We start from the raw sequence: 144,179 nt of genomic DNA, 5'->3' as shown, positions 1-144,179 counted from the left end.
CTAAGTAATTTTTCAGGTGTTTGTAATTGCCATGATTAAAATTAAATCAGGATAGTGAAATAGAGAAAGGGGGCCATATCTAGAAAGAGTTGTCAGGGAAGTTCTTTCTAAGATTGTGACATTTGAGCAAAAGCCTACAGGAGATGCCTATCTGGGAGAAAAGTACTCCAGACGGAGATAATGGCCAGTGGAAAAATTGGGGAGTGGAACTCAGTGTAGTGTGTGTGAAAACAGTGAGGAGACCGATGTGACTGTCACATAATGATGGAGCGAGATCCAGGAGATCCGATGAGAGAGGTAATGAGGGGCAGGTCTCATAGGGCCTACTGGCCATGGGGAGGACTTTGACTTGAGCTGCAGGAGGGTTCTTACAAGAGAAGGCCCCATGCTTCCTTCAGAGTCCCAGATCACACAATGATTGTGAGGAATTCCTGGTTCACCCCAAGAAAACCACAGAATCTCTGAAGCTGAACATGCCTTTCATTGAATGCGTCACTCTCAAGGGGAATCCCCCCTACTGCTCCCAGTGAACATCCATGTCAATTCATGATACCCTCAGGAGAGACAGAACAAGGACCCTCATTGTGTGAGTGAGGTCACATTCAGTCTTGCAAAAGCAAAGAGGGACGATGTAACAGGAACTGAGTTGTCGGGGGAAAGACAAAGCTAGAGCATTAGACAGGAGCAGAGAGACTATTTCTGGAAGCAAAGTGTCCTCACTTAGTTATGCACCCACATATGGGTCCCCTGCCCTGCTACTGGATGATGTATCTGTCTCCACAGGAGAAAAGAGGCCCCTCCCCGGGGACTGGCTCTAGGGAATGACTCAGTTGCCCATGGCCTGGGCCTCAGCCATGCCCCTTTGACACACATCAGGGGCCTCTGCCCATCAAGACAAGGACATGTTCCAGTCATGGGGAAGCTCATGCTGTACCCAAGGTCCCACGCAACCTGTCCTGTCCAGACTGCCCTCCTGCTGACCTCAAAGCCAATGAATGCTTCATTGGGGGAAAGAAAGGAAGGGATCTCTGCATTTGTGGTGGAGCCTCATGCAAGTTGGTGAATGTGAGGTTGCCCCCCACCTGCTTGGAGGCTCACCTCTGTGACTTTCAGCACCACCTCCCAGGGAATGAGGTTACATTCCATATATCCGGTAAAGAGCTGGGTGTGTGATGGGGAGACACAGAGACATATTCTGACAGTGTGTCAGTCACAGGGTCCTTGTGGCCCTGTGCAAACACCCCCTCCCCACTACATGGCCAGGGTTGTGCTGAGTCTTCCCTGCTTCCTCCAAGGAACCCAAGCTTACATCCAGTTCCTCCCCTCCTCATGTGCTGAGACCTTCCATTTGCACTGGGCTCTGGGTTGGGCTCCCACCTGCAAATGGTGCCCTCCTTGTTGTGGTTGGGCAGATTAAGTGAGTGAGTGTGTGAACACAGTTTTGGTCATAGTGCCCCTATCAAGGGTGGTAGTCACGTCAGCAAGTTTTGTTTTCATCAGGATTAATTCCATGAGCTCCTGGGAACCGCACATCACTTACTCTCCCTGAGGATGGGGCCCCAAGCTTTTGTCTCTGTAGGGAGGCATGGTAGAAATCATAGCAAATGTGAAATCACAGGTCTACTTCTATAACCCGTGAGAGTGGGGTCCATCCAGCCTTCCTCTCAAGAACACACTCATTTGTAGATACATGAAAGCTCAGAGGACCAACCCACTGGACAAGGACCCCTCCACCCCCAGATAGTTCATAGACTCCATACCTGGGACAGAGATCCACAAATAGTTCAGAGCCTGCTCATCCTGGACACCAACCCAAAACAGCTCAAATACGTCACATCTGAGGACACAGACCCTAACCAGTTCAGAAATTCCCACTGTGGCCTCAGATGAATTAGGATCCCTAAAACAAACAGCATTGCTCACAGCCAGTTCTATGGGGTTAAGGTGTAACCTCTGTTGCTGAATGGCACTGCATTCTGAAATAATTCAGAGTGAAAAACAGGATGAGGCATACTATGCTTTGGACAAGCTGACCTTTATTTAGTTACACAGATACCTCAGGAAAAGGTTCAGTGACCCCAGATTCTTGCATCTTCCCAAACACAGAAAAGCAAGAAAAGTATTAACTTGTGATATCAGATCTCTGTGTTTCACAGTAATTTTTACCAATATGCATGCTTGACTGCATATATTTCCTAGCCAAAATCATATTGACTTCTCTGCTATCTCCTCAGAGCCGTTTCCTCAGAGCTAACAGAATAGCTGTGTCCTGGGCTCTAGTCCCCAGAAGACCCTGAATCCAACTTAAACTCACAACACTTCCACTGTATGTTTTTCTTTGAATAGACACTACTCAAGCTAACAGCTCCACTTTAGCTCAGAGGCCTCACACCCCTCCCCGCAGGGCCTACAGTCTTCACCCTGGGACACAGAACCCCAAATCTTTCCTTCTGGGGTTCTGTGTGGGCACAGGCAGTGAGGCATGTTAAGTCAACCCCAAGGGAGAGAGGCCGTCAGTCTTGCAATCCTTGCAGTCTTCATTCACCAGCATGTCATTCTTAGGAAGGCAGGTTCATTCCAGGGATGTGTTGTGCCTTAAGCTGAGGGGTTCTGAAACTGATTTCCCATGTCTGGGTCTTGAATTAGGCCCTAACCCTCCCCCATCCCCGGTCACCTCTGGTCATGGTAACTTTGTATCCTGCCCCATGGGAGGTTCAGAGTGAATCCCACATCCACAGAAGAAGCCCTGGGGACCTGGTTGTCTCTATGTCAGCACCCACTGTGGGCTACTGAATTCTGGAGATAGGAGAGGTTTTCCCCTCACTGTGCCTATGACAACTCCCTTACATCCCTCTAATTATCTGTCATTTTCCAAAGTCCCTCTCTTGGTGACAGGTGCCACAACTCCTCTCTCTCCCCAAATTCTCACCCCTCCCCTCATTTTCCAAGCAGCCTCCCCTCCCACCTCTGGGGCCTCTTTAGCCCCTCCCCAAGCCTTACTCCCAGGGCCTCATTTACACCCTCACTCCAATTGTGGTCTCTCATCAAGCACCCCCACTGCCTCAGAGGATCCCCTGAGGACCCTGCCTACTCCCTGTATTCTTCAGGACACTTTTCTCCTGCCCACACTCAGAAGTCTGTCATAAAGTCCTGGTGAGGGAGGAACTGAAAATTTCTCCGGGATCCAGAGAAAATCCAGAACCAGACCAGGAGTCCAGGGCACTTCCCTCAGGGCTGGTGGGAAAGGGAGAGGGTCTCTGAGAGAAATAGCTAGACTCAAGATCCCACAGGTGTGACAGGGTTTTCTTCAAGGGGCCTAGTGAAGAAGAAATGAGATGGCACCTTAGAAGTGCTTGCTGCTGCTGCTGCTAAGTCTCTTCAGTCATGTCCAACTCTGTGCAACCCCATAGACGGCAGCCCACCAGGCTCCCCCATCCCTGGGATTCTCCAGGCAAGAATACTGGAATGGGTTGCCATTTCCTCCTCCAATGCATGAAAGTGTAAAGTGAAAGTGAAGTTGCTCAGTTGTGTCCAACTCAGCGACCCCATGGACTGCAGCCCACCAGGCTTCTCCATCCATGGGATTTTCCAGGCAAGAGTACTGGAGTGGGGTGCCATTGCCTTCTCCATTAGAAGTGCTTAGGACACTGCAATTCAGAAGGATGATTACCTGAAACTGAGATCCCCACTCATCGATGCCAGCTGACTCCTAGAGTGACCTCACTAAAGCAGCCACTGACTGGGGAAGGGTCTCCAGCCTGTTGACTGGGCAGCGAACACTCCTGGAGACTGGGTTCCACTGGTCCTTCAGTGCTCAGGCCCCCACTGCAAGCTCTTGCTCATCAACCTCAGTGCCTGACTGTGTGAGCCCTGCTCTGATCTGGGGTCTCTGTCCCTTTTACCCACGAGAGTCTGAACCTGAATTTTGCACGTGGGCTGCCCAGAGTGGTATAGGATTCCTTGACTCCTAAGCTCCACAATCATCACTGCTGCTGGTGTATTCAAATCTGCAGGGGATGAGCGTGGGCACAATGGGGCTGGGGCGGCCTCCTGGACATCTGAGAAATGGGATTCCCCTCTGTCTGCCCCAAGAATGATGTGAGGAGGTAGTAAGCAAGCTTGACTTCTCCTGCACCACAGATGGACAGCATTGTGGCAGCATCTACCAAAGAGAAAACTCCTGACAAAACCCTTGTCCTGTCCCTAAGGGAAGGACATTTTTTGTCCAGTTTTGTCATTCACCTCAGGGCCCAGCACATAGTAGGTGCTCATTGGGTTATTGGTGACTGACTGAGTCTTGATCCAGCAGCTCCACTTTAAAAATCTATAATCAACACACTCACATTCATAGACCTGTGTGTAGAAGGATGGTGTTAGCAAATAATTGTGCAAAACCTCTTTATGCCCATTAATTGTTAATGATCTTTGGATGGTAAACAAACGGTGAGGGGTTCATGGTATAGCACGCAGCACACACTGGCCATGGAACACAATGAGAGGACCAATGTGTACTGATCAGATGGAACTGCTTCAGGACATGTTAATAGTTGTGGGGAGGGGAATCAATTGGCAGATGCTAATAGTGGGGCCTGCTCTGTGTGTGTGCTGTGCCGTGCTTAGTCACTCAGTAGTGTCTGACTTTTTACCACCCCATGGACTGTAACCCTCCAGGCTCCCCTCTCCATGGGGATTCTTCAGGCAAGAATAGTGGAATGGGTTTATATGCCCTCTTCCAGGGGATCTCCCAACCCTGGGATCAAACTCAGGTCTCCTGCCTTTCAGGTGAATTATTTACCATCTGAGCCACCAGGGAAACCCAAGAATATTGTAGTGTAGCCTATCCCTTCTCCACGGTTTCTTCCAGATCCAGGAATTGAACCGGGGTCTCCTACATTGCAGGCAGATTCTTTACCAGCTGAGCTACCAGGGAAGCCCCGTGTGTGTGTGTGTGTGTGTGTGTGTGTGTGTGTGTGTAGTTAAAATACAGGAAAACATGTTTGAAAGGAAGAAGGAGGCACTGATAACTAACCCCAGTGGTAGGCCCTGGAAGCAGAGAACATGGAGTGAGATGACCTGTGTAGTCCATGTACTGATATACTAATGGAATCTTCCACCAACCCTGTACTCAGATAATATTTGAGTAACTATTAATATATAAAGCAAGGTCATATGATGAAAACAATACTGAACCAAAGAGCATTTGTATGTGAGGGCCTCTGGAAAATGTCCAGGAACACGGTGCTCAAACTTATATGGCCCAGGGCCAGGAAATTAGTGTTCATAAGGGAACCCAGCTCATGTGAGGGTAGGGAAGAGCAGCACATGGCCATGGTAAATGTTCCCTGCTGATCTGCTTCTGGTGTAGGTACAATAGAGAAGATGCAGTTGGTGCAGACTCCAGACCCTTGTGACAACCTCCTCCGCATCCTAAATAGTGGTAATGTTCAGGACTGCATCAAAGTTGTTACATCTTTGGACTGATGTAAACTCTTTGGGAGTTTCTCTCAACATTTCCATTGCATCACACACACACACACACACACACACACACATCATAGGGAAAGATAACTGATCCTCTGAACACAAAATTCAATAACTAAGATGGACTTGAGGGGTCTTCCTTGGTCATCTTATGGTTAAGAATTCACCTTGCTGTGCAGGGCATGCAGGTTCACTGCAACCACTGAGCCTGTGGCACAACTAGAGAGTCCGTGCACCCCAAGTTGAGTTGTGGATCCTTAGTTGTGGTGCACAGACTCTGTATCTATTTGTGTTACAAGTTTACTACTGTGCTAATAAATTATGTCTATTACAAAATACATAGAGAAATGTAAATTGTAAAGAGATCAATTAAAGATAAACTTTAAAAAAAAGATAATTATCCTCCAATTAAAATAAAAAAATAAATTAAAAAAAAAAAAACAAGACTGACTTAGGAATTGGTTCTGCCCATGAGGAATTAACAGGCTGGATTTATCCTCCCACTTTAAGTAACTAAAATTTTGTGACGGTTTTCATACATGGTACAACATACAGGATGCTGATGCCTGAGAGAAGGGGTAAAATGAGGTGAGAACTACAATTTTCCCTAGCTTACTTCCTGAAGAAGCTTTCCAAGCATTAGTGCAGGAAGAGGGAACCCAGCCAGAGGCCAGCACTCTCCCAGATCTGAGGAAACAGAGTACAGCATTCAAGGGGGCCAACACAGCTAGAATTCCTGGAACACAGGACAAGAGAAAGGGGAGCTGCATGGAGCAGGGAGGACCGCAGACAGAGAGAGAACGGGAGTGAGTGCTATCGATATTTGCACAGGGTTCCCTGGGAGTCCCCTCCTCCATTCTGATCAGCTCATATGTGTTCAGAATGTACCTAAGGCGAAGAAAAGAACCACCGAAAAGGAGTGGGTGGAGCAATCCCAGAGCTCACAGAGGGATGGAGATAGTTCTTCTTCTTACCTGCCAGACGGAAGAAAACACTCATAATATGCAGGTACCTTGTACATTATTCAGCAAGATATTACCTCAGTAACAGGGCAAATTAGCCCTAGATTAGTGACTGCTCTTGTCCAATCTAACAATGATTGAAAGCAAGCCTAAAAAGGATAAATCTCATTCTAAGTGAGACAGTCAATTCATAGGCAGATTGATAAGAATTCCAGGGGTCCCCAAGGAGAGAGGGGTCTGGAATTCTCAAGGAGGAAGAAAGGACAAACTTTTTTTTCCCCTCTACATTCCTTAGGATTGTATAATAATAATGTATCCTGCTTGAGAACAGTCTCTGGAAAAATCCTTCTGGCTAATCCGATTATCTTAAATGGTAAATTATGGGAGTAGGTCTAGTGAGGTCTTTACAACCTCCAGACATTCTTTTGATTCACTATAATGACTAACTAGAGAGTATATAACTCCATTGCTAACACTAGCAAGGGGGTATTCTTTCTGCCCCCTTCTGATGCCTATGTCAGAAGCTTTCTCTATCTCCTTTATACTTTAATAAAACTTTATTATACAAAAGCTCTGAGAGATCAAGCCTTGCCTCTGGCCCTGGATTGAACTCTTCTCCTCCAGAGGCCAAGAATCCTGGCGTCTCTTCATGGTTAAGCAACAACCTTTCATCTTGGGGGCTCATCCGGGATTCTTCAGGACAAGATAAGGATGCTTGGAGCTCTAGTTCTTTGTTCTCCTAACGAACACGTTTTCTGCTGTACTTTACTTACTCTATGGTGTGCTTGCGTGAACACCCTGCGTGAAGCAAGTGAGGGGCCCTGCTCTGCAGTCCTGTGCGACCTCATATGGCTTATGACAGAAACCTGTCAAGGGTTATACCGACCTGTGCCGGGAGCCACCACGGGAGATCCCACCCATGACAAAGGTCATGAGGAAGAGACCTGACAAGCAAAGGCGGATCAGGCCTCAAGGGATCCCCTGGATCTCCTTGAGCATCTACTCCAAAACCAGAATCTGTCTGTCTTACTATTTTGTGCCTTTCACCAACTCTTCTGACATTAACAGGGGGCTATCCCCGACTACCTTTCTCTGGAAAAAGTCAACTTAGGGCTTTAGTTAATAAGTCTCCTGGGCATGAAAGGAATATTTCTATTTTAACACCTCTTTTGGCATTCTAGCTTGCCTGACAGGTTTATCCATACTCTTGCAATTAACACACATGATTGTTCACAACTCCCCAACCTTGAAAGGCACAGGAAGCCAAAACATTCTAAAAGTCCTAATGAGCATAGAGTCCTTTACGGGATGAAAGATTATTAGAATAGATAGTACTGGTAAAGGGCTTCATTATTGGGCCAATGCTTGCTGCCAAGTGCCCATATCCCTTATTCATTGTGCACCTGGGAGTGCATTGGTTAACATAGTTGGAATGTAGGAAAAACAAGTAGCAGCCTTGAAATCAACCACATCAGACCTTTGATCTAATTAGTTCTTTCTTTGTTGTGACCCACTGCACCTTTGCTCTGTGAGAATGTAACTCTGTTTAGCACTTTCTGAGGCTGGGAAAAATAAAGAAGAAACACTTTAAGGGAAAATAAGTTTTCTGGCTGATCAGCCTTTTTCAAAAAATGGTCATAAAATGTCCACAGGCCACCAAGGCCAGAAGATAATGTACACAACATTGTTTATGGGAAAGGTATGCAGAAAAAATCCTGATTTTGATAAAGACAAAACAGATGTAATGTTTGGGCTGACCCTATATGACTTTGCATCTTTCATTTCCCTCTATGTACAAGTCAAGGTATAAAAGTGCCTTTTGAAAATAAAGTTATGGGCCTCACTCACTGAAACTTGGTCTCCCTGTGTCATTCTTTTTTTTTTTTTTTTCCTTTTCCCTCCTTTTCTCTCTCTGTTCTTCTTTCAGGATGACTCCTTGGAACACAGGAGCTTTATTGGCTTTCTGTGTTAATCAAGGAAGATCAAGTCCTGCTCTCCGCTTTGCTATCCTTATCACCTAAGCCATTATCCTGAGCGTACCCCTGGATCCTGCTGGGGCTGGACCCTGGCAGACCTGTCAATGCCAAGAGGCACCCAATATCTCCTTTGGGGACCGATCAGAAATGGGCAAAACATATGGACCAAACTCTCCTTTCTCGGTCAAACTTTTTGGTCTCTTTGACCATTTAATAACTCCTTGGGAATTAGAAGTACTAACCTAATCTGTTGGATCATAGACTTTCAAGGGACTTGTGATCTATGCTGTTACTGTGTACTATTACTTAGATCCCAAGCTTGGATTGGTAGTCAGGAAGTGCCTAGCCTCGCTATGCACGGAAGCTAAATGGAGCTCTAGCTCCAAGAGCATCTCTGAGGTTAAAGGTTACTTAGATTGGAACTACAATGGGTTTTTCCTTTGGTAATGCTGGCTCTTGGTGGACCAGAGGAGGCCCTTATATTGGTGTGGTGATGCTTGAAAGGAACATCTCAGTTTTATGTTCGTATCGGTCTTATTGTGGTCAGGAATATACTCAGGGTCATGCATAGGCACTCAGGTGACGAGAATGTTTCCCCCAGCAGTCTTAGCTTGGGAGGCATTCCGGAAGGTTACTCTGATAGCACCCTGGGTGGCATCAGAGGCAAGCAAGGTTTTAATGGTGAGGAACTGGACGTCCGTCAGAGATGCCATCAGGTCTACCCTTAGTGCATCCCCACCCCGTCTCGGTGGTAGAACCGGGAGGGACGAGTATGTTGCCTGCATCAGTAAGGGACAAACTAAGTCCAACCAGGAAAAAAAGCTTTGGTGTCAAGTCTGTCTACACCCCCATCTAGAGCAGGGAGAGACGCCTCCAGTAGAAAGATGGCACTGGTCGCTTTTTTCTCTCTTACAGATGGGAGCTAACAATTCCAGCCTCACTCCTTTGAACTGTATCCTGAAAAACTGGGATAGATTTGATCTTCAGGGCTTACAGAAGACACACCCGGTTTTCCTATGTGATACTGCATGGCCATGGTACCCACTGGAGGATGGCAAACAGGAGGGTCTCTTAAGTATAATACTGTTTTACAATTAGACCAGTTCTGTAGAAAACAAGGGAAAAGGGTAGAAGTAGCATAAATGTTTCCGTTTTTCTCTCTGTGAAATATGCCAAACTTATGTCCTAAGGGTATAGATTTGGGTGTGACTCCTTCAGCTCCCTCCTGTCCTCCTACTTTGCTAGATGAGATGGAGGACAGGAGACTAAGAGATAAAGAAAAGCAGGTTTCTCCAATCTATCCCTGGGATCATATGTGCAGAGCAGCCAAAGAGACTAAGGAACAGCCACACAAGCTGTTGCCTCTTCATGAAGCACCCACTGGGAGAAATAATCAGTCTACGGGAGTTAATAAGCCTTTTTCTTATCAAGAAATACAAAGAATCAAGGAGGATCTGGGAGACTATTTAGAGGACCCAGAAAAATATATTAGAGCTTTTAAAGGTGTTACTCTGCTTTATGACCTTACTTCGAAGGATGTGATGTATATCTTGGGACAAATGCTGACTCCCAACTCAAAGACTCGAGTTTGGGGAAAAGCAGTCGCCTATGGAGATGAATGGCTTGGTAATGAATCAGTAGGGAAGAGGGAGGACGAGATAACTGCCCTCCCCACTGGGAATCAGGCGGTCCCAACTATAGAACCAGCCTAAGACTATAAGGGCCAAAGGAAGATGGGATCAGAATCATTTTGTCAGATGTATTCTTGAAGGACTCAGGCAGGCACGTGCTAAGCCTTTAAACTATGGCAAATTGGCAAACATAGAACAGGAGGAGAAGGAAGCTCCTGGTAAATTCCTAAATAGACTGAGGGAAGCCCTTCGCAGATTCACTGAGATTGATCCCAAAAGTGAAGAGGGAAAAGTGATCTTAAAGGATAAATTTCTCACTCAGTTGTCTCCAGATATTTGCTGTAAGCTACAAAAACGGGCGTATGGACCAAATAAGTCTTTAGATAATCTGTTACAACTGGCTCAGTCTTTTATGGTAGGGAATATGAGGAAAAGAAAGAAAGGAAAAAAAAGACAAAGGAACAGTCAGAAGTCCTCACAATGGCTATGAAAACTGTCCTTAAACAGCCTGAGAAAAATGCCCAGAGGAACCCAGGTGAAAAGGGATGGGCTTGCTATTACTGTGGAAAGGAGGGGAGCCTCAAGCGGAATTGCCTTCATGCATCTAAGCAGCCCCCGGCTCCATGTCCGGTCTGCCAAGGACCACACTGGAAGACAGACTGCCCCCAGAGGCATAGGTTTCAAGGGTCGGACTCTCAAGACAAATAGGACTGAAGGTGCCCGGGGATCCCCACACAAGCTCCGGTCCTAATTACACCTGAGGAACCCTGGATATTAATAACTGTGGGGGACCAATTTGTCAATTTCCTTTTAGATACTGGGGCAACTTACTCTGTGCTTACTGAAGCCCCTAGCCCACTTTCTTCCCAATCCGCTTCTGTAATGGGACTGGACGAGCCAAAAGGTATTACTTCAGTTATTCTTTAAGCTATAACTGAGACTCTGTGTTATTTTAACATGAGTTTCTTATCATGCCAGAGTCTCCCTCACCCCTTTTGGGGAGGGATATACTGAACAAGGCCCATGTCTCTGTTTTCATGAATATGGAGTCTTCCCTTTCTCTCCCTTTAATTGAACAAAATGTAAAACCTAGAGTGTGGGCTGATGGAAAATCTGCGGGTCGAGCACAAAATGCTATTCTGTAGTTGTCAAGCTCAAAGACCTGCACTTATTTCCACATAAGAAGCAGTATCCACTGAAACCTGAAGTTAAGGAAGGGTTAAAACCCATCACTGAAAATTTAAAGGAGCAGAGACTATTAATTCCCTGTAACAGTCCATGCAACACTCCTATTTTGGGTATAAAGAAATCAAATGATAAATGGAGACTAGTTCAAGATTTATGAATAATAAATGAGGCTGTAGTTCCTTTACACCCCGTGGTGCCTAATCCTTATACTCTATTGTCTGAAATTCCTGAATGAGTCAAATATTTCTCAGTAATTGATTTAAAAGATGCCTTCTATTCAGCGCCTTTGGCGGAGGAAAGTCAATTTCTATTTGCCTTTGAGGACACTATGCAACCAGCTTCTCAGTTAGCTTGGACAATTTTGCCCCAGGGATTTCGTGACAGTCCTCACTTTTTTGGACAAAGTTTGTCAAGGGATCTACAAAACTTTAATAGCTCCAAAGTGGTGGTGTTACAATATGTAGATGATATTTTACTCTGTGCTGAGACAGAGGAAGCTTGTTCACAAGCCTCAGAAGACTTCTTAAACTTTCTGGCAGGCTGCAGTTACAAGACATCAAGAAAAAAGGCTCAGTTTTGTCAACAATCTGTTAGATATCTGGGCCTAATTATATCAGAAGGGGCTAAGGCCATAGGCCCTGAGAGAATTAAACCTATATTAAATCATCCCCTACCTATGACTTTCAGACAATTGAGAGGATTTTGGGGAATCACAGGTTACTGTCACATTTGGATTCCAGGTTACAGGGAACTTTCCTGGCCTTTATATGAAATTATAGCTGAAACTCAGCAGGCCCAAACCGACAAACTGGTTTGGTCTCCAGATACTCAAAAAGCTTTTAAAGTTCTTCAGACTGCTCTCCTGCAAGCTCCTGCTCTGAGCTTGCCCACAGGGTGAGAATTTAATTTGTTTGTCACTGAAAGAAAAGGTATGGCCTTTGGAGTTCTGAAACAACCCCGAGGGCCTCACCAGCAACCTATTGCTTACCTAAGCAGAGAATTAGATATAATTTTGTTAGGGGGAGCACACTGACTGAAACTGCCCACCCTGGTCAGGCCCTTTAGTAACCATTCACATGAGTTGTTTTATGACAGGAGATCCTGGTAATGAATACGGAACTAATAAGCCACAACCAACCAGAAGAGTTCGGGAAAGATCAAAAGGAGACACCGCATGTCCATCCACTTCCCAGAATCCCTCTCGCTAGCATCCATCTGGCTGAGCGATGCATGCACCAGCAGGAAAGACTCTGAATTAGAATGATTGGCCAAAGACAACCTGGAAACGAATCCCATCATCATAAAACCTGAGACTGTGAGCCACGTGGTAGAGCAGTTCTCCTGGGTTCCCTTACCCTACTGCTCTCCACCCCTGTGCCCTTTCTCAATAAAATCTCTTGCTTTGTCAGCACATATGTCTCCTCAGACAATTCATTTCTGAGTGTTAGACAAGAGCCCAGTTTCGGGAGCTGGAAGGGGTCCCACTTCCTGCAACAATTTCACATGGGTGGCCCCACTGCCTAAGAGTAATTGGGGCAGCAGTTTTATTAGCACCTGAAGTTTTAAAAATAATTAATGGATGAAACATTACTGTACTGACTTCTCATGATGTGAGTGGAATCTTAAATTCTAAGGTTAATATCTGGATGACAGACAGTAGGCTTCTTAAATATCAGTCATTGTTGTTAGAAGGACCAGTAACTAAGCTTAAACTTTGTGGGAATTTAAATCCTGCCACTTTCCTTCTTGAGAAGGAAAAGGAAACACCTGATCACGATTGTTCCCAGTTTCTAACTTTAAACTATGCAGCTCGGGAAGATGTAATGGATATCCCATTAGACAATCCTGACATGGAAATACTTACTGATAGTGGTTCTTTTGTTCGGGATGGAAAGCGTGAAGCAGGTAACGCGGTGGTGACTGCTGAACAGGTTTTAGAAGCAAAATCTCTCCCCCAGGGAACCAGTGCTCAGTTAGCGGAGCTTGTGGCTCTGACCTGAGCTCTAGAATTAAGCAAAGGGCAGCAGGTAAATATCTACACTGATTCTAAGTATGCTTATTAGACTTTACATGCTCATGCTGCAATATGGAAAGAAAGACAGTTTAAAACAGCAACAGGAGAATGTATTAAACATTTCAGAGAGATTGAGAGACTTTTAACTGCTATATATTGTCCTAAAGAAGTAGCTGTTATGCATTGCTAAGAGCACAGCAGGGATGGGAGTAAAGTAGCCAAAGGTAATCAGTTGGTTGACTGTCAAGCCAGAAAAGTGGCACTTTATGAAACCCCTTCACTGCAGACGTCTTTGGTCTGGACAGGTCCTGTGGAACAGGAAAACCCACAATATACTGAGGAATAATTAGAAAAACATGAGAAAAGACGAGCAAAGATTATTGATAAACGGTGGTTACAGTCTGAGGATGGATGATTAATAATTCCTGAAAATGCTCAGTGGAAAATTCTTAAGGGTTTACACCAGAGTTTTCATTTGGGTGCAGAGGGTACTTACCAGATGGCTTCTTGTTTGTTTGAAGGTAAAAATATAATGAAAACTTTAAAGAATATTATCAAAAGTTGTGAGGTTTGTCAGAAAAATAACCCAAAGACTGAAAAGCTAGCAAAATCTGGATTGCAACAAAGTGGAGAATATCCTGGAGAGGACTGGGAAATTGATTTTACTCATATGCCAAAAGCTAATGGATATTCTTGCTTACAAGTTTGGGTGTATACTTTTACTGGATGGATTGAAGTTTTTCCCTGTCATAGTGAACAGGCTACGGAAGTTATAAAGATTTTAATCCATAAAATTATCCCCAGGTTTGGGCTGCGATGGAGACTTCAGAGTGACAATGGCTCCGCCTTTAAAGCTGCTGTAACTCAGGGTGTGTCTAAAGCTCTAGGAATAGACTATCACTTACACTGTTCCTGGAGACCCCAATCCTCAGGAAAGGTTAAAAAATCTAATGACATTATCAAAAGACATCTGCATTAATTAACTCAAGAGACTCAGGACAATTGGATTAAAGTCCTACCCATAGCTTTAGTGATGGCTCGAACTGCCCCCCAAAAGGAGGGACTGTCCCCCTTTGAATGTATTTATGGAAGGCCTTTCTTATGCACAGACATTGTTATCGACTCTGAAGCCTTGAAATTAACTAGTTATGTAACTCAGCTCTCAGCTTTTCAACAGGCATTAACAGAACTCCGGGAGACAACTCCTGACCCAGCCTCTGAGTCAAGCAAGCCTCTATTTGAGTTAATAACTGAGGTCCTCATAAAAACATTGGGGTCTGGGGGCCCATCCCTTGAGCCCCTCTGGGAAGGCCCTTAGCAGGTTATTCTTTCTTCTCCCACAGCTGTCAAAGTGCCAGAAATTGATTCATGGGTACATCACACTCGAGTTAAGAGGTGGTACCCTGACCAGAACTAAGTGGCTTCATTTTATGTCTTTACTTTCTATGCTCTGACTTTGTACTTTGCAGATGGGCCTGATAATCTATGTGAGCCTACTTCTGCTGACTCCAAAAATCGTGAGTCTGCCATTTGATCCTCAAGACAATGCCTTCCTGTCCTGGGCTCACTTCTATGCAGCATTTCACAATCAGTCTAACTGCTGGGTCTATGGAGCACTCCCCTCTTCATCAGTGGACGGCTTCCCATGGTGGACATCTCCACTTCAAGGAAAAGACTTTCTCCAAGTCTGCAAGTACCTTCAACAACAATTGCATGTGATGCCTCTTCTTAAACTGATGACATCTAACGATCCTAAGATGGACTGATGTAACTATGAACGTAATATGACTTTTAATTTTGATTTTAACTTGTTTTAATGACCATTTTGCCTTGCATCTGTAACTGTGTAATTGGATTTGTTTCTAGTCGCATGAAGGTTTTTAAGTTACAAATGGTTGTCCGAGCTCCTACGAGTGCCACAGCTTCCTCCAACTATTACTTGGGGCCCCTGGATCAGAGACCCTCAATATGAGGGTTAGGATAATATGTTGCCTTAACAATTTAGGGACCATGCCCCTAAACAGCAGGAAGTAGTTGTGGAACGAAAATGACACCCCTTTCCCTTGGCAACATAATTCTCCTAAAAGAAAAGGGGGGAATGAGAGAGTCAATTCCTAGGCAGATTAATAAGAAGTCTGGAGTCCCCAAGAGGAGAGGGGTCTGGAATTCTCAAGGAGAAGGAAAGGACAAAATTTTGTTTCCCTCTACATTCCTTAGGATTATATAACAATAATGTATCCTGCTTGAGGCCAGTCTCTGGAAAAAAACCTTCTGGCTAATCCTATTATCTTAAACGGTAAATTATGGGAGTAGGTCTAGTGAGGTCTTTACAACCTCTAGACATTCTTTTGATTCACTATAATAACTAATTAGAGTATATAACTCCATTGCTAACACTAGCAAGGGGGTACTCTTTCTGCCTCCGTCTGATGCTTATGTCAGAAGCTTTCTCTATCTCCTTTATACTTTAATAAAACTTTATTACACAAAAGCACTGAGTGATCAAGCCTCGTCTCTGGTCCTGGATTGAATTCTCTGGAGGCCAAGAATCCCAGCATCTTTTCGTGGTTCAGCAACAACCTTTCATAAGCATGTGAAATGCATCACAGGATCAGTCTCAAAACTACTGAAAGGAATTATTATTATTGCTATCATTATTATCATAAAATCCAGAACCCAACAAGGTAAAATTCTCCATGTCTAGCATATAGTAAAAAATTGTATTGCATTGAAATGTCTATAGCTAGAAAACAACTGAAGGCCAGCTCAACTACTGAAAAGATTGACTCAAACATCAGCAGTGATTCTGATGTGACATCAGCAGTGGCAGAAAGAGAAACAAAAACACATTTCATGCACAGGAATAAAATTAAGAAGGGCAGGATTCTCATTAGAATTTAAACCACCCAGAATTATCTAATCAGTGCAAATGCTGTTTGAAAAGTGAAGATGCAGTGAAAATATTTAAACCAATGATTATCAAACTAAAAATCTAAGAATATTCATTGCTAACAGATCTGCCATACAAAGTCTTTTAATGAAGTTCTTAAGGGGGAAGGAAAATGATATCAGAAGAAAATCTGGGTCTGTACAAAGAATTGAGTAATACTGGAAATAGTAAAACTTTTTATAAATATACGTTTTAAAAATATTTAATCTCTTTAAATGATAGTTGTCTAAAGCAATATATTAAGTGTACTGTGGTGTTTTTTACATATGCAAAAATGAAATATAAGAAAACATTAGCACAAAGGATAGCAGGAAGGAAAGGGAAAAACACAGTTTTAAGGTTCTTACATATGAACTGGGTATAGTATTAATTGAAGGCATATTGTAAGAATTATAAAATGCATATTGTAAACTCTAGAGTCACCTCTAGAAAGACTTTTTTTGGCTGTGCACGCAGATCGTGGGAACTTAGTTCCCTGACCAAAGACTGGACCAGGAGTCTGGCTGTGGTCGGTTTCCCTGAGGGACAGCTAGGGGAAGAAAGGTTTTCTCAGACCTGTAGAGACACTCTTACTTCCATGGTATCATTTTGGGATAGAAGGTACCCTCCAGAGTTCAGGGGAATGCACCTGGGGTTCCCCTCACCCCATCCCCACTCCACCTCTGGAAGCCTGCTGGGGCCCAAGGCCTGGTCTTCTGCACTCTGACGCTGGAAGCACTGTGGGGTCCCCAGGCCTCAGCCCTGCCTGATCCTGCCCTGGCTAAGTTCCATCCACCTAAGCCCCACCCACACAGCACAAAGGTTTTTTGTTGTTGTTGTTTTGTTTTGGTTTATTTATTTATTTATTTTTGCTATTTTGCTATTGTGGTTTTGTTCTACCTCCAGTGATTATTTCATATATATGCTTATTTTTTTCTAGTATATCTGTTAGTTTTCTAAATTTATTTTAATTTTTTTTTGTTATTGTCCTGCTCCTCTTTCTTGTTTTTCTTTATTTTTTTGCTGTGCCATGATGCTTGCAGGATCTTGATTCATGGGCAAGAGATCGGGCCTGAGCTTCTAGGTGGGGGTGTGGATTCCAAACTACAGGACTAACAGAGAAATTCAGGCCCCAAATAATATTAATTGGAGTGAGGTCTCCTGGAGGGCCCTATCTCAACATCTAGATCTGACTCTACCAAACTGCCTGCAAACTCTAGTCCTGGATGCCTCAGGCAAAAAAAAAACTTGCATGATAGGAACACAGTCCCATGCATCAAAAGAAATGACATGAAAAAAAAATACGTTACAGACAAAGGATCAAATTAAAATAACTATGAGACCAAATATATGAGGAAATAGGCAACCTGCAGGAAAAACACTTTAGAGCAAGGATAGTAAAGATGATTCAAAATATTGGAAATAGAATAGAGGCATGGATCAAGAAAATACAAGAAATGTTTAACAGAGATCTAGAAGAACTAATGAACAAACAAACAGAGATGAAAACACAATAACTGAAATGAAGGAATACACCAGAAAAAATCAATAGCAAACTAACTGAGGCAGGAGAATGAATAAGTGAGTTGGAAAACAGAATGGTGGAAATAAGTGCTGAATAGAGTAAAAGAAAAGAGTGAAAAGAATTAAAGACAGTCTTAGGGAATTCTGGGACAAAAATAACCACACTAACAATCAAATTACAGGAGTCCTAGAAGAAGAAGAAGAGAAAAAGAAAGGGATTGACAAAATGTTCAGAGATTATAGTCAAAAACTTCCCCAACATGCGAAAGGACATAGCCACCTAAGTTCAAGAAGTGCAGAGTCCCATAGAGAGTAATCTCTAGGAGAAATATACTAAGACCTTTATTAATCAAACAAAGAAAAATTAAATACAAAGAAAGAATATTGAAAGCAGCAAGGGAAAAGCAAAAATAACATGCCAGGGAATTCCATAAAGCTATCATCTGATTTTTCAGCAGAAATTCTGCAGGCCAGAAGGGAGTGGCAGGATATATTTACAGGGATGAAAAGGAAAAACCATACAAGCAAGATTTCTCTCCCTGCCAAGGATCTCATTCAGCTTCGATGGAGAAGCAAAAGCTCGTCTGTGTAGTGAAAGTGATGGTTTCTCCAGTAGTCATGTATGGATGTGAGAGTTGGGCCATAAAGACGGCTTAGCACCAAAGAATTGATGCTTTCAAACTGTGGTGTTAGTGAAGACTCTTGAGAGTCCCTTGGACTGCAAGGAGATCAAACCTGTGAATCCTAAAGGAAATCAACCCTGAACGTTCATTGGAAGGACTGTTGTTGAAGCTGAAGCTCCAATAATTTGGCCACCTGATGCAAAGAGATGACTCATTGGAAAACAGCCTACTGCTGGGAAAGATTGAAGGCAGGAGGAGAAGGGGATGACAGAAGATGAGATGGTTGGAATGCATCATTGATTCAATGGACAGGAGCTTGAGCAAGCTCTGGGAGATAGTGAAGGACAGGGAAGCCTGGCATGTTGGAGTCCATGGGCCACAAAGTGTTGGGTGGGACTGAGCAACTGAGGAACAGCAACAAGAGAGAAAGAAGGACACTATATTATGATCAAGGAATCAATCCAAGAAGGATATATAACAATTACACATATTTATGCACCCAGCACAGAAGGACCTGAATACATAACGCAAATGCTAACAACCATGAAAGGGGAAGTTGCCACTAATAAAATAATACTGGAGGACTTTAACGCTCCATTTACACCAAAGGTGAGATCATCCACACAGAAAATTAATAAGGTAACTCAATATTTAAGTGACACAATAGACCAGATGGTCTCAATCAATTAAGAGACATTTCATCTGAAAGCAGCAGAGTACATTTTCTTCTCAAGAGCACATGGAACATCTTCCATGACAGACCATATCTTTGGACACAAATCATGCCTCAGACAATTTAAGAAAATTTAAATTTTATCAGGCATCCTTTTCAACCACAACATTAGGAGATTTAAAATTAATTACATGGGGAAAAAACTGTAAAAAGATGCAAGCACATTGAGGATAAACAGTGCACTGCTAAAAAACCAACAGGTCACTGAAGAAATTAAGGATAAAAATTAAAAATACATAGAAATAAATGTCAATGAAAATACACTGACCTCAAACCTATGGGAGGCAGTAAAAGCAGTTTTAAGAGGGAAGTTTATAGCAATTCAATCTCACTTCAAGAAACAAGAAAAATCTCAAATAAACAATCTAACCTTACACCTAAAGCAACTAGAGAAAGAACAAAGAAAACCAAATGTTGGTAGAAATAAAGAAATAATAAAAATCAGATCAGAAATAAGTGAAACAGAAATGAAGTAAACAATAGCAAAGATCAATAAAATTAAAAGTTGGTTATTTGAGAAGATAAAAAAAAAATATTGGATAAATCTTAGCAAGACTGCCCAAGGGAAAAAAAAAGAAAAATGACTCAAATTAATAAAATTAGAAATGAAAAAGGGGAAATTACAAATGACACTGCAGAAATACAAGGGATCATAAAATAATACTACAAGCAAGTATATGCCAATAAAGTGGACAACCTGGAAGAAATGGACATATTCCTAGAAAGGTACAATTTCTAAGACTGAACCAAGAAGAATTTGAAAATATAAACAGACCAATATCACAAGTAATGAAAGTGAAAGTGTTAGACACACAGACATGTCCTACTCTTTGTGATTCTATGGACCGTAACTGCCTTGGCCACCTGATGCAAAGAGATGACTCTTCTGCCTTGGAATTCTCCAGGCAAGAATACTGCAGTGGGTAACCATTTCCTTCTCCATGTGATCTTCCCGATTTACGGATCAAACCCAGGTCTCCTGCATTGCAGGCAGATTCTTTACCATCTGAGCCAGAACCATAATTTAAAAGCTTCTAACAAACAAAAGTTCAGGACCAAATGCCAGAGTCCAGCTCCAGCAGCCAGGGAATCAGCCTGAAGAGATGAGTGGTGTCAGTGGAGAATGATGTAGCCTCTGACTCAAGGTGCAGGACTACATGTTTATTTCAAGCTTCATGTTTCCTTTTATACTTTGACAGAAGCATTAGGTCAGAGGCTTGACATTTTTCAGTTCCCCCTCACACAGGTTTATTGTCTCCAGAAATCATCGTTGCCCTACAAACAGAGTTCCTGCTTCAGCGATTCTCTCAGAATCGGGTTACTCTCTATTATCTACTTACTCGTGCTTATGTCTGGGCTGCATACCACATCCCTCAGTTTATTTCTTATCTTTCTAAATCCTGCTTAACCCTAGCATCCTAAGCTCACTATCTCCTAAAAAGGCTTCTAGCTATTAATATCTCTAAAATTCCTAATCCTTATAAGCTATAATAAAATATGCTAACACTACAACATTACTTAAACTTTTAGCCTCTAACTCTTCTTAATTATTCCTAAACCCTAAACTCAGAAAACTTCCTTTGCCATAAACATTTCCCTCACAAACAGGTCTCAGATAACAATCTCTCTGATGGCCTCAAGCTGTGGCCTACATGCTCATCCTGAGATATTCTTTGTAAAGATCCTTGAACAAATGTCAGTGGTTAACTTTATGGATTATTTTCTGGGCACAACTGCAGAAGGCTTTGTGCTTTCTTATGCTTCTCTCAAGAACAATAAGCACCTTAACATTCTTTCCAGCCAACTCAAACAAAGAAAGGAAAGAACAAGTCAGAATCACAGACCTAACTCCATCATCCCAGTACTGTGCCTGCAGGATGAGGAGAAGGGATTAGGGCCATGTCTCCATTTTTTCAGTAATGGCTAATGTGGCTCCCAACAAACAAATGGCTTCAAAGTTGAATTTAACATTTAAAGAAGAGCTAATGGCTATCATTTGCAAACTCTTCCAGAAAATTGCAGATGGAGGAACTCTCCATGAGGCATCACACCGGTACCAAAATCAGATAAAGATACCATACACAAAAGAGAATTACAGACGAATCTCACTGATGAACATGGACCCCAAAATCATCAGCAATATGCAAGCAAACAAAATATGGCAACACATTAAATGGATCATACATCATGATTAGGTGGCGTTTATCCCAGGAATGCAAGGATTCTTCAACATACTAAAATCAATTAATAATATACACCATATTAACAAATTAAAGAATAAAAACCATATCATGTCAATAGACACAGAAAAGTTTTTGACACAATTCAACACCCATTGATGATAAAAACTCTCCAGAAAGTGGGCATAGAGGGAAACTATCTCAACATAAGAATAGAAGCTAAAGGCAAAGGAGAAAAGGAAAGATGTACCCATTTCAATGCAGAGTTCCAGAGAATAGCAAGGAGAGATAAGACAGCCTTCTTCAGGTATCAATGCAAAGAAACAGAGGAAACAAAACAGTGGGAAAGACTAGAGATCTCTTCAAGAAAACTAGATACCAAGGGAGCATTTCACTCAAAGATCAGCACAATAAAGTACAGAAATGGTATGGACCTAACTGAAGGACCAGATATCAAGAATGGCAAGAATGCACAGAAGAGTTATACAAAAGAGATCATCATGACCTAGATAACTACAATGGTGTGATCACTCACCTAGAGCCAGACATCCTGGAATATGAAGTCAAGTGGGCCTGAGGAAGCATCACTCTGAACAAAGCTAGTGGAGGTGATGGAATTCAAGCAGAGCTATTTGAAATCCTAAAAGATTATGCTGTAAAAATGCTGCACTCATTATGCCAGTGAATTTGGAAAACTCAGCAGTGGCCACAGGACTGGAAAAGGTCAGTTTTAATTCCAATCCCAAAGAAAGGCCATGCCAAAGAATGTTCAAACTACCGCACTGTGGCACTCATCTCACATGCTAGTGAAGGAATGCTGAAAATTGTCCAAGCCAGGCTTCAGCAGTATGTGAATCATGAATTTGCAGATGTTCACGTTGGATTTAGAAAAGAGAGAGGAACCAGGGATCAAAATGCCAATGTCCACTGGATCATCAAAATAGCAAGAGAGTTCCAGAAAAACATCTACTTCTACATCATTGATTACTCTAAAGACTTGGACTGTGTGGATCACAAGAAACTTTGGAAAATTATTGAAGTGATGGGAATACCAGACTACCTTGCCTGCCTCCTGAGAAATCTGTATGCAGGTCAAGATGCAAATTTAGAACTGGACATGGAACAACAGACTACTTCCAAATTGGGGAAGGTGTAAGTCAAGCCTGTATATTATCATCCTGCTTATTTAACTTTTATGCAGAGTACATCATGCAAAATGCCAGGCTGGGTGAAGTACAACCTGGAATCAAGGTTACCCTGAGAAATTTCAATAACCTCTGATACACAGATGATACTACCCTTATGGCAGAAAGTGAAGAAGAACTAAGGAGCCTCTTGATGAAAGTGAAAGAGGAGAGTAAAAATTTTGATTTTAATTTCAACATTAAGAAAACTAAGATCATGGCATTTGGTCCCATCACTTCATGGCAAATAGATGGGGAAACAGTGGAAAAGAAAAGCTATGACCAACCTAGACAACATATTAAAAAGTAGAGACATTACTTTACAGACAGAGGTCCATCTAGTCAAAGCTATGGTTTTTCCAGTAGTCATGTATGGATGTGAGTGATAGAGTATAAAGAAAGCTGAGTGCTGAAGAATTCATGCTTATGAACTGTGGTGTTGGAGAAGACTCTTGATGGTCCTTGGACTGCAAGGAGATGAATCCTGTCCATCCTAAAGGAAATCAGTCCTGAATATACATTGTATGGACTGATGCTGAAGCTGAAGCTCCAATATTTTGGCTACCTGAGGTGAAGAGCTGACTCATTGGAAAAGATCTTGATGATGGGATGGATTGAAGGCAGGAGGAGAAGGGGATGACAGAGGATGAGATGGTTGGATGGCATCACCAACTCAATGGACATGAGTTTGAGTAAGCTCCTGGTATTGGTTATGGACAGGGAAGCCTGGCGTGCTGCAATCCATAGGGTTGCAAAGAGTTGGACACAACTGACCAACTGAACTGAATACTGACTACTGATTTTTACACAGTAAAGGTCACATACGATAAAGCCACAGCAAGCATTATTCTCAGTATTGAAAAACTGAAAGCATTTCCTCTCAGATCAGCAAAAAGACAAGGATCACTCTTGCCACTGTTATTCAACACAGTCTTTGCAGATGTAATTAGTTATGTTAAGATGAGGTCATCCTAGATTAAGGTGGGCCCTAAAACCAAAGAATGGTGCTCTTATAAGAAGAGAAGAGGTCACACAGAAACAAGTGGAGGGGAAATCCCCATGTGAAGACAAAGGTGAAGACGGAAGTGATGCACCTGTAACCCAAGTAACATCAGGTCTTTCCAGCAGAAGCTAGGAGAGAGGCATGGAACAGATTCTTCCTTAGAGCATCCAAAAGGAACCAACTTTGCCGAGATCTTGATTTGGGACTTCTGTCTTCAGCAAGTGTACAGAATAAATTTCTATTGTTTTAACCCACCAAATTTGTGATAATTTGTCATGGCAGTCCCAAAAGTAATAGATTTAAGCAAAGATCTCTTACAAGCACAATGCATACAAGAAAAAATGATACATTAGACTTCAAGATCACTCTTAGAAAGACATGGTGAAAAGAAAGAAAGACAAGCCACATACAGGGAGAATATATTTTTAAAACAAATATTTGATAAATTACTTATAACCAGAATATAGAGAAACCCTCAAATCTCAAGAATATAAGAAAATAGGACTTCCCTGGTGGTCCAATGTTTAAGAATCCACCTGCAAATGCAGGGGACACAGGTTCAATCCCTGGACTGGGAAGATTTCACATGCAGGGGGACAACTAAGCCTGTTCACTAAAACTACTGAGCCCATACACCTTAGAGCCCTTGATCTGCAACAAGAAAAGCCACCACAATGAGAAGCTGATGTAACGCAATGAAGAGTAGCCCCTGTTCGCTGTAACTAGAGAAAGTCAGTGTGTAGAAAATAAGACCTAGAACAGCCAAAAATAATCAAATAAATAATTTTAAAAGAATGTTTATAAAAGAAAGAATAAAAATAAACAAACTAATTACCAAGGGGGCCAAAGATTGGAATAAATATTTTACCAAAGATTTATGGTTGCAAATATACACACTAAAAGATATCAGTAGTCATGTAAGGAAACAGCCACCTAAGTCCAAAAAGGCCAGAGAGGCCCATATGGGATACCCTATGGGTAAACACACCATGATACACACACACATATATATAAGTGTGTATATATATACATATATGTGTGTGTGTGTGTGTGTGTGACAAAAAATGAAGAGGAACCCCAGGGACAGGAGGATTCCACCCCATTCACATTTGGGACTCACAGGAGCAAACTACAATGACCCAACAACGTCTTTGGGCTGACGGGTAGCTGCAGTTTAGGAGTTTCGTTTTCTGGAGCTAATCTTGGTTCCTTCTCTGGTGCAGGTGAGATCCAAGGGAGGGATCTGCATCATCTGAGGAAGAAATGTGGAAAGGAACTGAATCCAGATGAAGTCTAAGCAGGCAATGGGCTAGGGGACCTTGAAGCTGAGGCTGAGGAGTGAACATCCCTGCCTAGGTATGGGCTGGACGATTAGACCCAGATATAGAGGGGTCTGCAAATGCCATCAGGGTGGCTGAGGCTCAGTCATCCAGGGAGGACCAGGTCCACAGCAAGAGGAGTGAAACAAAAAGCCAAGTTTAACCACCCCCCCACCTGTGGGCAGTGCAGGTCAGCATCACCAGCTGGAGCCAGGATAGGAGAGTCATCTTTCCCTCAGGGACCACCGAGGCCACTCTGAGGAACAAAGTTGTCCCATGTTATAGATTCCCCCTCCCACAATTACTGTGAGCCCTGTAAGCGACACATAGCCCTGCCCCATGGCTGAAAGAAGTAGAGAGCATTTTCACCAGAACAGACTGAGCATTTGTATCTGTGGACATTTAGTTGGTTGCATGCAACCACACTTTCCAGGTTAGAAGTAAATTCAGTGGGGGTTTTCCCCTTACTAACCAGTATGAAGGGTGAACACTCAGGATGAAGATCAGATCAGCCAGGGAGAACAAATACACCCAAGTGCTCATGGAGTCTGAGGCACATACATTGAGACTGTGATTTCAGCATCCCTTGCCCCCTCACCACCACCACCCAAGCTCTTCCCATGACCATGGGTCACAGAGGAAGAATGGGGCTCAGAGGAAGAGGAAGGAAGTCTTCGTGGAATGCCGGGAGCCAGCACAGGAGTCCCCACCCATAACAAGGTTATGTGGGAGAGTTCTGGTGGGCAAGGCAAGCCAGAACTCGAGGGGTGCCCCTCTGGGCCTGCCTGAGCATCTACCTCAAAACCAGAGTCTGTCTGTTTTACTGCTTCATGACTTTCACCAACTCCTCTGACATTAATGGGGGGCTATCCCCGACCACCTTTTCTCTAAAGGAAATCAACTTAGAGCTCTAGCTAATTAGCCTCCTGGGCATAATAGGAGTGTTTCAATCCAAACCCCTCAGATGGCTCTCTAACTTGCCTGACAGGCTTACCCAGACTCCTACAGCTATGCATACGATTGTTTACAGTCTCCCAACCGTGAGAGGCACGGGAAGCTTAAGATATTCAAATAGTATAAAGCCTCTCAGAGAGTTAGAAATTGTCAGAATAGAATTAGTAGAAGATTTCATTATTGAGCCAATGCTTGCTGCCAATTTTCCACATCCCCTGTATTGTATCTTTGGAAGTGTATTAATTAATATAGTTGGTATGTAGAAAAAATAAGTAGTGGCCTTGGTGTTAACAACTTTAGACCCTTAAGGTAATAAATTATTTCCTTTGTTGTAAACCTATTGCACCTTTGCCCTATAGGAATGCAACTTTTTCTAACATCTTCAGAGGATGGCACCAAACTTTAAAATAATTACTCTTAGAGAAGTCTTATGGTTGCAAACCTTTATCAGAGTCATAAAATGTTAACAGGCCTTCTGGCCAGAAGATGATGTAAATCACCTAAACCATTTGAATACGATAATTTTACAGAAAAGAAAGCTTGGTCTCAATAAGGATCAAAGACTGCTGACTTTGCATGATTTCACACCCCCTATTATCCCCTATGTGCAACTTAGGGTTTAAAAGCCCCTATTGAAAATAAAGCTACAGGTCTTGCTCACCGAAGCTTGGTCTCCCCATGTCGTTCTTTCTCTCACCTTCTGACTGAATTCCCATCTGGAGCGTGGAGGCTCGTCAAGCCTACTAATTTTGCCTGGGCTTCTCAGATCTGACCAGGGAGGCCTTAGTGTCTCCTCTCCTTCAGGAGAACGGGAGGATGCCTGCGGCCTACACAGGTGACACAAACTCCTTGTCTTGGAGTTTTCTTGGTTTTCCATGTAAACCAAGTTATTCAGCCTCTTTTCTCCACTGAATTTTCTCACTGAGCTATCCCTATTTAACCACTCTTTATATCTCTAATTAATACTTAATTAAGCTATCTCTATTCTAATCACTGATGCCGTCATCCTGAGGGAATCCCTGGATCCAACCGGGGCAGGACCCCGAGAGTGGAACTCCACTGCTGCTTTGAAACCACCAGACTCCTCATTCCTCAACTTGAAGACTCACCTGTGAGGATCATTCCAATTTTCCACTCTGTCTTCTAGACAACAGTCCTGATGATTCTTAGGAATTTTTGGAACTTGCATCCTGGTCTTTTTGGTTTGGAGAACAGAAAATAGCATACCCTGCAGGCCCACAGCCCTCTACTTCCAATACCCTGCATTTTGATACCTTTCAAGGCATGCTTCTTGAAAGTGTAGATTCCAGGATCATCCTTACCTGGTTACCTCTCAATTCCTCCTTCATGTGCCTCCACAGAACACCCCCTTGCTAACATCTCCCAAGAGCTCCATGGGCTTAACCATGATACCCAGTGCTGTATTGGCCACAGACACATTCCATTTTCAAAACCACTTTCCTTGGTCAGAGTCTATGACAAAAGCCCACCATGGCTTTCCCCTACCTCTCAGTCCATTACTTCTAAGTCTCCTTGTCTGTCCATTTGCTTTGATCCCCTCCTAAATGTTGGATTCATTTTCCTCTGGTTTCCAATCTCTGCCCCATGCTCTTACATTCTATACATGATCCTTGGGTGATTACATCACCCCCCAGAGCTTTTACCCATCTGACTTATTTTCACCAGTATCCCCTGTGTTCTGATGGCTTTTCCTATCACCAAATCTACCTAAGACATCTCAACTGGGCTCCAGATCCCCCACAGGCTGAGATGCATGGGGCATCTGCACTCAGATATCTCATAAGCCTTGCAGACCAGCTAGTAGCCCCAGGCCAACATTCCCTGGCTCATGGATGGGCACTAGCATCCACCCAATTCCTTAAAACACAATCCCGGCCATGCTGTTGGGTGTGATCTTCACCGTGCCATGACTCCCCTGGAGCTGCTCTGGAAAAGGCTCACCCGAGATCTTCCTGTTGCCACAGGTGGGGATCAGTTCCTCTGTGAGGCCCTGTTCCTACAGACACCCTCTGAAGGTGTCCTGAGCACAGGCCATCACCTTCTTTTGGATCTCAGAGAAAACCCAGGTACTATAACCCTGAGAGGTTGAAAGCCCTGTCTTTAACAAGACGATGAGTCCCCATCACTGGGGAATGTGCCAAAGAATATCCAGAAGAGATCACTCAAGGAGAATGTTTAGGAAGATGGATCTTCATGGGTGTGCACCAAACAAGGGATTGCTTAACTGCGTTTTTCCCAATAGACATCCTGTTCGTTTTTGGTCTTCATCTGAATATGGGAGTTAATTTGATAACACAGGATAAAGTTTAGAAGTGCAACTGAACACAGGCAGCAGATAAGCTGACAGCTGATCCCTCTACATCTGCATCAACAGCTACAATTCTCAGCCATCTTTAATCTTTGAAGCACTATTCTGATCTGTTACATGAAGTTATCTCCACAGTATTTTAGAAATGTATTCAACTAACTAGGCATAAGGATCCTGACAAGAACTAAAATGTACTGAGTTTTATTAACAACAACAGAGTTCTAACTGTAAAACTTTGGATTTGGAACATGCAGCAGAGCAAGCACAGGTCAGTTTTCAAACAAGTATTAATTTGAGCAAGTTGTCCCTTTCCTCAGCCTAAGATAGCCATAAAGCATAGCAGGTTATGATGAAAGTCTGCTTTCCTTATAGAGAGGAGTTGCAAATTTTTTATTTCCTCCTGTAAGAATGGGTTCTTTTTCCAGAGCTGCAATCTCGGCTTTCATAAGAGAATGTTTTCAGATAATTCTCATGCCAGGGCCACATTCCAGACTTCCACATTGCCACACTTCAGACTCTGGGAGTGTCCTGACAGCATCGGCTCTTCTAAAGCTTCTCCAGGGGAGATTTGATGCACAGTTTAGGTTGAGAAGCACAATCTCATGATGCTTCAACCCATCCTGGTTTTAAGTAGAATCCTGAACTGAAGATCCATGTTTGCTACTAATGAAATTAAAAAAAAAATTGTAATTACATATTTTCCCTTCTGAGAGGTATTTTTGATGTATTAACTCACAGCCATATTTAGAATAATTTCAATGACTCAGTGGTGTGGTTATGCCTGCAAGTGCCCTTCCTTACCAGACACTCAGGCAGATGGAGGGGAGGCAATGCACCTCAGTCCTGGCGGCAGAAGGAGGATGGATGGAGTTCCGTTGTCTTGGTTACTGCTCTGCTGAGGATCCATCATGGGTTGCTGAGCTAAGGCAGGGGGCCTCACACCTGGCTACAGGTATTCCTGTGAGCAGAGGTTAGAGCTAAGGGCGAAGGTCTGTTACCAGGAGTATGGAAGCTGTTCCCATGTGATTTGAGAAGAATGGAAAAACATTTAAGTAGAATTTGAGATGCAGGGTGGGTTCTGGGAGCCTGACCAGAGCCATTGACCTGTGGTCACACAAAGGGCAACTGCATGAACACAGAGACACACTAGGCGTGTGTGCTCACTGGGGATTCTGTCCTAACATTCACACTGACTGTTTCTGGAGGGAGCATCTACAGCATGTGGAGGAGGATGGACCCAGAACATGGAAGAAGCAGAGGCACTCCTCATTGTTACAAAAGCAATGGCATATCTTTCCCCACATGTCTCACTTGGACATCTACATTACCTTCCTAAACCGTTTTACTGAGGTATAATTACATACCACAAATCACACCCATTTGATGCATCCAGGGCAGTGAATTTTTGTAGCTTCACACAGTGGTTCAACCACCACCACAGTGCAGTTGTGGAACACTGTCAGCACCACAGAAAGGTTCTGTGTACCCATCAGCAATCAATCCCCAATAGGACCTGCAGGCCCAGGCATCCTCTCATCTAATTTCTGTCTCTGTAGTTTTGCCCTTTCTGGGCATTTCATATAAACAAACTCCTACAGGAAGTGGCCTTTTGTGTCTGGGTTCTTTCACTTAACATAATGCTTTGGAGACTCACACATGTGGCAGCAGAAAGCAGAAGTTCATCACTTTTCATCCATCTATGCTATTCCACTATATGGGTACAGAATACTTTGTTTACTGCTCTCCAGCTGACAGATTTTAGGCTGTTTTACTATCTGGAGATTACAAACAGTGCTGCTGTGAAAGACATTTAAAGACAAGTATTTGTGTGAACATAGGTTTCATTTATCATTTCTCCACGATTTCATTTCTTGTTTTGCATGGTGCACAGGCTAGACTCTTCAGTCAGTGTGGAAGAGAGGTGGTTGAAGCAGACCTCCTTTCCTTGGTCTGAAACTCAAGAGGAAAGCATTCACTCAAACACTACAAGATATGATGTGACGCGAGCTGGATGTTTCTTGGGGATGTTCTTCAGCACAATGATGACGATCCCTTCTATCCCAAGTTGGTTGACCATGTTTATTGATTTAGTTAATTACTTATTTATCACGAACAGGTCTTGAATTTTGTCAAATGCTTTTTCTTTGTCAAAATGGCAGGTGGTTTCTGTCCTTCATTATATTAATACACTGTTTCCCATAACTGAAGTTAAGTTTTCTCCAATACTGTAACCCCAGGATAAATCTTGCACAACTCTTCGCAAATGTTTCTTGATTTGGCTTGATAATACTGTGTTGAGGGTGTATGCATTGCTATTCATGACATATATAGGTCTGTAGCTTTCTGGTGATGTCAAGTCTGACTTTGGTAGTGGGGTAACATTGTTCTTATAGGATGAGTTAGGAAACGTTCCCTCCTCCCTGCTGTCTATTCAGGAAGAATCTGTGAAGGATAGGTGTTATGTCTTCTTAAAACTTTTGATAGATTTCACTAATGAAACCAGGAGGCCCAGAACTTCCCTTTGTGGAAAGGTCTTTAAATGTATGGTTCAATAACATTGCTTGCTACAGGTATATTCAGATTTGCTATTTGGCCACTGCATTTCAGCCAACTTCCATCCAGTATTCTCTGACCTGTTGGTTCCTATGGCTCGGATTTTGGCCTAGAATTTTATGTGTTGGACATCTGCACATCACAGGATTCTGGCTACTACTCTGCAACCAGGGAGAGTATGCTGTCTCAGAAGTGACCCCCAGATCACCAACACCCAATAGGTAGCTTGGGGATAGAGACTTTGAGGTGGGGAAGGGGTGGCACTGCTGATACCCTCATTTACACCTGCCCATCTATATTCTGTGTGCCCTCATGCAGGCTGTGGGCAATTCTGCAGTTGGGACCTGCACAGCAAGCACCCAGAATATCCTGTCCCCTCCTGTGCCATGTCCACTTCACCCTATCCTGATCCTTCTTACTCCTCTCGTCTCCTAGCAATGCAACCTCACAGGGGATCAGTGATGCACTCACCACCACATTGAAGAATGTTTGATCTCTTCTCTGCTTAATGACTCAATTCTCGAGGGCAATGACAGGCCATGCAATTCCTCCTCACCTCCCCGTCTCAATAGCCAGCCTGGCATGGCATGAGGGGGAATGTAACAGATACAGTGAAAACTTTCATGATTTGCCAAAGGAGGAACTGTGGTTGGTGGGATCGACCTGGGTTGGCTGCTGGAGTGAGCCTATCACATCCCCACCCTGAGAAACTTGTGCCAGGTGGGGATGCCTATCCCTGCCCCAGTGCATTGTGGGTAGCATCAGTGACATATCTTATCCAGACTTGGTGTGCCACCAGCTGTGGATGGACACTGAACTCACTGGGTCTTCTCACTTCACCCCAGCCTTTACAGAGGGTACACGGGGGATGCTCTGTTAGGTATAAACTAGTGCTCATACGGCCTATTACTCTATGATAAAGGAGGGGATAATATACATTAGGGAAAATGCTGTCTCTTCAATAAACGGTTATGGGAACACTGGACCCCTTTCTTACACAATGTTTAAAAACAAACAACAACAACAACAGAAGATTAAAGATGAAAAATTTAGACCTTAAACCATAAGAGTCCTAGAAGAAAACTTAGCCAGTATGCTCTTTGATACCGGTCTCAGGAATTTTTTTTTTTTTTTTTCTCCAGTCTTCTCAGGCAAAACCAACAAAATAAAAAATAAACAAATGGGAGGTCAACAAACTAAAAAGCTTTGACAGAGCATGGGAAACTGTCAACAAGACCAAAAGGAAACCTGCTGAGTGGGAGAAGATATGAGCAAGTACTATATATCCAAAAAGAGGTAGATATCCAAAATAGCTAAAGGAGTCATAGAATGTATTCGAAAAAGATCCAAAACCCGATTTAAAACTGGGGAAAAGCACCAAATAGACATTTCTCCAAAGAAGAAATACAGATGGTCAATAGACATGTGAAAATATGCTCAACATCTCATCATCAGGCATTAGGAAATCAAGACTACAGTGAGTACTCCCTCATACCTGTCAAGTAGGTATTATGAAAAAGACAGCAAGTGAGAAATGTTGGCAAGGATGTAGACAAAAGGAAACCAGCATGTGGTGTGGGTGTGAATGTACAATTGTGCAGCCACGATGAAGACAATGAGGTTTTCTTCAAAAATTGAAAACTGGAAATAACATCAGATCAGATCAGTCACTCAGGTGTGTCCGGCTCTTTGCAATCCCATGGACTGCAGCATGCCAGGCTTCCCTATGACCAACGCCCGGAGCCTACTCAAACTCATGGCCATCATGTTGGTGATACCATCCAACCATCTCACCCACTTGTCCCCTTCTCCTCCCACCTCAATCTTTCCTAGCATCAGGATCATTTCCAATGAGTCAGTTGCCCAAAGTATTGGAGTTTCAGCTCCAGCATCTGACCTTCCAATGAATATTCAGGACTTATTTCCTTTAGGATGGACTGGATTCACCTCCTTGAATACCAAGGGACTCTCAAGAGTCTTCTCCAACACCACACTTCAAAAGCATAAATTCTTCAGCGCTCAGCTCCTTTATAGTCCAACTCTCATATCCATACATGACTACTGGAAAAACCATGGCTTTGATTACATGGATCTTTGTTGGTAAAGTAATGTCTCTGCTTTTTAATATTCTGTCTAAGTTGGTAATAGCTTTTCTTCCAAGGAGCAAGTCTCTTTTAATTTCATGGCTGCAGTCACCATCTGTTGTGATTTTGAAGCCCCCAAAATAAAGTCTCTCACTGTTTCCATTGTTTTCCATGAAGTGATGTGACCAGATGCCATGTTCTTAGCTTTCTGAATGTTGAGTTTTAGGCCAACTTTTTCACTTCTCTTTCACTTTCATTAAGAGGCTTTTTAGTTCTTCTTCGCTTTCTGCCATAAGGGTGGTGTCATCTGCATATCTGAGGTTATTGAAATTTCTCCCGGCAATCTTGATTCCAGCTTGTGCTTCATCCATCCTGGCATTTTTCATGATGTATACCCCATATTAGTGAAATAAGCAGGGAGAGAATATAAAACGTTGATGTACCTTTTCCCGATTTGGAACCAGTCTGTTTTTCCATGTCCAGTTCTAATATTGCTTCTTGACCTGCATATAGATTTCTCAGGAGGAAGGTCAGGGGGTCTGGTATGCCCATCTCTTTAAGAATTTTCCACAGTTTGTTGTGATCCACACAGCCAAAGGCTTTGGCATAATCAATAAAGCAATAGTGGATGTTTTTCTGGAACTCTCTTGCTTTTTCAATGATCCAGCTGATATCGGCAACTTGATCTCTTCTTCTTCTGCCTTTTCTAAATCCAGCTTGAATTTCTGGAAGTTCACAGTTCAAGTACTCTTGAAGCCTGGCTCGGAGAATTTTGAGCATTACTTTGCTAGTGTTTGAGATGACTGCAATTGTGCAGTAGTTTGAACATTCTTTGGTATTGCTTTTCTTAGGGATTGGAATGAAAGCTGACCTTTTCCAGTCCTGTGGCCACTGCTGAGTTTTCCAGATTTGCTGGCATATTGAGTGCAACACTTTCACAGCAACATCTTTTAGGATTTGAAATAGCTCAACTGGAATTCCATCACCTCCACAAGGTTTGTTCGTAGTTATGCTTCCTAAGGCCCATTTGACTTTGCATTCCATGATGCCTGGCTCGAAGTGAGTGACCACACCATCGTGGTTATCTGGGTCATGAAGATCTTTTTTTGTATAGTTCTTCTGTGTATTCTTGCTACCTCTTCTTAATATCTCCTGTGTCTGTTAGGTCCATACCATTTCTGTCCTTTTTTGTGCTCATCTTTGCATGAAAGGTTCCCTTGGTATCTCTAATTTTTTGAAAGAGATCTTTAGTCTTCTCCACTCTATTGTTTTCTTCTATTTCTTTGCTTCGATCGCTGAGGAAGGTTTTCTTATCTCTCCTTTCTATTCTTTGGAACTCTGCATTCAAATGAGTATATCTTTCATTTTCTCCTTGGCCTTTAGCTTCTCTTCCTTTCTCGGCTATTTGTAAGGCCTTGTCAGACATCCATTTTGTATTTTTTGCGTTTTTTCTTGGGGATGGTCTTGATCACTGCCTCCTGTACAATGTCATGAACCTCTAAACATAGTTCTTCGAGCGTTCTGTCTATCAGATCTAACCCCTTGAAACTATTTGTCACTTTCACTGTATAATCAGCAATGACTTGATTTAGGTCATACCTGAATGCTCAAGTGCTTTTCCCTACTTTCTTCAATTTAATTCTGAATTTGGCAATATGGAGTTTATGATATGAGCCACAGTCAGCTCCCAGTCTTGTTTTTGCTTGCTTCTCTGACTAACATATACTTACACTTCTTGGTATTTTTCTGAATAACAAGAGAAACACTAGTCACAAAAGTTATATGTGCTTCTCTGTTCACTGCAGCAATATTTACAATAACCAACATAGGGAAGGAATCTAAGTGCCCATGAATAGATGAATCAAAAAGCAAGAAATGATACACACACACATGCACACACACACACACACACAGTGGAATATTACTTAGCAATTTAAAAATATAATTTTGTCATTGGTGACAACATGGATGGACCTAGAGGGTATTATGACAAGTGAATCTAAGCACACAGTGAAAGACAAATGCCACACAGTTTTATTTATATGTGGCATCTCAGAAATAAAATAAGAGTACACAGGAAACAAAACAGAAATAGAATAACAGACACAGAGAACAAACTGGTGTTTACCAGAGGAGGAAGGATAGGGAGATATGTAAAACAGGGAAGAGATTAGGAGATACAAACTTCCAGTTATAAAATAAACCATGGTAATGGAATATACATACAGAGAATACAGTCAATAATCTCGTAATAAATCTCTGTGGTGACAGATGGTAACCAAACTTATTGTAATAAATCATTTCAGAATGTTTAAAAATATGGAATCACTTTGCTGTGCACTTGAAACTAACATAATATCATATGTCAACTTGGGATTTCCCCAGTGGCTCAGAATCCTCCTGCAGTGCTGGAGCTGCACAAGGTGTGGTTTCGATTTCTGGTTCAGGAAGATCCCCTGGAGGAGGGCATGGCCACCCACTCCAGTATTCTTGCCTGGAGAATCCCAGGGACAGAGGAGCCTATCTCTTCTGTCTGTGGGATACAGTAATGTGGTCACAAAGAGTTGGACATGACTGAAGTGAGTTAGCATGCATGCATACATGGCAACCTTACTGAAGAAATTAAGAATATGGGCTCTGAATTGACAATGATGAGATTTGTGAGTCACTTTTCCTCTGACAATTTATATGACTGTGACCAATCCCCTTTACTTCCCTGTCCTCTGCTTTCTCACCTCATCAATTATAGTTGAAATCTTCCAAAATAATGGATCTGTGAAGGAGGATTAAATAAGGTGACAGAAAGAAATATATTGAACATGGTCTGATATCTGGGAAAGGATGAACAGCCTTGAAATTCCATGTTACCCCTGCCAAACATACCCATAGTGAGTAAATTCAGGCCTCTGAGGTTCGTGAAGAAAAGCCTGGCCTGACTTACCTTCTCCCTTGGAGCTGGGAGAGAAGTCTCGCAAGATTGGCTGAGCTCTGAAGCTATCTGATGAGTTCACAATTTCAGACTCCAATAAATTCACCTGTTCTCAAGAGCCTCTGTCTGCAGAAAACTAGTGGACTTCTGCAGAAATATAGCTCTGGGGGACCAGCTGAGAGCACAGAATGACAGAGAGCAGAATTCATTTTCACTTCTGAAGACTCTCATGGGTACACAACACTGGGCTCTGAGTGTGGGGAGGAAAACTAGATTTCATCATTCATGTCTCTTGTAATGAAAACAGAAGCTATTTATTATTAGGGGAAAGATGTTTGTGAATCAAGATCTGAGAAAAGTCTTATATTCAGAATACATAAGGAATTTAAAATTTCAGAGGAAATATTGTTGTGAAGGAGAACAGATCCTTTTGCCAGGGATTGGGGTGTGGAAGGGGAAACCAGAAAGGGGCAGCACCTGGGCATTTTCAGGGTGATGGATGTGGCCAGTGTTCATGATGGTGGTCACTGGATTCTCTCTGGGTGTCAGTGCTCAGAGAGCTATACACCCAAAGACAACCAGGCCAGGAATTCCCTGGTGGTCTCATGGTTAAGAATCCACCTGCCATATAAAATTAATACACAGAAATCCCTTGCTTTCCTATATGTTAACAATGAAAAATCAGAAAGAAAACAATCCCATTCACTATTACAATGAAAAGAATAAAACACTTAAGAATACATTTACCTAAAGAAACAAAAGACCTGTATACAGAAAATTATAAAAAACTGATGAAAGAAATCAAATATGACACAAACAGATGGAGAAATGTACCATGTTCTTGGATTAGATGAATCAATATAGTGAAAATGACTCTACTACCCAAAGCAATCTACAGATTCAACACAATCCCGATCAAACTACCAATGGTATTTTTCACAGAAGTAGAACATTTAATTTCATACTTTGTATGGAAACACAAAGGACCAGAATACCAAAAGTGATCTTGAGAAAGAACGATGGAACTGGAGGAATCAACCTTCCTGACTTCAGACTATACTACAAAGCTACAGTCATAAAAACAGTATGGTATTGGCATAAATACAGAAATATAGATCAATGGAACAAAATAAAAAGACCAGAGATAAATCCATGCACCTATGCACACGTTATCTTTGACAAAGGAGGCACAGATATACAATGGAGAAAAGACAGTCCCTTCAAAACGTGTTGCTGGGAAAAGTGGTCAACTATGTGTAAAAGAATGAAACTGGAACAGTTTCTAACACTATACATAAAAATAAACTCAAAATGGATTAAAGACTTAAATGTAAGACCAGAAACTATGAAACTCTTAAGAGCAAGACATAGGCAGAACACTCTCTGACATAAATCGTGGCAAGATCCTCTATGACCCACCTCCCAGACTTCAGTTCAGTTCAGTTGCTCGGTCATATCTGACTCTTTGTGAACCCATGGACTGCAGTACACCAGGCTTCCCTGTTTGTCACTGACTCCCGGAGCTTACTCAAACTCATCCCATTGAGTCTGTAGTGCCATCCAACTATCTCATCCTTTGTCATCTCCTTCTCCTCCAGCCTTCAATCTTTCCCAGCATCGGGGGTCTTTTCTAAAAAGTCAGCTCTTTGCATCAGGTGGCCAAAGTATTGGAGTTACAGCTTCAGCATCAGTCCTTCAAATGAATATTCAGGACTCATTCCCTTTAGGGCAGACTGGATGGATCTCCTTCCAGTCCAAGGGACTCTCAAGAGTCTTCTCCAACACCACAGTTCAAAAGCATCAATTCTTCTGCACTCATCATTCTTCATAGTCCAACTCTCACATCCATACATGACTACTGGAAAAACCATAGCCTTGACTAGACAGACCTTTGTTGGTAAAGTAATGACTCTGCTTTTTAATATGCTGTCTAGGTTGGTCATAACCTTTCTCCAAGGAGTAAGTGTCTGTAATTTCATGGCTGCAGTCACCATCTGCAGTGATTTTGGAGCCCCCAAAAAATAAAGTCTGCCACTGTTTCCACTGTTTCCCCATCTATTTGCCATGAAGTGATTTGCCATTACCTCCCAGAGTAATGGAAATAAAAACAAAAATAAACAAATGGGACCTAATTAAACTTAAAAGCTTTTGCACAACCATGGAAACTATATGCAAGGTGAAAAGACAGCCTTCCAAATGTGAGAAAATAATAGCAAATGAAACAACTGACAAATAATTAATTTCCAAAATATACAAGCAGCTCATACAGTTCAATACCAGAAAAACAATGACCCAATCAAAAAGTGGGCAAGAGACCTAAACAGACATTTCTCCAAAGAAGACATGCAGATGGCTAATAGACACATGAAAAGATGCTCAACATCACTCATTATTAGAGAAATGCAAATCAAAACCACAATGAGGTGTAATCTCACAATGGTCAGAATGGATATCATCAAGAAGTCTACCAACAATAAATTGCTGGAAATGGTGGGGAGCAAAGGAAACCTTACACTCTTGGTGGGAATGCAAACTGGTATAGCCACTCTGGAGAAGACTGTGGGATTCCTTTAAAAACTGGGAATACAACTTCTATATGACCCAGCAATCCCACTGCTGGGCATACACCCTGAGGAGACCAGATTGAAAGAGACTCATGTACCCCAATGTTCACTGCAGCACTGTTTACAATAGCTAGGGCATGAAAGCAATGTAGATATCCTTTGGAAGATGAATGGATAAGCAAGTGGTGGTATCTATACACAATGAAATATTTATCAGCTTAAAAAGAACACATTTGAATCAGTTCTAATGAGGTGGATGAACCTGGAGCCTCTTAGACAGAGTGAAGTCAGAAAGAGAAAGACAAATAGTATATATTAAAGCATATGTATGGAATTTAGAAAGACAGTAGCAACGAACCTACAAGCAGGGCAGCAAAAGAGACAGAGACATAAAGAACAGACTTTTCAAGTAGGTGGGAGAAGGCGAGGGTGTGATGATTTGAGAGAATAGCAGTGAAACATGTACTTTACCGTAAGTAAAATAGATGACAAGTCCAAGTTCCATGCATGAAGCAGGGCACCCAAAGCTGGTGCTCTGGGACAACCCAGAGGGATAGGGTGGGGTGGGAGCTGGAAGGGGGGTTCTGGATGGGGGGACACGTGTATACCTGTGGCCAATTCAAGTTGATATATGGCAAAAAAAATCACAATATTGTAAAGTAATTATTCTCCAATTAAATTAATGATTAAAAAAAGAGAAGAATCCACCTGCCAATGCAATGATCAGGCATTCGCTCTCTAGTCCAGGAAGATTCTATGAGCTGCAGGACAACTAAGCCTGTGTGTCACAACTACTGAACTTGCATGCTGCAACTACTGAAGCCCAAGAGCCTAGAGCCTGTGCTCCACAACAGGAGAAGTATCTACAATGAGAAGCCCATGCACCACAACCAGAGAGTAGTCCTCCTTCTCCACAACTAAAGAAAGCCCTGGTGCAGCAACAAATACTCAGTGCAGCCAATGATAAATACATAAATAAGAAAACAGGCCAATCTTACTGTATGTTCATTTGAAAAATCCAGTGGTAGATATTGAAGTAGGTGCATCTCTCTATATTATTTGAATAATGCATACATATATTGGGTGAAGCTAACAGAAATTACACCACAGGCTATATTAAAACTTTAGATCAGCTTCCCAGGCACTGCTCTTTTTTAGAGCTACTTTTCTCAGAGAACTGTTACTTAGCAAGTTTAGTAACCAGACCTGTAGCCTCTAGCACATTCAAGGCAGGAAACAAAACACATTAGGAAGACATGGTTCAAATCCTATGAGTTGCTTGTGACCACAGGCTAGGAGGAACACACATCCCAGAAAGAACCTCTTCACATTTCAGTAATTGAAACCTGTATGTCGACCACTTAGTTCAGTTCTTTAGGGCCACTTCTGTCTTCTTATACACACATGTGGTGTGAAACATTTGGAAAATGACCTGAACCCAATTCACTCCCAATCACTTTTCACATGTCACAAGAAGTCCTTCACAGTGATATTTCTTCACATAGAAAGCCAATTCTCAGATAAAGAAAAGATTTCACACACACACACACACACACACACATACACACACACACACACACACACACACCTTGTGAAGAAATACTTGGATTTTAGAAACTGACTCACAACTAACCAATGGTTCACCATTCTCTTCTCTTTTCTTCTCCCTCCATCCACTCTGAGAAGTGAATAATTGGCCATGCTATCAGTTTTGCCCACCAAGTTTCTCATAAAACACACATGATGTTGTTCCTAGTGAGCCTATACACAAGGCATTAACACCAGCCAGCCCTATTGAAGTCAGCTGCCTGGGGGCAGGGAGGTGGCTGGGGCAATAAATTCATCATCTAATTTCCTTTATCAGTTCAGTTCAGTTCAGTTCAGTCACTCAGTTATGTCCGACTCTTTATGACCCCATGAATTGCAGCACAACAGGCCTCCCTGCCCATCGCCATCTTCCGGAGTTCACTCAAACTCACGTCCATCTAGTCGGTGATGCCATCCAGCCATCTTATCCTCTGTCGTCCCCTTCTCCTCCTGCCCCCAATCCCTCCCAGCATCAGAGTCTTTTCCAATGAGTCAACTCTTCGCATGAGGTGGCCAAAGTACTAGAGTTTCAGCTTTAGCATCATTCATTTCAAAGAACACCCAGGGCTGATCTCCTTTAGAATGGACTGGTTGGATCTCCTTGCAGTCCAAGGGACTCTCAAGAGTCTTCTCCAACACCACAGTTCAAAAGCATCAATTCTTCAGCACTCAGCTTTCTTCACAGTCCAACTCTCACATCCATACATGACTACTGGAAAAACCATAGCCTTGATTAGACGGAACTTTGTTGGCAAGGTAATGTCTCTGCTTTTGAATATGCTATCTAGGTTGGTCGTAACTTTCCTTCCAAGGAGTAAGCGTCTTTTAATTTCATGGCTGCAGTCAACATCTGCAGTAATTTTGGAGCTCAAAAAATAAAGTCTGACACTGTTTCCACTGTTTCCCCATCTATTCCCCATGAAGTGATGGGACTGGATGCCATGATCTTCGTTTTCTGAATGTTGAGCTTTAAGCCAACTTTTTCACTCTCTTTCATTTTCATCAAGAGGCTTTTTAGTTGTTCTTCGCTTTCTGCCATAAGGGTGGTGTCATCTGCATATCTGAGGTTATTGATATTTCTCCCAGCAATCTTGATTCCAGCTTGTGCTTCTTCTAGCCCAGTGTTTCTCATGATGTACTCTACATATAAGTTAAATAAGCAGGTGACAATATATAGCCTTGATGTACTCCTTTTCCTATTTGGAACCAGTCTGTTGTTCCATGTCCAGTTCTAACTGTTGCTTCCTGACTTGCATATAGGTTTCTCAAGAGGCAGGTCAGGTGGTCTGTTATTCCCATCTCTTTCAGAATTTTCCACAGTTTATGGTGATCCACACAGTCAAAGGCTTTGGCATAGTCAATAAAGCAGAAATATACATTTTTCTGGAAGTCTCTTCATTTTTCCATGATCCAGCAGATGTTAGCAATTTGATCTCTGGTTCCTCTGTCTTTTCTAAAACCAGCTTGAACATCTGGAAGTTCATGGTTCACGTATTGCTGAAACCTGGCTTGGAGAATTTTGAGCATTAGTTTACTTCATCACCCCACCCCATTTCATTCCCTGCAGTCACTTGGCCCAAGTGAATAAAAATCTCACACCCAATCTCTGCTTCAATCACCACTGCTTCAAGATTTCTTCATTATCTCACATGGCTTCTGAGGCCAGGGAACAGATTTTACTTGAGTAAAGCTAGACAGCCAGCCTATTGGCCAGAAATTCTGTTTGGGAGGTGATGTCTCTCAGTGTACTGCTTCCCCACTGTTGGGAATAATGTTAAAGTCATCTTGGCTTGGCTCTGGTGCCCCGTTGTTCAGATGTTAGCCACTAGATGGCGGGCTAGGAAGGTACTTGGCTCTGTGATTCACATTGTAATCAGCAGACTTTAAGGGAAGTGGGTTACCCTGCATAACGGGGGTGGGGGGCGGCAGGGGCGGGGCGGCCTCTTCATCCAATCAGCTGAAAAACCTTAAGAGCAGGGACTGAGATTTCTTGCTGTTGCTGCTGCTGCTGCTGCTAAGTTGCTGTAGTCTGTCCCACACTGTGCTACCCTGTAGACGGCAGCCCACCAGGCTCCCCTATCCCTGGGATTCTCCAGGCAAGAACACTGGAGTGGGTTGCCATTTCCTTCTCCAAATGCATGAAAGTGAAGACGCTCAGTCGTGTCCGCCTCTTAGTGACCCCATGGACCGCAGCCTACCAGGCTCTTCCTTCCATGGGATTTTCCAGGCAAGAGTACTGTAGTGGGTTGCCATTGCCTTCTCCCGAGGATTCCTGAGGGTGATACAATTTAGCCTCAAGAGTACAGCCTGAGAAACCCTGCACGAGACTCAAAGTTGCTTGCCTGCTCTGCAGATTTCGGACTCTAGACGGCAACCTGGATTTCCAGCCAACCGAGTTGCCCTAAAGATATCAGAATTACCAGCACCAAGGAGCCAATGATCCAATTCCCTAAAATAAGTCTCTCTCTATTGGTTGTGTTTATCTGAAGAAGCCTGACTAACACACCCCGAATATGTCATATCTTTCTCAGTCCAATCCAAAGACATTGACTGAGTCATTGTCTCAGTCAATCCCACACCAGGTGCTGTGCACTAAAGAAGCTGATAGATAGAGGACACAGCCATTTATTTAGTGCCTTCCCTCTGCAAGATCATAGGCGCTAGGTGTTTTACATCTGTTATCTCCAGTAGATCTCCCAAGAAATCTCACCAACAGGTAGAGTTATTGCCATTTTACAGATAAGGGATTTGAGCCTGAAGGAGCATGACTGGGCTGGTAGGGGCTGCACTGGAACCCAGCTTGAGTGTTAACTGTGAACTGTGAGATGGAGGAAGATGACATGGGAAGAGGAGTTTGGGCCCAGGTCCCAGAGAGTTTCAGTGCCATGGGGGAACAGGGAAACATCACACCCTTGTTATCAGTCCTGGGCATCCCCTTGCAATACGAGCAGCCCCAATCCATCTGAGGGCAAAACTGTCACGAACTGAATCATGCATGCAATAGAAGTTGAAGTCTGGGCATGGTTTCCAGGTGGGACACGTGTAAAAGAAAAGCCAGCCTCCTGGTGAGGGTTCATCCAGCTGTGAAGGAAAAGCTTGAGGACTGTAGCTGAGAAAGAAGGAGCCTCTAGGACTGGACACAGATGTCTAATGTGACCTCGAAGTGCTTCCTGATGCTTGAAGGTTAGGTCTGACCCGCAACCTGCCCCCTGGCAGCTCAGTAGTTGCTACGACAGGGAACAAGCCAGCACATTTCTATGAACCTTATTCCATACTCACAATTACAACCCACTCAGTTCATGTCGTCATTAAGAATAATTCACCCATTTTCAGGTGAGATAGTATGGCACAGTGGGCCAATTTAATTTCTCATGATGATATGATAACAAGCGGAAGAACTAGGTTGAAAGCAAGGTTGGCTGAATCAGAGCTAGTGTCCTTACTGACAACACTATTTTGTTTCCTCATAAAAGAAAAAAAAAAGTAAAAATAAAAAAAGGAGAAAACGAAGGAAGAAGAATAAAAGGAGACCCACAATGCTTACTGTATTTGGGCATCCACCTTGTGCTGCGAGTGAAGAGAAAACTCCTCAAAGTGGCGTAATCAGAAAGGTAACTGACAATGACACAACATGAAGTCAGGAGACAGCTCAGGCTCAGGCAGAAAGTACATGTACATGGAGGGCAGCAGGAGCACAAAGGAGGGCACAGGGGAGGGTAAGGAGTACAAGCAGCTATGGAAGCAAGAGGAAGATGAGGAGAGCAGAGTGACAGAGCTCCTGTGGACTTGCCCAGGACACTGATCAGCGGATTCAAACCGTCCATCCTGCTGATGGCAGCCTGAGTGGAAGCTACACTTCTCACCCATGAAATAAAGTAGCCCAGCTCTAGGAGCCATATTCATCCAACAAGGATCCCCCCAGTGCCCACCTGGTCATCAATTCTCTTAGCACAGTGCTGAAAGCAGCCATAAGCTAGGAGACACCTCAGTCTCCGGAGGCAAAGGATTGTCCAAAACAGAATAAAGGGCAAGCCAAGTGGGAAGAGATGGACACCAGAAACTCCTGTCAGAGTGGGGATAGAAAACAGGATGCCCCTCACCCACTCAAAGGAACAAAACCTTGAGCTGAGGATTTTCAGGGTTCACTCACTGACAATTCAGTTAAGAAATGGCCACTACAGTGGGTACACACTAGGAAGGGGAAAGGTGGCTGTTGCTCTGGTACAATAAGTTTCTGGATAATGTGGGGATAAAAGACACAAACAGCCCTGGACTAACAGAAAACTGAGGTGATTAGTTTTCTCTAGCCACTTGTTTCATATATGTTGTTTGCAATAAACAAATTAACAGCATAACAGCTGCATTGCTCTGTGTACTTCACCTTATCATCACTCATAAGATGGTAAATGTGTTCTGAGCACCTGTGGGGCACCAGACTTCCAGGCTTTGTGCCCACAGGAATGTTTCATATGGGAAAAGGGTCCTCAAGGAGCTCACAGTGGGCAGGGAGCCAGACTGAAGACAATGGTGCAACAAGTGTGATGAGAGGCTTGGCCTTGTGAGGCAGCAGAGGCTAGGATCAGATGGTGAGGAATGGGATTCGCCTGTGGGTGGGATAACACATACTATTATTGTGCTCATTTCACCAAAGGAACCAAGGATCAGAGAGGCTGAACGTCTTACTCAAGGTAAGATAAGATGCTTACTGCTTGGTAGTGGTCCTGACCATTTTTCATCTACGTCTATTAAAATGAAAGGTCTCTGTAGTATCCATTACACCAACTCTCTCTCTCTGTCTTAATGTTGTCACCTATTTTAATTCACAATCACCACATTATACATTCCCTTGGCTCTACATCCCCCTTTATTAGATAAATAATCTGCTGAACAAAGTATATATTTCCTGTTAGCATATCCAGTCTCTTCACTGTATAAACAAAATTTCCTTGCAGGGCACATTGGCCCCACCCAAACTTATGGTTTACACTGGGTTTGTACTGCACCCATATGCAGGGTAAAAATGGATCACTGAGATCTATAGTTTTACTTACCTATTTCACAGAAGCTCAAGCATAATTTTAAATGTAGCCAATATCCAAGTAAGAACAGTAGAACCACTGCTTTCCTAAAATGACCACTCACAAAAGGGTTCATTGAATGTCAACATGTTCAGGTAGGAGACTAAACCCCTTTCATAGGGAGTTGTGTAAATTCTTTCCCTTAAGTTAAGGAAATCCTTTGTTTTTATACATTTTTTTGGTTGCTGGTTCCCTGAGAGACTCAAGCAAGTAAAGCCACTTCACTTTTCTGTTTTTGAAAAAACAAACATGCAAAGCAAGCCTAACACAAAGGCTCACAGACATACGTAATACATCCAATAGAGATATGTCAAATATAAGGCAGTTGTATTGGAAATACAAGGGCTTCCCTGGTGGCTCAATGGTAAAGAATCTACCTGCTAATGCAGGAGACTGTGGTTTGATCCCTGGGTCATGAAGCTCCCCTGGAAAAGGAAATGGCAACCCACTCCAGTATTCTGGCCTAGGAAATCCCATGGACAGAGAAGCCTGATGGGTACAGTCCATGGGGTTTCAAAAGAGTGGGACATGGCTTAGGGACTAATGAACAACAATAGAAATACAAATGGAAACCCCTAACTAATCATATATCCAAATTCCTGACCACAGCAGAGGTCTACTGTCCAGGATCAGCTGTATTCCAGAAAACCAGACAACCAAATATACTTTCCTTTTTTAAATTACTATACACAGCCTCTTGTTCATTCATGAGATAAGTGTTTTCAAAAGCATTGCTCCAGAAGACAGGACTCAAGGAGCCTATTAAAAGTATGTACTTATTCCTGTGTCACATCAGGGCCTAACTTACACACTTGGGAAAGAATGCCTGCTATAATTTCAATACCTCTGACCAGTAATGCTGAAGAAGCTGAAGTTGAACGGTTCTATGAAGACCTACAAGACCTTTTAGAACTAACATCTAAAAAAGATATCATTTTCATTATAGGGGACTGGAATGCAACAGTAGGAAATCAAGAAACACCTGGAGTAACAGGCAAATTTGGCCTTGGAGTACAGAATGAAGCAGGACAAAGTCTAATAGAGTTTTACCAAGAGAATGCACTAGTCATAGCAAACACCCTCTTCCAACAACACAAGAGAATACTCTATACATGGACATCACCAGATGATCAACACTGAAATCAGATTGAGTATATTCTTTGCAGCCAAATATGGAGAAGCTCTATAGAGTCAGCAAAAATGAGACAAGGAGATGACAGTGGCTCAGATTATGAACTCCTTATTGCCAAATTCAGACTTAAATTGAAGAAAGTAGGGAAAACCACTAGACTATTCACGTATGACCTAAATCAAATCCGTTACAATTATACAGAGGAAGTGGGAAATAGATTTAAGGGACTAGGTCTGATAGACAGAGGGCCTGATGATCTATGGATGGAGGTTCGTAACATTGTTCAGGAGACAGGGATCAAATCCTTTGGACTGCAAGGAGATCCAACCAGTCTATCCTAAAGGAGATCAGTCTTGAGTGTTCTTTGGAAGGACTGATGCTGAAGCTGAAACTCCAATATTTTGGCCACCTGATGCAAAGAGCTGACTCATTTGAAAAGACCCTGATGCTTGGAAAAATTGAAGGCGGGAAGAGAAGGGGACGGCAGAGGATGAGACGGTTGGATGGCATCACTGACTCAATGGATATGAGTTTGGGTAAACTCTGGGAGTTCGTGGTGGACAGGGAGGCCTGGCATGCTGCAGTCCATGGCTTTCCAAGGAATCAGACAGGACTGAGCGATTTAACTGACTGACTGATAATACTTCATTGTTTTGACTCATTTTATGAAGTGGGAATGAGGTAGGGAGGGCGGTGATGCCATGGAAAAAGCCAACTTCTGAACCTGGTAAACACGGATTGGAGCCCGGTTATCCCGGACATGGACCAATGACCATTGGACATTTCAATACCAGCTTAAAACTGGAAATCCCCAGGGAGAGAAAAAGAAATAAGTCATATACAGAGTGTCCAACCGCCATCTAATACTGAAGAGGTCGGGCATCTGCGGAAAATAACTGTTCTGAGAGAATCACGGATCCCACTTGGCTAAAGAGGATTCTGGTCCTGTGACCCTAATGCACACCTGGTTGGTCCTAGAGAGATAGATGTCTCCCTCTGTCTGCGTGTCTGTCCCTCTCTCTAATCCTGGCTCTCACACGGTCTTTCCCAGGATCAGGTTCTCACCAGCAAGATGCCAATTCAGGGCCTCCCATCCTCAGCCCAGGCAAGGAGCCTGGAGCTGGGGGGGTGGGAGTTGGCCTCCCATCCTCAGTGTGCTGGGAATAGAAGGGTAAAGACCACCGAGAGAAGGAGTTCTCCAGCGTCCTATAGAGCCTACCCGCCCTTCAGCGGGAAAGAGTCTGCGGGCCTGGGTTGACGTCACAGACGTGGGACATGTACCCCTCTCCGCCTTATAGAAGGACCTTCCTGGGTATTCCCTGGGTTTTAGTGGATTGAGAGGGAGCTGGGAGTGGCTTAAAGAAGCATAGGTTCCTCCCTGGGGACAGCGGCAGTAGGGCAGGGGTATTTGGGGAAGAGAAGGCAGTGCCCAGTCTTCGCAACCGCGCACCAGAGAACTTCTCCCAGCAGCTTGGAGGCTAGAAGGGACAATCGCTTACAATGTCGCAGGAAGAGTTTCCGGGTACTGGAGATGACCTCACAGATGACCCCTGGTGAGGGTCGGCTCTTGGGGTGGAAGGTGGGGGCTTTTCCCTGATTGCCTGGTAACTTGTGTTGTCGCCTGTCTAGTCAGGAGCAGTTCCTGTTACTTGGAATTTTTTCTTACCAATTGTTACCAGTAACACACTGGGAAAGACTAAAAACTAGTAAAGACACTGACCTTATTCTACCCACTGCAACTGGGAGAGCACCACAGATCTGAAGATCAGCCTGTCAGCAAGGTGGTTTTGCATTCTACTTCATTCCATAGAGTGTAGCTCTACTACTCTCTAGTTAGTTACAGTGGGGACATTTGCAGGTGGGAAAACATTTAGTGGGAAGTCTCCTTAACAGAACAGGAAATTATTATCTTTGTGACTGGCTAGTTTCAGGAGAACTGACTTTTAATGTCTGTTAGTAGTCATGAGACAAAAAACAAGGAGTTGGATGGTCTGTGTCTGCCCTTTAATGATAAGGAGGAAGGTCTGTACTTGGCCTTGTAATAGGAGTCTGGAGACTTAGGACAAGTCTTACCAAAGTCAGAAGAGGAAGGTTGGTGCTTTGCATTGTTATTCTGGGAACATGAAAGTCTGCCAAGAATTTCCTGTGACATTTTTTAGAGCTCAGGTGAAGTTGAACATTGTCAGCACCATAAATATGAGCATCTTTCATGCCTGTCCCAGTAGTTAATTCTATAGGCAGAGAGATTGGACACCCCCTCCCACCACCATTTTAAAATTGGATTGTATTTGCCTTACAGTGTTGTGCTAATTTCTGCTGTAGGACAATGGTGAATCAGCTATAAGTACGTATATATATATATCCCCACCCCCTTGAACCTTCCTCTTGAACCTGAGTCACAGCGAGTGTAAGTAATCTGCCCAAGTAATTCTCCAAAGGAGTAAGTGGTGGGACCTTGATTCAAATCTAGGTATCTGTGGCTTCATCATCCCCAGCTAGGCAGCACACAGTGATGGTTTCCAGATCCACACATCAGGCTCAGGACTCTTTTCTTAACTACAGACTTTCCTAGCCAACTGACAGGTCTGCAGGGAGACTGCACTCAACAAGTGCTAGGCAACTTCTGGGACACAGGAGATGCCTTCACAGGAAAGAGAAGTGTTAGAAACGCTGGGTCACAAAGGCTTATACCCACTCCCTGGAGGGATTCAGGAGCTACAGGAGGAGGGTTTCAGGGTCTAAAGGGGGCTGTTTCTCTGAGAGACAGGTTGATGGACTACCTTTCTGCATGCATGTGACAAGAAACACTTGTTCCTTTGAATTTATTTTTCTTTTATGGCTGGCAATACATACTACATGGTGAAAAAAAAGGAAACAGATATATAAAATCAAGTGGATATACATATCAGTGGATACATTCCCATTTTACCTGGGAGTGTTTGTCAGTGAAACAGCATTTCTTTGTAAAAGAAGAACATTCCCCTAGGTTGAAGCAATGAAAGAGGAAATTAGTCTTTTTCTTAATTATTATTCTCATTCCCCCATCACAGGTGAGGCATCATGGGCACAGAGAAGTTAGGTCACCTCCCCCAAGACATTCTGATAGAATGTGTTTGAGTCCCACAGGCAAGGAATATTCAATGTGTCCAAGCTGCACACATCCCCGCCACTCCCCACACAGCTGCACCTCCTTTACTGTTGCCTGACAAAGTGCAATGAAGCCTTCTCTCCAGCTGCTTAGGCCAGATATGCTTAAAGCCATCCTTGCCTGTTGCCTCTCTCTTACCACACTGTCAATCATCAAGCCTCACCTCTCTGCCTCCGAAGTCTAAGATCCTGTTCCTTCTCTCCATCAGCACAGTGAGTTCCTTAGGCCAGGTCACCCTCGTCTCTCTACTTGACAAGCACCAGCAATCCTGATGCTTTCCAACACATGGTCTGTCCCACTGCCTGAGGAAGCTTTCTTCAGTCCAATCTGGCCATGACAGCCCTGCTCAAATCTCTGCACAGGCTGCCTGCTGCTCTTAGGATACTGTCCAGCCTCCTGGACTAGCCACAGCAGGCCTTGTCTACCCACAAAAGCCTGATCTTTGCAAGACCCCCTCCTTCTTCTCCATGCCCAACTTGATATTTCAGCCCACCCAAACCTCTCTCTGTTCATCAGATGTAGAATGCACTCACACTGGTACTCCCTAGCTCCCCCTTGCCCCCTCTCACCCCCTCCCCACTCACAGATTTCATAATCTCACTCCTGCTTTTGCCTCCATCTTACATGCCCTTCCTTCCTCCCCATCTGCCTGATTCCTTCTTAGGTTCAGCTGTCAGGCTGGGTAGAGCGATTTCCATTTTTCCTGGGGAGTACCTGATGAAAAGACACAGTTCACAGAGTTGATATTTTTACCAAATAGAAGGTGATAGAGATTTCACTATGAATCCCCCAAATGATCACACATTTTACCCTGCTTCATGATGTGCTGATGCGAAATGCAATCTGATGGCAGAGTTTTTCTGGGAAAGGCTTCCTTGCTAAGAATAGGATACAGACAGCAAAGCTCTCCTCTTGTTTTATATGGGCCCATTGTTGTGTTTGAATATGGCCTTTGGAATTTGATCACCGTGTTGGAAGTATAAAGGGATCCAGGGTGACTACCTTCTTCACAGTAAGGAGGGATCAGCCAAAGCATGGAAATTTCAACAGGTCACTTTACAGTGTCTGTGACCCAGTACACAGAACAGGACTTGAACTGCCCTATGCATGCATTGTGTTTTGATGAGATTTTCACTATTTTTCACTTTATACTATGAGTTTCTGTAAGGACAAGAGGAAGTGTATTAACACGTCCTCCCTATCCAGGGATTTGATTTACTAGTCCCTGTGGTCATCAGGGAGGCGAGGGTGAGCTGCCAGCTAGCATGGGGATCCTTCTAGGGAATGTGACAGCACCTTCTTGCAACTCCTCAGGTGTCTCCACCAGGTGCCATCAATCCCTGGCAGAAACTGCCAGTTCCTGTGATGCCCAGTGGAGGGAGTGAAACCACTGCTGCTTCTGCCTGCTATGGATACAACTGTGACGACTGACTTCATTCACTACAACTCTGAGAAGAGCACACCTAAATATGAAATGAAGTGTGTTTCTGTGCTATGTAAAGACAATTAAAAAGTTGGACATAGCACCAGTTCCACCACCACCACCCCAACCCCCACCCCAGCCAGAGGATGGAGTAGACTCCCAGGGGCTCTGGCATCCCTCCCTCCCCACTGACGTGTCCCTAACAAGGGGTACAGTGTAAATGACTCACCTGGAGCCTAGTTATGGAGTTTGTGGCAGCCAGGAACAGGGGTTTTATTCCCCACAGACCCAGAGAGGTAAGGATGATCCCCAACCTTCTCACAGACAAGGAAGCAAGCTGAAAGAGCTTAGGTGGCTGAGGCAGTAAAAGCTGGATCTGGGAGTCATACTCTAGTTCCTCTTGAGTACAAAGCTAGTCTTCTTTGCAGTCGCAACAACACATGTGGCTTGTGTTTCAGTTACCAAAATGCAGATGTTGTTCTATAAGAGGAGAACCATCATTGTCCCAATCCCCTGTCCACTTGTGAAACGCAGGTACCCAGTAGGGCAAAGCCACCCTGAAAGGTTCTAAGACCTTTTGTGTGTGCACCTTAGGAGGAGCTGCCTTGCAGCCAAGAAACTGGAGTCCACTGGTGAGAAAGGCTTGCCCCAGAGACAACAGCCAAGCAGGACTTCAACTTCCCCTGCAGGGAGGCACTTTGCCATACCAGAGAGGCTTTGCAACCAACCCCCACCCCCAGTTATGCCTCAACCAGTTTCACAGCTATGAATGTGTCTTAAGGAAATATTCACACATGCACAGAGATGTGTGTACAATTTCAGCAAATTTCTACAGGAAACTCTAGCACCCATTGATAGTGACCACTGGATGGATAAATGAGAGATGAAGATTCCATATTATAACATGGACCCTATCAGATACATGAGGTACCAATATTTTGCCCTATTCTTCGAGTTGTGTTTTCAATTTGTTATGATGTTCTGTAAAACACACTTTTTTGATGAAGTCATTTTAACCTAAGTTTTCATACATTACCTGTGCTTTTGGTGTCACATGGAGGAATCATTGCCTAACCCAAAGTCATTAAGACATCTATGCTCTCTTATGGGAGCTTTATTATAAGAGCACTTAAATTTGGATTTTCATCCATTTTGACTTAATTTTCTCTGTGGTATAAGGCTGGAATTCAAATTCATTCTTTTGCATGTGGATGCCTGGTTGTCCTAGCACCATTTGCTGAAACAACGTTCTTTCCCTTCAATTGTCTTGGCACTGTTGTCCAAAATTATTGTAGTACAGATATGTGGATTTCCTTCTAGACTCTTGATTCTATACCATTGATCTATATATTTATTCTTAGGCCAGTTCCATGCCATCTTGGTCATTACAGCTTTGTTACAACGTTTGAAATTTGAATATGTGAGTCCTCCAAGTTTGGTTTTCTTTTGTGAAGTTAAGGTATTCTGTGTCCCTGATCAGCCTCTCAATGTCTAAAAAGTATACAGTTAGAATATTAATAGGGATTATACTGAATGTCTGGATCAATTTGGGGAATATTGTAATCGTGACAATATTGTCTTCCAATCTATTACCACAGAATATCTTTCCACTTATTTATGTGGATGTGTGCTCGGTCACTTCAGTCATATCCAAATCTTTTTGACCCTATGGACTATAGCCCGCCATGCCCCTCAGTTCATGGGATTCTACAGGCAAGAATACTGAAGTGAGCTGCCATGCCCTCCTCCAAAGGATCTTCCCTACCCAGAACTGAACCCTCATTTTGGCATCTTCTGCATTTCAGGTGGTTCTTTACCACTGAGCCACCAGAGAAACTTTCCATTTAGTTAAGTTTTCCTCCATTTCTTTCAACTCTGTTTTGTCATTTTCAGTGTACAAATCTTCCACCTCTTTAGTCAAATGGATTCCTAAGTATATTGTTATTTTTATTCTAACTGGAATTTTCTTACTTATTAAGAGTATTCACTGCTAGTAGAGAAACACAGATGAGTTTTATACATTGAAGCTGGTGATGATTTAATGCATGTATACACACTCGCAAGTTTGTGAAGTACACATTAAATATGTTCAGCTTTTTACATGTTAAACATACCACACTAAAGTGGCTTAAAAAAAAACAGAAGTAAAAAATTAAAGGCATTCTAAGGTTTAAAAGAGTCAGGGACTTTGTTGGTAGGAGATGTGGCTTACAAGAAAAGCTAAAGGAATTTCTTCTGGCTGCAATAAATGACTTCAGATGTTAGAGTCCACATGAAAACACATAAAGAGCACAGGTAAAAGTAATTATACAAACACAAATACTATATGAATACACATTTTCACTCCTTTCTTCCTGTATTTAAAAAGCAATTATATAAAACAGTCACCCTGTTAATTTAACTTATATGCAGAGTACATCATGAGAAACGCTGGACTGGAAGAAACACAAGCTAGAATCAAGATTGCCAGGAGAAATATCAATAACCTCAGATATGCAGATGACACCACCCTTATGGCAGAAAGTGAAGAGGAACTAAAAAGCCTCTTGATGAAAGTGAAAGTGGAGAGTGAAAAAGTTGGCTTAAAGCTCAACATTCAGAAAATGAAGATCATGGCATCTGGTCCCATCACTTCATGGACAATAGATGGGGAAACAGTGGAAACAGTGTCAGACTTTATTTTTTGGGGCTCCACATCACTGCAGATGGTGACTGCAGCCATGAAATTAAGACGCTTACTCTTTGGAAGGAAAGTTATGACCAACCTAGATAGCATATTCAAAAGCAGAGACATTATTTTGCCAACAAAGGTCCATCTGGTCAAGGCTATGGTTTTTCCAGTGGTCATGTATGGATGTGAGAGTTGGGCGGTGAAGAAGGCTGAGTGCTGAAGAATTGATGCTTTTGAACTGTGGTGTTTGAGAAAACTCTTGAGAGTCCCTTGGACTGCAAGGAGATCCAACTAGTCCATTCTGAAGGAGATCAGCCCTGGGATTTCTTTGGAAAGAATGATGCTAAAGCTGAAACTCCAGTACTTTGGCCACCTCATGTGAAGAGTTGACTCATTGGAAAAGACTCTGATGCTGGGAGGGATTGGGGGCAGGAGGAGAAGGGGACGACAGAGGATGAGATGGCTGGATGGCATCACTGACTTGATGGACGTGAGTCTGAGTGAACTCCGGGAGTTGGTGATGGACAGGGAGGCCTGGCGTGCTGCGATTCATGGGGTTGCAAAGAGTCGGACACGACTGAGTGACTGATCTGATAAAACAGTATCATGTAAATTATTGCTGGAGCAATAACATATAATATCTAAGATATCTGCCAGCAACAACACAAAGGAGGTAATTGGACGCAAAGCTGTATTAGGTAAGGAAACATTCTGGATGGTGTCTAATCTACATGAACATATGAAAAGAATCAGATTTCATGACAAAAAAGGTTAATATCAGTTTCAGTTCAGTCACTCAGTTGTGACCAACTCTTTGTGACCACATGAACCGCAGCACACCAGACCTCCCTGTCAATCACCAACTCCTGGAGTTTACCCAAACTCATGTCCATTGAGCCAGTGATGTCATCCAACCATTTTATCCTCTGTCGTCCCCCTCTTCTCCCGTCCTCAATCTTTCCCAGCATCAGGGTCTTTTCAAATGAGTCAGCTCTTCGCATCAGGTGGACAATGTATTGGAGTTTCAGCTTCAACATCAGTTCTTCCAATGAACACTCAGGACTGATCTCCTTTAGGATGGACTGGTTGGATGTCCTTGCAGTCCAAGGGACTCTCAAGAGTCTTCTCCAACACCACAGTTCAAAAGTATCAATTCTTCGGTGCTCAGCTTTCTTTAAAGTCCAACTCTCACATCCATACATGACTACTGGAAAAACCATAGCCTTGACTAGACAGATCTTTGTTGGCAAAGTAATGCCTCTGCTTTCTAATATACTGTCTAGGTTTGTAATAATTTTCCTTTCAAGGAGTAAGTGTCTTTTAATTTCATGGCTGTAATCAACATCTGCAGTGATTTTGGAGCCCCAAAAAATAAAGTTAGTCACTGTTACCAGTAACTATAAATATATGCCTGATATTCTGCCTAATATCAACTTTTCATAGACATGACATTATATATAATGTAATAATGATCATATAAGAAACGAATCGCCAGTCCAGGTTCGATGCAGGATACAGGAAGCTTGATGCTGGTACACTGGAATGACCCAGAGGGATGGTATGGGGAGGGAGGTGGGAGGGGGGTTCAGGATTGGGGACACGTGTACACTCGTGGTGGATTCATGTTGATGTATGGCAAAACCAATAAAATATTGTAAAGTAATTACCCTCTAATTAAAACAAATAAATTTAATTTTTAAAAAAGAGTGTATTAACGGGATGTGCACTTTATAGATTTACTATATGTGACAATATGAGGAAAGGAGGGAAGCCAGAATAGAGTGATATAGGAGTAATGTTTGTATATCTCATTTGAATTAGTATAAATTTCAAGCTGATTGTGATAAAGTAAGTTTATGGTAGCCTTAGCAGCTACTGAGGAAATAACTTAAAAGTAGTGGAAAAATCAGTAAAAAATTTAAAATGCTAAATTGTAAAATACTCATTTAATGCAAAAGAAAGCAGTAAAAGTTGGACCATAGAAGAAAACAACATGAGACAGAAAAACGTATTGGCGTTAAATGTGAATAGATAAAACAATCCAACCAAAAGGCAGATGTTGACAGCCTGTATTAAAGAAAAGCAACGGGATGCAACTGTATGTTGTCTCCAGAGGACACAATTTATATTCAAAGATATATAAATTTACCGTGTGTGTGTGTGTTTCTGTGTGTCTCTGTGTCTGTGTTCAGTCGCTGAGTCATGTCCAAATCTTTATGGCCTATGAATTGTAGCCCATCAGGTTTCTCTGTCCATGGAACTTTCCAGGCAGGAATACTGGAGTAGGTTGCCATTTCATTCTCCCGGGGGACTTCCCCACCCAGGGATTGAACCTGCACCTCTTGCATCTCCTGTGTTGGCAGGTGGATTCTTTACAACTAGCACTGCCTGTGAAGCCCAATATGACTCAGCCATTCTACATCTGGAAATTGTTACCCAAGAGAAATGAAAATGTGCTCACACGAAGATCTGTACTCAAATATTCCACACAAGTATTCCTAATAGCAAAACCTAGAAACCACCCAAATATTCAACAACTGGTATTCAGATTTAAAAAAACAACAGTTACACTAGTTCAAAATCAGAAAGGAGTACATTAAGGTGGTATACTGTCACCCTGCTTATTTAACTTATATACAGAGTACATCATGAGAAATGCCAGGCTGGATGAAGCACAAGCTGGAATCAAGATTTCAGGGAGAAATATCAATAACCTCAGATATGCAGATGACACCATCCTTAAGGCAGAAAGCAAAGAGGAACTAAAGAGTCTCTTGATGAAAGTGAAAGAGGAGAGTGAAAAAGCTGGCTTAAAACTCAACATTCAACAAACTAAGATCTGGTCCCATCACTTCATGGCAGATAGATGGGGAAAAAATGGAAACAGTGACAGATTTTATTTTCTTGGGCTCCAAAATCACTGTGGACAGTGACTGTCACCATGAAATTAAAAGACGTTTGCTCCTTAGAAGAAAAGCTATGACAAACCTAGACAGTGTATTAACGAGCAAAGGTATCACTTTGCTGACAAATATCCATAAACTGTAGTCTTTCCAGTAGTCATGTACAGATGTGAGAGTTGGGCCCTACAAAAGGCAGAGCACCCAAGAATTGATGCTTTTGAACTGTGGTGATGGAGAAAACTCCTGAGAGTCTCTTGAACTGCAATGTGATCAAACCAGTCAATCTTAAAGGGAATCAACCCTGAATAGTCATTGGAAGGACTGATGTTGAAACTGAAGAGCCAATACTTTGGCCACCTGATGCGAAGAGACAACTCATTAGAAAAGACCCTGATGCTGGCAAAGATAGAAAGCAGGAGAAGGGGATGACAGAGCACAAGATGGTTGGATGGCACCAATGATCCAATGGAAATGAGTTTGGGCAAGATCTGGGAGATGGTGAAGGACAGGGAATCCTGGCATGCTACAGTCCATGGGGTTACAAAGAGTTGGACATGACTGAGCAAATGAACAATACTTGTGTTCTATCCCATCATTATACAAATCATATGAAGAGGTCATTAGACTTCTAACTTCATAGAGAATTTTCACTAAACTTTTTGACACAATTACATGATGAAACCTCAATATTTCATTTAGACTTCACAATATCCCCATACGAAGAGGTGAATACTCATTATGCTAAAAAACAAACAAACCAAAACCCTCCTGCATGCCTTATACACTATGTTCTTGAGGCCCTGAAGGGCTGAAGTGATACTGCAAGGTCCATGAGGTGAGTCAAAGGTGGTCTTGAAATTGTGTCCCTGGAACACTATCCAGGAAAACAATCCAGGGAGCAGAATTCAGGGGAACCAGAGAAGGCAATGGCACCCCACTCCAGTATTCTTACCTGGAAAATCCCATGGACGGCAGAGCCTGGTAGGCAGCAGTCCATGGGGTCGCAAAGAGTTGGACATGACTGAACGACTTAACTTTCACTTTTCACTTTTATGCAATGGAGAAGGAAATGGCAACCCACTCCAGTATTCTTGCTTGGAGAATCCCAGGGACGGGGGAGCCTGGTGAGCTGCCATCTATGGGGTCACACAGAGTCGGAGACATATGAAGCGATTTAGCAGCAGTAGCAGCAGCATCCAGGGGAACAGCAATAATATTAACAACAGTAATGAAAACAGCTAGAATTGACTGGGAACATACCATATGGCACATACTCTCCTGATAGTTTCCCATGTCTTAACATGGTCAGTGTTCTATACTGCCCCATGAAGTAGTCAAATTTACTCCAAGCTAGTGTTTACATGTGGTTAATGGAGGAATGAGGCACAGAGATGCTACGTAACTTGCTCAGTGTCACCCAGCAGTCAGGGAGCCACCAGTTTGGAGGCATTATGGAAAACTCAGTGTGTTTTGTATTAAGTCAAGAGTAAGATCCAACGGCTATGGCAAAATATATAGAATAACAGCTACCACATACCACAAATTGATCTTACATAATGGAATTGCACACTAAATAGAAATATGATTTCTTCAGAAATCTTTCAGATAGAGGCTTAACAAGACTGGAATCAGGATGCTTTGTAGAAACGATGGTCTGAGAGTCTCTTCAGAACAGCAGACAGCATGTCAGTGAGTCTCCTAGATGGGAGGTATTGGGTTTGTGCATCAGAGAAGGCAGGAAAACCCTGTCACTTACACATGCTCCCAATGGAGACAGAGACTGGCAGTAGGCAAAATAAGAAAACAAAGACTGTGAAAAGAGTCAAAGATGGTCACTACATAATGATCAAAGGATCAATCCAAGAAGAAGATATAACAATTATAAATATATATGCACCCAACACGGGAGCACTGCAGTATGTAAGACAAATGCTAACAAGTATGAAAGGAGAAATTAACAATAACACAATAATAGTGGGAGACTTTAATACCCCACTCACACCTATGGATAGATCAACTAAACAGAAAATTAACAAGGAAACACAAACTTTAAATGATACAATAGACCAGCTAGACCTAATTGATATCTATAGGACATTTCATCCCCAAACAATGAATTTCACCTTTTTCTCAAGTGCACATGGAACCTTCTCCAGGAAAGATCACATCCTGGGCCATAAAGCTAGCCTTGGTAAATTCAAAAAAATAGAAATCATTCCAAGCATATTTTCTGACCACAATGCAGTAAGATTAGATCTCAATTACAAGAGAAAAACTATTAAAAATTCCAACATATGGAGGCTGAACAACACGCTGCTGAATAACCAACAAATCACAGAAGAAATCAAAAAAGAAATCAAAATTTGCATAGAAACGAATGAAAATGAAAACACAACAACCCAAAACCTGTGGGACACGGTAAAAGCAGTCCTACGGGGAAAGTTCATAGCAATACAGGCACACCTCAAGAAACAAGAAAAAAGTCAAATAAATAACCTCGCTCTACACCTAAAGCAACTAGAAAAGGAAGAAATGAAGAACCCCAGGGTTAGTAGAAGGAAAGAAATCTTAAAACTTAGAGCAGAAATAAATGCAAAAGAAACAAAAGAGATCATAGCAAAAATCAACAAAACCAAAAGCTGGTTCTTTGAAAGGATAAATAAAATTGACAAACCATTAGCCAGACTCATCAAGAAACAAAGGGAGAAAAATCAAATCAATAAAATTAAAAATGAAAATGGAGAGATCACAACAGACAACACAGAAATACAAAGGATCATAAGAGAGTACTATCAACAATTATATGCCAATAAAATGGACAACGTGGAAGAAATGGACAAATTCTTGGAAAAGTACAACTTTCCAAAACTCGATCAGGAAGAAATAGAAAATCTTAACAGACCCAACACAAGCACAGAACTTGAAACTGTAATCAAAAATCTTCCAGCAAACAAAAGCCCAGGTCCAGACGGCTTCACAGCTGAATTCTACCAAAAATTGAGAGAAGAGCTAACACCTATCCTGCTCAAACTCTTCCAGAAAATTGCAGAGGATGGTAAACTTCCAAACTCATTCTATGAGGCCACCATCACCCTAATACCAAAACCTGACAAAGATCCCACAAAAAAAGAAAACTACAGGCCAATATCACTGATGAACATAGATGCAAAAATCCTTAACAAAATTCTAGCAATCAGAATCCAACAACACATTAAAAAGATCATACACCATGACCAAGTGGGCTTTACCCCAGGGATGCAAGGATTCTTCAATATCCGCAAATCAATCAATGTAATACACCACATTAACAAATTGAAAACTAAAAACAATATGATTATCTCAATAGATGCAGAGAAAGCCTTTGACAAAATTCAACATCCATTTATGATAAAAACTCTCCAGAAAGCAGGAATAGAAGGAACACACCTCAACATAATAAAAGCTATATATGACAAACCCACAGCAAACATTATCCTCAATGGTGAAAAATGGAAAGCATTTCCTCTAAAGTCAGGAACAAGAAAAGGGTGCCCACTTTCACCATTACTATTCAACATAGTTTTGGAAGTTTTGGCCAGAGCAATCAGAGCAGAAAAAGAAATAAAAGGAATCCAAATTGGAAAAGAAGAAGTAAAGCTCTCACTGTTTGCAGATGACATGATCCTCTACATAGAAAACCCTAAAGACTCCACCAGAAAATTACTAGAACTAATCAGTGACTATAGTAAAGTTGCAGGATATAAAATCAACACCCAGAAATCCCTTGCATTCCTATACACTAATAATGAGAAAACAGGAAGAGAAATTAAGGAAACAATTACATTCACCATTGCAACGGAAAGAATAAAATACTTAGGAATATTTCTACCTAAAGAAACTAAAGACCTATATATAGAAAACTATAAAACACTGGTGAAAGAAATCAAAGAGGACACTAACAGATGGAGAAATATACCATGTTCATGGATTGGAAGAATCAATATAGTGAAAATGAGTATACTACCCAAAGCAATTTATAAATTCAATGCAATCCCTATCAAGCTACCAACAGCATTCTTCACAGAGCTAGAACAAATAATTTCACAATTTGTATGGAAATACAAAAAACCTCGAATAGCCAAAGCGATCTTGAGAAAGAAGAATGGAACTGGAGGAATCAACCTGCCTGACTTCAGGCTCTACTACAAAGCCACAGTTATCAAGACAGTATGGTACTGGCACAAAGACAGAAATATAGATCAATGGAACAAAATAGAAAGCCCAGAGATAAATCCATGCACATATGGACACCTTATCTTTGACAAAGGAGGCAAGAATATACAATGGATTAAAGACAATCTCTTTAACAAGTGGTGCTGGGAAATCTGGTCAACCACTTGTAAAAGAATGAAACTAGAACACTTTCTAACACCATACACAAAAATAAACTCAAAATGGATTAAAGATCTAAAGATAAGACCAGAAACTATAAAACTCCTAGAGGAGATCATAGGCAAAACACTCTCTGACATACATCACAGCAGGATCCTCTATGACCCACCTCCCAGAATATTGGAAATAAAAGCAAAAATAAACAAATGGGACCTAATTAACCTTAAAAGCTTCTGCACATCAAAGGAAACTATTAGCAAGGTGAAAAGACAGCCTTCAGAATGGGAGAAGATAATAGCAAATGAAGCAACTGACAAACAACTCATCTTGAGAATATACAAGCAACTCCTACAGCTCAACTCCAGAAAAATAAATGACCCAATCAAAAAATGGGCCAAAGAACTAAATAGACATTTCTCCAAAGAAGACATACAGATGGTTAACAAACACATGAAAAGATGCTCAACATCACTCATTATCAGAGAAATGCAAATCAAAACCACTATGAGGTACCATTTCACACTAGTCAGAATGGCTGTGATCCAAAAGTCTACAAGTAATAAATGCTGGAGAGGGTGTGGAGAAAAGGGAACCCTCTTACACTGTTGGTGGGAATGCAAACTAGTACAGCCACTATGGAGAACAGTGTGGAGATTCCTTAAGAAACTGGAAATAGATCTGCCTTATGATCCAGCAATCCCACTGCTGGGCATACACACTGAGGAAACCAGAAGGGAAAGAGACACGTATACCCCAATATTCATCGCAGCACTGTTTATAATAGCCAGGACATGGAAGCAACCTAGATGTCCATCAGCAGATGAATGGATAAGAAAGCCGTGGTACATATACACAATGGAGTATTACTCAGCCATTAAGAAGAATACATTTGAATCAGTTCTAATGAGGTGGATGAAACTGGAGCCTATTATACAGAGTGAAGTAAGCCAGAAAGAAAAACACCAATAGAGTATACTAACGCATATATATGGAATTTAGAAAGATGGTAACAATAACCCTGTGTACGAGACAGCAAAAGAGACACTGATGTATAGAACAGTCTTATGGACTCTGTGGGAGAGGGAGAGGGTGGGAAGATTTGGGAGAATGGCATTGAAACATGTAAAATATCCTGTATGAAACGAGTTGCCAGTCCAGGTTCAATGCAGAATACTGGATGCTTGAGGCTGGTGCACTGGGACGACCCAGAGGGATGGTATGGGGAGGGAGGAGGGAGGAGGGTTCAGGATGGGGAACACATGTATACCTGTGGCAGATTCATTTTGATATTTGGCAAAACTAATACAATTATGTAAAGTTTAAAAATAAAATAAAATTTAAAAAAAAGAGGATATAACACTTTTATCTTCCTTATCCAGAACAGACTTTACTAGATTCTAATACAATATAGTCTTTAAGCCTATAACTATTATTAATATAGCTTTATTTCTATTTCCAATCTGTAAGATTCCTACAACAAAATAACATCAACTTCAATGCCTGTTTCACAATACAAAACAAAAACAACATAAAAAAGACACCATTTGCCAAAAAGATTGTTTGTTCCTAAGAATATCAAAAGTGCAAATTATTCACCCTTTTTTCAGTTCTGTCTTGAAAGTATAATCATCTTCCTTGACACACTTAACAGAGAGATTCAACACCTGCCAGGCTGCATTTCTTTTCCAAGGACAAGGTCAAATATATTTGGATATGAGCAACATTTCATTTATCAAGTTGTTCTGCATCAGCTTTTCAAAATTTCACTTAAGAAAAAATATTTGAATGTTTGCTCCTAATCTTTTGCCCCAAATCACACAAACCACTTAAAACACAGTCAGATCCCCATTTATTTTTATATCAGAAAAAAACATATATGCTAAATGAGAAGGAAATCAACCCATTATTTCAAAACAACAGCTAAATTCTCATGGTTAATTAATGATGACATCAAGACTATAGTACCTCATGGAAATTAAGGCAAACTTACTTACTTACTGACATGTTGCTTGGTTGGAACTGATAAACTCTACATTAGACAGACTATGCCACCAATACCTGGGCCTAATGAAAAAATAATTTTTAAATGGGTACATATATCTACAAAGGCTTGCTTTAAGCCACTGACTGTCCCATCTGTTAAACATGAACCACAAAAACATACCTCTAACAACATCAATGTTGTCAATTCCAAAATGCCCAAAGACCAAGAAGTTAACTGAAAACCAAAATTGGGTCTATTTGATTTACATATATGAAAAAGAAGAACAATAGCATTGGCTGAACAAGATGATGACTCATACCTTTGACACAGAAATAAACAAATTCATGGAAACAACATTCAAGAAGAAAGATTTAAGTAGTCAAGAGTCAGGGTCAATTTAAAATAGAAACTTCTCAGTGTCTTCTTGGAGACATTATCTACCAATATCCAAACAGATCTCTAGATGATTATTTTTGGACTGAAATATTTCCTAGGAATGTTTCCATCATTATTGCTTTTCTTTCTTTCTATAACTATTGTTCAGTTCAGTTCAGTCACTCAGTCGTGTCCGACTCTTTGCGACCCCATGAATCACAGCACGCCAGGCCTCACTATCCATCACCAACTCCCGGAGTTCACTCAGACTCACGCCCATCGAGTCAGTGATGCCATCCAGCCATCTCATCCTCTGTCGTCCCCTTCTCTTCCTGCCCCCAATCCCTCCCAGCATCAGAGTCTTTTCCAATGAGTCAACTCTTCGCATGAGGTGGCCAAAGTACTGGAATTTCACCTTTAGCATCATTCCTTCCAAAGAAATTCCAGGGCTGATATCCTTCAGAATGGGCTGGATGGATCTCCTTGCAGTCCAAGGGACTCTCAAGAGTCTTCTCCAACACCACAGTTCAAAAGCATCAGTTCTTTGGAGTTCAGCTTTCTTCACAGTCCAACTCTCACATCCATACATGACCACAGGAAAAACCATAGCCTTGACTAGACGGACCTTTGTTGGCAAAGTAATGTCTCTGCTTTTCAATATGCTATCTAGGTTGGTCATAACTTTCCTTCCAAGGAGTAAGCCTCTTTTAATTTCATGGCTGCAGTCACCATCTGCAGTGATTTTGGAGCCCAGAAAAATAAAGTCTGACACTCTGACACTGTTTCCACTGTTTCCCCATCTATTTCCCATGAAGTGATGGGACCGGATGCCATGATCTTCGTTTTCTGAATGTTGAGCTTTAAGCCAACTTTTTCACTCTCCACTTTCACTTTCATCAAGAGGCTTTTGAGTTCCTCTTCACTTTCTGCCATAAGGGTGGTGTCATCTGCATATCTGAGGTTATTGATATTTATCCCGGCAATCTTGATTCCAGCTTTTGTTTCTTCCAGTCCAGCGTTTCTCATGATGTACTCTGCATATAAGTTAAATAAGCAGGGTGACAATATACAGCCTTGACGTACTCCTTTTCCTATTAATATAGCTTTATTTGTTTTATTTTTTTTTTAAAACTTAGCACAAGAAGATATTTTGACAAAAGCAGAAAAACATTTTGAAACATTAAAGGACACCTCCCTTCCTTTGCTCATTTGATATCAAGATGGGTTTAACTAATCTATGGAAATCTAAGAAACTAATCTTACAGGGAAAGGGATATGCTTCTATTTCTCCAGATGGATCCAACGAACTCATATGATTTTCTCTTCAGAAGATTCAACCTAAGGGGGCCCCCAACATTCAGACTAGAGACGATACAACAAAAACCTCAGGAAGAAGAAATTCCAATACAAGCCATGGAGACTTTAAAAATTTCCAAAAAAAAATGCCTCACTCGACGTCACTGACCTTATGATCTCCCTACTTGGGGACAGATAAATACCCTTACTAATCAAGCTGAAAATCTGATTTCTCAACAGGAATGCCTTGGAATCCTGAAAATATTTTTCTTCGCTATGCTTGCTTTGCTTGCTTTTCCTTCCCCTGCTCAGGTTAACTTGATTGATCACACTTAATGGGCTTATATACCTAACCCCCCTTTTTTATTGTAGGTTATAAAATGGACAAATATAAGACCAATCATATCCACTAATGACTCAACACACATGCCCCCTCCTTGGAACTTGGAGGGGCCCTCTCATCCTGAAGAAGAAGAAAAACTAATTAATATCTCTCTAGGTTATGAAGTCCTTTCTTTGTATATGGGCCCAACAGAATTATGCATAAATGTTAGCCAACAAACTTGGGCTTTTGCCCTGCCTCTAAAAGAGGACTTTCAGACACTGCTTGGATTATTTACTACCCTTTCTTTGTCCATGAACCATGTTTATACTACTAAAACTTTAGGGAAAGGGTTAAGGAAAGAACAAAGAACACTACACAAAGGGTTTACTAATAAGAACTTTAAATATATTCCTGTTCATTGGGACAAATGTCAGGCCAAATCAAGAAAATTAATGTTTATGGTTAATCATACAATTGTTGATTGGGGACCCCATGGTATGTGGTTATCTAACTGCTCAGATGATATTAACAACACTGTATATGATTATATTACTTAAATAACATCAGATCAGATCAGCCACTCAGTCGTTTCCGACTCTTTGCGACCCCATGAATCGCAGCATGCCAGGCCTCCCTGTACATCACCAACTCCCAGAGTTCACTGAGACTCACGTCCATCGAGTCAGTGATGCCATCCAGCCATCTCATCCTCTGTCGTCCCCTTCTCCTCTTGTCCCCAATCCCTCCCAGCATCAGAGTCTTTTCCAATGAGTCAACTCTTCGCATGAGGTGGCCAAAGTACTGGAGTTTCAGCTTTAGCATCATTCCTTCCAAAGAAATCCCAGGGCTGATCTCCTTCAGAATGGATTGGTTGGATCTCCTTGCAGTCCAAGGGACTCTCAAGAGTCTTCTCCAACACCACAGTTCAAAAGCATCAATTCTTCGGCGCTCAGCCTTCTTCAGAGCCCAACTCTCACATCCATTCATGACCACAGGAAAAAACACAGCCATTAACACTTCAATGGAGCATTACCATGACAGAGGACTTCTTGGATGGCTTGACGGTAGAATAGCCCCCTGTCATCCTCGAATTGTTCTTGATAAACAGATTGGGCCTGAGCAATGGGACATCTGGAAACTCGCTGCAAGCATCGAGGAACTTGGGACTTGGACTGGACATTTCACAGGGACTAATCATAGCCACAGCAATTATTTATTTTGCTATAATCAATCATATTTTATACAAGCCTGTGTTCCACTTCCTTTTGTTGTAGCTATAGGAAACTTACAATTCAATAAGACTCTATGTTCTGTAACATGCATAAATTGTAAATTATATACTTGTCTTAACTCTTCTATTTCCTTGAGAAATGACTCCCTTTTGATTCTTCCATTTCAACATAATCTGTGGTTACCAATAAATCTTCAACGGCCTTAGGAAGAAGGTCCCATGGCTGGACTTGCTTCCCAATTACTTACTATATTGCTCCGACGATCTAAACGATTCATTGGATGGCAGATTTGGGGCATTTTGAGATTAATAGCTATTTGCACCACTGCTGCTGTCACTGGTGTTGCTTTACAAACCTCAATTCAAACACATGATTTTATTCAAAATTGGACTACAGATGCCCATACTATGTGGGCCACTCAGTCTCAGATAGATGAGGATATTCAAGAGGTAACACAGCAACTAAAAACAGCCATCAAATTGGTTGGAGATCAATTAACAGATGTACAAAAACAGATAACGTTAAAATGTGATTGGAATTCTACTCAATTTTGTGTTCAGTTCAGTTCAGTCGCTCAGACTGTCCGACTCTTTGTGACCCCATGAATCGCAGCATGCCAGGCCTCCCTGTCCATCACCAACTCCTGGAGTTCACTGAGACTCACGTCCATCGAGTCAATGATGCCATCCAGCCATCTAATTCTCTGTCGTCCCCTTCTCCTCCTGCTCCCATTCCCTCCCAGCATCAGAGTCTTTTCCAATGAGTCAACTCTTCGCATGAGGTGGCCAAAGTACTGGAGTTTCAGCTTTAGCATCATTCCTTCCAAAGAAATTCCAGGGCTGATCTCCTTCAGGATGGACTGGTCGGATCTCCTTGAAGTCCAAGGGACTCTCAAGAGTCTTCTCCAACACCACAGTTCAAAAGCATCAATTTGTGTTACTCCAGTTCATTTCAATAATAATGCCTACAGCTGGGAACAAATCAAATTTCATTTACAAAACATACATGATAATGTCTCTCTGAATGTACAATTATTATAAAAAGAAATATTTGAAACTTATTCTAATAATCTGCCTTCTTCCACTAATTTGAAAACTTTAGCTGAACAACTAACTAATCAATTATCTGGGCTAGACCCACACAGATGGTTTCAAAGCATTACTCACAACATCAGGTCTGGAACTGTAATTTTAATGATTGTCTTGATAATTATATTTGCCATCTACCATTGCCTTCATGCAAAGATTGTTAAAAATAAACAAACTTTGGTCAGAACTCTTTTTACAAATATTATAAATAAATAAGGGGGAATTTTCAGGGAATATTTAACAGGAGGATTCCTACATGCTATTTCTCACAAGTCCTTTGTTTCTTTTTAAGCAGAACAGCACGCTGCTCTCAGGAACTGGGGTCATTTTGTGAGACAGGCTTGAATCTCCTTTAGTAAACATTCTCTTTAGGACAAAACTGCTTAGTCTTGATCCCCTTTCTTGAGATATGGATTGTCTCCTGACCTTGTGACCATCATTATCCCTTGTTCCCTTGGTAACAGTTACTGTACATTTGGTTTTCTGATCTTTATCATTGACGAAAGAAACTTCTTGTACTACAGCCTATGTATACACTCACAGAAAACCCATTAAAGCACCTTTGCTCCATCAGAGCTTGGGTCCCAGTGTCTGTCTGTCTTTCTTTTTTTTTTTCTCTCTCTCTCTCTCTCTGTCTCTCTCTTCGGCTGATTCCTTGGAGCACAGAGACCCATCTTGCTCACTCTCCTGCCCAGGCTTCTAAGACTCTTTCGAGAAGGTGCCCTGTGCCTTCACCCCCCACCCTCGAGAGGGCGCCCAGTGCCCTTGTGAGAGACGCAAGTCCTGTGTCAAGGACTTTATTGGTTTTCTGTGTAAGCCAGGGAGTATCAGCCTCTTTCTCTTTTTCACTTTCTTATCATCACCTGCAGACTGCCAGGTCCCGGTCCATTAAAGGACCCCAACAATTGTGTTATTGTTAATTTCCCATTTCATACTTGTTAGCATTTGCCTTACATATTGCGGTGTTCCTATGTTGGGTGCATATATATTTATAATTGTTATATCTTCTTCTTGGAGTGATCCTTTGATCATTATGTAGTGTCCTTCTTTGTCTCTTTTCACAGCCTTTATTTCAAAGTCTATTTTATCTGAGATGAGTATTTCTTTTCCTGCTTTCTTTTCATCTGTTTCCATGAAATATCTTTTTCCAGATCTTCATTTTCAGCCCATGTGTGTCCCTTGTTTTGAGGAGGGTTTCTTGTAGACAGCATATATAGGGGTCTTGTTTTTGTATCCATTCAGTCAGTCTTTGTCTTTTGATTGGGGCATTCAACCCATTTACATTTAAGGTAATTATTGATAAGTATGATCCTGTTGCTATTTACTTTGTTGTTTTGGGTTCAAGTTTATACACCTTTTCTGTGTTTCCTGTCTAGAGAAGATCATTTAGCATTTGTTGAAGAGCTGGTTTGGTGGTGCTGAATTCTCTCAGCTTTTGCTTGTCTGTTAAGCCTTTGATTTCTCCTTCATATTTGAATGAGATCCTTGCTGGTTATAGTAATCTGGGTTGTAGGTTTTTCTCTTTTATCATTTTAAGTATGTCCTGCCAGTCCCTTCTGGCCTGAAGAGTTTCTATTGAAAGAAATAAAAATAGGATATTCCATATCCTATCTTCTGCCTCTGTTATTCTACTGTTGGTTCCCTCCAGAGTGCTTTTGATCTCATTTATTGCATTATTCATTATTGATTGACTCTTTTTTATTTCTTTCAATAGAAACTCAGCTGTTATCCTTATGGGAATCCCCTTGTGTGTTTGTTGTTTTACCCTTGCTGCTTTTAATATTTGTTATTTGTGTTTGATCTTTGTTAATTTGATTAATATCTGTTTTGGGGAGTTTTGCCTTGGGTTTATCCTGTTTGGGACTCTCTGGGTTTCTTGGATTTGGGTGACTATTTCCTTCCCTGTTTTAGGGAAGTTTTCAACTATTATCTCCTCAAGTATTTTCTCATGGCTGTTTTTTTGTCTTCTTCTGGGACTCCTATGATTCGAATGTTGTGGCATTTGACATTGCCTCAGAGGTCTCTGAAGTTGTCCTCATTTATTTTAATCCTTTTTTCCTCTCTGCTTCATTTATTTCCACCATTCTATCTTCTACCTCACTTATCCTATCTTCTGCCTCCCTTATTCTACTGTTGGTTCCCCCCAGAGTGCTTTTGATCTCATTTATTGCATTATTCATAATTGATTGACTCTTTTTTATTTCTTCTAGGTCCTTGTTAAACATTTCTTTCATTTTCTCATCCTTGTCTCCAGGCTATTTATCTGTAACTCCATTTTGTTTTCAAGATTTTGGATCATTTTTACTATAATTATTCTGATTTTTTTTTTTTTTTTTCAGGTAGACTCCTTATCTCCTCCTCTTTTGTTTGGTTTGGTGGGCATTTATCATGTTCCTTTACCTGATGAGTATTTCTCTGCCTTTTCATCTTGTTTAGATAGCTGTGTTTGGGGTGGCCTTTCCATATTCTGGCAGTTTGTGGTTCCTCTTTATTGTGGAAGTTCCTCCCTGTGGGTGGGGTTATACTGTTGGCTTGTCAAGGTTTCCTGGTTAGGGAAGCTTGTGTTGGTTTTATGGTGGATGGAGCTGGGTTTCTTCTCTCTGGAGTTCAATGAAGTGTCCAGTAGTGAGTTTTGAGATGTCTGTGGGTTTCGTGTGACTTTAGGCAGCCTGTATATTAAAGCTCAGGGCTATGTTCCTGCATTGCTGGAGAATTTGCATGGTATGTCTTGCTCTAGATCTTGTTGGATCTTGGGTGGATCTTGGTTTCAGTGTAAGTATGGAGGCTTTTGGTTGAGCTTTTATCAATTAATGTTCCCTGGAGTCAGGAGTTCTCTGGTGTTCTCAGGTTTTGTTCTTAAGCCTCCTGCCTCTGGTTTTCAGTCTTATTCTTACAGTAGCCTCAAGACTTCTCCATCCATACAGCACTGATGATAAAACATCTAGGTTAATGGAGAAAAGATTCTCCACAATGAGGGACACCCAGACAGGTTCGTCGAGTTACATGGAGAAAAGAAGAGGGAGGAGGGAGATAGAGGTGCTCAGGAGGAGAAGAGGGGGAATCAAAAGGGGCGAGAGCAATCTAGCCAGTAATCAAATCCGTATGTGCTCTCCACAGTCTGGAACACCCAGAGAGGTTCACGGAGTTACATAGAGAAGAGGGAGGAAGGAGATAGAGGTGACCAGGAGGAGAAGGGGGCATCAAAAGGAGAGAGACAGATCTAGCCAGTAATCAGTTCCATAAGTGCTCTCCACAGCCCAGAATACCCAAAGAAATTCAGAGTTGGGTAGAGAAGAGAAGGGGGAGGGAGGAGATAGAGGTGACCTAGGGGAGAAAAAGGAGAGTCAAAAGGGGGAGAGGGCAATCAAGCCAGTAACCACACCCCTAAGTAAAAATGGGTACTGAAGATTGGGTTCCTAAAGGTACAAAATTGATAACAAATACCAAAAAGCAAAGATTAAAAATCTAGAGTAAAGGTTAGGCTTTCAAAAATACAATATTAAAAAAACAAACAAAACAAAATCACAAAGGTTATAAAAAATGTATATGAAGTTTGCTTTCAAAATAGAGTCTTTTTTTTGCAAGGTAATAAATAGTAGTTTATAAAAATGAAAATTAAAGGAGTAATAGCGCACTTAAAATTTAAAAAAAATGAAAAATAACTAAATTTTTTAAATGATAATAATGAAAATATATCTAGGAATTTCTCTGGAGCTGTTGTGGGTGGTGTGGCGTCAGTTCAGTTTCAGATAGTTACTTGTTCCAGCTTATACTTCTCAAGATCTATAGGCCCCTTACAGTGTAGTCGGTGCTAACTACAGGGTTTTAATCTGTTGCACCTGTCACTCCCAAAGCCATTCCCTCTATTTATTTTGGCTTCTTCTGTTTGCAAGTCTCCGCCCTGACACAAGGTGGCAAAGGTGGTACTTATTTAAGCTCACTTGTTCAGTCGTGCTGTAGGGAGGGAGAAACACTGCAAACAAATATCACTGGCGTGTGTGGGGAGTGATCACAGTGTCTCGGCCACACTGGGTTTGCCCTTGCTCACAGCATGTGTGCTTTCTAAGTCTACCCTGCTTAGGCTCCAGGTTGCTCTGCAGGGGAACTGTCTAAAGTGGGCCCTGGGTTGTGTGCACTTCCCAGGTCTAAGCCACTCAGATTCAGGTTCTTGGGTACTCCACAAAGGCACAGACTCAGTTGGGCCTGCGTTTTGTGCCCTTCTCAGGTCCCAGCAGCTCAGGCGACCAGGTGCTTGGTTGCCTCTCCTTAGGTGCGGTGCGTCTTATCACCTCCCCCATTCCAGCTGCTTGGTTTCCCGGGTGCACCGTCTCAGATGTGCTGTGTGTCTCTTCTGGGGAGCTGATCTCTGGCTTCTGCCCTCCAGGCAGATGTCATCCATCCAGGATCGCTTGGTTGGCAACTGGGAGCCTGCTCACAGTTTATTGGTGGATCCGTCTCTGGGGCTGAGTTTGCCCCTTTCTGGCTCTGGCTGCCACCACCTGCCTCCCTGCCTCCGGTGGGGGATGGGCCGGTCTGCTGCTGGCTAGCTCTCCTCTGGCCCTTTGTTCTGTAAGCAGACCTGGCAGTGCCTTAGGTTAGGGCTTTTTGCAGGAAAGGTCTCTCTCTCTTTTTTTCTCTTTCTCTCTGGCTACCCCACAGTTTGGGTTGCTATCTCACATTAGCTCCTTCAGATTGCCCTCAGGGCATTCAGTCCCAGTCCTTACCCTAAGCAATGTGGCCCGTGCCTCCCTGTTCAGCCCCCACTTGCTGGTGGCAGATGCGAGCATCTGGGCTACTTCACTGACAGTTGCCATTAGGCACGTAATCTATGGGTTTTATTTATTTTTTTTTTATTTTTCCTCCCAGTTATGTTGCCCTCTGAGATTCCAAAACTCCCCACAGACCCACTGGTGAGAGGGTTCCTGATGTTTGGAAACGTCTCCTCTTTTATGACTCCCTCCCCGGGACAGATCTCCATCCCTAACTCTTTTGTCTCTCTTTTTGTTTTCTATATTTTGTCCTACCTCCTTTCGAAAACAATGGGCTGCCTTTCTGGGTGCCTGGTATCCTCTGCCAGCGTTCAGAAGTGGTTTTGTAGAATTTGCTCAGTGTTCAAATGTTCTTTTGATATATTTGTAGGGTAAAAAAGTGGTCTTTCCATCCTATTCCTCTGCCATCTTAGGACCGCCCCTCTCTCTGTATTTCTTATATCAAAATCTAGGGGCTAATACTCTCTCCTAAATGTAGACTTCTCTATATTTCACATTTGAAGATCAGAATGGGGAATTTCCTATATAAAATATGGAAGTCTCTATATTTCATATGAACCACTTGTTCTTTAGGCACTGATACATGTGTTCTCCTGTTATATTTCTGTCTGTGTGCCTCACACGTGTGTGGGTACAGGTGTGTGCTTGTGTCATCTGTGTTTGTGGATGGTGTGTGGTTCTGTCTCACCTCAGACACAGAGATGAGGGTGAAAGAACATGAGACGTGGAACAACCAGAAGAGGAGGCACACAGCATCCACAGACTAGGGGAGACTGGTCTACTCATCTCTGCAGTGCCCATGTTCAGGAAAGCAAAGAAGGAAGGATGGCCAGGGCAGTTCCTGACAGTGGATCCACAAATCTGCCATTACGTAAAGAGACGTAAACAAGCTCACAATTTCTGCTGTGTTGTTTTGTGTGTTTGTGTTGTTAAGCAAAGGTAGAGGGTTTGAGGAGTCACCCAGAGTAGATCAAGTGGTGTGGGGCTTTAAAACCACTGCCAGTGGACCCCTCCATCTGTGGGTTATTGGCTGCCCTGTGGAAATGGTAGACATGGCTAGGGGAGGAGCCAGAATTGTGAAGAGATTTTGAAATCTAGGTCTATACCTATACTCAAAGCTACCTCCAACACCACTTTATCTTGGTGTCTTATTCCCTTAGGATCTTAGTTTCTACTAGAAAATTACCAAATTCAAAGGCTCAGTTCAGTTGAGAATTACAAGGATATAATCCAGAGAAATGATTTATGATATGAGCTTTTTGGCATGCAAAATTAACAGCGCAAAGAGAGGCTTCTTTTGTGAAGTTCCAGAATTAATCCAGAATAAGATATATTGTCATTTTCAAAAGATTACTCTGATACTTTTCTATAACTTAAAACATCCAATAAGAAATCTGCTAAAGAAGTAAGGCCACGTGCATCTCAGGAAAGTCTGTTTCTAATCTCAAACTTATTAGGATTTTACCAAGAGATAGCCATCAAGGAAAAGAGTCTTTCTTCAAAAACACAATTAGATTACATATAAAAAGTTTAAAAAGTGAAAACAAATAAACAACATTGTAAACCAACTATGTGCTGTGCTTAGTCACTCAGTCATGTCTGCCTCTTTGCCGCCCCATGGACTGTACTTCAACTTTAAAAAAGAAGATTGTATTTAAAATACATAAAAGCATGTATATTTTTAGGCTGAGACTAAAAACTCACCATGTCTACTTTAAATACTGCATTGACTAATAACAAGATATAATTCAGGGCATGAGTTTCTCAATGTCAGTTCCACACTGTCTCAGGTTTCCTATATTAGTGACAACAATGAAAAACAATGAAACACATAGAACAAGTAAGTGTTCTTTCTGATCCCATGTATCATTAGTTAATTGAATTATTTCTTTCTCTGCCTGCTCTGTAGCCCTTAGTGATTATATGATATATTTTACTTCTTTGCTTATTGTATATCTCTACCTAACTTGGAAATAAAATATAAATTCAATGAGGACAAGGGTTTTCTTTTCTTTTTTTTTTTTAATCCACTCTACCTCTTGAACCTGAAAAACTAAAACATAGTGTGTGATAAAAAACATTTGATGTATGAATATGAATGATACCACTATATTAATAGAGATAAGAGATTCAGATTCTATTTTAATGGAACAACATAAATGGAGTTGAATGATTGATAGAAATGCCTTTATATGTTTGTATCTATATTGTATACATATTTATACACCATCATGTGAAAAAGAAATGCTAAATTAATTTCCTTCCATCTCAAATAATGGCTAATACTTGTTTTGATAAAGCTAGTGTTCTGTGAAGTACAATAATCTTTTGCCTCATACTCAATGTTGTTTAGTTTATATTGGTTAGCAAAGTTGTGTTAGCTTCAGGTGTATAGCAAAGTGATTCAGTTATATATGTATCTATTCTTTTTCAAATTCTTATCCCATTGAGGTTCTTACAGAGTATTCAGCAGAGTTCCCTGTGCTATAGAGTTTTTGGTTATCCATTTTAAATAGAGCAGTGTGTGCATGTCAATCCCAAACATATTTAACTGAAATATGTCTTGTATCATAAGTCACTTTAAGTCAGTGTTGGAAGTAAACAGAATGTAAATTTTACTAATCATAACATATTAGTTAGAAAAATATTCATCAGGCACAGTTCCAGGCACTCAAAAACAAGTGTCTTAAGATTTCTCTTTTCTTGAAAATCAAAAGCATATGAAAAGGTTGATTAAAATAGTCTTCCCCCAAAGAGATCTAGCACATTCTCTTTGCTGACATGAAAACAAGACGGTGAATAACAACTATAACAAGACTCTAAGTTGAACTAGTTAAAATGGAACATTAGATTTTCTGTAAATGTATGTTCTATTGAGGTGCTTGCTAATTTATCTTCTCTGTTTAAAGACTATATGCAAGAACATTTGGACTTTCATAATTACAAAATACACTGAGAGAAAATTAATTATGCTATCAAACAGCAAACCATTTACTTACTGTTCTTTTTGAAATATATTTTCTTCAATAACTAAACATATTTTATGATTGTTCTGTTTCAAAGATTATATAAATGGATTCATTTGAATCTCAATGGAGAAGAGGCACAGACTGTTAAAAACTGGAATAATGGGCATATAGTTTTTCAAAACAATATGAAGAAGACATATAATGTTGAACTTAAACTTTTGTGTGGAGGCATTAAACATTAGTGGACAAAACAAAACTCAGGAAAAGAAACTGTGGTCAGTGTTGTTCAATTAAAAATATGTTTTCTAATATACATGATTTCAACATATTAATTAATGAAAGTAATCACTGATGGCATAAACACAAGCAGAAGTTTTGCTGAGCAGAAGATCTATTTAAACCTCAGATTAAAGATAAAACTCCTGAAGAATTTAAGGTAATAAAACACAATGGAAATATGGAAATAAGATAACATTGTACAGTAGACTGGTGAAATTAGAGCAAAAAGATACAACTACAAACTTATTGGAATGGTCAAATATAATAATCTGACAATCCATTTACCGGCAAAAATGAGGAACAATAGGAACTCTCATTTGTTGTTAGTGGGAATGGAATTTGGAAGCAATTTCTTACAGAACTAAACATTATCATACCACATGATCTAACCATTATGTCCCTACATAGTTCAGCAAATGATTTGATAGTTAAAGCCCACACAAACACATGGACATGAATTTTATAACAGCTTAATTCATACTATCTCTCTCTCTCTCACACACACACACACACACACTCACACACACACACACACACACACACACACATTGGAAGCAACCAAAGTGTCCTTTAATAGACAACTGGATAAACAAACTACAGTACATCAACATAAAAGAATATTATTCAAGAATAAAAAGAAATGAACCATCAAATCACAAAAAGAAATGGATGAAACCTGAATCAATGTTATTAAGTAAAATAAGCTAGTCTGGAAAATGTTATACACTGCACGCTGCCAATTATATGACATTCCAGAAAAGGTAAAACTATAGAGCAAATAAAAAATATCAGAGGATTTTTTCTTTTGCTTCAGAATAGTTTTATTAGTTTGGATAAGATATGTCAACGCTCAACAATTCCTCTCCTACTTTGACTCACAAATCCACTCAGTCGAATTCTTCATTGCCCCTGAACTGATACATCTGCAGGAACCTTGACATTGAGGGGGTTGATGTTACCGCTGGTTGATGTGGCGAGTTTCAGATTCTGCACCCTGGACACAAATTTCACAAGGTCCATCTCGAGCAGGGTTAAGGTATGGAACATATAGACTTCTTCAGAGGAAGTCTTTACCTTTTTATTTCCAAGAAAGCCAAATGAACGGCCCTGAAGGGCTTCAGAAGTCTGCACTCTACTCTCGCCATTCTCTCCTGCCAACTTCACTGTCACGTACATCAGCACAATGAAGAAAAGCCAGAGCAAAGTGATCTCAAGCCAGTCTTGGGCTTGCTCTTGTAGATTCTGCTGAATTAAAAAGTGTCCTCCGCAGAGCATCTTCCACTGGATTTCTTTGACTTTCTCTGTCAGAGAAGTAAACATTAAGGTGTAGACACAGGAAACAACGATGGATAAGCATAAGAATGATTTGAGGGACCACATTGTGAGCCGAGAGGAAATGGCTCCTAGTGTGCTGGTCTGCCCTAGCACCTGGAGACTGAGGACCAGCCAGGGCTGGGCCCTTTGTGATGTCACAGAGGGCCAAACCCCAGCCAGAACCCGTGTGGCCACTGTGATGACTTTAGGGCAGAGAATAAGGAGGCTTCCAGGGGTCAACTGGTAGTAGTGGTTAAAGGGTTAGTAGGGCTTAAAAGATTTCCAACAGGCAGTTGCAAAAGAGTTGGGGGTGGGGGTGACAGAATGCCATCTCCTTGCCAGTGTATTCTTTCTGAACCTGGTGCTGTACTGGGAGGGTGGTTCCCTCTTCTATTTTTATTTTTCCATTTGTTAAATCCAGACAATGGGTGAGCAGAACAGACCCATGGGCATGTGCCCCTGTGGAGCAGAGGGCCAAGTTGGAAAGAAAGATAGAGGCCATAAACTAGGAGCCACTGATGTGTTTTGTGTGGCCTTCACTGTTCCTAAAAATGACTATTCCTGGTTGCTAAGTCATCTGTGACTCCTTGAGACCCCATGGACTGTAGCCCTTCAGGCTCCTCTGTCCCTGGGTTTTCCCAGGCAAGAATACTTAAGTGGGTTGCCATTTACTTCTCTAGAGGATGTTTTAGGGCAGTGAAACTGTTCTGTATGATGTTATGGTAAATAGATGACACTGCATATTTGACAAAACCCTTAGAATCTTACAGCACAAAAAGTGAATCAATGTATGCATATTTAAAAAGAACATTTTGACATCAAGACTGGAACACAAAATTTGACTAAACAATCTAACTATATTTCAAATATTTAAAACTACCTCACTCAGATGCCCTGACTTAAGTAACTTTGGAAATGAATGGAGTTTGCAAGAATGAAAGCAAAAGATAAAACCACTGTAATCTAGTTGATAGTGTTCTTTTTCGTAGGGGTACCCATTAAAAATCTTGATACAGTTACACATGCGTACATGAATTAAACAGTTAAATAGATGGCACATGAATATACATACATATATTTCTTTGTCTGTGAGCTGAAAGTGTCTAAGAGAAATCATACTCCCAAAATCTGAAAGAAACAGTGATGTAGAAATAAGCACACATTTTGGTTTCCAATACTTTTTTCAAGAAAAGGAACCAGGCTTCTAGGAGTAATTACTGATTGTAGGGCTCAGATAAGAAATATAGAAGAGTCTGGGGGATCTTACTGTATCAAAAAGGAAGTGAACAAAAAAAAAAAAAAAAGATCCCCACAGTAATGGAGTTATGTCAAAGAAGAAAGGAATGAACTTCCAATGGCCAGAACTAGAACAGGATGAGCAACGTAATAAATTAAGTAAATCATCCTTTGGGGTTATTCATAAAGCAATTCAGTGAGATCTATCAAGACAAGCATCCATGATAGGGGAGCATGGTGCTGTAGTAGGCCAGATGAGATGAGAGGTGAAGAGGATACCCATGCAGACAGAGTATCCTAGTACAAGGAGTCAGAACTCAAATAGGGTGAACCGATAACATCCACAAGAACAGGGAAGAGAGGTGTGTAGTATGATATGTGACAACTTGAGTGGGGAAAAAAGGATATCCATCACAGGATGTATCATGGGCAGTCAGTGCCAAAGTGGAATTAAGAGGCCTTCACAGAGCAGAGAAGCCTGCCACAAGAGTCAGTTTAGTCCAGAGGATATTAAATAGGAGGTTGGCCAGGCATGCAGAGTAAAAGCCTAAGTCCAGAGAAGCAGAAATCCACATGGAGGAGGCAGATTTGTGTAGAGAATCAGAGGCCATGCAAGAGGAGAAGGGCATCCATGCATGGAAGTGGGCAGCCCTCTGTGTGCAGTTAGATGCTGAGTGGAACAAGGAAAGTATCTGAACATGGGGGTATCCCATTGCAGAGTATCAAAGCCCAAGCAGGGTAAGGGGGGTATGTTTATATAAGGGTTGCCTGGAGTGGGTGTCAGAGTCTGAATATGTTGATAAAGAGATTCACATGGATTGGGGACAATTCAGAATTTTGTGATATCAGAGCAAGAGCTATGCAGGGAGGATACACACACAAAGGCATGCACACACACACATGCACACTTCCCAGACTCTGCCCAATGTCAGGAACTGGGAAATAATGAGTACATACAAGTCTCATGTATTGGATTCTGATTTTCATTTTCCACTAAAAATTATTGGAACTTCTAGGAGAAAATGTTAATTCCATGGCAATTCCAGGGAAAGTACAAGTTGAGCCTGGAATACCTTGTACCAAAAGCATCAAATTGTTAAAAGAATGATGGGAGATGTCAAAAGGACAGAGAGTTTGGCTTAAGGAGGTTCCCACTCTCTGAGGCTGGAATGATATGAACAATATGAACATCAAAATAAATAATGATAGTGACAGGTCATGATTCCTTTAGTAAAAGAGACTATTAATCAAATAGTTTTAATTAAATTGAAAATCTAACTTTTGTTGAGGAATAAAATATGTATATACTTTAAAATACAAAAGAATGTCTTAATTACAAGATAGGAGAGAGTAACTGAACGGTGGAAAAGCTTGACAGCAACCACTTTAATCAAGTGATCCAAGTGAATATCATCAATATTGGGACACATTGAAATCATGGATCACTTGATAGAATGAAGTGATATGAACACAATATCATTTCCATCATTTTCCTGTCAAAGATGCAAAACATGATATTCATCATAAGCAAATACTGGATGGAGCAAAATTGAGAATTCTACAAAATAACTGACCTCTGGGTTTTGGCATTTGAGTAATGCTGCCTCACAGAATGAACTGGGAAATGTTTCTTTCCACTTCTATGGATACATTTAAAATGCATGTGTGGAGAACTGACATGACATTTGGTTTATATATTTGGTAGAATTCAGCAGTGAGGCTATCTGGGTCTAGATATGGTAGGGGGACTTTTGTGAGCTAGGTTGGGCAAGAAGTTTAAAAATGAATAATTTTTTCTCTATGCTTCAGATTTTTATTTACCTCTTGAGTCAATTTCAGTCAACTGTGTATTTCTATAAATTTGTCCATTTAATCTAAATTTTCTCATTTGCACATATTCCAAAATGGGAAAGGAGTTCACAAGGCTGTATATTGTCACCATGCTTATTTAACTTATATGCAGAGTACATCATGAGAAATGTTGGACTGGATGAAGCACAAGCTGGAATCAAGATTACCAGAAGAAATATCAATAACCTTAGGCATCCAGATGACACCACACTTTTGGCAGAAAGTGAAAAAGAACTAAAGAGCCTCTTGATGAAGGTGAAAGAGGAGAGTGAAAAAGTTGGCTTAAAACTCAACATTCAGAAGACTAAGATCTTGGTATCCAGTCCCATCACTTAATGGCAAATAGATGAGGAAACAATGGAAACAGTGAGAGACTTTATTTTTTGTTTTGGGGGGGGGCTCCAAAATCACTGAAGATGGTGACTGCAGCCATGAAATTAAAAGATGCTAGGTCCTTGGGAGGAAAGCTATGACTAACCTAGACAGCATATTAAAAAGCAGAGACATTACTTTGCCACCAAAGGTCCTCCTTTTTAAAGCTGTGTTTTTTCCAATAGTCATGTATGGATGTGAGAGTTGGACTATAAAGAAAGCTGAGCACCAAAGAACTGATGCTTTTGAACTGTGGTGTTGGAGAAGACTCTTGAGAGTCCCTTGGACAGCACAGAGATCCAACCAGTCAATCCTAAAGAAAATCAGTCCCGAATATTCACTAGAAGGACTGATGCTGAAGCTGAAACTCCAATACTTTGGCCACATAATGCTAAGAACTGACTCATTTGAAAAGACCCTTGTGCTGGGAAAGTTTGAAGACAGGAGGAGAAGGGGACGATAGAGGATGAGATGGTTCGAAGGCATCACCGACTCAATGGACATGGGTTTGAGTAAGCTCCAGGAATTGGTGATGGACAGGGAGTCCTGGCATGCTGCAGTCCACAGGGACACAAAGAGTCAGACGTGAATGAGCAACTGAAATGTCTGACTGATTCCTTTACAATTTTATTTATTTCTCTATAGTGTAGTAAGTTTTCCTATTTTATTCCTAATTTTCGTAATTTGATTCTTCTTCCTCCCTTGATCAATATCACTAAAATTTTGATATTTTTGACCTTTCTAAATAACTAAATTTTCATTTGTTGAGTGTAGCTGTGGTCATTCTATTCTCTATTTCCTTTATTTTGTTCTAACATTTATTGTGTTGACTATGTCTGCCTATTTGAGTTAAGTTCGCTACATTCCCTTATTTAGGTGTGGTTTGTTTTTGCTTTCATTCCCCTCAAAGTAATTCAAGTCAATGTGCCTACCACGGATGCTGAAATAGCTCAAGCTGATCAGTCATATGAAGACCTAGAAGACCTCCTAGAACTAACAGCAAATACAGATGTTCTATTCATCAGTTGGGATGGGTATGCCAAAGTAGGAAGTCAAGAGATACCTGGAGTAACAGGGAAGTTTTGCCTTGGAGAACAGAATGATTCAGGGCAAAAGTTAACTAAATTCTGCCAAGAGGATGCACTCATCATAGCATAAACCCTTTCTGAACAGCACAAGAGGTGAGTTTACTCATGGACATGACCAAATGGTCAATACTGAAATCAAATTGGTTACATTCTTTATAGCCAAAGATGGAAAAGCTGTATTCAGTCAGCAAAAACAAGACCTGGAGCTGACTGTGGCTCTGCTCATCAGCTTCTAGTAGCAAAATTCAGGCTTAAACTAAAGAAAGTGGGGAAAACCACTAGGAGAGCCAGGTGTGACTGAAATCCAATCCCCTATGAATATGCAGTAGAGGTGACAAATAGGTTCAAGGGATGAGATGCAGTTAACAGTGCACCTGAAGAACTATGGATGCAGGTCCATAACACTGTACAGTTCGGTTCAGTTCAGTCACTCAGTCGTGTCTGACTCTTTGCAACTGCATGAACCACAGCATGCCACGCCTCCTTGTCCATCACCAACTCTCAGAGTCCACCCAAACTCATGTCCATTGTGTAGGTAATGCTATCCAACCATCTCATCCTCTGTCTTCCCCTTCTCCTGCTGTCCTCAGTTTTTCCCAGCATCAGGGTCTTTTCAAATGAGTCAACTCTCTGCATCAGGTGGCCAAAGTATTGGAGTCTGAAACACCAAGTATTGGAGTTTCAGCTTCAACATCAGTCCCTCCAATGAATACCCAAGACTGATCTCTTTTAGGGTGGACTGGTTGGATCTCCTTGCAGTCCAAGGGACTCTCAAGAGTCTTCTCCAACACCACAGTTCAAAAGCATCAATTCTTCAGCACTCAGCTTTCTTTATAGTCCAACTCTCACATCCATACATGACTACTGGAAAAGCCATAGCCTCGACTACATGGACCTTTGTTGGCAAAGTAATGTCTCTGCTTTTTAATATGCTGTCTAGGTTGGTCATAACTTTCCTTCCAAGGAGCAAACGTCTTTTAATTTCCTGGCTGCAGTCACCATCTGCAGTGATTTTGGAGCCCAGAAAAATAAAGTGAGCTAACACTGTACAGGAGGCAGTGAACAAAGCCATCCCAAAGAAAATGAAAAGCAAGAAGGCAAAGGGGTTATCTCCAGAGTCTTTCAAATATCTGAAGAAAGAAGAGAAGCAAAAACCAAGGGAGAAAGGGAAAAGTGCATCCAACTTAAGGCAGCATTCCAAAGAAGAGCACCCAGAGACAAGAAGGCCTTCATCAATGAACAGTGCATAAAACTAGAAGAAAACAACAGAAGAAGAAAGAATAGAGATCTCTTCGTGAAAACTGGGAATATCAAGGGAGAATTTTGGTCACAGATGAGCACAATAAAGGATAGCAAAAGTAGAGACCTAGTAGACACTGGAGAGATCAAGAAGATATAGAAAGAATATGTGGAAGAACTGTACAAAAAAGATCCTAATGAACAAGATTATTATGTTGGTTTGGTCAGTCACCCAGAGCCAAACATTCTGGAGTGGGAAATCCACTAAGTGGGAAGGCCTTAGGAAGCTGTACTGTTAATAAGGTTAGAGGATGCAATGGATTTCCAGTTGAACTATGCAATTCCCAAAAGGACGATGCCCTCATGGTGCTGCATTCAATATGTCAGCAAATAAGGAAGACGCAGCAGTAGCCATAGGACTGCCAGAAGTCAGTCCTCATCCTAATTCCCAAGAAGGGTAGTATTGAAGAATGTGCTAACCATCTGACAATTAAAAAATTTGAATAATGAGCACATAGTTTCTCAAAAACAATACAAAGAACACACATAATAAAGTCAAGATTCTGATAACATACATATATGCTTATAAGAAAAACTTCAGGGTAAATGGACAACTGCAACTGGTAGTAACTCAGATTTGGTTAACATCTAGTAAGTATATAAGAAAATCAAATGATATTAGGCAAAATCAAAACAAACAATAATAAGCACATTGCCTGACATCTCCTTACTTCCACTTATGAGCTATGTGATCTTAGGCAAGTTGCCTGACCCAGGTGTGCTTCCACTTAAGAACTGTGTGATTTAAGCCAGTTGCCTGACCTCTCCATGCTTCCACTTCTGACCTTTCTGACCTTTGGCAGATTGCTTGAACTTTCTGTGCTTCCACATCTGAGCTGGGTGATCTTAGACAAGTTTGCTAAACTCACTGTGCTCTGACTTCTGTGCTTTATGACCTTAGGCAAATTGCCTGACATCTACTTGCTTCCCATTCTCAGCTCTCTGATCTTAGGCAAGTTACCTCACCTCTCTGTACTTCCATATTTTTCCTGTGTTCAGGTCACTTCAGTCTCTCAATCCTGTCTGACTCTGTGTGACCCCAGGGACTGCAGCAGGCCAGGCTTCCCTGTCCATCACCAACTACCAGAGCTTGCTGAAACTCCTGTAAATCAAATCAGTGATGCCATCCCACCTACACATCATCTTTCATTCCCTTGTTCTCCTGCCTTCAATGGTTCCCAGCATCTGGGTCTTTTCCAAAGAGTCAGTTCTTCCCAGCAGGTGGCCAAAATAAGGGAGCTTCAGCTTTAGCATCAGTCCTTCCAATGAATATCCAGGATTGATTTCCCTTAGGATGGACTGGTTGGATTTCCTTGCAGTCCAGTTCAGTTCAGTTCAGTAGCTCAGTCATGTCTAACTCTTTGCGACCCCATGAATCGCAGCACGCCAGGCCTCCCTGTCCATCAACAACTCCTGGAGTTCACTCAGACTCATGTCCACCGAGTCAATGATGCCATCCAGCCATCTCATCCTCTGCCGTCCCCTTCTCCTCCTGCCCCCTACCCCTCCCAGCATCAGAGTCTTTTCCAATGAGTCAACTCTTCTCACGAGGTGTCCAAAGTACTGGAGTTTCAGCTTTAGCATCATTCCTTCCAAAGAATTCCCAGGGCTGATCTCCTTCAGAATGGACTGGTTGGATCTCCTTGCAGTCCAAGGGACTCTCAAGAGTCTTCTCCAACAGCACAGTTCAAAAGCATCAATTCTTCGGTGCTCAGCCTTCTTCACAGTCCAACTCTCACATCCATACATGACCACTGGAAAAATCATAGCCTTGACTAGACGGACCTTTGTTGACAAAGTAATGTCTCTGCTTTTCAATATGCTATCAAGGTTGGTCATAACTTTTCTTCCAAGGAGTAAGCGTCTTTTAATTTCATGGCTGCAGTCACCATCTGAAGTGATTTTGGAGCCCAAAAAAATAAAGTCTGACACTGTTTCCACTGTTTCCCCATCTATTTCCCATAAAGTGATGGGACCAGATGCCATGATCTTCGTTTTCTGAATGTTGAGCTTTAAGCCAACTTTTTCACTCTCCACTTTCACTTTCATCAAGAGGCTTTTGAGTTCCTCTTCACTTTCTGCCATAAGGGTGGTGTCAACTGCATATCTGAGGTTATTGATATTTCTCTCGGCAATCTTGATTCCAGCTTGTGTTTCTTCCAGTCCAGCGTTTCTCATGATGTACTAGGCATAGAAGTTAAATAAGCAGGGTAACAATATACAGCCTTGACGTACTTCTTTTCCTATTTGGAACCAGTCTGTTGTTCCATGTCCAGTTCTAACTGTTGCTTCCTGACCTGCATGCAGATTTCTCAAGAGGCAGGTCAGGTGGTCTGTTATTCCCATCTCTTTCAGAATTTTCCACAGTTTATTGTGATCCACACAGTCAAAGGCTTTGGCAGAAATAGATGTTTTTCTGGAACTCTCTTGCTTTTTCCATGATCCAGAGGATGTTGGCAATTTGATCTCTTGTTCCTCTGCCTTTTTTTAAAATCAGCTTGAACATCTGGAAGTTCACAGTTCACGTATTGCTGAAGCCTGGCTTGGAGAATTTTGAGCATTACTTTACTAGCTTGTGAGATGAGTACAATTGTGTGGTAGTTTGAACATTCTTTGGCATTGCCTTTCTTTGGGATTGGAATGAAAACTGACCCTTTCCAGTCCTGTGACCACTGCTGAGTTTTCCAAATTTGCTGGCATATTGAGTGCAACACTTTCACAGCATCATCTTTCAGGATTTGAAATAGCTCAACTCAAATAGCAGTCCAAGGGACTCTCAAATGTCTTCTCCAATGCCACATTTCAAAAGCATCAATTCTTCAGAGCTCAGTGTCTTTTGGGTCCAACTCTCACATCCATACATTACTACTGGATAAATCATAGCTTTGATGAGATGGAACTTTGTCGCCAAAGTAATGTCTCTGCTTTTTCATATGCTGCTCTGGTTTGTCATACCTTTTCTTCCAAGGAGCAAGCATCATTTAATTTCATGGCTGCAGTCATCTGCAGTGATTTTTGAGCCCAATAAAATAAGTCTGTCACTGTTTCCACTGTTTCTTCATCAATTTGCCATGAAGTGATGGCACTGGATGGCATAATGTTAGTTTATTGAATGTTAGATTTAAACTAGCTTTTTCACTTTCACTTTCATGAAGAGGCTTTTTAGTTATCTTCACTTGCTGCATACCAGTGGTGTCATCTGCATGAATGAGGTCATTGTTATTTGTCCCAGCCATCTAGATTCCACCTTGTGCTTCATCCATCTCGGCGGTTCACAAGACATTCTCTGCATATAAATTAAATGACCTGGGTGACTATATACAGCCTTGTCGTATTCATTTCCCAATTTGGAACCAGTCTGTTGTTTCATATCTTGTTCTAACTGTTGATTCTTGACAACCATAGATTTCTCAGAAGGCAGGTAAGGTGATCTGGTATTCCCATTTATTTAAGAATATTCCACAGTTTGTTGTGATTCACACACTCTAAGGTGTTGGTGTAGTCAATAAAGCAGATGTTTTTCTGGAACTCTCTTGCTTTTCTATGATCCAATGGATATTGGCAATTTGATCTCTGGTTCCTCTGCTTTTGCTGAATCCAGCTTGAACATCTGGAACTTCTCAGTTCATGTACTGTTGAAGCCTGGCTTGGAGAATTTGGAGCATTCCTTTGCTCACAAGTGAGATGAGTGCCATTGTGTGTCAGTTTGAACATTCTTTGGCATTGCCTTTCTTTGGAACTGCAATGAAAATTGAACTTTTCCAGTCCTGTGGCCACTGCTAGGTTTTCCAAATTTGCTGGCATATTGAGTGTAGCACTTTCATAGCATCACCTTTTCGGATTTGAAATAGCTCAACTGGTACCCCATCACCTCCACTAGCTTTGTTCGTGGAGATGCTTCCTCAGGCCCACGTGAATTTGCCTTCCAGGATGTCTGGCTCTAGGTGAGTGATCACACCATCGTGCTTATCTGGGTCATTAAGATTTTTTCTGTATAGTTCTTCCCTGTATTCTTGCCACGTCTTCTTAATATATTCTGCTTCTCTTAGGTCTATGCCATTTATGTACTTTATTGTGCCTACATTTGCATGAAATATTCCCTTGATATCTCCAATTTTCTTGAAGAAATCTCTAGTCTTTCCCATTCTACTCTTTTCCTCTATTTCTTTTCTTTGATCTCTGAGGAGGCTCTCTTTTCTCTCCTTACTCTTTGGAACTCTGCATTCATATGGTTACATCTTTCTTTTTCTCCTTTGCCTTTCATTTCTATTATTTGCACAGTTATTTGTAAGGCCTCCTCAGACAACCATTTGTCCTTTTTTGTGATTCCTTCTGTTGGAGATGGTGCTGATCCCCACAGGTGCACACTGCCTCCTGTGCAATGTGATGAACCTCCATCCATAGTTCTTCATACACTCTGTCTATCAGATTTAATCCCTTGAATCTATCTGTCATTTCCACTGTAAAATCATAAGGGGTTTGATTTATGTCATACCTGAATTGTCTCATGATTTCCCTACATTCGTCAGTTTAATTCTGAATTTGGTAATCAGGAGTTCAGGATCTTCATCAGAGTCAACTCCCAGTCTTCATTTTTCTGACTGTATACAGCTTCTCCATCTTCATTTGCAAGGAACATAATCGATCTGATTTTGGTATTGACCATCTGGTGATGTCCATGTGTAGTGTCGTCTCTGGTGTTGTTGGAAGAGGTTGTTTGCTATGACCCATGCATTCTTTTGGCAAAACTCTGCTAGCCTTTGCCCTGCATTTCATTTTTTACTCCAAGGCCAAATTTGCCTGTTATGACAGGTATCTCTTCACTTCCTGCTTTTGCATTCCAGTTCCCTATGGTGAAAAGGACATCTTTTTTGGTTTTAGATCTAGAAGGTCTTGTAGGTCTTCATAGAATCATTCAGCTTCTTTGTCTTTATTGGTTGGGGCATAGACTTGGATTACTGTGATGTTAAATGGTTTCCCTTGGAAACGAACAGAGATATTTTTGAGATTGCACCCATCCCATCGGAGGCAAGTAGCCTAACCTATCTTTGCTTCCATATCTCAGCTGTGTGATCTGAGGCAGGTTGTCTGACCTCTCTCTGCTTTCACTTCTGAGTTCTATGATCTTAGGCAAGATGCCTGTATGCACTGTTCTTTCGTATTTCAGCGTGGGAGGTTAGACAAGTTGCCTAAACTCTCTGTGCCTCAGCACGTAAGCTGTGTGATCTTAGGCAAGATTGCTAACCTCTCCCCTTCCACTTCTGAACTGTGTGAACTTAAGTAAGTTGCCTGATCTCTCTATGCTTCTTCATATGAGCTGTGTGATCTTAGCCAAGTTGCCTGACCTCCGTGTGCTTCCACTTCTGACCTATGTGATCTCAGTCATGTTGCCTGACATCTCTGTCTGTAACATTAACAACTGTGTGATCTTGGACAAGTTGTCTGACCTCTCTGTGCTTCTACTTCTGACCTCTTTAATCTTAGGGAAGCTTCCTGAACTCTCTTTTGGCTTCCTTGTTCATCAACAACTCCTGGAGCTTGCTCAAACTCCTCTACATCGAGTCGGTGATGCCATCCAACCTACTCATCCTCTATCGTCCACTTGGAATCCTGCAATCAAAATTTCCGCCATTTAGGTCTTTTCTAGTGAGTCAGTTTTTCACATCAGGTGGCCAGAGTACTGGAGCTTCAACTCCAGCATCAGTCCTTCCAATGAATATTCAGGACTGATTTCCTTTAGGATGGACTGGTTTCATCTCCTTCAACTCAAGAGACTGTCAAGAGTCTCCTCCAATATCCCAGTTCAAAAGTATCATTTCTTCAGTGCTCAGCTTTCTTTATAGTCCAACTCTTACATCCATACATGACTACCAGAAAAACCACAGGTTTGACTAGAGGGACCTTTGTCAGCAAAGTAATGTCTCTGTTTTTTCATATGCTGTTTATATTGGTCAGAGCTTTTCTTCCAGGGGGAAGTGTCTTTTAATTTCCTGACTGCAGTCACCATCTGCAGTCATTTTGGAGCCCAAGAAAATAAAGCCTGATACTATTTCCACTGTTTCTCCCTCTATTTGCCAAAAAGTGATGGGACTGGATGCCATGATCTTCGTTTTTTGAATGTTGAGTTTTAAGCCAGCTTTTTCACTCTCCTCTTTCACTTTCATCAAAAGGCTCTATAGTTCTTCTTCGCTTTCTGCCATTAGGGTGATGTCATCTGCATATCTGAGGTTATTGGTATGTCTCCCAGAAATCTCGATTCCACCTTGTGCTTCATCCAGCCTGGCGTTTCCCTTGATGTACTCTGCATATAAGTTAAATGAGGAGGGTGACCAAAAACAGCCTTGTCGTACTCCTTTCCCAGTTTTGAACCAGCCTGCTGTACATGTCTAGTTCTAACTGTTGCTTCTCGACCCACATACAGATTTCTCAGGAGGCAGTTACAGTGGTCTGGTATTCCCATCTCTTCAAATATGTCCCAGAGTTTGTTGTGATCCACACACTCTAAGGCTTTGGTGTAGTCAATAAAGCAGAAGTAGATGTTTTTCTGGAACTCTCTTGCTTTTTTGATGGTCCAATGAATGTTGGCAATTTGATCACTAGTTCCTCTGCCTTTTCTAAATACAGCTTGAACATCTGAAGGTTCTCAGTTCACAGACTGATGAAGCCTAGCTTGGAGAATTTGGAGCATTCCTTTGCTCGCGAGTGAGATGAGTGCCATCGTGTGTTAGTTTGAATGTTTTTTGGCATTGCCTTTCTTCAGGATTGCAATGAAAACTGACCTTTTCCGGTCCTGTGGCCACTGCTGAGTTTTCCAAATTTGCTGAAATATTGAGTCAAGCACTTTCACAGCATCATCTTTTCAGATTTGAAATAGTTCATTGGAATCCCATCACTTCCACTAGCTTTGTTCATAGTGATGCTTCCTCAGGCCCATGTGACTTTGCCTTCCAGGATGTCTGCTGTAGGTGAGTGATCACACCATCGTGGTTATCTGGGGAATTAAGATCTTTTTTGTATAGTTCTTCTGTGTATTCTTGTCACCTCTTCTTATTATCTTCTGCTTCTTTTAGGTCCATATCGTTTCTGTCCTTTATTGTGTCCTTATCTTTCATTTCTTTTTCTTAGGTTTGAGAGATTAAAGATTTCATGGGAAGAGATTCACACTATACGAAAAAAAAATCAAGTTGTAGTGGTTAGTTGTAGTGGTTTGCCATTGAGCTGCCTTTTGCACTGGTGGTGGGAAGATTTTCAGTGCTCTAATGTGTAAGTCCACCAGTCTACTGCAGGTTCACTTTGTACTAAACCAACCCATGGTATTGTCTTAAAGTAAGTTGTGCTTTAGCTGTTACCCAGTTATAATGAATTGTTTTTTAGCACTACAGTTAAGAGACCTGCTTTTATATATATATATATATATATATATATATATATATATATATATATCTCCATAATTTTTGCTATTTTTATTCACCAACACTAAATGAGGATCAAGCCTTTGTCAAACTTTCTATGAAAAAAAAGAGAAATAGTCACAGTTCTGCTGCCTCACTTTCAAGAAAACATTTTTCCATTGGCCATCGAACAGATATTCATTATTTAAGCTAACTTCAGAGCTTAAGCACAAAAATTTCAAAGGTGGAGTCGTCGATACATTTCCTTAAAAATAGTAAAGACTAGATCACAGACCTGTATGATAGTGAAGCTTAAACAGCTAAAATTGTGTACCATACCTTCTTATCAGCTGCCAGACCAAAGCTTAAGTCAGGGTTTGATTTCCATCTTTCAGATCTTGTGCTCCAATGCCAACCAGAGAGAACTTGGCAGCATCCTTCCCTAATTCAGCAGCATAGTTCCACTTTTCTAGCTGCAAACACACAAAAGCAAATGGTTAAAGATTTTTACTTGTTTAACCTGTGTATGTGGGTGCACACAAAGTCAGGCAACTTGCCTAGGATCACAAATCTCAGACTTGGAAGCATCTCCTGGAGAAGGAAAAGGCTACCCACTCCAGTATTCTGGCCTGGAGAATGCCATGGACAGTCCATGGGGTTGTAAAGAGTCAGACATGATTGACTGACTTTCACTTCACCTTACTTTACTTCACTGAGCAGGATAATTATAACTGATGCTGGATCTCAGGAGTCACTACCTAAATGACAGAGTTCAGTAAAAAAATAAAATATGGGGCCCCTGCTTCAAAAATGATTCATACTTTCAAGATGGTCACAGATAATGAAACCATGGTTGAGGCCATTCCAAGCACCCAAGAATAGGGCCTGGTGTAATTGCACAGAACACATACCCATGAAGCCCATCTTCACTCACTTTGGCCCAAGGGTAGGATCCTAGGGAACTCCTCCTGTTATTCCTTAGTTGCTCTGAGAGCCTAAAGGAGGGAGTTCAAAGTAAGGGGCTAGGGCAGCCCTAGGTGACAGGAGACAGATGGCCAAGAAAGGGACCATGGCTTAAGGCACTGTGTATAGACCAAGCATTTGGGAAATATGCAATATTTTAAAGCTCTATCATAATGAAGAGCAATTTTAAAAAGTGAGATTAGCAACTATGATTTTAGAAACTTTTGGGTCACATTACTTAAAGGTAAATAAATCTATACAGTTACAGAGTCAGGAGTTGCAGAGGTTCTTTTGAAGGGTCCAACTCTGTGAAGATTTGGTTTCACATGGTTGGCATACCCAGTCTTGGCCCAACTGTGGTAGGGGTTTCTACGTTTATGGCAGGGAATCCATAAACCTTTGATTAGAAGAGCTTGTTGTGCATGTTCTGAACAGGCCAATGGAAATACTAGGACCTGAAAACCCATTCAGCCTCCAAGGATGACACTGCCAACCATTTCCCTGTCTATGGTGAAGTCCACCCCCATTCTTACTTTCTTTTATGATTTTGTTTCAAAGTTGGCCTTGTGAATTTTTCATAATAACAAAGTAGGAAAATATTAACAAAGTGGTTAGATAAATGTGTCCTATGTATCTCTTAACTCTCAATAAGTCAGATGTTAATATCATACAAGGTTGTAGTGAGTGAAATTTGGTCTTCAATAAAAGTCCCAGTGGGAATAATAGAGCTAGCCTATAAGGGTCAAGCTTTGTTAAAATTGTCTCAAATTCTGGTGACTGAAGAAATAAGCTTTTTCTTATCTTTCATTCTTTTTTATTAAGGGATTTTTTAAGGGATTAAATTAGAATGATCCTTCTGCATAGCAAGGTTTCCCTGGTGGCTCAGTGGGTAAAAAGCCTGCCTGCAGTGCAGGACAGCCGTGTTCAATCTCTGGTTTGGGAAGATCTCCTGGAGAAGGAAATGGCAACACACTCCAGTATTCTTGCCTGGAGAATTCCATGGACAGAGGAGCCTGGTGACCTACAGTCCATGTGGTCACAAAGAATCAGACACAACTGAGTGACTAACACTTTCATTTTCACTGCATAGCAAGAAATGAGGCAACACTAGACAACCTTAAAAAGTTCACAAGGCTTGTCCTTCCAAAACTAGTATCTCCCACATGTTTTTGACATACTATGGAACATCTTGAATCCTAGGCCTACACCTATAGTCAAAACTATCTCCAACCTCACCTTTTTCTTGGTGTCTTATTCACTTAGGACCTTATTTTCTACTGGAAAATTACGAAATTGATGGACTCAATCCAATTAAGAATTTAAGGATATAATCCAGAGAAATTACTAATGATATGAGCTTTGGGGCATACAAAATTAACAGTGGGAAAATAGGCTTCTTTCATGAAGTTACAGAGTTAATCCCAAATAATATATATTGCCATTTTCAAAAGATAGCTGTGCTATTTTTCTATAACTTAAAACATCCAATAAGAAATGTGCCAAAAAAGACCACATGCATCTCAGGAAAGTCTTTGCTTCTAATCTCAAACTTATTATGATTCTACCAAGAGATAGCCGTCAGGGCAAGAGAAATCTGTCTTCAATAACATGGTTAAGATTGCATACAAAAAGTTTTTTTTAAAGCATAATAAAAGCAAAAAATCAATCACATTGTAAACCAAATGCGTGCTATGCTTAGTCACTCAGTCATGTCTGCCTCTTTGCCACCCCGTGGACTGTACTCAAACTTAAAAAAGAAGATTGTATTTAAAATACATAAAAGCATGTGTATTTTGAGGATGTGGCTAAAAACTCACCATGTCTACTTTAAACACTGCATTGACTAATAACAAGATATAATTCAGGGCATGACTTTCTCAATATCAGTTCCACACTATCTCAGGTTTCTTATATTAGTGACAAAAATGAAAAACATCGAACAAGTAAGTGTTCTTTCTGTTTCCATGTATCTTTAATTAATTGAGTTATTTCTCTCTCTCCCTGTTTTTTTCTCTGTAGCCATTAGTGATTATACAATATATTTGGCTTCTTTGTTTATTGTATATCTCTACCTAATTTGGGAATAAAATATAAAATCTGTGAGGACACAATTTTTTTTTTTTTTGACCGCTGTATGTCCACTACCTAAAAAAACTCTGATCTATAGTATGTGCTTAAAAAACATCAGATGTATGAAAGTGAATGACACCACTATAGTAAGGGAGATAACAAATACAGATTGTATTATAATGGAACAACATAAAAGGAGCTGAATGATTGACAGGATTGCCTTTATATGTTTGTGTGTGTGTATATATATATATATATATATATATATATATATCTGTATATGTATTTATATGCCTTCATGTGAAAGAGCAATGCTGAGTTAATTTCCTTCCATTTCAAAAATTGACTAGTATTTATATTTACAAAGCTAGTTTACTGCAAAGTAAAATAATCTTTTGCCCCATTCTCAGTGTTGTTTCTGTTAGATCCATACCATTTTTGGACCTAACAGAAGCAGAAGATATTAAGAAGAGGTGGCAAGAATACACAGAAGAACTGTACAAAAAGGATCTTCATGACCCAGATAATCATGATGGTAAGATCACTCACCTAGAGCCAGACATCCTGGAATGTGAAGTCAAGTGAGCCTGAGGAAGCATCAGTATGAACAAAGCTAGTGGAGGTCATGGGATTCCAGTTGAGCTATTTCATATCCTAAAAGATGATTCTGTGAAAATGCTTCACTCAATATGCCAGCAAATTTGGAAAACTCAGCAGTGGCCACAGGACTGGAAAGGGTCAGTTTTAATTCTAATCCCAAAGAGAGGCAATGCCAAAGAATGCTCAAACAACCACACAGTTGCACTCATCTCACATGCCAGAAAAGTAATGCTCCAAATTCTCCAAGCCAGGCTTCTACAGTACATGAATCATGAACTTCCAGGTGTTCAAGCTACAGTTAGAAAGGGCAGAGGAACCAGAGATTAAATTGACAACATCCACTGGGTCATCGAAAAAGAAAGAGAGTTCCAGAAAAACATCTACTCCTGCTTTATTGATGATGACAAAGCCTTTGAGTGTGGGGATTACAACGAACTGTGAAAAATTATTAAAGGGATGGGAATACCAAACCACCTGTCCTGCCTCTTGAGAAATCTGTATGCAGGTCAAGAAGCAACAGTTAGAACTGTCATGGAACTATAGACTGCTTCCAAATCAGGAAAGGAGTATGCCAAGGCTATATATTGTCACCCTGCTTATTTAACTTATATACAGAGTACATCATGAAAAATGCTGGACTGGATGAAGCACAAGCTGGAATCAAGATTGCCAGGAGAAATATCAATAACCTCAAATATGCAGATGACATCATCCTTATGGCATAAAGTGAAGAACTAAAGAGCCTCTTGATGATAGTGAAAGAGGAGAGTTAAAAAGTTGATTTAAGAGGGAGGAGCCAAGATGGCGGAGGAGTAGGACGGGGAGAACACTTTCTCCCCCACAAATTCATCAAAAGAGCATTTAAACATTGAGTAAATTCCACAAAACAACTTCTGAATGCCGGCAGAGGACATCAGGCACCCAGAAAAGCAGCCCAACTCTTCGAAAGGAGAGAGAAGAAATACAGCTCCATCCACCAGAACATCGACACAAGCTTCCCTAACCAGGAAACCTTGACAAGCCACCTGTACAAACCTACACACAGCGAGGAAACACCACAATAAAGAGAACTCCACAAACTGCCAGAATACAGAAAGGACACCCCAAACTCAGCAATTTAAACAAGATGAAGAGACAGAGGAATACCCAGCAGATAAAGGAACAGGATAAATGCCCACCAAACCAAACCAAAGAGGAAGAGATAGGGAATCTACCTGATAAAGAATTCCAAATAATGATAGTGAAATTGATCCAAAATCTTGAAATTAAAATGGAATCACAGATAAATAGCCTGGAGGCAAGGATTGAGAAGATGCAAGAAAGGTTTAACAAGGACTTAGAAGAAATAAAAAAGAGTCAATATCTAATGAATAATGCAATAAGTGAAATTAAAAACACTCTGGAGGCAACAAATAGTAGAATAACAGAGGCAGAAGATAGGATTAGTGAATTAGAAGATAGAATGGTAGAAATAAATGAACAAGAGAGGACAAAAGAAAAACGAATTAAAAGAAATGAGGACAATCTCAGAGACCTCCAGGACAATATTAAATGCTACAACATTCATCCCAGAAGAAGAAGACAAAAAGAACGACCATGAGAAAATACTTGAGGAGATAATAGTTGAAAACTTCCCTAAAATGGGGAAGGAAATAATCACCCAAGTCCAAGAAACCCAGAGAGTCCCAAACAGGATAAACCCAAGGTGAAACACCCCAAGACACATATTAACCAAATTAACAAAGATCAAACACAAAGAACAAATATTAAAAGCAGAAAGGGAAAAACAACAAATAACACACAAGGGAATACCCATAAGGATAACAGCTGATCTTTCAATAGAAACTCTTCAAGCCAGGAGGGAATGGTAAGACATACTTAAAAGGATGAAAGAAAATAACCTACAGCCCAGATTACTGTACCCAGCAAGGATCTCATTCAAGTATGAAGGAGAAATCAAAAGCTTTTCAGACAAGCAAAAGCTGAGAGAATTCTGCACCACCAATCCAGCTCTCCAACAAATACTAAAGGATATTCTCTAGACAGGAAACACAAAAATGGTGTATAAATTCGAACCCAAAACAATAAAGTAAATGGCAACGGGGTCATACTTATCAGTAATTACCTTAAACGTAAATGGGTTGAATGCCCCAACAAAAGACAAAGACTGGCTGAATGGATAAAAAAAACAAGACCCCTACATATGTTGTCTACAAGAGACCCACCTCAAAACAGGGGACACATACAGACTGAAAGTGAAGGGCTGGAAAAAGATTTTCCATGAAAATAGGGACCAAAAGAAAGCAGGAGTAGCAATACTCATATCAGATAAAATAGACTTTAAAACAAAGACTGTGAAAAGAGACAAAGATGGTCACTACATAATGATCAAAGGATCAATCCAAGAAGAAGATATAACAATTATAAATATATATGCACCCAACACGGGAGCACTGCAGTATGTAAGACAAATGCTAACAAGTATGAAAGGAGAAATTAACAATAACACAATAATAGTGGGAGACTTTAATACCCCACTCACACCTATGGATAGATCAACTAAACAGAAAATTAACAAGGAAACACAAACTTTAAACAATAAAATAGACCAGTTAGACCTAATTGATATCTATAGGACATTTCATCCCAAAACAATGAATTTCACCTTCTTCTCAAGCGCACATGGAACCTTCTCCAGGATAGATCACATCCTGGGCCATAAAGCTAGCCTTGGTAAATTCAAAAAAATAGAAATCATTCCAAGCATCTTTTCTGACCACAATGCAGTAAGATTAGATCTCAATTACAGGAGAAAATCTATTAAAAAATCCAACATATGGAGACTGAACAACACGCTGCTGAATAACCAACAAATCACAGAAGAAATCAAAAAAGAAATCAAAATTTGCATAGAAACGAATGAAAATGAAAACACAACAACCCAAAACCTGTGGGACACGGTAAAAGCAGTCCTACGGGGAAAGTTCATAGCAATACAGGCACACCTCAAGAAACAAGAAAAGAGTCAAATAAATAACCTAACTCGACACCTAAAGCAACTAGAAAAGGAAGAAATGAAGAACCCCAGGGTTAGTAGAAGGAAAGAAATCTTAAAAATTAGAGAAGAAATAAATGCAAAAGAAACAAAAGTGACCATAGCAAAAATCAACAAAACAAAAAGCTGGTTCTTTGAAAGGATAAATAAAATTGACAAACCATTAGCCAGACTCATCAAGAAACAAAGGGAGAAAAATCAAATCAATAAAATTAGAAATGAAAATGGAGAGATCACAACAGACAACACAGAAATACAAAGGATCATAAGAGACTACTATCAACAATTATATGCCAATACAATGGACAACGTGGAAGAAATGGACAAATTCTTGGAAAAGTACAACTTTCCAAAACTCGACCAGGAAGAAATAGAAAATCTTAACAGACCCATCACAAACACGGAAATTGAAACTGTAATCAAAAATCTTCCAGCAAACAAAAGCCCAGGTCCAGACGGTTTCACAGCTGAATTCTACCAAAAATTTAGAGAAGAGCTAACACCTATCCTGCTCAAACTCTTCCAGAAAATTGCAGAGGATGGTAAACTTCCAATCTCATTCTATGAGGCCACCATCACCCTAATACCAAAACCTGACAAAGATGCCACAAAAAAAAGAAAACTACAGGCCAATATCACTGATGAACAAAGATGTAAAAATCCTTAACAAAATTCTAGCAATCAGAATCCAACAACACATTAAAAAGATCATACACCATGACTAAGTGGGCTTTATCCCAGGGATGCAAGGATTCTTCAATATCCGCAAATCAATCAATGTAATACACCACATTAACAAATTGAAAACTAAAAACCATATGATTATCTCAATAGATGCAGAGAAAGCATTTGACAAAATTCAACATCCATTTATGATAAAAACTCTCCAGAAAGCAGGAATAGAAGGAACACACCTCAACATAATAAAAGCTATATATGACAAACCCACAGCAAACATTATCCTCAATGGTGAAAAATTGAAAGCATTTCTTCTAAAGTCAGGAACAAGACAAGGGTGCCCACTTTCACCATTACTATTCAACATAGTTTTGGAAGTTTGGGCCACAGCAATCAGAGCAGAAAAAGAAATAAAAGGAATCCAAATTGGAAAAGAAGAAGTAAAGCTCTCACTGTTTGCAGATGATATGATCCTCTACATAGAAAACCCTAAAGACTCCACCAGAAAATTACTAGAACTAATCAATGACTATAGTAAAGTTGCAGGATATAAAATCAACACACAGAAATCCCTTGCATTCCTATACACTAATAATGAGAAAATAGAAAGAGAAATTAGGGAAACAATTCCATTCACCATTGCAACGGAAAGAATAAAATACTTAGGAATATTTCTACCTAAAGAAACTAAAGACCTATATATATAAAACTATAAAACACTGGTGAAAGAAATCAAAGAGGACACTAACAGATGGAGAAATATACCATGTTCATGGATTGGAAGAATCAATATAGTGAAAATGAGTATACTACCCAAAGCAATCTATAGATTCAATGCAATCCCTATCAAGCTACCAACAGCATTCTTCACAGAGCTAGAGCAAATAATTTCACAATTTATATGGAAATACAAAAAACCTCGAATAGCCAAAGCAATCTTGAGAAAGAAGAATGGAACTGGAGGAATCAACCTGCCTGACTTCAGGCTCTACTACAAAGCCACAGTTATCAAGACAGTATGGTACTGGCACAAAGACAGAAATATAGATCAATGGAACAAAATAGAAAGCCCAGAGATAAATCCACGCACATATGGACACCTTATCTTTGACAAAGGAGGCAAGAATATACAATGGATTAAAGACAATCTCTTTAACAAGTGGTGCTGGGAAATCTGGTCAACCACTTGTAAAAGAATGAAACTAGAACACTTTCTAACACCATACACAAAAATAAACACAAAATGGATTAAAGATCTAAACGTAAGACCAGAAACTATAAAACTCCTAGAGGAGAACATAGGCAAAACACTCTCTGACATACATCACAGCAGGATCCTCTATGACCCACCTCCCAGAATATTGGAAATAAAAGCAAAAATAAACAAATGGGACCTAATTAACCTTAAAAGCTTCTGCACATCAAAGGAAACTATTAGCAAGGTGAAAAGACAGCCTTCAGAATGGGAAAAGATAATAGCAAATGAAGCAACTGACAAACAACTAATCTCGAGAATATACAAGCATCTCCTACAGCTCAACTCCAGAAAAATAAATGACCCAATCAAAAAATGGACCAAAGAACTAAATAGACATTTCTCCAAAGAAGACATACAGATGGCTCACAAACACATGAAAAGATGCTCAACATCACTCATTATCAGAGAAATGCAAATCAAAACCACTATGAGGTGCCATTTCACACCAGTCAGAATGGCTGTGATCCAAAAGTCTACAAGTAATAAATGCTGGAGAGGGTGTGGAGAAAAGGGAACCCTCTTACACTGTTGGTGGGAATGCAAACTAGTACAGCCACTATGGAGAACAGTGTGGAGATTCCTTAAAAAACTGGAAATAGACCTGCCTTATGATCCAGCAATCCCACTGCTGGGCATACACACTGAGGAAACCAGAAGGGAAAGAGACACGTGTACCCCAATGTTCATCGCAGCACTGTTTATAATAGCCAGGACATGGAAGCAACCTAGATGTCCATCAGCAGATGAATGGATAAGAAAGTCATGGTACATATACACAATGGAGTATTATTCAGCCATTAAGAAGAATACATTTGAATCAGTTCTGATGAGGTGGATGAAACTGGAGCCTATTATACAGAGTGAAGTAAGTCAGAAAGAAAACACCAATACAGTATACTAATGCATATATATGGAATTTAGAAAGATGGTAACAATAACCCTGTGTACGAGACAGCAAAAGAGACACTGATGTATAGAACAGTCTTATGGACTCTGTGAGAGAGGGAGAGGGTGGGAAGATTTGGGAGAATGGCATTGAAACATGTGAAATATCATGTATGAAACGAGTTGCCAGTCCAGGTTTGATGCACGATACTGGATGCTTGGGGCTGGTGCACTGGGACGACCCAGAGGGATGGAATGGGGAGGGAGGAGGGAGGAGGATTCAGGATGGGGAACACATGTATACCTGTGGCGGATTCATTTTGATATTTGGCAAAACTAATACAGTTATGTAAAGTTTAAAAATAAAATAAAATTTTAAAAAAAAAGTTGATTTAAAACTCAACATTCAGAAAACTTATATCATGGCACCTGGTCCCCTCACTTCATGGCAAATAGATGGGGAAACAGTGGAAACAGTGACAGACTTTATGTTTTGGGGCTCCAAAATCATGGCAGATGGTAACTGCAGCCATGAAATTAAAAGATGTTTGGTCCTCAGAAGAAAAGTTTTGGCCAACCTAGACAGCATATTAAAAAGCAGAGACATCACTTTGTCAAGAAAGGTCTGTCTAGTCAAAGCTACAGTTTTTCCAGTAGTCATGAATGGATGTGAGAGTTGGAATATAAAGAAATCTGAGCACCGAAGTATGATGCTTTTGAACTGTGGTGTTGGAGAAGACTCCTCAGAGTCCTTGGACAGCAAGGAGAACTAAGCCATCCATCCTAAAGGAAATCAATCCTGAATGTTCATTGGAAGGACTGGTGCTGAAGCTGCAATGTCAATACTTTTGCCACATGATTCAAAGAACTGACTCACGTGAAAAGATCCTGATCCTGGCAAAGACTGAAGGTGCGATGAGAAGAGAATGACAGAGGATGAGATGGTTGGATGGCATCACCAACTCAATGAACATATGTTTGAGTAAAGTCTGGGCATTGTTCATGGACAGGGAGGCATGCTGCAGTCCATGGGGTCTCAAAGACTCGGACATAACTGAGCGACTGAACTGAAAAAATGTTTAGTTTATATTGTTTTTGTCTTCCACAAAAGTTTATTTTCTTTTTTTTAATACTTTATTTTATATTGGAGTATAATTGGTTAGCAATGTTGTGTTAGCTTCCAGTGTACAGCAAAGTGATTCAATTATATATATATATATATATATATATATATATACACACACACACACACACACACACACATATATATATATATATATTCTTTTTCAAATTATTTTCCCATTTAGGTTCTTACCGAGTATTCAGCAGAGTTCCCTGTGCTGTAGAGTAGGTCCTTTTTATCCATTTTAAATAGAGTAGCATGTACATGTCAACCCCAAACATATTTAATTGATATATGTCTTTTATAATAAGTCACTTTAAATTAGCATGAGAAGTAATCAGAATGTACATTTTACTAATGGTAACATTAATTAGTAAAATATTCCTTAGGCACAATACCAGACATTTGAACACAAGTGTCTTAAGATGTCTCCGCTCTTGAAAATCAAAAGAATAGGAAAATACTGAGTAAAATATTCTTCCCCCAAAGGAACTAGCACATTCTCTTTACTGACAGGAAAAACGAGAACGTTGATAACTGAACTATATTGCAAGACTCTAAGTTAAACTAGTTAAAACCGAACATTAGATTTTCTATATATTGATGTTTGACTGAGGTGCTTGCTAATTTATCTTCTCTGCTTATAGATTATATGCAATAGCATTTGGACTTGAATAATTACAAAATATCCTGAGAGAAAATTAATTTTCCTAGCAAATAGCAAATGATTTAGTTACTGTTCTTTTTGAAATATATTTTCTTCAGTAACTATACCAACATATTTTATGATTGTTTTCTCTTTCTAATATTATATAAATGGATTCATTGGAATCTCAATGGAGAAGAGGCACAGACTATTCAAAACTTGAATAATGAACATGTAGTTTTTCAAAACAATATGAAGAAGAAAGATAATAAAATCAAGATTCTGATAAAATATATAAATAGTTGTAATAAAACTTCATGAAAAATGTGCCACTACATCTGAAACTGGTATTAATATCTATTTGGTTAACATCTAGTAAGTATAAAAGATAATCAAACAAACCAAAAATAAGGGAGAGAAGTTCATGCTGAACTTAAACTTTTATGTAGAGGCACTAAACAATAGTGGAAAAAGCAATACTCAGGAAAAGAAAATGTCAGTGTTGCTCAGTTAAAAATATTTTTTTCCAATATACATGATTTCAAGTTATGAGTCCTTCATGAAAATATTATTGGAGGACTAATTAAGCAAAGTAAGCACTGATGGCATAAACCACAGCAGAAGCTTTGCTGAGCAGAAGATCTATTTAAACTTCAGACTGAAGATAAAATACCTGAAGAATTGATGGTAATAAAACACAATGGAAATGTGCCAATGAAAATAAGATAACTTTTTAGAGTAGACTAGTGAAATTAGAGAAAAGAGATGCCACTATACACTTATCAGAAAGGTCAAATACAAAAATCTGACAAACCATTTACTGGCAAGATGAGGGACAATAGAAACTCTCATTTGTTGTTAGTGGGATTGCAAAATGGTAGAGGCACTTTGGAAGCAATCTCTTACAGAGGTAAATATAGTCATACCACATGATCTAACAATTATATTCTTAGTTTACCAAATGATTTGATAGCAAATGCCCACACAAAAACATGCACATGAGTTTTATGATACCTTAATTCATACTATCTGTCTCTCTCTAACACATACACACAAATTGGAAGCAACCAAATTATCCTTTAATAAATATATGGATTATCAAACAATGGTACATCAACATAGCCAAATATTATTCAAGAATAAAATGAACTGAGCTATCAAATCACAAAAAGAAATGGATGAAACCTGAATTAATGTTATTAAGTAAAGTAAGCTAGTCTGGAATAGGATATACACTGCATCAGTCAATTGTACAACATTCTGGGAAAGGTAAAACTGCAGAGGAAATAAAAAATATCAGAGGCTTTTTATTTTGCATCACAATAGTTCTATTAGTCTGGATACAGTATGTCAACCTTCAACAATTCCACTCCTACAGTTCAGTTCAGTTCAGTCACTCAGTCATGTCTGACTCTTTGTGACCCCAGGAATTGCAGCACGCCAGGCCTCCCTGTCCATCACGAACTCCCAGAGTTCACTCAAACTCATGTGCATCGAGTTGGTGATGCCATCCAGCGATCTCATTCTCTGTCGTCCCCTGCTCCTCCTGCCCCCAATCCCTCCCAGCATCAGGGGCTTTTCCAATGACTCAACCCTTCACATGAGGTGGCCAAAGTATTGGAGTTTCAGCCTCAGCATCAGTCCTTCCAATGAACACACAGGGCTGATCTCCATTAGGATGGACCGGTTGGATCTCCTTGCAGTCCAAGGGACTCTCAAGAGTCTTCTCCAACACCACAGTCCAAAAGCATCAATTCTTTGGCATTCAGCTTTCTTCACAGTCCAACTCTAACATCCATATGTGACCACTGGAAAAACCATAGCCTTGACTAGATGGGCCTTTGTTGGCAAAGCAGTGTCTCTGCTTTTTAATATGCTGTCTAGGTTGGTAACAACATTCCTTCCAAAGAGTGAGCGTCTTTTAATTTCATGGCTGCAATCACCATCTGCAGTGATTTTGGAGCACAAAAAATAATTCAGCCACTGTTTCCACTGTTTCCCCATCTATTTCCCATGAAGTGATGGGGCCAGATGTGATGATCTTTGTTTTCTGAATGTTGAGCTTTAAGCTAACTTTTTCACTCCCCTCTTTCACTTTCATCAAGAGGCTTTTTAGTTCCTCTTCACTTTCTGCCATAAGGGTGGTGTCAACTGCATATCTGAGGTTATTAATATTTCTCCCAGCAATCTTGATTCCAGCTGGTGCTTCATCCAGCCCAGTGTTTCTCATGATGTACTCTGCATAGAAGTTAAATAAGCAGGGTTACAATATACAGCCTTGACATACTCCTTTTCCTATTTGGAACCAGTCTGTTGTTCCATGTCCAGTTCTAACTGTTGCTTCCTGGCCTGCATACAGATTTCTCAAGAGGCAGGACAGGTGGTTTGGTATTCCCATCTCTTTCAGAATTTTCCAGTTTATTGTGATCCACACAGTCAAAGGCTTTGGCATAGTCAATAAAGCAGAAATAGATGTTTTTCTTGAACTCTCTTGCTTTTTCCATGATCCTAGAGGATGTTGGCAATTTGATCTCTGGTTCCTCTGCCTTTTCTAAAACCAGCTTGAACATCTGGAAGTTCACGGTTCATATGTTGCTGAAGCCTGGCTTGGAGAATTTTGAGCATTACTTTACCAGCATGTGAGATGAGTGCAATTGTGCGGTAATGTGAGCATTCTTTGGCATTGCCTTGCTTTGGGATTGGAATGAAAACTGATCTTTTCCACTCCTGTGGCCACTGCTGAGTTTTCCAAATTTGCTGAAATATTGACTGCAGCACTTTCACAGCATCATCTTTCAGGATTTGAAATAGCTCAACTGGAATTCCATCACCTCCACTAGCTTTATTTCTTGTGATGCTTTCTAAGGCCCACTTGATTTCACATTCCAGGATGTCTGGCTCTAGGTGCATGATCACACAGTCACGATTAGCTGGGTCGTGGAGATCTTTTTTGTGCAGTTCTTCTGTGTATTCTTGCCACCTCTTCTTAATATCTTCTGGTTCTGTTAGGTCCATAACTTTTCTGTCCTTTTTGAGCCCATCTTTGCATGAAATGTACCCTTGGTATCTCTAATTGTTTTGAAGGGATCTCTAGTCTTTCCCATTCTGTTGTTTTACTCTATTTCTTTAAATTGATTGATGAGGAAGGCTTTCTTATCTCTCCTTGCTATTCTTTGGAACTCTGCATTCAGATGCTTATATCTTTCCTTTTCTCCTTTGTTTTTCACTTCTCTTCTTTTCACAGCTATTTGTAAGGCCGCCCCAGACAGCCATTTTGCTTTTTTGCATTTCTTTTCCATGGGGATGGTCTTATTCCCTGTCTCCTGTACAATGTCACGAACCTCTGTCCATAGTCACGAACCTCTGTCCATAGTCCATCAGGCACTCTATCTATCAGATATAGTCCCTTAAATCTATTTCTCACTTCCACTGTATAATCATAAGGGATTTGATTTAGGTCATACTTGAATGGTCTAGTGGTTTTCCCTACTTTCTTCAATTTAAGTCTGAATTTGGCAATAAGGAATTCATGATCTGAGCCACACTCTGTTCCCGGTCTTGTTTTTGCTGACTGTTTAGAGCTTCTCCATCTTTGGCTGCAAAGAATATAATCAATCTGATTTTGGTGTTGACCATCTGGTGATGTCAATGTGTAGACATCATGTCTGTTGTTGGAAGAGGGTGTTTGCTATGACCAGTGCATTTTCTTGGCAAAACTCTATCAGCCTTTGCCCTGCTTCATTCCATATTCCAAGGCCAAATTTGCCTGTTACTCCAGGTGTTTCTTGACTTCCTACTTTTGCATTCCAGTCCCCTATAATGAAAAGGACATCTTTTTTGGGTGTTAGTTCTAAAAGGTCTTGTAGGTCTTCATAGAACCGTTCAACTTCAGCTTCTTCAGCATTACTGGTTGGGACATAGACTTGTATTACTGTGATATTTAATTCTTTGCCTTGGAAACAAACAGAGATCATTCTGTCTTTTTGAGATTGCATCCAAGTTCTGCATTTCAGACTCTTTTGTTGACCATGATGGCTACTTCATTTCTTCTCAGGGATTCCTGCCCACAGAAGTAGATATAATGGTCATCTGAGTTAAATTCACCCATTCCAGTCCATTTTAGTTCACTGATTCCTAGAATGTTGACATTCGCTCTTACCATCTCCTGTTTGACCACTTCCAATTTGCCTTGATTCATGGATCTAACATTCCAGGTTCCTATGCAATATTGATCTTTACAGCATTGGACCTTGCTTCTATCACCAGTCACATCCACGTCTGGGTATTGCTTTGCTTTGGTTCCATCCCTTCATTCTTTTTGGAGTTATTTCTCCACTGATCTCCTGTAGCATATTGGGCACCTACCAACCGGGGGAGTTCCTCTTTTACTATCCTATCATTTTGCCTTTTCATACTGTTCATGGCGTTCTCAAGGCAAGCATACTGAAGTGGTTTGCTATTCCCTCTTCAGTGGACCACATTCTGTCAGATTTCTCCACCATGACCCACCCTTCTTGAGTCACCCCACTCAGCATGGCTTAGTTTCATTGAGTTAGTCAAGGCTGTGGTCCATGTCATCAGATTGGCTAGTTTTGATCATGGAGTAGCTCCTCTCAGCCCTCACACTGATAGACAAATCCAGTCAATTGTAGTCTTCATTGCCCCAGATCTCATATATTGTAATGTTATTCTATGCATCTGCAGGAACCTCTACTTTGGCAGGATTGAGGTTACTACAGGTTGGTAGTTTCAGATTCCACACCCTGGACACAAATTTCAGAAGGTCCATCTCAAGAAGGTATAAGGTATCAAACATAGTCTTTTTCTGGGGAAGCCTTTTGTCTTTTTCTTTCCCAGAGAGCCAAATGGACCACCCCAACGGGCACGAGAAGTGTGAACATTATTCTTGCCACTCTCTCCTGCAAACTTCACTGTCCCATACATCAGCAAAGAAAAGCCAGAGCAACGTGACCTCAAACCAGTCTTGGGCATGCTCTGGTAGATTCTGCCAAATAGAAAGTGTCCTCCACAGAGGACCTTACCCTGGAGCTCCCCTGAGCCAAGAGGAAATGGCTCCTGGTGCACTGGTCTGCTCTGGCCCCTGGAGACTGAGGACCAGGCAGGGCTGGGCCCTTGGTGATGTCGTAAAGAGCTCCACCCCAGCCAGACTCCATGTGCCCATTGTGATGATTTATGGGCAGAGGATAAGGAGGTTTTCAGGGCCAACTGGAAGTAGGGCTTAAAGGGAAATGGGGACATTTTCATCGGGTAATCGAAAAAGAGGTGGGGAGTGACAAAATGCCATCTTCTTGCCAGTGTATTCTTTCTGAACCTGATGTTCTACTGGAAGGGCGGGTCCGTCATCTATTGTCTTTATTCCATTTGTTGAATCCAGACCCTGGGCTGAGCAGAACAGAGCAGAGCCCTGGGCTTGTGTGCCTGTAGAGCAGGGAGTCAAGTGGGAAAGAAAGAGATTAAAGCAGAGGCCAGAAACTAGGAGCCAATGATATGTTTTATGTGGACTACACTGTTTCTAAAAATGACTGTGGTCGAAGACCCCATGGACTGTAGCCCAACAGGCTCCTCTGTCCCTGGGATTTCTCAGGCAAGAATCCTGGAGTGGGTTACCATTTCCTTCTCCAGGCATAGGGGATGATTTAGGGCAGTAAAACTATTCTGTATGATGTTATGGTAAATACATGGCATATATATTTGTCAAAACTCATAGAATCTTACAGCACAAACAGTGAATCATATTTTCAAAACAGTATGCATATTTTCAAAAAAATTTTGACATCAAGAATGGAATGCATAATTTGACTAAAGAATGGAATTATATTAAAAGTGTATGAAACCACCTCATTAAGATCTGCTGAATTAAGTAACTTTGGAAATGAATAGATTTTGCAAGACTGAAAGCAAAAGATAAAACTAATGAAATCTAGTTGGTAGTGTTTTTTTTTTTTTTTTTTTTTTTTTTCTCATAGGAGTATAGGTTATCAATCCTGATACTGTTACACATGCATACTTGAATTGAAAAGTTTCATAGATGGCACATGAATATACATACATACATATATTTCTTTGTCTGGTGAGCTGAAAGGACCTAAGAAAAATGATACTCCCAAATAAGGAAAGACACAAGCACAGATCTTGGTTCCCAATACTAATTTCCAGTAAAAGGAATCAGGCTTCTTGGAGAAATTACTGATTGTAGGGCTCAAGGAGGAACTATAGAAGAGGAATCTGGGGAAACTTATTCTATCAAAAAGGAAATGCTAAAAGTATATTAAAAAAAAAAAAAGCCCAAGAATAATTCGGTGATGTCAAAGAAGACAGGAATGAGCTTCCAAAGGCCATAACTATAACAAGATGAGAAATACAATAAAGTAAAGAAGTCATTCTTTGGGATCATACCCCAAAGTATAAAATGAATATCTATGGGTCCATACTGATATAAATAAAATATTGAATACATGTGAGACAATAGACCAATTCCTATGCAGAAAATTTCAGATAATTGACATAGGTAATTCTGCTCTCAGGGAGGTGGAGTGTAACTCCCTGTTCCTGAAGAGAGAGTTACACTTAGTGACTTCCTTCCAAACAATACAACATTATCAGTTCAGATAAGGTCAGTCGATCAGTCATGGCCGACTCTTTGCAACCCCATGAATCGCAGCACACCAGACCTCCTTGTCCATCACCAACTCCCTGAGTTCACTCAGACTCACATCCATCGAGTTAGTGATGCCATCCAGCCATCTCACCCTCTGTCGTCCTCTTCTCCTCCTGCCCCTAATCCCTCCCAGAATCAGGGTCTTTTTCCAATGAGTCAACTGTTCGCATGAGGTGCCCAAAGTATTAGAGTTTCAGCTTTAGCATCAGTCCTTCCAAAGAACACCCAGGGCTGATCTCCTTCAGAATGGACTGGTTGGATCTCCTTGCAGTCCAACGGACTCTCAAGAGTCTTCTCCAACACCACAGTTCAAAAGCATCAATTCTTTGGTGCTCAGCTTTCTTCACAGTCCAACTCTCACTTCCATACATAACCATTGGAAAAACCATAGCCTTGACTAGACGGACCTTTGTTGGCAAAGTGATGTCTCTGCTTTTCAATATGCTATCTAGGTTCGTCATAACTTTTCTTCCAAGGAGTAAGCGTCTTTTAATTTCATGGCTGCAATCACCATCTGCAGTGATTTTGGATCCCCCAAAAATAAAGTCTGACACTGTTTCCACTGTTTCCCCATCTATTTCCCATGAAGTGATGGGACCAGATGCCATGATCTTCGTTTTCTGAATGTTGAGCTTTAAGCCAACTTTTTCACTCTCCACTTTCACTTTCATCAAGAGGCTTTTGAGTTCCTCTTCACTTTCTGCCATAAGAGTGGTGTCATCTGCATATCTGAGGTTATTGATATTTCTCCTGGCAATCTTGATTCCAGCTTGTGCTTCTTCCAGCCCAGCGTTTCTCATGATCTACTCTGCATAGAAGTTAAATAAGCAGGGTTACAATATACAGCCTTGACATACTCCTTTTCGTATTTGGAACCAGTCTGTTGTTCCATGTCCAGTTCTAACTGTTGCTTCCTGACCTGAGTATAGGTTTCTCAAGAGGCAGATCAGGTGGTCTGGTATTCCCATCTCTTTCAGAATTTTCCACAGTTTATTGTGATCCACATAGTGAAAGGCTTTGGCATAGTCTCTTGCTTTTTCGATGATCCAGCCAATGTTGGCAATTTGATCTCTTGTTTCTCTGCCTTTTTTAAAACCATCTTGAACATCTGGAAGTTCACGGTTCACGTATTGCTGAAGCCTGGCTTGGAGAATTTTGAGCATTACTTTACTAGTGTGTGAGATGAGTGAAATTGTGCGGTACTTTGAGCATTCTTTGGCATTGCCTTTCTTCGGGATTGGAATGAAAACTGACCTTTTCCAGTCCCGTGGCCACTGTTGAGTTTTCCAAATTTGCTGGCATATTGAATGCAGCAATTTCACAGCATCATCTTTCAGGATTTGAAATCGCTCAACTGGAATTCCATCCCCTCCACTAGTTTTGTTTGTAGTGATGCTTTCTAAGGCCCACTTGACTTCACATTCCAGGATGTCTGGCTCTAGATGAGTGATCACACCATCGTGATTATCTTGGTCGTGAAGATCTTTTTTGCACAGTTTTCTTTGTATTCTTGCCACCTCTTCTTCTTTGGCTGCAAAGAATATAATCAATCTAATTTCGTTGTTGACCATCTGGTGATGTCCATGTGTAGACATCATGTCTGTTGTTGGAAGAGGGTGTTTGCTATGACCAGTGCATTTTCGTGGCAAAACTCTATCAGCCTTTGCCCTGCTTCATTCCATATTCCAAGGCCAAATTTGCCTGTTACTCCAGGTGTTTCTTGACTTCCTACTTTTGCATTCCAGTCCCCTATAATGAAAAGGATATCTTTTTTGGGTGTTAGTTCTAAAAGGTCTTGTAGGTCTTCATAGAACCGTTCAACTTCAGCTTCTTCAGCATTACTGGTTGGGGCATAGGCTTGGATTACAGTGATATTGAATGGTTTGCCTTGGATACGAACAGAGATCATTCTGTCGTTCTTGAGATTGCATCCAAGTACTGCATTTTGGTCGCTTTTGTTGACCGTGATGGTTACTCCATTTCTTCTAAGGGATCCCCGCCCACAGTAGTAGATATCATGGTCATCTGAGTTAAATTCACCCATTCCAGTCCATTTTAGTTTGCTGATTCCTAGAATGTTGACGTTCACTCTTGCCATCTCCTGTTTGACCACTTCCAATTTGCCTTGATTCATGGACCTAACATTCCAGGCTCCTAGGCAATATTGCTCCTTATAGCATCGGACCTTGCTTCTATCACGAGACACATCCACAACTGAGTATTGTTTTTGCTTTGACTCCATCCCTTCATTCTTTCTAGAGTTATTTCTCCACTGATCTCCAGTAGCATATTGGGCACCTACCGACCTGCAGAGTTCCTCTTTCAGTATCCTATCATTTTGCCTTTTCATACTGTTCATGGGGTTCTCAAGGCAAGAATACTGAAGTGGTTTGCCATTCCCTTCTCCAGTGGACCACATTCTGTCAGAGTTCTCCACCATGACCCACTCGTCTTGGGTGACCCCACACAGCATGGCTTAGTTTCCTTGAGTTAGACAAGGCTGTGGTCCTATTGTAATTAGATTGACTAGTTTTCTGTGAGTATGGTTTCAGTGTATCTGCCCTCTGATGTCCTGTTGCAACACCTACCGTCTTATTGAGAGGGAGAAAAAGTAACTTGAGAGTGGAATAACCTGACAAAGACTACTTCAGCCAGGTGGTAAAGATTAGCATTACCAGTGATAAGGCTTGTTCATCGTATTACATGATTAAAAGGACATTCCACCTCTGCAGTCTTCTTCCCCCAAAATCCATGAAGTGGCAGTGAAAGTGAAAGTTGCTCAGTCGTGTCTGACTCTTTGCAACCCCATGGACTATAATGTCCATGGAATTTTCTAGGCCAGAATACTGGAGTGGGTAGCCTTTCCCTTCTCTAGGGGATCTTCCAACTCAGGGATCGAATGCAGGTCTCCCTCATTATAGGCGGATTATTTACCAGCTGAGCCACAAGGGGACCCCCCCCCCAAAAAAAATCCATATTCCCAGGCTAATAGGAAAATCATCAGACAAATCCAAATTAAGAAATATTTTATAAAATACCTGATAGTATTCCTCAAAAATATCAAGGTCATATAAAATAAGAAAAGTCTTAGAAATTGCCACATCCAAGAAGAACCTGAAAGGCATGGCTACTACATGCAATGTGGGATCCAGAATGGGTTCCTGGAACAGAAAAAAGGATATTAGGTAAAAACTAAGAAAATCTTCGTAGGAAAAATCTTTGAAATAATGTATGCACTCTAGTTTATAACAATATGGGTGATATTTGGGAACTTTCTGATATAAGGAAAATATCTTTACTTTCTTGTAAATCTAAAACCATTCCAAAGTTTTTTAAAGTTTATTTTCAAATCATAGAGCAATAGAGGCAACGTTAACATTATTTGCTGATGACATAATTGTGTATCTGGAGTCTCCAAGAGAAAAGTATTCTATACAGTTAGCCTTTCCTATCCATGTGTTTCACATCCAAGGATTCATCCAACTCTGGATTAAAAATATTAAAAAAAAAAAAAAAAACTCCAGAAAGTTCCAAAAATCAAACTTCAAATTTACCACATGCTGGCAACTATTTACATATCTTTTACATTGTATTAGGTTCATAAGTAATTTAGAGATGATTTAAAGTATATAGGAGGATGTGTGTAGTTTATATTCAAATACTAAAATGCTATGCAACTTATTTAAGGGACTTGAACATCTGTAGATTTGGGTATCTGATGGTTGGCAGTGGTGTCCTAGAATCAATCTCCCACAGAAATCGAGGGACAGCTGTATTTAAAAGGAATTGAACTAGATGGCTGGATAAAAATAATAATATATAAAATACTGCTCCTATACACTAACAAGTAATTACATTTATAAAGAAAGACACCATTTATAATAGCTACAAACAGATAAATATTAAAAATATATTTAAGAACAAATTGCAATAGCTATTTGAAGAAAATTCTGAAATGCTACTGAAAAATGCAATGAAATGCCTGATGAAATGGAAAGATATCTCTTCGGGAAATAAGAAAATATTTATACAGATATCAATTGTCCTCAAATTATTCTATAATTATGATAAGATTTCAACAAGAATACTAATATGTTTGGTGTGGGAAATAAGCTAATTCTGAAACATATGTGGAAAAATAAATATGTAATAAGAGGCAGGACATTTTTGAAAAAGAAGACTAATGAGCATGAAAGCTATCCTTACCAGATTTTAAAGCATGTGGAAAGCCTACATACTTACAAAGAGAAGTACTGATATGCAACTAGTACTGGTACATGACTAGCCTTACAGTTCATGAGGTAATAAGTGAGAGCAGAAATCAACTCAACTACACACGCACATACACACACATACAGCTTTTGTCTGAATATGGCACCCCCAAAATTCATGTTGTAAACCTAATGTCCAGTGTGATGATATTAGAAAGTGGGTCCTTTAGGAGCTATTTAGGTCATGAGGGTGGAGCCCTCAAGAATGGAGATTAATGCTCTTACAAGGAGAACTCACAGAGCTCCCTAGCTCCTTTTTCCATGTGAGAATACAGTAATTCCCTTACATAGGAATTTTCAAATTACCTACTTTCAAAGATTCAAACTTTCATTCCCATGTCCAATCTCATAAGTTAGTTCACGTGTCTGGTGGACATTGTCACATGCGTGCATCCTCTGCAAATGATTGTGCTTTTCTGTATTTACAGCACAGTACTGTATAGAGTACATTAGTGCGCTACCTTTATTTCTAGCTCAGGATGTCAGGAAGAAGTGAAGTCATTCAGTCGTGTCTGACTCTTTGCGACCTCATGGACTATAGCCTACCAGGCTCCATCTATGGGATTTTCCAGGCAAGAATACTAGTACAGTGGGTTGCCATTTCCTTTTGCAGGGGATCTTCCCAACCCAGGGATCGAACCCAGGTCTCCCGCATTGCAGGCAGACACTTTACCGTCTGAACCACCGGGGAAGTATGTGTAAAAACCACAGTATATAGGTCGTTCTGTTAGTTGTGTATTAAGGCTAATTTTGTTGGACTTCTGAACAAATTGGGCTTACATGTGCACTCTCAGAATGGAACTTGTTCAAATGCAGGAGACGATCTATAGGAGAGAAGTCTGCAGTCCAGAAAAGGGCTCTCATCTGGCCCTACTACTACCCTTATCTTGTACCACTAGCCTCCAGAACTGTGAGAAATAAATTTCTGATGTTTGCAAGCAACTCTAGGCCTGGTATTTCGTTATAGCAGCCCAAATGGACAGGCAAATAGACATGCAAATAGACACACATGCACATTAAGAATACGATAAAGGTAGAAGTTTTTATTTTACACTGGTAGAAGAGAGTTTGTTCAACAAACTTTGATGCATTATTTAATAAACTTCTGAAAAACATATAAACTTTAAGAATACTCTTACTACAGACCATAATAAGTTCCCCAACTGAAATGTGGTTTATCAATCTTTGATTGGCAATGCTCACTTATGCTTCAAAATTCAATTCAAGAACTGCCCTCTCCCTTCCCCTTCTCTCTTTGCTGAGTAACTCATCATAAAGCATTTGCTGAGTAACTCATCATAAAGCAATTAGGTGAGATCAATCCAGATGGGCATCCATGACAGTGGGGCATGGGGCCATAGTGGGCCAGAGTGAGATGTTAAAGGTGAAGGAGGATATCCATACAGTCAGAGTAGCCTAGTATGGGGGGTCAGAACTCAAATATAGTGAAGTGATAAGATCCACAAGAGCAGGGAAGGGAGGTGTGTAGTATGAGATGTCAGTACTTGAGCAGGGAAAACAGGATATACATGCTAGGACATGCCATGGGAAGTCAGTGCCAAAGTGGAATTAAGACGCATTCACAGAGCAGAGCAGTCTGCCATAAAAGTCAGTTAATCTGGAGAATATTAAACAGGAGTCTAGCCAGGCATGAAGAGTAAAAGCATAAGTTCAGAGAAGAATAAATCCACAAGGATGAGGCAGATTTGTGTAGAAAGTCAGAGGCCAAGCAAGGTGAGGAGGGCATCCAGGGATGGAGGTGGGGCAGGTCTGGGTGGGCAGTTAGAGGCTGAGTGGAACAAGAACAATATCTGCACATGGGGATATGCCAGTGCAGAGTATCAAAGCCCAAGCAGGATAAGGGGAGTATGCTTATGAAAGGGCTGCCTGGAGTGGGTGTCATAGCCTGAATATGTTGAGAAAGGCATTCAAGTGGGTTGGGGACAATCCAACATTTTGTGATATCAGAGACTGAGCTATCTACAGAGGATACACACAGAGAGGCATGCATACACACATGTACACTTCCCAGACTGTGTCCAATGAGAGGAACTGGGAAATAGTGAGTACATACAGATTTCCTATATTGGATTCTAAATTCCATTTTCCACTAAAAATAATTGAGACTTCCTGGATAAATTGTTAATTCCATGGCTAGGGCAGGGAAAAATCAAGATTAGCCTGGAATATCTTGTATCAAAAGCATCAAATTGTTCAAAGAATGATGGGGAGATGTCAAAAGGACAAAGAGGCCAGCTTGAGGAGGTTCCAACTGTCCAAGGCTGGAAAAATGTGAGCATAAAAATAAATAATGATAGTGACAGATCATGATTCATTTAGTAAATAGAGACTATTCATCAAATTGATATAAATAAATTAATAAATTTAAAGTTTGGTGAGGAATAAAATATTTATATCCTTTAAAATAGAAAAGAATGTATTAATTACAAGATAAGGGAGACTAACTTGACAGTGGCGAATCTTGACAGCAACCACTTTATTCAAGTGATCCAAGTGGTCATCATCAATATTGGGACACATTGAAATCATAAATCTCCTGATAGAATGAGATGATATGAACAGAGTATCATTTCCATCATTTTCTTGTCAAAGATTCAAAACATAAAATTCATCATGAGCAAATGCTGGATGGAGCAAAATTAGGGAGATTTGTACAAATTAACTGGCCTCTAGTTTTGGCATGGAAGTAATACTTCCTCATAGAATGAGCTGAGAAATGTTCCTCCACTTCTATGAATACATTTCAAATGCATGTATGAAGAATTGGCATGATTTTAATTTGTTAAAATATGTGGTAGAATTCAGCAGCGAGGACATCTGGGTGTAGGTAGGGTAGGTGGCAGGGGGATTTTTATGAGGTGGGTTGGGCAAGAAATTTAAAAATTACTAACTTTATCTCTTTGCTTTTCAGATTTCATTTTCTTCTTGAGTCAATATCAGTCATTTGTGTATTTCTGGAAATTTCTCCATTTCATCTAAATTTTCTAATTAGCATCATGGTATTCCGTTTCAATTATATTTATTTCTCTAAAGTTGGTAGTTATTTTTCCTTTTTTATTCCTAATTTTAGTGATTTGAGTCTTTTTCCTCCCTTGATAAATATCACTAAAGTTGTATCAATTTATTGACCTTTCAAGTGTCAAAAGTATTTTCTACTTTCTCTTGTGATTTTTCGTTTGACCCTTCGTTTATGTAGGAGTATGTTGCTTAACTTCCACATATTTGTCTGTTTCTCAAAATGTATTATTTTCTAATTTCATTATATTCAGAGGACATACTTGCTATGATTTGAACCTTTTCATATTTATTTAGGTTTGTCTTATGTCCTAGCATATAAGGTATCCTGGAGAATGTTCCCTAAACTCTTAAGAAATATGAATATCCTGTAATGGACAAATTGCTCTGTAGATGCCTGTTAGGTCCAGCTGGTTTATATTATCATTCAAGTTCTATATTTCATAGTTCTTATGCCTAGTCTTTCTATCCCTTATTGAAAGTAGATTAGTAAAGTCTAGCAATTATTGTTGAATTGTCTATTTCTCTCTTCAATTATATCAGTGTTTTTTTTTTTTCCTCCATGCACTTTTTGGTTGTCTTCCTAGTTGCATCAGTATGTCTTCTTAATAGAGTCACCTGTTTATCACTATAAAATGTCTTTCTTTATCCCTAGCGACAATTTTTAATAAAAATCATTTCTGCTTGACATTAGTACAGTATAGCCAATTCTTTCTTTGGTTGATGTTGGCATGCTATATATTTCTCAGTCATTTCACATAAAAGCTGTATCTGTGACTCTATATGATGTCTCCCATAGATAGCATAGAGCTGGATCTGTTTTTTTTTTTAATCTAGTGTAAAAATGTTTGCTTTTTGATTAGATTGTTCAGTTCATTCATATTTTATATCATTATTAACATGGTCAAATTTATGACTGCCATTTTTTGTTTTTTTCTAAAATTCATATTTTGGTCCTTTTTATCTTTATTACCTTCATTTGTAAATGAATGTTTTCAGGGTAGCATTTGGTTTACATTAGTGATATATTTTAAATTTTATTTTCATAGTGACTACACTAGGACTTGCCATATCCATATTAACTTATCAGCTCTACTTCCTATTTGTACTCACTTAACAACAGTGAGAATAATCATTAATGTCCTGGTTAACAGTGAACTAAACTGTAAAGGAATGGGTGAATTTAGTTCAGATGACCATTATAATGACTACTGTGGGCAAGAATCCCATAGAAGAAATGGAGGAGGCATCATAATCTACAAAAAAATATTCCCGATATGCACTATTTGGGTGTGATCTCCAAAATAACAGAATGATATTGGGTCATTTCCAAGGCAAACCATTCAACATCACAGTAATTCAAGTCATGCCCCTGCCACAGATGCCAAAGAACCTTCAGCTGATCAGTCCTGTGAAGACCTAGAAAACTTAACAGAACTAACACCAATATCAGATGTTGTATTTGTCAGTGGGGATTGGTATGCCAAAGTAGAAAGTTAAGAGATACCTGGAGTAACAGGCAAGATTAGCCTTGGAGAAGAAAATGAAGCAGAGCAAAGGCTAACTGAATTCTGCCAAGACAATGCACTCGTCATAGTCAATACCCTTCTCAACAACACAAGAGACGAGCTTATACATGGACATCACCAAATGGGCAATACTGAAATCAAATTGATTACATTCTTTGTAGCCAAAGATGGAGAAACTGTATGCTGTCAGAAAAACACAAGACCTGGAGCTGACTGTGGCTCTGCTCATCAGCTTCTGATAGCAAAATTCAGGCTGAAAGTAAAGTCAGTGGGAAATACAGTGGAACAGCCAGGTATGACTGAAATCCAACCGCCTGTGAATATGCAGTGGAGGTAACAAATAGATTCAAGGGATTAGATCTAGTTAACAGCATGCCTGAGGAACTATGGATGGATGCCCGTAATACTGTACAGGAGGTAGCGAGCAAAGCTATCCCAAAGAAAATGAAAAGCAAGAAGGCAAAGCGGTTATCTCAGGAGGTTTTCAAATAGCTGAATAAAGAAGAGAAGCAAAAACCAAGGGAGAAAAGGAAAGGTAAATCCAACTAAGAGCAGTGTTTCAAAGAGGACCAAGAGACAAGAAGGCCTTCATCAATGAACAGTGCATAAACTAGAAGAAAACAACAGAAGAAGAAAGAATAGAGATCGCTTTGTGAAAATTGGAAGTCTCAAGGGTGCATTTTGGCCATAGATGAGCCCAATAAAGAACAGCAATTGTAGAGACCTAATAGACACTGAGGAGATCAAGAAGTGATGGAAAGCATACATGAAAGAACTGTATGAAAAAGATCCTGATGAATTGGATTATGATGCTGTGGTCAGTCACCCAGGGCCAGACATTCTGGAGTGGGAAGTCAAGAGGGCCTAAAAAGCACTACAGTTAATAAAGCTAGAGGATGCAATGGAATTCCAGTTCAGTTCAGTTCAGTCACTCAGTCGTGTCCGATTCTTTGCAACCCCATGAATCGCAGCACGCTAGTCCTCCCTGTCCATCACCAACTCCCGGAGTTCACTCAAACGCACGTCTATCGAGTCGGTGATGCCATCCAGCCATCTCATCCTCTGTCGTCCCCTTTTCCTCCTGCCCCCAACCCCTCCCAGCATCAGTCTTTTCCAATGAGTCAACTCTTCGCATGAGGTGGTCATAGTACTGGAGTTTTAGCTTTAGCATTGTTCCTTCCAAAGAACACCCAGGGCTGATCTACTTCAGAATGGACTGGTTGGATCTCCTTGCAGTCCAAGGGACTCTCAAGAGTCTTCTCCAACACCACAGTTCAAAAGCATCAATTCTTTGGTGCTCAGCTTTCTTCATAGTGGAACTATGCAATTCCCAAAAGGATTATGCCATCATGGTGCTGCATTCAATGTGTCAGCATATCTGGAAGACCCAGCAGAGGCCACAGAACTGCAAAGGGTCAATCTTCATCCCAATTCCCAAGAAGCGTAGTACTGAAGAATGTGCTAAGCATCTGACAATTAATAAACTTGAATAATGACAACATAGTTTCTGAAAACCATATGAAGAAGACACATAATAAAGTCAAGATTCTGGTAAAATACATATATGCTTGTAAGTAAAACTTCAGGGTAAGTGTACAACTGCAACTGGTACTAATACAGATTTAGTTCACATCTAGTAAATATATAAGAATATAAAAACAAATGATATTAGGCAAGTTGCTTGACCACTCTGTGTTCCACTTCTGAGCTGGTAATCTTAGGCAAGTTGTCTAACCCAGCTGTGCTTCCACATGTGAGCTGTGTGATCTTAGGCAAGTTTGCTAACCTCTCTTTGCTTCCACTTCTATCTTATATGATCTTAGGCAAGTTGCCTGACATCTCCTTGCTGCCTCTTCTCAGCTCTTAAGCAAGTTATCTCACTTCTCTGTGCTTCCATATCTGTGCCATGTTCAGTTCACTTCATCTCTTAGTCCTGCCTGACTCTTTGTGATGCAGGGGCTTCAGCAAGCCAGGCTTCCCTGTCCATTGCCAACTCCCAGAGCTTGCTCAAACTACTGTACAGTGATGTCATTCAACCTACTTATCCTCATTCATTCCCTTGTCCTCCTACCTTCAACCTTTCCCAGAATCTGGATCTTTTCCAGTGAGTCAGTACTTCCCATCAGGTTGCAAAAGTAAGGGAGCTTCAGCTTCAGCATCAGTACTTTCAATGAATACTAACGATTGATTGCCTTTACAATGGACTGGTTTCATCTCCTTGCAGTCCAAGGGATTCTGAAGAGTCTTCTCCAACACCATGGTTCTAAAGCATCAGTTCTTCAGTGCTCATCTTTCTTTCCATACATGACTACTGGAAAAACCATAGCTTTGACGAGACGGAGCTTTGTTGCCAAAGTAATGTCTCTTCTTTTTCATATGCTATCCTGGTTTGTCATAAGTTTTCTTCCAAGGAATAAGCCTCTTTTAATTTCCTGGCAGCAGTCATCATCTGCAGTCATTTTGGAGCCAAAGAAAATATAGTCTGTCACTGTTTCCACTATTTCTCCATTTATTTGTTATGAAGTGATGGGACCAGATGCCATGATCTTTGTTTTTTGAAAGTTGAGCCTTACCAGCTTTGTCACTCTCCTCTTTTGCTTTCATCAAGAGGCTCTTTAGTTCCTCTTCGCTTGCTACATAAGGGTGGTGTCATGTGCATATCTGAGGTTATTGATATTTCTCCCGGTAATCTTCATTCCACCTTGTGCTTCCTCAATTCCACCTTGTGCTTCATCCAGCCTGGTGTTTTGCACTCTCTACTCTGCATATAAGTTAAATGACCATGGTGACCATACACAGCTTGTTGTATTCCATTCCCAATATGGAACCAAACTGTTGTTCCATGTCTGGTCCTAATGTTTCTTCTTGACCCACATACAGATTTCTCAGGAGGTAGGTAAGGTGGTCTGGTACTCCCATCTCTTTAAGAATATTCCACAGTTTGTTGTGATCCACTCAGACAAAGGCTTTGGTGTTGTCAATAAAGCAGAAGTAGATGTTTTTCTGAAACTCTATTGCTTTTTCTATAATGCAATGTTTGTTGGCAATTTCGTCACTGGTTCCACTGTCTTTGCTAAATCCAGATTGCATATCTGGAAGTTCTCGGTTCACAAACTGATGAAGCCTAACTTGGAGACATTTGAGCATTCCTTTGCCAGCGTGTGAGATGAGTGCCATTGTGCTGCAGTTTGAACATTCTTTGGCATTGCCTTTCTTTTGGATTGCAACAAAAACTGACATTTTCCAGTCCTGTGGCCACTGCTGAGTTTTCCAAATTTGCTGGCATATTGTGTGCAGCACTTTAACAACAACGTCTTTCAGAATTTGAAATAGCTCAACTATCTCATCACCTCCACTTGCTTTGTTCATAGTGATGCTTCCTAAGGCCGACGTGACTTTGCATTTCAGGATGTCTGGCTCTAGGTGAGTGATCACACCATCGTGGTTATCTGGGTCATTAAGACGTTTTCTGTATAGTTCTTCTGTGTATTCTTGCCCTCTTTTTTTAATATAAATTTATTTATTTTAATTGGAGGCAGTATTGGTTTTTCCATACAGCAATATGAATCTGCCACGGGTGTACACGTGTTTCCCATCCTGAACCCCACCTCCCACCTCCCTCGCCATACCATCCTTCTGGGTCATCCCAGTACACCAGATCCGAGCATGCTGTATCATGCATCGAGCCTAGACTGGCGATTCATTTCACATATGATATATACATGTTTCAATGCCCTTCTCCCAAATCATCCCACCCTCGCCCTCTCCCACAGAGTCCAAAAGACTGTTCTATACATCTGTGTCTCTTTTGCTGTCTCGCATACAGGGTTATTGTTACCATCTTTCTAAATTCCATATATATGTGTTAGTGCTTTTCTTTCTGGCTTACTTGACTCTGTATAATCAGCTCCAGTTTCATCCACCTCATTAGAACTGATTCAAATGTATTCTTTTTAATGGCTGAGTAATACTCCATTGTGTATATGTACCACAGCTTTCTTATCCATACATCTGCTGATGGACATCTAGGTTGCTTCCATGTCCTGGCCATCATAAACAGTGCTGCAATGAACATTGGGGTACACATGTCTCTTTCAATTCTGGTTTCCTCAGTGTGTATGCCCAGCAGTGGGATTCCTGGGTCATGTGGCAGTTCTATTTCCAATTTTTTAAGGAATCTCCACACTGTTCTCCATAGTGGCTGTACTAGTTTGCATTCCCACCAACAGTGAATGAGGGTTCCCTTTTCTCCACACCCTCTCCAGCATTTATTGCTTGTAGACTTTTAGATTGCAGCTATTCTGACTGGCATGAAATGGTACCTCATTGTGCTTTTGATTTGTATTTCTCTGAGAATGAGTGATGTTGAGCATCTTTTCATATGTTTGTTAACCATCTGTATGTCTTCATTGGAGAAATGTCTGTTTAGGTCTTTGGCCCATTTTTTGATTGGGTCATTTATTTTTCTGGAATTGAGCTGCAGGAGTTGGTTGTAGATTTTTGAGATTAATTCTTTGTCAGTTGCTTCACTTGCTATTATTTTCTCCCATTCTGAAGGCTGTCTTTTTACCTTGCTTATAATTTCCTTTGTTGTGCATGAGCCTTTAATTTTAGCTAGGTCCCATTTGTTTAATTTTGCTTTTATTCTGGGAGGTGGGTCATAGAGGATCCTGCTCTGATGTATGTTGGAGAGTGTTTTGCCTATGTTCTCCTTTAGGAGTTTTATAGTTTCTGGTTTTACATTTTGATGTTTAATCCATTTTGAATTTATTTTTGTGTATGGTATTAGAAAGTGTTCTAGTTTCATTCTTTTACAAGTGGTTGACCAGTTTTCCCAGTACTACTTGTTAGAGAGATTGTCTTTTCTCCATTATATTTTCTTGCCTCCTTTGTCAAAGATAAGGTGTCCATAGGTGTGTGGATTTATCTCTGGGCTTTCTATTTTGTTCCATTGATCTATATTTCTGTCTTTGTGCCAGTACCATACTGTCTTAATGACTGTGGCTTTGTAGTAGACCCTGAAGTTAGGCAGGTTGATTCCTCCAGTTCCATTCTTCTTTCTCAAGATTGCTTTGGCTATTCGAGGTTTTTTTGTATTTCCATAGAAATTGTGAAATTATTTGTTCTAGCTCTGTGAAAAATACCATTGGTAGCTTGATAGGGATTGCATTGAATCTATAGATTGCTTCAGGTAGTATACTCATTTTCACTAAATTGATTCTTCCAATCCATGAACATGGTATATTTCTCCATCTATTAGTGTCCTTTTTGATTTCTTTCACCACTGTTTTATACTTTTTTATATATAGGTCTTTAGTTTCTTTAGGTAGATATATCCCTAAGTATTTTGTTCTTTTCGTTGCAATGGTGAATGGATTTTTCCTTAATCTCTCTTTCTATTTTCTCATTATTAGTGTATAGGAATGCAAGGGATTTCTGTGTGTTAATTTTATGTCCTGCCACTGTACTATATTTATTAATTAGCTCTAGTAATTTTCTGGTGGAGTCTTTAGGGTTTTCTGTGTGGAGGATCATGTCATCTGGAAACAGTGAGAGTTTTATTTCTTCTTTTCCAGTTTGGATTCCTTTTATTTCTTTTTCTGCTCTGATTGCTGTGGCCAAAACTTCCAAAACTATGTTGAATAGTAGTGGTGAAAGTGGGCACCCTTGTCTTGTTCCTGACTTTAGGGGAAATGCTTTCAATTTTTCACCATTGAGGATAATGTTTGCTGTGGGTTTGTCATATATAGCTTTTATTATGTTGAGGTGTGTTCCTTCTATTCCTGCTTTCTGGAGAGTTTTTATCATAAATGAATGTTGAATTTTGTCAAACTCTTTCTCTGCATCTATTGAGATAATCATATGGCTTTTATTTTTCAATTTGTTAATGTGGTGTATTACATTGTTTGATTTGCAGATATTGAAGAATCCTTACATCCCTGGGATAAAGCTCACTTGGTCATGATGTATGATCTTTTTAATGTGTTGTTGGAGTCTGATTGCTAGAATTTTGTTAAGGATTTTTGCCTCTATGTTCATCTGTGATATTGGCCTGTAATTTTCTTTTTTTGTGGCATCCTTGTCACGTTTTGGTATTAGGGTGATGATGGCCTCATAGAATAAGTTTGGAAATTTACCTTCCTCTGCAATTTTTTGGAAGAGTTTGAGGATAGGTGTTAGCTCTTTTCTAAATTTTTGGTAGAATTCAGCTGTGAAGCTGTCTGGACCTGGGCTTTTGTTTGCTGGAAGATTTCTGATTACAGTTTCAATTTCCTTGCTTGTGATAGGTTTCTTAAGATTTTCTATTTTCTCCTGATTCAGTTTTGGAAAGTTGTACACTTCTAAGGCTGCAACGGACTGCTACCCCATGTCTGAGGTCAGAGGCAATGGCCGAGACTGTCAGTCTGAGATGGCGCAAAAGCAATGGAGAGGACCTACCCCAAGTCCGAGGTCAGGGGTGGCGGCCGGGAGGAGCTACCCGCTGCCCCAGGCCAGGAGCAACGGCCAGGAGGAGCTACCCCACGTCAAAGTAGCCATGGATGCACGGGAGCAGGAGGTCCAAGAGGAGCAACCCCACGTTCAAAGTCAGGAAGGGTGGTGGTTAGGAGATACCCCTCTTCCAAGGTAAGGAGCAATGGCTGCGCTTTTCTGGAGCAGCCATGAAGAGATATTCCATGTACAAGGTAAGAGAAACCCAAATAAGATGGTAGGTGTTGCAAGAGGGCATCAGAGGGCAGATACACTGAAACCATAATCACAGAAAACTAGTCAATCTAATCACACAGACCACAGCCTTGTCTAACTCAATGAAACTAAGCCATGCCATGTGGGGTCACCCAAGATGGGCAGGTCATGGTGGAGAGGTCTGACAGAATGTGGTCCACTAGAGAAGGGAATGGCAAACCACCTCAGTATTCTTGCCTTGAGAACCCCATGAACAGTATGAAAAGGCAAAATGATAGGATACTGAAAGAGGAACTCTGCAGGTTGGTAGGTGCCCAATATGTTACTGGAGATCAGTGGAGAAATAACTAACTCCAGAAAGAATGAAGGGATGGAAACAAAGCAAAAACAAAACCCAGTTGTGGATGTGACTGGTGATAGAAGCAAGGTCCGATGCTGTAAAGAACAATATTGCACAGGAACCTGGAATGTTAGGTCCATGAATCAAGGAAAATTGGAAGTGGTCAAACAGGAGATGGCAAGAGTGAACATCAACATTCTAGGAATCAGTGAACTAAAATGGACTGGAATGGGTGAATTTAACTCAGATGACCATGATATCTACTACTGTGGGCGGGGATCCCTTAGAGGAAATGGAGTAGCCATCATGGTCAACAAAAGCGTCCAAAATGCAGTACTTGGATGCAATCTCAAAAAGACAGAATGATCTCTGTTCATTTCCAAGGCAAACCATTCAATATCACAGTAATTCAAGCCTATGCCCCAACTAGTGGTGCTGAAGAAGCTGAAGTTGAACGGTTCTATGAAGACCTACAGGACCTTTTAGAACTAACACCCAAAAAAGATGTCCTTTTCATTATAGGGGACTGGAATGCAAAAGTAGGAAGTCAAGAAATACCTGGAGTAACATGCAAATTTGGCCTTGAAATATGGAATGAAGCAGGGCTAAGGCTAATAAAGATTTGCCAAGAGAACGCACTGGTCATAGTAAACACCCTCTTCCAGCAACACAAGAGAAGACTCTACACTTGGACATCACCAGATGGTCGACACCGAAATCAGATTGATTATATTATTTGCAGGCAAAGATGGAAAAGCTCTATACAGCCAGCAAAAAAAAAAAAAAAAAAAGACTGGGAGGTGACTGTGGCTCAGATCATGAACTCCTTATTGCCAAATTCAGATTTAAATTGAAGAAAGTAGGGAAAACCACTAGGCCATTCAGGAATGATCTAAATCAAATTCCTTATGATTATACAGTGGAAGTGAGAAATAGATTTACGGGACTAGATCTGATAGGTAGAGTGCCTGATGAACTATGGACAGAGGTTTGTCTGGGGAGGCCTTACAAATAGCTGAGAAAAGAAGAGAAGTGAAAAGCAAAGGAGAAAAAAAAAGATATAAGCATCTGAATGCAGAGTTCCAAAGAATAGCAAGGAGGGATAAGAAAGCCTTCCTCATCAATCAATGCAAAGAAATAGAGGAAAACAGCAGAATGGGAAAGACTAGAGACCTCTTCAAGAAATTAGAGATACCAAGGGAACATTTAATCCAAAGATAGGCTTGATAAAGGACAGAAAGGGTATGGACCTAACAGAAGCAGAAGATATTAAGAAGAGGTGGCAAGAATACACAGAGGAACTGTAAAAAAATATCTTCACAACCAAGATAATCATGGTATGATCACTCACCTAGAGCCAGACATCCTGGAATGTGAAATCAAGTGGGCCTTATAAATCATCACTATGAACAAATCTAGTGGAGATGATGGAATTCCAGTTGAGCTATTTCAAATCCTGAAAGAGGATGCTGTGAAAGTGCTGCATTCAATATGCCAGCAAATTTGGAAAACTCAGCAGTGGCCACAGGACTGGAAAAGATCAGTTTTCATTCCAATCCCAAAGAAAGGCAATGCCAAAGAATACTCGAATTACCACACAATTGCACTCATCTCACACGCTAATAAAGTAATGCTCAAAATTCTCCAGGCCAGGGTTCAGCAATACGTGAACCATGAACTTCCAGATGTTCAAGCTGGTTTTAGAAAAGGCAGAGGAACAAGAGATCAAATTGCCAACATCCTCTGGATCATGGAAAAAGCAAGAGAGTTCCAGAAAAACATCTATTTCTGCTTTATTGACTATGCCAAATCCTTTGACTTTGTGGATCACAATAAACTGTGTAAAATTCTGAAAGAGATGGGAATACCAGACCACCTGACCTGCCTCTTGAGAAACTGATATGCAGATCAAGAAGCAACAGTTAGAATGGGACATGGAACAACAAACTGGTTCCAAATAGGAAAAGTCGTACGTCATGGCTGTATATTGTCACCCTGCTTATTTAACTTATATGCAGAGTACGTCATGAGAATCGCTGGGCTGGAAGAAGCACAAGCTGGAATCAAGATTGCCGGGAGAGATATCAATAACCTCAGATATGCAGATGACACCACCCTCATGGCAAAAAGTGAAGTGGAACTAAAAAGCCTCTTGAAGGAAGTGAAAGTAGAAAGTAAAAATGTTGGCTTAAAGCACAACATTCAGAAAACTAAGATTATGGCATCTGGTCCTTTCACTTCATGGGAAATAGATGGAGAAACAGTGGAAACAGTGTCAGAGTTTATTTTGGGGGGCTCCAAAATCACTGCAGATGGTGACTGCAGCCATGAAATTAAAAGATGCTTACTCCTTGGAAGGAAAGTTATGACCCATCTAGATAGCATATTAAAAAGCAGACACAGTACTTTTCCAGCAAAGTTCCATCTAGTCAAGGCTGTGGTTTTTCCAGTGGTCATGTATGGATGTGAGAGTTGGACTGTGAAGAAAGCCGAGTGCCAAAGAATTGATGCTTTTGAACTGTGGTGTTGGAGAAGACTCTTGAGAGTCCCTTGGACTCCAAGGAGATCCAACCAGTCCATTCTAAAGGAGATCAGCCCTGGGTGTTCTTTGGAAGGAACGATCCTAAAGCTAAAACTCCAATACTTTGGCCACATCATGTGAAGAGTTGATTCATCGAAAAAGACTCTGATGCTGGGAGGGTTTGGGGGCAGGAGGAGAAGGGACGACAGACGATGAGATGGCTGGATGGCATCACTGACTCGATGGATGTGAGTTTGAGTGAACTCCGGGAGTTGGTGATGGACACGGACGCCTGGCATGCTGCAATTCATGGTGTCACAAAGAGCTGGACACGACTGAGTGACTGAATTGAACTGAAATGAGTAATTTGTCCATTTCTTTCAATAGTCCATTTTATTGGCATACAATTGCTGATAGTAGTCTCTTATGATCCTTTGCATTTCTGTGTTGTCTGTTGTTGTCTGCTGATTTTCATTTCTAATTTTATCGATTTGATTTTTCTCCCGTTGTTTCTTGATGAGTCTGGCTAATGGTTTGTCAATTTTATTTATCCTCTCAAAGAATCATCTTTTGTCTTTGTTGATTTTTGCTATGGTCTCTTTTGTTTCTTTTGCATTTATTTCTTCCCTAATTTTTTTTAATTTTATTTTATTTTTAAACTTTACAATATTGTATTAGTTTTGCCAAACATCGAAATGAATCCGCCACAGGTGTACCCGTGCTCCCCATCCTGAACCCTCCTCCCTCCTCCCTCCCCATACCCTCTCTCTGGGTCGTCCCAGTGCACCAGCCCCAAGCATCCAGTATCGTGCATCAAACTTGGACTGGCGACTCGTTTCATACATGATATTATACATGTTTCAATGCCACTCTCCCAAATCACCCCACCCTCTCCCTCTCCCACAGAGTCCATAAGACTGATCTATACATCAGTGTCTCTTTTGCTGTCTCGTACACAGGGTTATTGTTACCATCTTTCTAAATTCCATATATATGAGTTAGTATACTGTATTGGTGTTTTTCTTTCTGGCTTACTTCACTCTGTATAATAGGTTCCAGTTTCATTACCTCATTAGAACTGATTCAAATGTATTCTTTTTAATGGCTGCGTAATACTCCATTGTGTATATGTACCACAGCTTTCTTATCCATTCATCTGCTGATGGACATCTAGGTTGCTTCCATGTCCTGGCTATTATAAACAGTGCTGCAATGAACATTGGGGTACACGTGTCTCTTTCCCTTCTGGTTTCCTCAGTGTGTATGCCCAGCAGTGGGATTGCTGGATCATAAGGCAGTTCTATTTCCAGTTTTTTAAGGAATCTCCACAATGTTCTCCATAGTGTCTGCCCTAGTTTATAAGATTTCTTTCCGTCTACTAACCCTCGGGTTCTTCATTTCTTCCTTTTCTAGTTACTTTAGGTGTAGAGTTATGTTATTTATTTGACTTTTTTCTTGTTTCTTGAGGTATGCCTGTATTGCTATGAACTTTCCCCTTAGCACTGCTTTTACAGTGTCCCACAGGTTTTGGGTTGTTGTGTTTTCATTTTCATTCATTTATATGCATATTTTGATTTTTTTTTTATTTCTTCTGTGATTTGTTGGTTATTCAGCAGCGTGTTGTTCAGCCTCCATATGTTGGAATTTTTAATAGTTTTTTCTCCTGTAATTGAGATCTAATCTTACTGCATTGTGGTCAGAAAAGATGCTTGGAATGATTTCAATTTTTTTGAATTTACCAAGGCTAGATTTATGGCCCAGGATGTGATCTATCCTGGAGAAGGTTCCATGTGTGCTTGAGAAAAAGGTGAAATTCATTGTTTTGGGGTGAAATGTCCTATAAATATCAATTACATCTAACTGGTCTATTGTATCATTTAAAGTTTATGTTTCCTTGTTAATTTTCTGTTTAGTTGACCTATCCATAGGTGTGAGTGGGATATTAAAGTCTCCCACTCTTGTTGTGTTATTGTTAAATTCCCCTTTCATACTTGCTAGCATTTGTCTTACGTATTGAGGTGCTCCTATGTTGGGTGCATATATATTTATAATTGTTATATATTCTTCTTGGATTGATCCTTTGAGCATTATGTAGTGTCCTTCTTTGTCTCTATTCACAGCCTTTGTCTTAAAGTCTATATTATCTGATATGAGTATTGCTATTCCTGCTTTCTTTTGGTCTCTATTTGTGTGGAATAACTTTTTCCAGCCCTTCACTTTCAGTCTGTATGTGTCCCTTGTTTTAAGGTGGGTCTCTTGTAGACAACATATATAAGGGTCTTGTTTTTGTATCCATTCAGCCAGTCTTTGTCTTTTGGTGGGGCATTCAACCCATTTACATTTAAGACAATTATTGATAAGTATGATCCCATTGCCATTTACTTTATTATTTAGGGTTCAAGTTTGTTTATACACGCTTTTTGGGTTTCCTGTCTAGAGAAAATTCTTTAGCATTTGTTGGAGAGCTGGTCTGCTGGTGCTGAATTCTCTCAGTTTTCGCTTGTCTGTAAAGCTTTTGATTTCTCCTTCATATTTGAATGAGATCCTTGCTGGGTACAGTAATCTGGGCTGTAGGTTATTTTCCTTCATCACTATAGGTATGTCCTGCCATTCCCTCCTGGCCTGAAGATTTTCTATTGAAAGATCAGCTGTTGTCCTTATGGAATCCCCTTGTGTGCTATTTGTTGTTTTTCCCTCACTGCTTTTAATATTTTTCTTTGTGTTGTATCTTTCTTAATGTGATTAATATGTGTTTTGGGGTGTTTCACCTTGGGTTTATCCTGTTTAGGACTGGGTTCCTTGGACTTGGGTGATTATTTCCTTCCCCATTTTAGGGAAGTTTTCAACTATTATCTCCTCAAGTATTTTCTCATGGTCTTTCTTTTTGTCTTTTTCTTCTGGGACTCTTACAATTCGAATGTTGGGGTGTTTAACATTGTCCCAGAGATCTGTGAGATTGTCCTCATTTCTTTTAATTCGTTTTTCTTTTTTCCTCTCTGATTCATTTATTTCTACCATTCTATCGTCTACCTCACTAATCCTATCTTCTACCTCCTTTATTCTACTATTTGTTCCCTCCAGAGTGTTTTTGATCTCATTTATTGCATTATTCATTATATTCATTATATATGACTCTTTATTATTTCTTCTAGGTCTTTGTTAAACCTTTCTTGCATCTTCTCAATTCTTGTCTCCAGGCTATTTATCTGTGATTCCATTTTGATTTCAAGATTTTGGATCATTTTCACTATCATTATTTGGAATTCTTTATTGGGTAGATTCCCTATCTCTTCCTCTTTTGTTTGGTTTGGTGGGCATTTATCCTGTGCCTTTACCTTCTGGGTATTCCTCTGTCTCTTCATCTTGTTTATATTGCTGTGTTTGGGGTGGCCTTTCTGTATTCTGGCAGTTTGAGGACTTCTCTTTATTGTGGAGCTTCCTCACTGTGGGTGGGGTTGTATGGGTGGCTTGTCAAGGTTTCCTGGTTAGGGAAGCTTGTGTTGGTGTTCTGGTGGGTGGAGCTGGATTTCTCCTCTCTGGAGTGCAATGAAGTGTCCAGTAATGAGTTATGAGATGTCAATGCATTTGGAGTGACTTTGGGCAGCCTGTATATTGAAGCTCAGGGCTATGTCCCTGTGTTGCTGGAGAATTTGCGTGGTATGTCTTGCTCTGGAACTTGTTGGCCCTTGGGTGGTGCTTGGTTTCAGGGTAGGTTTGGAGGCGTTTGATGAGCTCCCGTCGATTAATGTTCCCTGGAGTCAGGAGTTCTCTGGTGTTCTCAGGATTTTGACTTAAGCCTCCTGCTTCTGGTTTTCAATCTTATTCTTACAGTAGCCTCAAGACTTCTCCATCTATACAGCACTGTTGTTAAAGATGAAAAGTTTCTCCACAGTGAGGGATACCCAGAGAGGTTCACAGAGTTACATGGAGAAGAGAAGAGGAAGGTGGGAGTTAGAGGTGACCCAAATGAGATGAGGTGGAATCAAAAGAGGAGAGAGCAAGCTAGCCAGTAATCAATTCCTTATATGCACCCCACAACTGGACCACTCAGAGATGTTCACGGAGTTATACAGAGAAGAGGGAGGAAGGAGACAGAGGTGGCCAGGAGGATAAAGGAGGAAATCAAAAGGAGAGAGACAGATCCAGCCAGTAATAAGTTCCCTAAGTGTTCTCCACCATCTGGAACACACAAAGAGATTCACAGAGTTGTGTAGAGAAGAGAAGGGGGAGGGAGGAGATCGAGGCAACCTGGTGGAGAAAAAGGAGAGTCTAAAGGGGGAGAGAGCAGTCAAGCCAGTAATCTCACTCCCAAGTAAAAATGGGTACTGAAGATTGGGTTCTTAAAGGTACAAAGTTGATAACAAATGCCAAAAAGCAAAGATTGAAAATCTAGAGTAGAAGTTGGATTTTCAAAAATACAATATTAACAAAAAAATTAAAATAAAAACAAAGTCACAAAAATTCTAATATATATATATACATATAAATTTTGCTTAAAAAACAGGGTCTCTTTTTTATGCAAAGTAATAATAGGTTATAAAAATGAAAATTAAAGAAGTAATGGAGGACTTAAAAATAAAAAAAAATTAAAGAATGATAGTAAAAAATAGTAAAAATATATCTAGAACTTTCTCTGGTGTTGTTGTGGGCAGTGAGGGGGTCAGTTCATTTTCAGATAGTTCCTTGATCTGGCTTATACTTCTCAAGATCTATAGGCCCCTTCCTATGTAGTTGGTGCTAACCACAGGGTTTTAACCTATTGCACCTGTCACTTCCAAGGAGGTTCCCTCTGTTTTAGCTTCTTCTGTTTGCTGGTCTCTTCAGTGTCTAATTTCCACCCTGACACAAGGGGGCGGTGGTGAACACTTTTTTAGGCTCACTTGTTCAGTCCTGCTGTGGGGAGGGAGGGACGCTGCAAATAACACTGGAGTGTGCTCACAGTGTCTCGGCCAAACTGGGTTTGCCCCCGCTCAGGGCGTGTGTGCTTTCCCTGTCTACACTGCTTAGGCTCTAGGTTGCTCTGCCAGGAAATGTCTGAGGCTGGCCCTGCATTGTATGCACTTCCCAGGTCTAAGCCGCTCAGGTTCAGGTACTCAGGTAGTCCTCAGAGGCGCAGACTCAGTTGGGCCTGAGTTTTGTGCCCTTCCCAGATCTGAGCAGCTCGGGTCACCATTTGTTTGGTGAGCACGGTTGCTGCGACTTATTGCCTCTCCCGTCCCTGCCACTAGGTTTTCTGGGTGTACAACCAGTGTACCTTCTAAGCGGATGTTGACTGTCCAGAATCCCAAGAAGTCTTGGTTAGCAATGAAGCCTGCTTGCAGTTTGGTAGATAATGCCTTGCTGGGGCTGTGATTGCCCCCTTCCAGCTCTGGCTGCCCTCACCTGCCTGTCACTGGAGGGGGATAGGCTGGCCTGCAGTGGGCTAGCTCTGCTCAGTCCTTTGTTCTGTCAGCGGGCCTGACGGTGTCTTAGGTTAGGGCTTTTCGCATGATAGCTATCCCACAGTTTGGTTTGCTAGCCCAAGTTAATTCCCTCAGATTACCCTCGGGGCATTCAGGCCTGGTCTTTACTCGAAGCAATGCAGCTTGCACCTCCCTGCCCAGCCCCCACTTTCTAGTGGCGGATGCAGGCGTCTGTGCTACTTCTCTACTGGGGGAGTTAGCATTGGGCACATAACCTGTGGGTTTAATTATTTATTTATTTTTCCTCCTGATTATGTTGCCCTCTGTGGTTCCAAGGCTCATCACAGACTCGGCAGTGAGAGTGTTTCCTGGTGTTTGGAAACTTCTCTCTTTTTTAAGACTCCCTTTCCAGAACAGAGCTCCGTCCCTACCTCTTTTGCCTCTCTTTTTGTCTTTTATATTTTTTTCTATCTCCTTTCAAAGACAGTGGGCTGATTTTCTGGGTGCCTGATGTCCTCTGCCAGCATTCAGAAGTTGTTTTGTGGAATTTACTCAGCGTTCAAATGTTCTTCTGATGAATTTGTGGGGGAGAAAGTGGTCTCCCTGTCCTATTCCCCCGCCATTTTAGGACCACCCCTTGCCCTCTTCTTAATATCTTCTGCTTCTGTTAAGTCCATAAAGTTTCTGTGTTTTATTGTGCCTTTATTTGCATGAAATATCCCCTGTGATATCTGCAATTTTCTTGAAGAGGTTCCTATTCTTTCCCATTCAATTTTTTCCCTCTATTTCTTTGCACTGATCACTGAGGAGGCTTTCTTATCTCTCCTTGTTATTCTTTGGAACTCTGCATTCAGATGGGTATATCTTTCATTTTCTCCTTTGCCTTTCACTTCTATTCTTTGCTCACTTATTTGTAAGGCCTCCTCAGACAACCATTTTGCTCTTTTCAGTTTCTTTCACAGGAATGGTCTTGATCGCCACATCCTATGCAATATCATGAACTTCTGTCCATAGTTCTTCCTGCACTCTGTCTATCAGATTTAATCCCATGAATCTATCTGTCACTTCCACTGTAAAACTGTAAGGGATTTGATGTAGGTTGTACCTGAATTGTCTCATGGTTTTCCCTATTTCTTCAGTTTAAGTCTGAATTTGGCAATCAGTAGTTCATGATTTGAGCCAGAGTCAGCTCCAAGTGTTCTTTTTGCTCACTGTATAGAGTTTCTCCATCTTTGGCTGCAAGAAACACAATCATTCTAACTTTGGTATTGACCACCTGATGAGGTCCATGTTTTCTGTCGTCTCTGGTGTTGTTGGAAGAAGTTGTTTCCTATGACCAGTGCATTCTCTTGGCAAAATTCTATTAGTCTTCACCCTGCTTTTCATTTTTTACTGCAAGGCCAAACTTGCTTGGTATGGCAGGTATATCTTGACATCTTGCTTTTGCATTCCAGGAAATCTGGACAAAAAGGTCATCTTTTTTGGTGTTAGTTCTAGAAGATCTTGTAAGTACTCATAGAACCATTCAACTTCAGCTTCTTTGACGTTGGTCGTTGGGGTGTAGACTTGGATTACTGTGATATTGAATGATTTCTCTTGGAAACAAAGGGATCTTTTTGTCATTTTTGAGATTGCACCTATCCCATCGGAGGCAAGTAGCCTAACCTGTCTGTGCTTCCATAGCTCAGCTGTGTGATCTTAGGCATGTTGCCTGGCCTTTCTGTTCTTTCACTTCTGAGCTCTGTGATCTTAGCCAAGTTGCCTGTATGTACCATTCTTACATATCTGGGCTGTGTGAACTTAGGCAAGTTGCCTAAACTTTCTGTGCTTCCGCATCTGAGCTGTGTAATCTTAGGCAAGTTTGCTAACCTCCTTGCTTCCACTTCTGAACTGTGTGAACTTAGGTAAGTTGCCTGATCTCTCTGTGCTTCCACTTATGATCTGTGTTCTTCGTCAAATTGCCTGACGTCTCTGTGCTTCCATATCTGAGCTTTATGATCTTAGGCAAGTATCCTGACCTCTCTGTGCTTCCACTTCTGAGCTGTATGATCTTAGATAAGTTTTATAACCTCCTGTTCTTCCCCTTAGGAACTGTGTGATATTACTCAAGTTTTCTGAACTCACTGTGCTTCCAGTTCTGAGATATTTGATCTTACGGAAGTTCCCTAACCACTTTGTGCTTCCACGTATGATCTGTATGATCCTGGAAAGTTACCTAACATCTCTGTGCCTCCATTTCTGAGCTTTGTGATCTTATGCAAGATTCCTGATATCTCTGTGCTTCCACTTTGAGTTGTGTGCTCTTAGGCAAGTTTCATGACTTCTCTGTGCTTGCACATTTGAGTGGTATGATCTTAGGCATGTTTCCTGACCTCTCTGTGCTTCTACTATAGAGCTGTGTGATGTTACATAAGTTGCCTGAGGTCTCTGTGCTTCCACATCTAAGCTGTGTGATTTTAGGCAACTTGCCTGACCTCTCTGTGCTTCCAGATCTGAACTGTTTGATATTAGGGAAATTACCTGACCTCTCTGCACTCCCACATCTCAACTGTAAGATCTTCAGGGAGTGAAGTGACCTTTCTGTGCTTATACTTCTGAGCTGTGTGGTTTTAGGCAAGTTCCCTACCTCTGTTCTTCCACATGTCAGTTGTGTGATCTTAGGCAATTTGTCTGACCGCTCTGTGGTTCCACGTGTGATGTGTGTTATATTAGCAGCTTACCTGTCCTCTGTTGCTTCCTCCTCTGAGCAGTTAGATCTGAGGGTAGTTGCCTGAACTCTCTGTGCTTCCACATCAGAGCTGTGTGTTCTTAGGCAAGATGCTGACAGCTCTGGGCTTCCACATTTGAGCTGTATGATCTTAGGCAAGTTTCCTGACCTCTCTGCTGTTCCACATACAAGGTATGTGATCTTGTCCAAGGTACCTGACCTCTCTGTGCTTCCACTTCTGACCTATGTGATCTTCAGCACATTGGCTGACCATTATGGGCTGTGTGATCTTAAAAAACTTATCTGACCTCCCTGTGTTTCCACTTTGGAGCTGTGTGGATTTCCTCAAGTCTTCTGACCTCTCTGTGTTTCCGCATCTGAGCTGTGTGATCTCAGGCAAGTTATTTGACCTGTTTGATCTTAGGCAAGTTGAATGACCTCTCTGTGCTTCCACTTCAGAGCTATTTCATCTAAAGGAAGTTGTCTGAACTCTCTAATGGCTTTCCTGTCCATCACGAACTCCCATCCCTTGCTCAAACTCCTGTACATATAGTCAGAGATGCCGTACAACTTACTCATTCTCTGCCTTCACTTTGGCCTCCTGCAATCAAACTTTCCCAGAATTTGGGTCTTTTCCAATGAGTCAGTTTTTCGCATCAGGTGGCCAAAGTATTGGCACTTCAGCTCCAGCATCAGTCTTTTCAATGAACATTCAGGACTGATTTCCTTTAGGATGGACTGGTTTAATCTCCTTGAACTTCAAGAGACTCCCAAGAGTCTTCTCCAGTACCCCAGTTCAAAAGCATCATTTCTTTGGTGCTCAGCTTTCTTTACTGTCCAGCTCTCACATTCTTATATGACTACTGGAAAAACCATAGCTTTGACTAGACAGACCCTTGTCAGCAATGTAATGTCTCTGCTTTTTCATATGGTGTCTAGATTCGTCAGAGCTTTTCTTCCAGGGAGAAGAGTCTTTTAATTTCCTGGCTGCAATTACCATCTGCAGTCATTTTGGAGCCCAAGAAAATAAAGTCTGATACTGTTTTCACTGTTTGACATCTATTTGTCATGAAGTGATGGGACCATATGCCATGATCTTCATTTTTTGAATGTTGAGTTTTAAACCAGCTTTTTCAGTCTCCTCTTTCACTTTCATCAAGAGACTCTAGTTCCTCTTTGCTTCCTGCCATAAGGGTGTTGTCATCTGCATATCTGAGGTTATTGATGTCTCCCAGCAATCTCGATACCACCTTGTGCTTCATTCAGCCCAGCGTTTTGCAAGATGTACTCTGCATATAAATTAAAAGAGAAGGGTGACCCTATACAGGCTGTCGCACTCCTTTCTCAGTTTAGAACCTGTCTGCTGTTTCATGTCCAGTTCTAATTGTTACTTCTTGACCCGCATACTGATTTCTCTGGAGGCAGGTAAGGTGATTTTGTATTCTGATCTCTTGAAGAATGTTCCAGAGTTTGTTTTGATCCCCACAGTCAGCAGCTTTAGTGTAGTCAATTAAGCAGAAGTAAATGTTTTTCTGGAACTCTCTTGGTTTTCTATGATCCAATGGATGTTTGCAATTTGTATCTGGTTCCTCCGCCTTTGTTAAATCCAGCTTGAATATCTGGATGTTCTCAGTTCATGTACTGTTGAAGCCTAGCTTGGAGAATTCGGAGCATTCCTTTGCTAGTGTGTGAGATGGGTGCCATTGTACGGTAGATTGAATGTTCTTTGTCATTGCCTTTCTTTAGGATTGCAATGGAAACACCTTTTCCAGTCCTGTGGTCACTGCTGAGTTTTCCATGTTTCCTGGCATGTTGAGTGCAGCACTTCTACAGCATCATTTTTTTGGATTTGAAATAGTTCAACTGGAATCCCATCACCTCCACTAGCTTTGTTCATAGTGATGTTTCCTCAGGCCCATGTGACTTTACATTCCAGGATATCTGGCTCTAGGTGAGTAATCACACTATCATGGTTATCTTTTTTGTATAGTTTGTATAAGATCTTTTTTGTATAGTTCTTCTGTATATTATTGCCACCTCTTCTTAATACTGTCTGCTTCTTTTAGGTCCATACTGTTTCTGTCCTTTATTGTGCCTGTATCTTCCATTTCTTTTACTTAGGTTTGAGAGATTAAAGATGTCATCGGAAGAGATTCACACTATATGGGGAAAAAAAAAAAAAAAAAACTCAAGTAGTAGTGGTTTGCCATTGAGCTGCCTTTTACACTGGTGGTGGGAATATTTTCAGTGCTCTAATGAATAAGTTCACCACTATACTGCAGCCTTACTTTGTATTAGGTCAACCCATGGTAAACACTCTGTATTTATATACCTTCATGTTAAGGAACAATGCTGAGTTATTTTCCTTCCATTTCAAATAATGACTAACATTTATATTGATAAAGTTATAGTACTCTTAAGTCCAGCAATATTTTGCCTCATTCTCAATGTTGCTTAGTTTGTATTTCTATTTTTGTCTTCTGGGAAAGTTTATTTTGTTTTTTTAATATTTTATTTTATATTGGAGTATAATTGGTTAGCAATGTTGTGTTATGTTAAGGTGTACAGCAGAGTGATTCAGTTATACATATATCTATTCTTTTTCATATTATTTTCCCATTTAGGTTCTTACAGAGTATTCAGCAGAGTTCCTTGTGGTATAGAGTAGGTCTTTGTTGGTTATCCATTTTAAATAGAGCAGTGTGTACATGTCAATCCCAAACATATTTAATGGAAATATGTCTTTATCATAAGTCACTTTAAATCAGTGTTGGAATTAAACAGAATGTACATTTTACTAATGATAACATATTAATTAGAAAAATATTCATTAGATACATTACAAGACATTCAAATACAAGTGTCTTAAGATTTCCCTTCTCTTGAAAATCAGAAGCATAGGAAAATATCAAGTAAAAGTCTTCTCCCTAAGTGAACTAGCACACTCTCTTTACTGACAGAAAAATAAGAATATTGATAAGTGAACTAGAAGACTCTAAGTTAAACTAGTTAAAACCAAACATGAGATTTTCTATAAGTTGATGTTTGATCAAGGTGCTTGCTGATTTATCTTCTCTGTTTATAGAGTATATCGAAGAGCATTTGGACTTTCATAATTACAAAATACACTGAGAGAAATTATTGTGTTACCAATAGCAAACAGTTTAGTTACTGTTCTTTTTAAAATATCTTTTCTTCAATAACTATACCAAAACACTTTACAATTATTCTGTTTCTATCATTATGTATGGATTCATTTGAATCTCAATGGAAAAGAGGCTCAGACTATTCAAAACTTGAATAATGAGCATGCATTTTTTCAAAACTATATGAAGAAAACACATAGCAAAGTCAAGATTCTGATAAAACACATATAAACTTATAATAAAATTTCAGGGTAAACATACAACTGCAACTGCTACTGACACAGATTTGGTCAACACCTACTAAGTATATAAGAGAATATAAACAAACAAACAAAAAAAAAAAAAAAAAAAAAAAAAAACAGGAGAAAAGTTCAAGCTGAATTTAAGCTTTTGTGTGGAGGCAGTCAACATTAGTGGACAAACCCATATTCAGGAAAAGAAAATGTGGTCAGTGTTGTTCAACTAAAAATAAATATTTTCCAATATACATGATATCAAGTTATGAGTCTTTCATGAAAAAATTATTAGAGGACTAATTACTTTAGCAGCAGAAGTTTTGCTGAGCAGAAGATGTATTTAAACCCCAGATTAAAGATAAAACTCCTGAAGAACTGGTAATAAAACACAATGGAAATGCTGCAATGGAAATATGGAAATAAGATAACTTTTTAGAGTAGACTGGTGAAATTAAAACAATGAGATACCATTACACATTTATTGGAATGGTCAAATACAAAAATCTGACAAACCAATCACTGGCAAAGATGAGGAACAACAGGAACTCTCATTCAGTGTTAATGGATTGCAGACTGGTAGAGTCACTTTGCAAGCAATTTCTTACAGAGCTAAACGTTGTCATACCCCATAATCTAACAATTATTCCCCTAGATAGTTCACCAAATGATTTGATAGCTAATTGCCACACCAAAACATACACATGAATTTTATAACAGCTTAATTCATATTATCTCACTCTCTCTCTCATACACACACACCCACACACACACACACAAATTGGAAGCAATCAAAGTGTGCTTTAATAGACGACTGGATAAACAAACTACAATACATCAATATAACAGAATATTATTCAACAATTAAAAGAAATGAGCTATTATATCACAAAAAGAAATGGATGAAACCCAAATGAATGTTAAGTAAACAAGCTAGTCTGGAAAAGGTTGTACACTGCATGCTGCCAATTGTACAACATTCTAGGAAAGGTAAAATTGTACAGAGAATAAAAAATATCTGAGGCTTTTTTCTTTTGCTTCAGAATAGTTTTATTAGTTTGGATAAGGTATGTTAATGCTCAACAATTCCTCTCCTACTGTGACACACAAATCCACTCAATTGGAATCTTCATCGCCCCAGAGCTCATATACTGTAATGTTATTGGGTGCATTAAGAGGGCTGAGGTTACCACCGGTTGCCATGGAGAGTTTCAGATTCCACACACTGGGCACAAATTTTACAAGGTCCATCTCCAGCAGGGTTAAAGTATCGAGCATACCGTCTTTGTCTGGGGAAGCCATTTTTTTTGTTTGTTTGTTTGTTTTCCTTTCTCGGAGAGCCAAATGAACCAGCCTGACGAGCAACAGGAGTCTGCACATTACTCTTGCCACTCTCTCCCACCAACTCCACTGTCACATACATCAGCACAATGAAGAAAAGCCAGAGCAAGGTGATCTCAAGCCAGTCTTTGGCTTGCTCTGGTAGATTCTGTCAAATTAGAAAGTTTACTCTGCAGAGCACCTTCCCTGGAGTTCTTCGGCTTTCTCTCTCTGAGAAGTAAACATTAACGTGTAGACACAGGTAACACCCATGAAGAAGGACAGGAACCATTTGAGGGACCACGTGGTGAGCCGAGAGAAATTGCCCTTGGTGCTCTGGTCTGCCCTGGCACCTGGAGCCTGAGGACCAGCCAGGGCTGGGAACTTGGTGATGTCACAGAGGGCCCAGCCTCAGCCAGAACTCATGTGGCCATTGTGATGACTTCAGGGCAGAGCATAAGGAGGCTTGTGGGGGTCAACTGGGAGTAGGCCTTAAAGGGAAATGACGAAATTTCTAGCAGGCAACGGAAAAAGTGGTGGGAAATGACAAAATGCCATCTCCTTGCCAGTGTATTATTTCTGAAGTTGATACTTTACTGGGACGGTGGTTCCATCTTTGATTTTCATTATTCCAATAGTTGAATCCAGACTCTGGCCTAAGCGGAGCAGACCTGTGGGCATGTGCCCCTCTGGAGCAGAGAGCCAAGTGGGAAAGAAAGATACCAAATCAGAGGCCACAAACTAGGACCGACTAATGTGTTTTGTGTGGCCTACACTCTTCCTAAAAATGACTGTGGAGAGTCACTAAATCGTGCCTGACTCTTTGAGACCCCATGGACTGTAGCCCATCAGGCTCCTAAGTTCCTGGGATTTCCCAGGCAAGAATACTGGAGTAGGTTGCCATTTCCTTCTCCAGGCATAGAGGATGTTTTAGAGCAGTGATGTTATGGTAAATACATGACACTGCATATTTGTCAAAACCCTTAGAATCTCACAGCAAAAAAAGTGAATCAATGTATGCATATTAAAAACACATTTTGACATAAAAAATGGAATGCAGAATTTGACTAAACCATCTAATTATATTACAAATGTATGAGACCACCTCACTAACCTTGACTCAGGTAACTTTGGAAATAAATGGAGTTTGCAAGACTGAAAGAAAAAGCACTGTAATCTACTTGATAGTTATCTTTCTTGTAGGGGTATAGGTTAATAATCCTGATATAGAGGCACATGCATACTTGAACAGTTAAATAGATGGCACATGAGTATACATACATATAACTCTTTGTCTTGTTAGCTGAAAGTGTCTAAGAGAAATGATGTTCCCCAAAAAAGAAAGAAACAATGATGTAGAAATTAGCACAGAACTTGGTTCCCAATACTCTTTTCCAATAAAAGGAACCAGGTTCCTTGGAGAAATTACTGACTGTAGGCCTCAGAGAGGAAATATAGAAGAGGAGTCTTGGGGGGTCTTATTGAATCTAAAAGGAAGTGCTAAAAAAAAAAAAAAAACCTAGAGTAATGGGGTTATGTCAAATAAGACAGGAATGAGATTCCAGTGGCCAAAACTATAACAAGATGAACAACGTAATAAATTAAGTAAGTTCAGCTTTTGGGATTATACCCCAAAGTACAAAATGAATATCTATGGGTCCATACTGATATAAATAAATGACTGAATACATGTGAGACAATAGACCTATTTCCCATACAGAAGAATTTCAGATAATTGACATAAGTAATTCAGCTCTCAGGGAGATAGAGTGTAACTTCCTATTCCTGAAGAGTGAGTTACACATAGTGACTTCCTTCCAAAAAATACAACAATATGGAGAGGGAGAAAGAGTAACTTGACAGTGGAATAAGCTGACAAATGCTACTTTAGCCAGGTTGTCAAGGTCAACATGAACAGGGATAAGCCATATTGATTGTATCACGGGATGAAGAGGACACTCCACCTAGGCAGTCTTCCTCCCCAAAAATCCATGAAATGACAGTGAAAGTCACTCAGTTGTGTCTGACTCTTTGCAACCCCATGGACTATACTGTCCATGTAATTCTCTAGGCCAGAATACGGGAGTGGGTAGCCTTTCCCTTCTCTAGGGCATCTTCCCAACCCGGAGATCGAACCCAGGTCTCACACATTGCAGGTACATTCCTTACCAGCTGAGCCACAAGGGAAGCACCCTGCCCCAAAAATGTCCATAGTCTTAGGCTAATAGGAAAAACATCAGACAAATCCAAGTTGAGGAACATTTTATAAAATGCCTGACTAGTACTCCTCAAATCTATCAAGGTTATATAAAAAAACAAAAAGGGAAGCCTAGGAAATTGTCACATCCAAGAAGAGCCTAAAGAGACATGGCTACTGCATGCAACATGGGACCTGGGATCGGTTCCTAGATCAGAAAAAGGACATTAGGTAAAAACTAAGAAAATCTTTCTAGGAAAAATCTTAGAAATAAAGTAGGCACTCTAGTTTATAACAATATGCATGATATTTGGGAACTTTCTGATATATGGAAACTATCTTCACTTTTTGTAAATCTAACATAATTCTAAGGTTTTTTTAAATTCATTTTTAAGACATAGAGCAGTAGAGGCAACATTAACTTTGTTTGCTGATGACATAATTGTATACCTGGAGACTCCAAGGAGAAGTACTGTATACAGTCACATTTTCCTGTACATGGGTCTTGCAAGCAGAGAGTCAATGAACTGTGGATTAAAAATATTTACTTTAAAAAAAAAAACTATAGAAAGTTCCAAAGATCAAAATTCAAATTTACCATGAGCTGGCCACTATTTATATATTATTTACATTGTATTAGGTATTATAAGTAATCTAGAGATGATCTAAGTATATGGGAGAATATGTGTAGTCCATATGCAAATCCTAAAATGCTATGCTACTTTTTATAAGGGACTTGAGCATCTGTGGATTTGAGTATCAGATGGTTGGCACTGGTGTCCTAGAACAAATCTTCCACAGAAATCGAGGGACAGCTGTATTTTAAGGGAATTAAGTTAAATGGCTAGATAAAAATAATAATATATAAAACAGTGTTCCTTTACACTAACAACCAATTACATTTATAAGGGAAGACACCATTTATAATAGCTACAGATAAATATTAAGAATATATTTAAGAACAAATATGCAATAGATATTTGAAGAAAATTCTGAAATCCTACAAAAAACACAATGCAATGCATGACAAAATAGAAACATATATCTTTTGGGAGTATGAAAAGATTTTATACAGATATCAATTGTTGCCAAATTAGTCTATAATTATGATAAGATTTCAAGAAAAATACTAATATGATAGGTGTGAGAAATAAGTTAATTATAAAATATATGTGGAAAAATAAACATGTAATAAGAGGCAGGACATTTCTGCAAGAGAAGACTAATGAACATGAACTGTGGTGTTGGAGAAAATTCTTGAGAGTCCCTTGGACTGCAAGGAGATCCAACCAGTCCATTCTAAAGGAGATCAGTCCTGGGTGTTCTTTGGAAGGACTGATGCTAAAGCTGAAACTCCAATACTTTGGCCACCTCATGCAGAGTTGACTCATTGGAAAAGACTCTGATGCTGGGAGGGATTGGGGGCAGGAGGAGAAGGGGACGACAGAGGATGAGATGGCTGGATGGCATCACCGACTCGATGGACATGAGTTTGAGTGAACTCCAGGAGTTGGTGATGGACAGGGAGGCCTGGCGTGCTGCAATTCATGGGGTCGCAAAGAGTCGGACACGACTGAGTGACTGAACTGAACTGAGTTTTGGCACTGGAGTAATACTTCCTCATAGAATGAGCTGGGAAATGTTCCTTTCCACTTCTGTGAATACATCTTGAATGCATGTATGGAGAATTGGCATGACTTAGTTGAAATGCTTTAAATCTGTTGAAATGAAATGTTTGGAAGAAATCAGCAGTGAGACTATCTGGATCTAGGTAGGGTAGGGGGGCTTTTGTGAGGTGGGTTTGGAAGAAGTTTAAAATTTACTAATTTTATCTCTTTTCTCCTCAGATTTTCATTTTCTTCTTGAGTCAATTTCAGTCATTTGTATATTTCTAGCAGTTTCTCCATTTGATCTAAATTTTCTAATTAGCACCATGGTATTCCTTTACAATTATATTTATTTCTCTAAAGTTAGTAATTTTCCTTTTTTATTCCTAATTTTAGTAATTTGAGTCTTTTCCCTCCCTTAATCAATATCACTAAAGTTGTGTCAATTTATTGACCTTTCAAGTGTCAACTGTATTTTCTACTTTCTCTTGTGATTCTTTGTTTGACCCTTTGTTTATGTAGGGGTATGTTGCTTAACTTCCACATATTTGTCTGTTTCTCAAAATGTTTTGGTTTCTAATTTCACTTTATTCAGAGGGCATACTTAATATGATTTGAACCCTTTCATATTTATTTAGATTTGTCTTATGTTCTAGCATATAGGACATAAGACATGTCCTGGATAATGTTCCATGGACTCTTAAAAAGAATGAATATCCTGTATTGGATAAATTGTGCTACAGATTTCCATTAGGTCCAGCTGATTTATATTATCATTCAAATTCTCTATTTCATGTTTGATCTTCTGCCTGGTCATTCTATCTATTATTGAAATTGGATTAGTAAAGTCTAGCAATTACTGTTGAATTGTCTATTTCTCTCTTCAATTCTATCAGTTTTTTTCCTTCTTGCATTTTTTGGGTTGTCTTTCTAGGTACCTTGGTATGTCTTCCTAATAGAGTTGCCTGTTTATCACTATAAAATGTCCTTCTTTATCCCTAGTAACAATTTTTAATAAAAATCATTTTTGGTCAACATTAGTACAGTACAGCCAATTCTCTCTCTGGTTGATGTTGGCCTGATATATAGTTTTCAGTCATTTCACTTAAAATCTATATCTTGGACTCTAAATTATGTCTCCCATAGATAGCATAGAGTTGGACCTTTGTTTTTTATCTAGTCTCAAAATGTTTGCTTTTTGATTAGATTGTTCAATTCATTCATATTTTATATCATTATTAATATGATCAAATTTATGACTGCCATTTTATTTTTTGTTTTTTTCTAAAATTCATATTTGGTCCTTTTTATCTTTATCACCTTCATTTGTAAATGAATGATTTCAAGGTAGCATTTGGTTTGCTTTAATGGTATATATAAATTTTTATTTTCTTAGTGGCTACAGTAGGACTTGCCATATCCATATTAACTTATTAGTCCACTTCATATTTGTACTCACTTAACAACAATGACAATAATCATCAGCATCCTGGGTAACAGTGAACTCAACTGGAAAGGAATGGGTGAATTTGATTCAGATGACCATTATAACAACTACTGTGGGCAAGAATCCCATAGGAGAAATGGAGGTGCCATCAAATTCCCTATATGCACTACTTGGGTGCAACCTCCAAAATAACCGAATGATGCTGGGTCATTTCCAAGGCAAGCCATTCAACGGCACAGTAATTCAAATCCATGCCCCTACCACAGATGCTGAAGAAACTGAAGCTGATGAGTCCTATCAACCAGAAGACCTAGAACTAACACCAAAAGCAGATATCATTCTATTCATGAGTGGGGACTGGTATGCCAAAGTAGGAGGTCAAGAGATACCTGGAGTACCAGTCAAGTTTGGCCTTGGAGAACAAAATGAAACAGGTCAAAG

The sequence above is a fragment of the Bubalus kerabau genome, chromosome X (assembly GCF_029407905.1).
Source record: "Bubalus kerabau isolate K-KA32 ecotype Philippines breed swamp buffalo chromosome X, PCC_UOA_SB_1v2, whole genome shotgun sequence".
In the NCBI taxonomy this organism is placed as follows: domain Eukaryota; kingdom Metazoa; phylum Chordata; class Mammalia; order Artiodactyla; family Bovidae; genus Bubalus; species Bubalus kerabau.
This window is presented reverse-complemented; position numbering follows the sequence as displayed.